The following is a 121,606-nucleotide window of genomic DNA, read 5'->3' on the forward strand; positions in this document are numbered from 1 at the left end:
TGAGGTCTATGTCCTATTTTCTCAGCGTTTGCTGCCTGCCGAAGCTTTATCCCTCAAACAAGAGCTCCATCTAGTGGACTTTCCCAAAACGTCGAAGCATCCATCCAGCCTTCCCGGAGCCAAATTCAGGCGTCCCAACGACACATGGGAATTTCGGCCGTAACTTACTCCAGGGGATTGATTTTGGTCCTCAGGGTCAAACCCAGAGTTACAGACCCCTCCAACAGGAATGGAGAGGACCGGCCGTCCAGCGTCAGCGCTTTGCCACAGAGTTGCTCTTGCTTTGGTTCACCCTGACTGTGCGTTCAGAAGACAACTAACCGAAAGTTCACCCTGCCCGGTTGTTCAGCTCTCACAGAGGAAAGTTGTAACCAGATTTGTGTCAGAGAGAGAGTCTCTGACTTTCTGTGCTCTGAAAATAACCTATGGAGTTGTCTTAAATGTAATTTCCGATGTCAAGCCCTACAGCATCCCCGTGCAACCAGTAGCACGGTCTTTACTGATGGAGAAAACGAGACAGGGAGACTAAAAGCTACTTCAGTTTCCTGAAGAGAGGCACCTGGCACTCTCCGAGACATCTCTGGAGGGCCTATTTGGCCATAGCTGCCCATACCGAAGGGCATAAGCCTCCCATTGCCCAGTGCCGTATCTGCAGGAGTTTTGGATACCCAGTGGCATTTCAGATGGCACTAGGTGACTGTCTTTAGAAAACAGAACCAGGTGGGACTTGTTTCTGGTTGCACGGCAAACCAGGACAGGAGCCCTGATCCCTCAGCACCTTCTCCAGCTACTGTACCCGGGTGCATGGATGGGAGACAGCACAGCTCAGGAAAAACAAAGTTCCCAAGTTCACACTATAGGATGTTACCATAGCTTTTAATCCTCTCTTACTAGACACCGGATCCTGTTAAAGATATTTTGCTGAGTCGAAGTAGGACATCTCTTTCAAAGATCTATAATTGCTTCCCCTCTCAAGTGAGTGGATGATAAAGACCAATGCAGAAGATTAAAAGTTAATTGTAATAAATTGCATTGGCCAGGAAAGCAAAATTTAAAAACACACGAGATCCAAATGATATAGAACACAATTATGCAAAGCTTAAAAGCCAACATCTTATATAACAGCAGAAATTTGTCTCTGACTAAAGAATACAGCATGTGGGAACGCACGTAACTTCTTTGCCTTCAGAAGCACTAGCTGTGTTGTTTCTTGTAGGAGCCTCCGCAAATTGGGCAGGGTAGCAGGATTCGTATAGCTATGTGAACGGCTCGCACATAGCCTCAGACGTGCGTGTGTAGTCAACAAGCCCGACTAGTTTGTCTGTTTTCTCCTAGTATTCATACGTTGTGAGGAGCAAAAGGCACAACAGAGACGCTTTCTATTTCCAATTTCCTTGTAGCAGAGCACATCAGAGCTATTCAAAAGAAGTTATTTGTGACTTGATAAGGGCGAGGACTGCTTGTTAGAAGATGGGCAATTAACAGAAAAATGCAAGAAAAGAAGTGAATGTCTGTGTGTGGCCCTCAGGAAAGCCCATGGGAGAGCTTGCCTCAAGACATTAAGAAATCTGTGGAAATAAGCTTACTACGGAAACCGTAAGGGCCAAGGAGGAATTGACGGGATACACTTATTTAACCTTTTCTCTCATTGTTACCCCACCAGCTGGAGGGACACAGGTAGTCACCTAAACCAGAGAGTCAGAGTGGAAAGAGCACCCCTGAACTAAGTGGCTGGAAATACTTTTGGGGTATTACCATTCCAAATGGAATTGTTTGCTTAAAGATGATTATTTTTCTTACCACCAGCTTTAAGGTTTTCGGTACAAGGCAATGAAATATTTTCCAGCCCCAGTTTCTTCTCCCACCCCTCCACACAGAACCAGCATTTATTTTCTGTAAACACCATGACCTGCTGTACCGCAAGGCTCTGAGAAACGTTACTAAGATCACTGCTTAAAAAACTCTTGCACTGAATACAAGGAACGTGCAAGCAAAAATTTCACAAGCCCCAAGTTTCTTATCGGAATCCACTTTCTCCTGGGGTCCATGGGTAGCTCTACTTTTCTTCTTCTTCTTTTGCTAATGTTTCGGGGGATAATCAGAATCCAAACTTGGAAAAGGAGGTCCCTGGGGCAAATGCACCCCCCGGGAGAGAAAAGTGCTCCATCACACTGTATACAAAGTGTTTGCGCAGTGCTAACACAGGCAGAGAGGGCAAAGCTGAGCAATGCCTTTGCATATAACCAACAGTTGATGCTACCAGTTGTCCCAAGGACAAGTCCCCAAAAATAAGGACATTCCCTACCTGGCAATATCCCCAGCGTTGCTGAGACAACAGGTCTTTCAAGAATGCAGGGTTGCTTTTTAAGATTTTTGAGCGTTGGCTCAGCAAGGGGAAAGGGAAAGGAAACAGCATTTTAAAACCAAGCAAAAGCCAAATATAGGGAACATACAGCTTAGAATCCACTCATTTTCCCCATCAGTGTCATAATCTTTGAAAGTGGGATAAGATGCAGCACATTTGTTTGCAGATGATATTTGACTCCTGTTAAAGAAATGGGATGATGGAGAACTAAAGAGGGATGCAGCATTAGCACCAGCTACAGCTTAGCCACAGCAACGCAATGCCCCTTCGGTACAGGTCTGGCACTACACAGACAAGGCAGGATCCTCAGGTGCTGCTTATTATGTTCCATTTTTCCAGAGAAGACAGTGTGGTTTCTCTGTGAAACCATCAAGATGGTGATGACCATCTCATGGGAGTAACTCCACAAAAATCCCATTGTTGAATCAAGGGAAGACCAGCATCAAAGCTCTTCAGATGCTCCAACTGCAGCCTGACATCAGTAACAACATTTCAATTTATTGCCTAGATTAGCTGCCAGCCCATCAACTCACGTATCATGTACAAATTTATAATGTATTCCTGTTTTATTGATAACATTACAGATTTCCTCTGAATTGGCCTGGATCTGGATTACAAATGTTCTACATTTTACTTGCTCATTCCCTCTAGAATCTATAAAGCTCCTTCCCAGTGTAAAGTCACATATGCAGTTGTTTGAAGAATTTTATGATCTCCAAAGCAGAGAGGAGTCTGTACAGCAGTGACTATATTTTGATACCCTTAGTCAGACAAAGATCCCACTGATGAAAACAGACAGGTTGTACTCCATCTTCTGAACATGCCCAGACTTTTATGTATACATACATGAACGTGCACATGTATTACTGACATTTTATGTTCTTATTTTACTGTTCTACTGACATACAATTTCATCAATGAATAACTACCAAAAATAGAAAATATAAAAGCCTCAGTTCCCTAAATAAACACCAGGCTTAATTTTATACGCAAGGTTACACTATTTTGGTGTGCACTCCCCTTATGACGCATCTGCAGAGTCCTGAATAAAGATGGAGCTTTCTTTCACTGAAACACTATTCAACTGGAAACACTGGAAAACCAACCTATCATGTTACATGAGTGTAACCTTATGTAACCCTGCCTTCTGTTATACAACCATAATGGAAATAAAGATTGATCCCTCTTACCCACCTATCTGCTTTTTATGGCTTTATCAGACAGCCTTCTGAAAGACAGCTGTTCCTACACAAAATGAAGAGTATGAAACAAAATACTCTTATGGAAACAATATATACATCAGAAAAATATGTGCACAGTCTGTAGTATAACCACTCAGGCAGAAGTTGATTGTGTGCCTAACTCTGCAAGATTCAAATCATGCGGACTGTAATATCAAGAAAATCATGACACTAACGCCATAATTACCTCTGTGTCCACAGTGCATAAAAGTACACATCCCACATTTTTATTCTTTATGGCCTGCCTCTCTCCCTCCCAAAAATCTCACCAGCTCTGCAACCTGTGGGACCAGGGATGCAGATCAGATATGCAGCGTGGCCCTGGCTCGCTGAAGCAACAGGTCTCACCTGGCTGAGGTCTCATACGGATTCTCTGATGTCTAATAAGCCTGGATTTCACCCCGAGATTTCCTTTAGCCAAGAGGTGCCCTTATCTTCTACCTGCCCACCTCTAGGAAGATAAGACCTTTGAGACCTGCTGGCTTTCTACCACATTTGACTGAAGCTGGCAAAGATGACCTTTCATAGGTGTTACAAAGTCACTGGGAAGGCCTGGCAGACACGTGCGTGCACTCTCAGGTATACGCACGCATCGGCCAGCACAGCTTCATAAACACTGCTCCGTAGGAAACCAGGCAAAGAGCATGGCCCTGTGCCCATCCGTGCAAGGGTAAGGCAGGGTTGTACCTGTGCTCGGGAACCCCTAAAAATAATCCACTCCCTACAATGAAGAGCTTGTGTCTTGCACAACAGAAACCAGCTCTGCGAGGTGATGGAATGGCCCGGGAAGCCTTTGGGGAAGCCAGGTTTTGTACCGTACTTTCTCACTACAAAGGAAAGGCCTTTAAATTGCCAGGAGTGTTTTTTCAGGCTTGTCTAAAATGATGCAATTTCAGACAAATCCAGCCTTCCTCTCAGCCGCAAGGACAGCTCTGCTGGAGTGGCACTGACCTTCTCCTTCCCGCCGAAACACTACATGCCGCTGGGCAAAGGAGGCCAAGGACAGAAAAGGTGTCCACTGCCTGTCCCCACTCCAGCAACGCTCACCAACGTGCACTACCAGCCTTTCCACAGCCTGCGGGCAGAGAGGAGATGGTGGTTTAGCTCTGGAGGGCCCTCATCCCAAAAGGAAAAACAGAAGTGGAACAACAGTATGCTTTTGTCAGCAGGACAGAGTGCTTTGGAGCCCAATTAAACTGTTCTAGTAAACTCCAAGTACTCCTATAAAAGAGTAAATAAAAATCAATGGAAATGCACTTTTGCCTCACCAGTGTATAAACAGAAAAGCAGCGCTAAGAAAGCAAGCGTGGTGGCAGGGAGCGGACTCTGCCAGCCCTGAATACAACGTGTTGTTACCACAGGCAAAGCTTCCCAGCCTGGGAAGACTTAAAAATTAGAGCCTAGTGAAGCCTGAACTACAGGTTAAAAAGAAATCTTCATTTTCTCTTACTACAACGCTCTGCCCTGGGGACACAGCATACCGACTCGTTATGTGCCCAGGTTAAAACTTTTAGCAATACTGCTAGATTTCTTTCCTAGAGGAAAGAGCTTGTGTATTTATATATTTAACTCTTACACTCAAACCTTGATAACTTAACACTTATTTTCTACGTATGTAACGTAAGTATGCAAGTACACGCATGAGCACAAACTGGGATGTGTTCACGTGTGCATGAACAGCACCACCTGCACATACAGTCTTTATGTGGAAGAACCTGAGTTATCTACGTGCATTTTTCCAACGGAGGAAGGAGAACCCATGCAGTTCAGGAAAGCCAGAATCAGCCTGGCTCCGCAGCAGGTTTCTGGGGACTTCAGAGGCAGAAGGTCTACAGAATTTCAGGGACAAATCTGTCAAAGTTTGAAGTAGCCTGAAGAATTTAATGGAGATTTAGAAGCCTGCAACTGAAATGTAATATTTTTGAGAATCATTGACCAAAATGAATGGCAGCCGCTTAGTAGTCATGAAACATCATGTCAGTGTTACGCCCTACTAGCATACATAAATCAAGGTACATCTGTATCATTTTCGTCTCAGATGAAGAAAGGCTTACAATCTTCATAAGATTAAGCTGTTCTAAACCAAAATGAAATACTGCTTGTAAACAGCAGTGATGTTTACGTACAGAAACTAAATAAAATTGGGCGGAATAGGCTGAATGAATCAGAACAAACAAGAATCTCGTAAGGGATGTGCCTTCCTTATTAATATCCTCCCCCTCCCTGGTACTACTCAGAGGTTTTCTTGTTTGCCTTTCCCACGTCTCTTATCTGGGCTTTCAGACACGGCGAGTCTCACAACATGCTATAGCTTGAATGTTTGCATTCATCAAAGTGAAAACTTCTATTAATAAGAATTCAATTATTTGGAAAAGTTTCCTGGCTGTAGAGCACCACCTTTCTAAGTTCATTTCCAATGGGAATTTTACTTTCCATAAACCTTGTTTGACTCACAAAAGACAAATAGATGGTTTGCTGTGACTCCAAAGTAAAGGATTTCAGAAGAACGAGCATGAAAAGTGTAGCCTGTCACAAGCATCTGTAGAACAGTCGGGAGTTGTGGTAAGCTTGTGAATAGCAGCACTGTCTAAGGCTCCTCATGGGAATACTATTAAATTAACAGCACATTCAAATTAATTGTTGTTTGTTGGTTTGGTTTTTTTTTTTTTTCCCTAGGGATTTTTTTTTCCAGTTGCCCAACAGGTATCTTGTAATGCAGAATTGTGGTTCACAGAGGTCACCCTGTAAGGCAGTGGGTTTGATATGGTGGTGAGGTTTTCTGGTTTTGCAGCTTTTTCTTAGCTGTGTTCCAAAATCCCGAGTTATTAATTTATCAGACAGAAATGGAAAAGCAGCTACAGCTCTCTGACCCAACCACACCCAAATCCTCAGGGAAGTCAGATGTCTCTTCAGAAGTCACAAACAGTGAGATAACAACATTATACACATGCTTTGAATTTTAATTGTCACTATTAAGGACTAGGAACAACCCCTGTGAGCAACCAATTTTGCTGGCATTACTGAACCAGACTCAAGCCTGCTTTTAGCTAACTGCCGTGCAATATTCATACCTCAAACCTGCTTTTAGCATGTTCCCTTCCCTTCTAGAGCAAGTACGTCGCTGGAGGCTCCAAGTCCCCTGTTTGGTATTCCCACCTTCTCTAACTCTTGACCACAGGGGAATTATAACAGGCAATAAAGTAGTCACTCCCTTTGTACTGCCAACATAACACAGCATCGTTATACCAGTTCATAAGTGACCGGCTTTTCTCCTATACAGCCATAACGTTCCTTCCGAAAAGAAAGCTGAAAATAAAGGGAGATTGACTGCCCCTCCAAAGCTGTTTTGGTGTCTGAACAGGTAATTCACGCAGAAAGAATTTTCTTTGAAGTACCCTGCTCTTTGGTGTTGACGACCATGTTTTTCTGGTATCATTGCTAGTCTTTCCATTCAGCACAACTGGGATTGTTCCTTCTGACACTTTATTTCTACAGATTCCATGCTGGGTCACTACTAGAAAGGACAGGCTGCAAATCTAGCATTGCGGAGAAAGAGGGAAAAATAACAGGAATTACAAAAAGACCAGATCCTATCTCAGTCTTCAGAAAAATGCAACTCTTTCCCAACTTTCAGAATAGGAGAATAATCTGGCTGGTGCTTTATGTCTAGCCTTAAGTAACAGTTTTAAGTGACTGCTGTATTTAGTCAAAAAGATAGCTGGTTTTGTGAATAACTTGCAAAGGACCTATGCCTGTACCAGCTCTACAGGGTAATGCCATTGCCTTAATGGGTTAATTTGGGATTTACATGACTAAGAGCTGAGATTCAGGGTGCCTGAACACAGGAAAGCACAACACGAAAACTTCCTCCAAGAAAATTAAAACATCTCCCTCTCTCTTCTTAGCTAAACCAAATAATTAAATGAAAGAAATTAACCTGATGATGAAAATGCCAACAAAGGAGGTTTACCCTTTATCAAAGCTGTAAATTCTCTCTTAATCAGGTCAAACGATACAAACATTAGTGGCACACATCCTGCTTTCGCTCCACGAGATTTCCCTTCTCCAAATCCTTTCCCCTGGCCACGGGAAGAGCCCCAGACCTCCCTTGGTCTGATACCTCCCATTAGACCAACAAAGTTGCAATCTACAGTCTGTCTCGCAAGATCTTCACTCCTACAGTGATCAACAGATTGCATCAGGAACCATGCCCTACCTGCCCGCCCTTGTTGCCCTCAGGCCCGCTCTCACCACCACCAGCTCATTTCGCGGTCGGTGGCCAGCGTGGACCCTTCTCTCTCCCATCAGCAGCCCTTGAACAGGAAGCACCTGGGTGTGCCCCGTTTATAGGGCAGGTGGAAACAAGGCTTGTTGCTGCCGTAAGTGAAAACCCAGCATCAGCCAGCATCCTGGCTCCTGGTGGGAAAGTGTTTTATTAATCAAAAAAATACTTTCCACCCTGTGGTGTCTTACGGACCTTTAAACTTGGATCTGCAAAAGTCAGAGAAATTCTTCTGTCATTCTCATAACAAAGTTAAAATACAGAAACCATTTTTAAAACTTGAGGATTTATTTTTTTAAACAAGAGAGAGAACTTCAACCTGATTAGAAATACTCTCTAAGCTCATCACAGGGTGGTATGGGCAAGGCAGAAATTCCAGCTCATTAGTATATCCTGCGTTCCCAGTCTATTATAGAGGGAAGAATAGGGGAAGCTATAGTAGCTGGGCTTGCTTGACCAAAAGGTTTTGTCATACAACACCAGCTTTTTCCCATTCTATTCTAGACTAGAGAAAGGGAGAGGGGCATGAAGACTGGAAATCTTGGACATCTTAAAATCCTAATTCCCCCAAAACATGTTGTCACAGAAAGTGAAATGCTGACAGAGCAATCACTGGTAGGAAGTTGGGAGTATGATGTGGAGCTAACGAAGTGCAAGTGTGGCTGTGGGGAACCAGAGCCAAAGGGTACAGTGCATTCTTTCATCCACAGCATTTACCATGCATTTCTAGTTCTACTACTTATATATTTCATTTAACCTCAGAGGAAAATATTTTCATTGATGATATGTTCCTACTATAATTCATGAGACTATATATAATAACATAACACTTTGCATTGCAGTGGATAACACATGAAACCCTCTTACAGAATTGTAGAATGACATTCCTTGCCAGTGAATCTAGAAAACAAAGCCCCAACCTTCTCCTAGATATTAGTAAAAAAACAAACAAGAATGGTACACCAGAATTCCAAAGGCCATTGCAAGTAAGGAAGGCTTAGAAATCAGTCATAGAAAGAAGATGGGAAGTGGGGTTACAGGAGAGATTTGAAGGAAGACGGGCAGAAGTCGAAGACTCTGCAATAGCATCATCTTATATAGGATGCAAAAGCCATGCTCTGGAACGCAAGAGGAAAGATAAGAAACTGGAAGAGACTGAGAGAGTGAAATGTTGTCTGGGAGATGAATGAGACATGAAGGTTTATTATTTGGACAATAAATCTAATACTGATGCAGTAAAAGATTAACTAGTGAATGGATTCTAAGAGGAAAGTAACATGATCCAAGATTCTGCATGTCATCTTCAGCTGTGATATCTAGCCTTCCTATTATAGGATAATGTAAGTGTGTATTTGGGGCATCCCATATTCTTTGCCTGCAGCATTATTATGAATCCACTTCCTCTGGCATCTAGAGTTTCTGAGGCAATTAAAACAGCTCCTAGCTTTTACCAGCAATTTCAAAGTAATGATTTTTCCTTCCTAAAACAAATGACAGCCTGACAGTAAGGAGGGATACTATTTAGTGATTTATAAAGACAGACAACTTACTTATCACCAATGAAATCCTCGTGTCATGCCACACATTATGTATGTATAAGAGTAGAAAGAAATATCTATAGAAATAGAACAGAATAAGGATTGGCATGACTGTCACCAATAGCACTTCAGGCCTTCAGAACACAAAGACAATTTTAAGACAACATACATTTTTGACAAGGCTCAGAGCTTAAAATACCTGGGAAGTAAAATAGTGGTGAATCAAAACAAAAAAAATCCAAGCAAGCAAAATGCTGGTGTCACATCTGCTGGCTACACAAAAAAAGGAGAAAGGAAAAAAAAAAAAAAAAAAAGGATGGGACAAAAGTTCCCCAAAGACCTCAAGCTTTTAAGTACCTCATTTGTGTTAATGACTCCATAAGCACAAACGTGCTCCTATTTTAATGTTGGATAATTACTGTTATGGTAATCAAAACATGACTTAGTGAATCCAGTATGTCATGTTGAAAATAATGTAAAATAACATTCTAAGCAGATAATTCAACTTGACGTATGAAGACTTGCTCTCATTCATAGAAATTAAAATTTCTCCACAACACGTTTAGTATATAGTACTGCAACCAAATGGAAAAAGTTCAGTTTCGAAGAAAAGTCTACAGAAACCCATGCCAAAACATACCTAAAATGTTCTCATTTTAGGTCATATGTCATCAGTCTATCATATGTCATATGTCTATCAGATGTCATAACTCACCTTTCAGAATCTGTACAAACATGCGTCAACATGCACGCTCTCACCAGAAGTAACAAGGCTTTCCAAGGGCTGATCATGACCAAGGCCTGGACACCTCCACCCCCACCCCTCCGTCATTTTAACACGCTGAGTAATCAGCTTCATTATGGGTCAGTTCCTTAGTATATACCTAAAGGTTCATCACCTTGTAAGCATCTTTATTATGGCAGTTGAGTCGGTCGCACAGGGATATGAGTCAAGCGCTCCTTCCTGGTGAGTAGACAGGCCAGCATCGGTGCAGGACACATTGGTCTTTCTGCTGGACAAGTGAAAACATCCCCTTAAGCTGCTGAAAAGTTTTGACAGAAAATCACTTCAGGCTTGTCTTGTTTCCCCAAGCCACTGTGAGAGAGGAAATCCGGGGGCAAAAAACCACAGGTTTAACTCATTACTACTGTTACAGGTTCACATATTCAAATATGTGCCTGGTCTGGTATGGAAAGAAAGTTCCTCTCTGTATATTAATTGCTGCTCTTGCAACATGCATAGTAATACAAATATTCCCAAAACCTGATCGGTTCCTACAAGAAAAGGAAGGAAAAAAAGAAAAGGCCATTCACAAACACATTAGCTCTTACCGTGAAATTGGTCCACTCACTACCGATACACAAAAATATTGGAGAAAGCTAAATTGAAAGAATGAGATGGAAAATGGTGGCAGGTGTTTGGAAAATAAAATATGTAACAAAGAACAGGAAATGCCAGAAGGTTCTTTAAAAGGCCAGGGGAAGAACTGGGAGTGCTGATACCCAGTTTCAGCAAAGCCCAAGGAAGGAAAAGTGCCTGTTATGAGTAACTACTGTTAATTTTAACTAAAATAACTCACCCCTGCAAACTTGTCTGGGTCACTGCAGAAAGCGTATCCTTTGGGGGTGTTTGACTCTGACAATGCTAATTCAAATAGATGACAGCACCTGCATGTGGGAAACATACATCATTACAAGAAAATCAAGAAGAAAAATCAACTGTACAGGCATTTTATATGCATTTTAAAAGATCCAAATTCTCTATCATGTAATACAAGGAATACCCCACACTTAGCATGACTAGGATCCGTGTGAGTCAAGATTTACAGTCTTGTGCCCAAGCCAGCCAAACATTAAAAGCCTGTGACTAAACAGAGAGAGAGAAAGAAAAAAAAAAAAAGACAGCCCTGCAAACTCTATTTTCTGACTGTGAATGGCTTGCGTTGAATCACCCGCTTGGGCCAGATAATGCTTGCACAAGCTGTCAGATAATGAGTTAAGCACCACAAATGGAAGGCGCAAACTTTCGCAGTTAGTTGGGGAAAACAGTGGAAATGAATGAAACGGGGGTTTGTTGCCTCCCACACCAACCACACAGAAGCTTGTCTGTTTTGAGGATTCACAACATCTTTGAGTGCGGGGTGCTCTGCTCCCAACACTGGTCACCTGCTGAGAGCTCGCATTGAATTAGGTTACATTATAATTGGATTTTCCGAAAGCACCACATTAGCATTTTCCATGATCTCACCCTTGTTAGCCAAATCACTAATCAGGAGTAGTGCGGTTATATTGTTTGCTAGTTGAACTATCTGCTGCCGTAGTGTCTGTCAGCCAGCTTCAAATTCATGCAGAGATAAAAACTCCTCTCTCTCTAACAGAGACTCGGGAGTTTATTCTGTAGCTAATGTTGCAGTCAAACTCTAATTTCCAATAGTTCATGAGAAAAGAGTTTCTCTCCAGAGGCTGCTTCACTCAGTGCTTTGCTCCTGTTCTTCCTGAGTCCATATTATAAGTTAGGAGTGTCGTTTCTTTGATCAGTGTAGGCAAAAGCAGCATCGTTGTAAAATGTAACAGCAGAAAAATCCTTTCCCGTGGACTCTTCCCCCTTGTGTCCAAAATCAAATGCTGAACATGTTTAATCCTGGAAGATTATTATTTTAATGCACAGTCCTTTGTATATTGACGGGAATGGAAATACCTGTTCTAACAGCAGAAATGACACACACAGGCACTCTCTGATGACTCTGTCTTTATACAGCTCAACAAGCTGCTTGTGTGGGCGCTTAAAGTCATATTAAGTACTTCTGAGCTATAAGGAAAGCACACAGGACATCTCAGGCGGCCTCATGGTGTAAAAATCTCAGTTCCTTCCTTCAGCTGGGATCCCAGGAGCTTCGGGTACCTGCCTGAAGTGAAGCGACAATCTTACAAGTAGATTAGCAGGTAAAGTTTGCTGAACATCCATTCACCACCATTTCCTGAAAAATTTCACAGTCTAAATACATTTTCATTTAAAAAGTCAGGTTTTATTCTCAGGTTAGAGGTTACACAATAATGTTCAGATACATTGCAAGAATAATTTGGAAATATAAAGCCATTTGCACTAAGAAGTTAAAACCATTAAACATTTCTACTAAAATTCTTCTGATGTAAATAAGTACACAGAGAAAAAAACCTGTGATTACATTTTTCGTATAACTTTGGAGCCAAACAAAAGGAGAACTGGCCTTGACTCAAGGAGGGGAGTAGGCACATTCTACCTGCCTGGCATTGGTGGTACCCTGCTTACAATTACACAAATGTGTTAAAACTGTGAAGCAGATTTCCTTTTTACCAAAACGACCAAGAAAAAGAGTACAGAATTCAAGATGGTCTATCAACAAATCATTCCCTTTAATCAAATAAAAAAGACCATAATTCTCAAATGAAAAAAAAAAAAAAAAATCACAACACTATTGGGCTTATAAGCTCTTGAATTCAAACCAGATGTGACTGTCTCTCAAATAGCTGCATCTTTTCTCATAAGGCTTTTTAACAGATTCTCATAGGCAGCAAGGACAGCATCTTCAGAACAAAGGGCAATAACACTTCCCAGCAGAGTTTAACTGGATCCTGAGGATCACTAGCCTCTATGATCTGCTTTTCTATTGTCCTCGCAGGGATTTCACCAGGCATAAATAACATGCACTGAAGAGATAAGGAGCTAGGGGCCAAAAAAAAAACCAAACCAAAAAAACCCAGAGCAAAACAGAATACTGAAGTTACAAAACTAGCTTGCCGCCTTTGGTCTACACTTCTCCAGGTCACAGGCTGTCAGCGACGGGCTCCCTTCTCCGAGGATGAATCCAAGGATGAATCTGCAAAAGTAAATCAATACAAGTTATTTTGACATTGAGAAATACAACTCGCTTACAGTTAATTTCCCTCTATTTTGTCACACACACACACACCCCCTGGAGCCAATACTGTACATCATTACAAGCCTGTAATCAACCCAATGCAACTAGCAGTAAGTGCGAAAGGCAAAAGAGGGCATGGATATCAGACAGTGCACTAGTAGGCTCTCTCAACTTTCATTTAGTCCTCATTGTTGATACAGAGCAAGCAGTAGAGTCTAATAATCTAAAGCCCCCATCTAAAATTATTCCAGACCTCTAAAAAGAACAGCTGACATTCAGCAGTGCTCATAGGTATACATTAGCATTAGGTGCACCCCAGAGAGTAGGTAAGTATGACAGAGGGAAGAATTAGGTAGTAGTACCTACAGCTAAGTAGGTGTCTGTGGTTCAAAGATGTGTTTGATAGTAACTCACTCGAGTTAGGAAAACAAAATAAAATCTAAGAAAGGAAATATACTATTGCCGGTGTACACATCCTTCCTGAAGTTTCAAAAGATTCTGGAAATGCTGTAACACATCACTAGTAGCACACACACACGCACGATATTTCGCTTACAAGAGAAACATTAAGAGTGAAATATTTCCAGCAGGGTTTTGAATTTGCCTAGGAGAATTGCTCTGCAGCTGCTACGCAGTAACCCCATCATTCACTTCCAAACCCACAGTGCTGATGATATCCAAATGTATATGAAAGAAAACTTGATTGAAAAGGTCCACATTTTTAGCGAGCGGCAGTACCATGAATCATCGATTTTGGCGACATCTTTTCCTTGCAGGTAGTATCAGAGCTAAAATTCATGTTATTTGTTCACAAAAGCCAGGAAGAGCAACAATTAGCAGACTGGTTCTTTGTGCAAGAAAGATAAATATAAATACGTGTGTGTTCATTTAACTTCATGTAAATAGTCCCCTATAACAGTAAAGGGGGTGGAATAAAACTTTTCTAACAAGAAATGTGCTTCCAAGCTTCACATCAAATGTCGGTATTCATATGACAATATAATGGGGAAAAAAAAACCCAAACAAGAAAGCAAAAGAGAGAGGACTTGGATATTCAAACACCTCAGGTAGCTCTACAGTGGGGATGTCCTTCAATTATTTTTGTTCCTTCCCAGTCCCAAGTCCCACTGGGACACACTGAGGTCACCCTGCTTATGGCAAGACTATTTGGCTCCTAAAGTTCTTGCCCAGCTGGTGCAAACCAGCAGATAGCACAGCACTGCAGGCACAGTCTGCCAGAGAAGAAAGGGAAACATGATATTACCCATAGTTCCCCCAAACAAGAAGTGTGTCTCACCTAGGATGACATTAACCATTCAGAACCCCCCCGGATATTCTGCAGTGTGAGCCAGCTTCAGAGCCCAGCACAGAGTACTTACACACTTAAAACATACAGAACAGGTCAAAGGAAGGTGAACTCCTTATAACGAGGGTAGGCAGCACTCGGCTGCTACTTTAACAAGCAAATGGCACGGAATGAATTTCTGCCTCGCTTCCTTAGAGGATCAATGAGGTACTAAAGATATTTCCAGGTAGCAGAGGCATGCGTCACCAAGTCACTAGGAAAGAGAATGATTTAATGAAAACAACCACTACCACGTCACCTATCACCAGAAGACCACCATCGATGTCCTCTTTCAGGCAAGTTCCCTTAAATACCTTGATTCTCCCCTACGTTTCATTCTCAAATGAAAAAAAAAAAAAAAGCCAGTGTGTGCGAAGCCATTTAAAATCCAACAGGTACTGAATGACAAATCCTGATACATTGTTTCTCAGAAATAAAATTATCAAATCACACGGCTGTTTAAATTACATATCCCGTTCCTTTTCACATGCGACTTTTCTGCCTGGCACTCTGCAAAACTACAACACGTTCTGTGGTCTTTAGCTCAAGTTGACTTTTAAAAGCAATACCTTTCTGAAAAAGGCAACTTCTTAAGTTCTGGAGTTAGAAATTAAAGGTGTGCCATTTTGTTACATTGGAGTAGCAGAAATCAAGTTGGATCAGTAAAAATCCTGAAAATAATCACATTTTTATTCCCAGTGGGGATGGTAAGCTGCTAATTAAATCTGTCTTGACTAGTTCGGAGCACTGATAATTTCTAGTGTAATGTATGCACTGAGGACAGGCTCATACCAAAAATGTTCAGGATCTGGGATTTTTTCCAGGGAAATTAAGATGTCAGTTAATTGACTTTTTTTTCCTGCCTGGTTTTCATTGAAGACCTCCACAAATCCATTTTTCAGTTTTTCTACCCCCCTTCCCACATAGATGTCATTATTTTCAGTGGAAAACCCCACACTTCTCCCTCCTCTTCTTCCAATTAGCTGTAATTAGAACAACATTAGCAGCAAAGTAGTTACCTTGAGGGCAAAAATCTGGAAAGCAGCAGAGCGTGGAAGGGAACAAGAGATGATACTGCAATGAAAGTAAGCGGACACCTCATGCTTCTTCATGCGCTCTTCTGGGCATCCCTAGGGCTTTGCAGATTGGCTTCTGCTTTCCCTAAGCGTGCCAAGACGAGATGGTGACGGGCTGCTCTCGCCTCTCCCACAAGCCTCCAGAGCTACCCCTTGAACTGAGAGGTAGGTGAAGGGCTATGTTTTGGGTTCTGCCTGTGCCTGGCATCATAACTAGATCCAACCCAAAAACCGTACAGTTTAGGTCAAAGAAATCTGGTAGTTATATCTGATGTTCTGAAGGGTTAACTGGGGTTCTTAAATACATGTACCCAGAATCCTTCTGCCAAGAAAACAAATACAGTGAGATTAATTTTGGAAGTGAAAAGGGCAATACATGCCAGCAGTTGTGGCATGAAAAGGGTTCTTGCTCTGAGCAGGCTTTGAGCAATAAACCTCTTTTCCAGAGAATTTTTCATTAAAAAATTGGGTTTGGGGAAAATCTCCAAAATCAATCTTTTTTTCAACTGTCTTTTCAATTTTGCACAGTTGGATAAGGAAGGAAGTCAACGCTGCTTGCCAAATAAAGCGACATTAAGTACACTTGCTGGAAATCTATCTGCCTTTCTCCTTAAAAAATAAATTAAAAAACCCAACCAAACCAACAACAACAACCAACCAACCAAACAAACAAACAAAAAACAGAAAAAAAAACCCAAACACAAAAACACTCCACAACCAAGAACAAAAAGGTCAGAAACCAGTTCCAGCAACGCTGAGTGACAGAGCACGGAGAGATTTAGGAGTCAATGTCCCTCCAAAGGCAGTATTACTGGTCAAACAAGGCTAAGCTGGAAGAATTTAAGCACAGTTTAGGGCCAGACTTCTTGCACAGCAAAGTACCTGGGGAGGGACCAGCCCAGAGGTGGGCAGTAAGAATTATTCTCTCGGAAATACATTGCCGGTACAGTGAGACAACATCTCATCACCTTCTGCCTTAATCCCTACCTGCCTCCCATTGTTTACCTTTCCCTCTCTCTTTATTGTGACTCTGAAAGAAACACCTTTGCTTTTTTGGAAGCCTGACAGTTTCCCCTAATCCTGCTTTGCAGACAGGCGGTTGCCCTATGAGGACTACCTGAGTAATTTTTCCCTGGCAGCCTGATCTCCATTGCAGCCCACCTACGGAGCATGGCTGGACATAAAACGTTCCTATCCATCTCTTTGCCCTGCCTGCTGCTCTCAGCCAGGGTATTTCATGTTTGGGAAGATATGGAGAAGAAATAGTTGTGTTCACAGACAAGCTGAACTCTGGAACGAGTTATCTGAGTTTTTAAGCAGTTTAACAAGATGTGCAACATGAAACTTACTGGATACAAATGGGAAGAAAACGCTAGTAAAATCAGACCAATAAACCTGAATACAGCCCACATCCTTCTATTTGCAAACCGCCTGTTGAATATTTCTGGATTCAGCTTGGAACCCAGTGGTGGCATGGAAAACTGAACTCTTGACGAGACTGCAGCCTGAAAAAGCAGGAGAAGAGGAACCGGGTTAAACCCTCACCGTCCTGAGGCCACGCAGACATACAGACAGCAGGCATCTGCGTCCTGCAGTGCAGCCTGGCATGAAAGCTGCCCCAAACCATGGGCATCCCTTAGTACCTGTTGCACTGTGAACATGCAAGGGTGTGGAATACATCAACTCACTAAACGCATGATCAAGGACAGATAATTTTTCTCGTCCTTTTTGGAAAATTATATATTACGTTGTTAGTAATTGTTCAATGTCCCATGCAACCCCTGGCAGGTCAAAGTTGTCTCCACACTTCCCAATGGAGAGGCTGTGTTTTTTAACCTATGAAGCCTACTAAAACCTTTTCTAGGGTTCCAAAGCCAGAGGGGCCTCAATGGTTCTTTGTTAACTTTTAAGTAAATTCCCTAAAGCCAGTGACGTGTTTTTAAAAACAAGTTTAGTAGTCTATATAAAGCAGCCAGGGTAATCATCAACTTCTGGTTAAAGAAGGCAATTCAACAATAACCGTGGGCAACTGAGAACAAATAATATAAAAAAAAAAAAATAAAAGAATTTAAATCTTGATTACTCAATCAAAAATAGAAAGAAAGGCCAAGTCTTATCCACAGAATCCCTTCCTGGACCCCAGAATGTCTACATAATGCCAGTAGGTTTTATTTTACTTATCTAGGCATACAGAGAAGGAAAAATGCTAAGTAAATGTAATCAAACACACACACCAGGATTGCTAGTTATGTTTGGTCACCTGCACATATTCATACACACACACACGCCTACCATCCCATTTCCCTGCCCTGCATGAAACACGGGAGGGATAAGACACTCAAGCATGCTGTTGCATCAGGCTCTGAACTCTGTGGCCAAGCGCATGCTGACAGATTTCAAGACTGAGGACTGGTCTCTCAAGCCGCAGCAGCCAGCCTGTGGCAACTCTAGGGGTAACTGTCTCTCTCTATAGCGCAACTTCAGCCTTATGTATCACGAGGGCTACAACACCCCTCTCTTCATCCAGACTTTTAAGTGGTCCATAGATACTTAGCTGTAAAACAGAGGTAGATCACTAAAACCAACTCCTTATGCTCTTTTCAGTAGGATTAAACCCTTAAATTAGCCCCTAGATACCTTAGCTGCAAAATACAGAGGCGCACAGATTACTTCACCAACAGGAAGCGTAGGGTAGCTCGGAGGGGTTTTAGTGAAAGAACTGAGGACTGCTCAGCACATCACCAAACCTCTCTTAACTAACAAATTCCTTGGGAAACAGGGAGCTGATGTAGCCCTGATTCAGTAACAAGTGGTGTTCACTACTCCAAACTCTGAACAGTTTTTGCATAAAGCCATATTTTATAGCTGTAATCTTAGCAGTTCCTTTTAGCTTCACTCTCTTCATAAAGCTAAATTGCAAGGATTTCATTTAGATAATTACCGTTGTCTTGTTACTGTGGAACATCTCTTGTTCATTCTCATTTTGGAAAGAAAGGCTTAATGGAAAAGAGAAGAGAGTTTTTTTAGGTTTGGGTTTGTTGGTTATTTTTTTTTCTTTTTCCTCATTTTGCCTCCCTGTTCCTCTCATCCTTCCTGTATTCTGATGAAGTTATTTCCAGGCTAGTTGGAAAAAGCTCAAATCAAAAAGTGCCAGATCCAAACCATCACACTACTGTGAAATTTCAGTGCTGGAGGCAACATTGCTTCTCAGACTTGTGCATAAGTGATGCTCTGCCAACAACCAAAACATAGATCTGTGGGGAAAGCAACAGACTAGAGGAGAAACTTTGGAAAATAGAATTAAATAGGATTGATCAAATTTGTGTAGCAGATTTTTTTTTTAATTTTAGAAATATTTCAGTGATTGTCCTATTTCTGCAGATACAGGCAAAGAGGTGTTTCTTACAGAAAACAGAAAGACAAACTAAGCTTCACAAAGGCAGCAGTCGTTTAAAAAAGCCTTCTTTGAACAGGGGAGCAGCTAAGAAAAGTGGTGCCAGTCAGAAGAAAAGTACAGATATGGTTACACAAGAAGCAGAAAACATGAGACTACAGCTGGTTACAGAAAAACCTGCAGGACCTCAGGCAAACGCCAAAGCACCTGGGTGCAAATAACTTCCTCCCTCACAAAGGAGGGGAGGGAGGGAGGAAAACACAATCTGGGTACATATATACAAAACTGCAGAAAAAATTAATAATTCTTCCTTGGTGACAATATGCCTTTGCAGTCCCAATGACATTATAGCAAACCAGTTAGAGTCGATGTAGAGACTCAGATTTCAGACCTTTAAAGCAGACATTTTTGATGGTGTATCATAAAAAATACCAGTTTCCCAATTCATTTAACTAGTGTTCAGCTCTAAAGTTACAACCTGTGACATGTATTTTGTAATTATTCCTTAGGAATAAATACCCAGTGTCAAAGGAAAATTTGTTCAGTTAAGGAAAACTTAAGGGTTTTCCCTAGAAACATCAATCTACCAAAATAGCATTCCTAAAGGAAACTGCCTCATGCCCAAAAGTTGCTGCACTGCTGTTTTGTTTTTCTATAATGAAGCCCTACCTCTGAAGAGATAAGATTTATTGGTCAGTTTATCACTTAATAGGAAATGAAAGATGAGAAATGAGACTCGGGAATGCTGCTACACATACTAGCTCATTTAAACCCACCATTGTAATTAGCACTCGTATAAAATAGAACAAAGAAATTGGAACATCAAGAATACTTTCATCACGCATTCTTGGAGTTTCTATCTTTGAAACCTTTCTCAAAACACTTTACTTAAATGCAGATTTAAGGTGATTTAAGATTACAGGTGACTATACATAATACATAAATCCAGGCTAGTGCCTTTTAACTGATAGTAGAAGTTGGACTTCTATGATCAATGGCTAATAAAACGATCTTTGTTTTATCAGCAAAGATAAAAAGACTAAGAGCCCCAAAGATGTTAAAGCAGACATCCTACACAGTGTTATGATGGGACTCATTGAGAATTCCTCTTTACGGGGACTGAAGAAAAAAGGGAAGGGAAAATTCTCCAAGTGTCCTCCTCGCTGTCCCATTGAGGAGGAGGTATTTGAATGTTCTGGACAAGAAACAGCAATAGAAAGACAGAACACAGATTTTAAAAACAAACAACAAAAAAACAAACAACAAAAAAATCAGGAAGCCAGAACACAAGTCGTATAATCAAGCAGAGTGAAAGAAGAACTCTCTTTTCTTCAGATCCCCTAAGTGTACTGCCCTGGACCACAGCTGCACTTGGTGGCCGGACTTGTTTCAATCACGGTTATAAACATCCTCCCTGTATTCTCTGGTGCAGTAAATCACTCTGAGTTTAAGTGGGAGGCACTACAAAATTAATCTCCTGTCCTGTCTTGCAGTCACAGCACTACTTTCCCTACAACCACATCAGAACCCTCTACACAGTTGCCATGTAATTATGAGAAGCTCATCCTCCATTTCGGCAAGCTACATTCCCACCCTACCCTCTCTTCTGTGCAAATGTGGACAACAGTAAGTAACAGAAGAGTTCCTCTGTAGGCATCTTCTTCTTCTAGATGTTACAAAACAGCTTTCGGTGATGAGTCCCTGACACCCCATATGGTACCCACTCACACCATGACATGGAAGACACATGAAGCACACACACTCTCCCGCAGTGCACACCCGCAAACTTTGCTGGCCCCCTTGCACAGCACAAGATGATGTATCATTCATCTGAGATGGCATCTCTACAAAAGGGCCACAAGACATGAGAACACAGCAAACCACAGAACTTTATGTGCCAGAAAAGGGCAACAAAGCTGGTGAGGGGTCTAGAGAACAAGTCTTACAAGGAGCGGCTGAGGGAACTGGGGTTGTTTAGCCTGGAGAAAAGGAGGCTGAGGAGAGACCTTATTGCTCTCTACCTGAAAGGAGGTTATAGCAAGGTGGGGGTCAGTCCCTTTTCCCAAGTAACAGGTGATAGGACAAGAGGAAACGGCATCAAGTTGCGCCGGGGGGGTTTAAATTGGGTATCAGGAAAAATTTCTTCACCAAAAAGGTTATCAAGCATTGGAACAGGCTGCCCAGGGAAGTGGTTGAGTCATCATCTCTGGAGGCGTTCAAAGAACATGGAGATGTGGTGCTGAGGGACATAGTTTAGAGGTAACTTGGCAATACAAGGTTAACGGTTGGACTTGCTGATCTTAAAAGTCTCTTCCAACCAAAAAGATTCTATAATTCTCAACCACCGAAGAGAAAAGGGGTGGTCTAGGCAAGCTTCTGAAGGAGAATATCCGGAAGGGTGGATTCCCACCCAGAACAATGTCCCTGCTTCCTTGTGCTCTCTGGCATACATCTTTTGAGTGGTCTGAAACAAGTACTTTGAAACACCCAGGAACTTGGCATGATTTCAAATCCAGGTACAAATATTAAATACTCCTCATGGTTTCCACAAGATAGTTTGCACCAAAACTTTAGCAACTTACTAACTTTGTCCATTTACACAGTTTCATATTGTCAGACCTTGCACCTTGAACTGTCAGAGCTGATCAAGAACAGCAATGGGCATTTTGCCTTTAAGATGAAACAACACCCTAAAGCCTGTACTTTGTTACCAAGGGCTTCCAAAACCTGCCCCATCTTGGCCCCCGGGTTCAGCACATCATTACATTTAGTCTTAGCTGGAGCAACAGAAGCTCTACAGACAACGCTGAGGATATCTTTTCTTTAGGACTATTACTAGGTGTTTAATGAGGCAAATGTGTGATCCTATAATGTGCAATAGAGACATTTTGCGAATTGCAACAAAGCTGAAAGCCGTAATGTAGATGGTATTACGTTAGAAACCTCACCTGCGTTGCACATATACCAACCCCGGCTCTCTGAGGCTAAGCTGTCACATAAGCACTCAAGCGATAAATAGGAAAGTTTACTCTATATCCCTCAAAGGCCCCCATTTAAAAAAAGTACATTTAAAATATGCTCTGTACAGCTGTTGTCTTACCATTTGCCTTGTGCTGCACATCTGGCGGAAACTGGTCAGGAACATACCACTGATAGTCTGGCTGCACAGAACAATAAAACATTATTACAGCAATATGGACTTCATAGGCACTTCAAACAAAAGAATAGCGACATGATAAAAATATAATTGTGCTGTGAAGTTTTCTATTAGTCATAGAACAGCAGTTTGCAAAAAAATCTCATATTTAGCTTTATATTTCCACTGATCGACTCTTTCAGCTTGCTTCCTTTTTTATGACATGTGGTTTAGATGCTGCACTCCTTAGAAATATTGGTGTAAACCTTTCTAGATCCCATAAATCAAAAGAAACATTAACAGAAACAAATCAGATTTTAAAAGGGCTAAGGAATAAAATGCACCAGAAGATACTAGCAGGCATCACATTCTCTGTACTAAAGAACCCCAGAGAAACCTGGTACACATCAACCTGGCAGGTGAAGCTGTTCCAGTGCAAATACACGTAACACGCATAATATGTCTCAGCGTGGTAGGAATAACCCATTTAATATGGTTCTTTCCCCTCCTCCCTTCCCCATAGGCTACCATTAGTGTTACTAAAAACATTAGCTGTTACCAAATAACTTCTTGAAAATACTGTGGGATGGGAAAAATTCCAATCTTTCTTATAAGAGGAAGTATTGGGAAGGTTAAGTCCACGCAGATATAGTTTTGTCCAGGGAAATCCTGGAATAAAGAAATACTGCCTTATAGTTTATACCACACAGCGTGGTAAATGGGTAGCAAATTACCGCTAGAGAAAACAATTTTGGGACCAGACATTTCAGTTGAAGTTGTATTAAGCTGTCTACCTGCTTTAAGTAATACATGCAAGATTGTCAAATTCCAGGTAATTACTGTATCAAATTAGTTAAACTGGGAAAATAATTCTTGTCTTGCAGAAATTACTCTGACAAAATCCTGAGTAGTCCCAAGGAGACTCTTACAGATTTCAACTTGTAGGGAAGAAATTTCATGGATTTCTAAATAAGTTTTGCCTAAATTAAGATGGCAGGATGAAGCTGTAGATACAGAATACAGACTTAACTTTTACGTATGCTGTCATTCACAGTTACATAGCAGTAATCACGCTCATACACTGGCAGGAAAAAGGAGCTATCCTATTTTCACTTAAATTCTACCATCCACAGGAATTATTAACTAATTCAGAGCTTGTAGGCAAACAAAATAGGCTTTCATAGAAAGCAAGACTCCACTTTGCTTTAAGCACAGAGTAGTTTTTCCGCCGATGGCTCAAGATAGAGTTATTTGCATTGCCTTTTTGAGTTTCTGTTGAATTTTCTGTTCTCTGACGTTGTCTTCTCTTTCATACGCACTTACACTATGCAAACTTGAATGAATTTCAGAAACAAGAAGTGTATTTCATGTCAGACTAAACAAAATATTTCTATTAACAATGTAAAAAGGAATGAAAAGGTGCTAGATACAAAAAGAATGAAAAAACACAGACTAAACACACAGGATTACGTACGTTAACTCAGGACACTCATTAAATTCTAACACCTTTCTTCATTGCTAACAAATTGCTCAGGGAGGTATCAAAAGCTCAGAGCAGCAACACTGAACTCACACAGACAAAGAATTTCAAAGAAAACTCAGAATGAAACTGGGAGTTACAAAGCAACCAGTCAAACTGACCCCGGTGCTCCGGCAGGAATGGCAAAGTTGTAAACCCAGTGATCCCTCGCAGAATTAGAAACCCAGATGATGAAAGTTCAGGGAGAAGAGCCAAAATAATCTGGGACAGTGTCCAAATTGCAGTGAAAAACATTCTGCAATACTTCCAACTCTGATAAATAGGCAGATAAGCACACTCCTGAAGCATAGAAATTACTTGTTTGACCACAGCTTTTCCGTTGGATTTCTGCAGTCTGAAAGCCTACTATGCGTTTTGCAAAAATTCGGCTATAATTTCTCAAATAACGAGCATCTTTCCATATGTGACAGCTTTATAGCCAGAAACAGATATTATGTATTTAAAATGACATTCACCATGTTTAAATGCATTCTCACTAGATCTGAACAAGCACAGTCCACTTAGGTAACCCAAAGCACTTCAAAAATATCATTCTTTGAAGCAGCATTTTCCTCAAAATAGATAACTCCCCCTGACATAACCTGTCCTAGTGCAAAGCTATTCTTCTTGATGCTGAGAAAGACAGGACCCTGTTGTGTGCCAGGAAAAAAGGAAAATTTCCCATTGGGTTAGCCACACTAACTTCCGCTTCTGCTATTTTTTTTTATTTTTTTTTTCCAGTATACAGGCTTCCTTAGCAAAATTGTATTCCTAAAGCATTCACAGCCAGAGTGTCTCACCCTCAGTAGAGCCTTACTCCTCACGTAATCCTGTTTCACAGCAGTGTACCAGAAGGAAGATACAACCGGGTACAAGTAACAGCATCTGGGATTTCTGCCTTGCAGTTTAATAGCAGCGCTGTGAATCCTGCCGATAGCCTGTCTGCCTGCCCCAGAAGGCGTACAGGGAACCTGGGATTGTGCAGTTTGGCTACAGCTGTATTGCCTGACAGCAGGACAGCTATATTACCTATGAATACAGAAGCCGTAAATGAAGAAGAAGGAAAGTCATTTTTCCAAAGACAGGGCCAGAGAAAGAAATACCTGGTGTAAGACTTGCAAATAAAACATTCTAGTCAACAGGCTTTCTTAGACCGAATACAGGGAAGAGACCAGAATAATGCTGACCAAAGCTACATTCTCATTTTTGTCGCTATCCTTCATGTTGAAGGCCCAGAACTTGGCTCCAGAGAGCAGATCCATATTTATGAATTTGGGTAACTATATAGCTAGACCGGGCTCTGAATATGTGCTGTGGAAGTAAATTAAGAAATTAGCAAGAGTCCAATCAAGCAACCTTATTTTGTTAATTAGGGAATGACCATCAGTATCACTGAAAACAAACGTATAAGAATCCCCTTTTTCTTCTTAGTGGTATTAGAGATAAATAGTATTTGCCAAAGTAAATTTAAAATATGTAAGAATATATACTTAAAGTATAACTCATCAACCATATATTTAAATTGCTGCAATTTTTCCTCTTTGTGCACAGATTTCTGTTGGTTATGCTTTGATTTGCACATAGCAGCACTCTGTGCAATTGAGTACCAAAGACACCGGAACAGAAAGGAAAAGAACATGACTATCAAGAGGAAAATCAGCATTTTGAGGCAGACAGTAAGTGAAGAGAGACTGCACAGAGATCAGGAAGGCTGTTCCAGACCTAGAGCTAATTCTAAAATCAGTACAAAAACCTTGATCTGGAACCGACAACAAACTGGGAAACAACAGATTTAGTTACTGGTAGGGATGGCACTGTGACGGCACCATGTTGTTTTCCTGTGGTCACCATGCTGTGAGAAAAACCAGTGCCCATGTGAAACAGGAGACGGTGGGAACCTTACCGAGTGCTGTTGCTGCTCATGTGCCCTGCGTGGTGCTGGAGGTACTCGAGGATCTTGATAGTGAAGAACCAACCCACAACTCCCATAATTAACACATGGTGAGAGGAAGAGAGGAGGTGGGTAACTGGGCCTCTCAGACTGTACCGGGAGGTCTTTTATCTGTCAAAAAATAAGAAAAGCAAGAAGAAATGCATTAGTAGCAGGACACAATGACCAACAGAATATTCACGTACAAATTCATCCGTAAAAAGCAATGGGGAAGAAACCCTCCTGTCTCAGCACGGGTTGCAATGCTGCTCGTTTAGACCCTTCAGATTGTTCATGATTCAAAAAACTGTTTAAGAAAGCTGACTTGTGCCACACCAGAGAGTCTTGGTGCTTTTTATGTGAGAAAATATTGGTTTCGAGATATGGAAAGCACATTTCTGGGTGTTTTCTATATTCAAGAAACATTTTCATTACACACAGTAGCTTTCAATAGCTTGAAGCAGAACTACAGGCGACTGCCTAACAAGAAAAATAAATAATTTTGGTAAAGGACCAAATTCGATGGCCTCAAGATTTGGGTCTGCCTTTTCTTAGGTCGTGACTCAGCAGAGTCAATGGAAATTTGCCTAAGGACAGAGCAAGGAGGGGTAAAAGATGAACCACAACTAAATAATTTGACTTAAGAAAACAAACTTATAAATATTCTATATGGTTTCTCTCATGTCTAAAGTCCTTCACAAGCTCTGTTTAATCAAGTCCCAAGGCAGAAAGACACAAACAAGATGATCTCTAGTGTAAACCGTCGATGGAATTGCAGGGACAGTCAAGTTGTACATACACATTACACAGCACTTGTACAGCCCTTCGGGTATGTTGTACCCTTGCAGGTCTGTTGGCATTTCTCCTGGTCCGGAGCAGCTGGGGAGGAGTGGCAAAGGCCTTTTAGCCCCATTTTTAGTACCCCTCTTCACTGTCACTGCTGTGAGAGGTTCTCACGGAGTCCATTGACTGGCTGGGGTTGTGCAAGAAATTTTGTCTTTTACGGTCTGTAGACAATGCCAAAATACATAGGAGGAGGGTGTCCGAGTACTCTGTCTCCTACAAAAAAATTTTCTTTACCTTATTTAACCACCCAGGAGTGGGCTGGTGGGTGGAGGGAATATACCTGAAGGTTATTGCATGCAATGCTAACATGTTTGTCCAAGGTATGTCTCTCTGCCCAGGATGCCCTGAGTGGCAAATCACGGCATTCCCTCTGGCACTGCTATTTTTATGCTTGCATGAAATGTTTCCAAGTACCACTGACTAATCTGGGGCTTCACTGCAGCAGCGCCCAGCATCGGCCAGGATGCCCAACCTGCTCCCCACTCCCGCTGAAGCCGATGGGAGTGAGGGGCACTTCACAGCACCTTGCCTCTGATACTATTGTAAGACCCTACTAGTATCGATGCATGGCTTGGCTGAGAATAAGTCAATACTGAAGTTTCTGTTTCACAACAATGTTGGGGAGGACAATAAATCATCACAGAACATTTTGGTAATCGGCCATTCTTTTAAAACATTGCACAATTTTGTCAAGACAGGAAACCTCAAAATTTCATCATTTTTAAAGCGGATTGAGAAAGCTCAGAGTTTTGCATGCCATGATTTTACTATGGCTTCCTGAATGTCTGTGAACAGAATACTGACACTACTCTGAGGAGATAAAAGGATTTTGCAATAAAAAGTTATTGCAGCGGCTGCTCAGCTAATTTGGATGGAGACAATTTTTCTTCCTCAGTGATATTAACATTACTCTGTAATTCTACTGCAGAGGTCAGGATTCATTACAGAAGCTTTTATTTCAAAAGTTGGTTTGATGTTACAACTCTTATATCAAGTGCCAGTGAAACAATCAGAAGTCCTCTGGATTTGTTTTTGGTCGTGTGTTCTTCCCCCCCCCCCCCCCCATTTAGAGATATGTTTGGAGAGTTCTTGCAAGAAATACTCCCTTCATCTACTTAATTTGGAAGCAATCTCTAATCATTTCTCATATTCTTACTGCATTACTTTAGAATGATTTCATCCCAGGTGGTGACCTCGTATAAAATCTAATGTCAATTAATGGAAGCCAGAAAGCCTTGAGTTGTGTGGAAAGTGAGAAAATAAAAATAAAATACACATGTGCTGGCAATGGTAACTTTCATTTGACTCATACCTGAGAGTTTAGTTTATTCAGTTGAGACTGCAATCTCTCGTTAATTTTCTGCAATGCTTCTTTCTCCTCATTAAGTCTTTCTCTGTCAGATCTCTCCTTTCTGAAGTCTTCTTCATATATTTGTACCTGCAATCATTATGACCGAGTATGTGAATTTCAGCAGAGCCACAACAGATGTTTTCCTACACTTTGCTGTTCGGTTGCTTTTTAATCACTGACCAAGCAGCGGGGTGCATTCTAAATGGAACCCTCCTCTTTACAATCCTGCAACAAAAAGTTTCCCTTGTCTTTTTTATGACCAAAGTGACAAGCAATGGCTGTTCTCCAATGGCACCCATCAATCAAAGTCCACAGCTTCAGAATTCACAGACCCTTGTAATTTAAAAGGCTGACTGGTGGACATCAGTTTTAAATATGATAAATAAGATAGCAAATACTAAAGACATCGATCTTTTTAAGGGATAAACAGTAGTATGACAAACATTTTACCAACATTTTTTCCAGTTTTCAATTATGAGCACTTTTAACTACCCCCTGTATCTCAGATGCAAACAGTTAGGATCCTGGTGGACACGGGAGGTGCTGGCACAGCATAAAAAACTGACTTCTAGCATGCAGTCTGACAGAATGTTATCACCTTATCCAACCTAACAATGAGCTACTATCATCAAATAACGTCCTGCCTTTTTATAGCCCACTTCATATCATTGACCTTGAACCTGCTTTGCTTTACGTCTTTTCGTAGTTGTCTGCAGCTTGACCTTACCCACTGCGCTAGCTGTCTACCCAAGGTGTGGCCTAAAGGACTAATGTGCAGAATAAGTGATAGTATTTAGAGCCATGGTCACACACTAGTGACCAGAAGACTTGGACTAGTCAGGGCTGTCAAGGAATTTAGACCTCCTTGGCTGGAGCACTGTGGAAAACAAAACCTGTAGGAGGCTATCATGCTCCAGATGTTAGAAACTGTATGTGGAAAAAATAATTGGCCTGTGTACCTTTTATCTGCAATATAGGACTTCTAATTCATCCTTTCAAACTGCAGCCCAAAGAACCTACCAACCCCAGAGTATAAGCAGAGGGGAATGTTATGTACACAATTGAAAATGGAAATTCAGAGATTTGACCCTGTTGCTAGAAGATAAGTTGTCTTTCAAATACCGAAGGATGCAATGGCTTAGTTCTTTTTAGGTCACTAGGAAACATAGCGCTTCATCCCATTAAAAAATATCTGACCACCCCAGGCACAGGCAGCGAGCACACGGATTCAGAAGCAAAACGGAAATCCATAAATTAATTGGTGTTAAGCTGACTGGCTTAAATCTTCAGCTAACAGGCAGGCATTCACTCGGTAAGAAGCTGGAGGTTGGTGCCACTTCTACTGACAAACAGCAAAAGCACGTTAGGGTGGGAACCACCACCAGAACTTTCAGAAGTCCTTTCATGTCCTCTTGGTTGGTCACTAAAGCTCGCTGACAGTCTGCTTCCAAAGAACTTGCTTGCTGTGGCTCATGCCCAGCCCATCGTAGAGATCCAGCTTTCTTTTTGCTGGCAGCAGCACTATGACTTCACAGGAGGACTAAAGAAATATTAATACCTCAGGGGAAGAAAAAAAGTCAACACAGGGCTCTATAAATTATTTTCATGACTTGCCTGTTGCAGCTAATTTTTGCAAGGCTTTTTTCGGACCCAGTGGTCCCCCCCACTAGATATAACCCCCTTCCTGAATAACACTGTATAAAAGGAACAAAGGCTTTCTGTGTGGCCACGTGGGGACTCAGCTCCACAGCCTGTGCCTGGAGGAGGCATGCCTACCCCTGACCCTCCAAAGCAGAGGCAAAGCTGTCACTTGCAGAAATTTAGTTCTCTTGTATCCCTATCCACCTACATGCTTCTCTCCTCACTATTTCCTCATTTCTCCTCTCCCAATTCCCTCCCTCCTGCTCCCTAGCTGTATGATCTGCTGAAGCTGCAAAGGAATCACTTTGTCACAGTTTTGTCGTATATTCTCTTGCCCTGAGAAAGAGGGGGACACCTCTCAAGGAACAAATGCCTTCATCTCTTCTGCAGTGGCCAGGGATGGGCTGATAACAGCCAAGCTCTGGTGAGACTCTGTCACGTCGCTGCTTGTCCCAAGAGTCCCTCCTCCGTACAGTTAGAGCCTTCTGCTCCATTTCGTGCAGAGGGAAGTCTGGACTCACTGTACTGATTTACACAACTAGAAAAAGACATTCATAAAATGGATACCCCATGAGAATTCTGAAAAAAAATTGGTTTACTCTATTTTATTGTGTAGAATGAAATAACTCATTACTGTACAATCAAGTGCTGGATTTTATTCTCCAGCATGTGGCAAGCATTACATTAGAGAGCAAAATCTGGCTCTGCTGTCAAACGTGACAGAAACAAGTATTTTATTCCCATTGAATAAAATTCCCATTCTGATCACATCCATTTGTGTGTCAATAACATTAACCCTAACACTGTCCAGGATGACAGACCTAAAATGTAAAATTATCTGAAAAGTATCATGTTTTGAAACAGACTCTTTCATATGGAAAGAAAAAGAGCACACAAAGCACTTGAATTGCTTAGAACAAAGATGTAAAAAAACTAATACACTTCTCTACAGTGATTGGTATGCAGGTTACAGACACAAATGTTTTGCCTCACACTTTGAAAAACTGCAATGCCAATGGTCTGGTTTTCCAAGACTATTATTGTCAGATAATTCACTACACTTACAGCTTCTAAGAGAAAAGGAGCAGAAGACACAAGCAACAGATTAATCAGTAACTCACAAAGTTTAGTATTCCCTCTGGATGAAATTCAGCCCCCAGCAGAGAGCTGGCAGGACGTCTCCAAGAGTCAGGAGAGCCATTCTGCTGCTTCGAGTCCTACATAAGTCCTTCTTCCAGTCCTTTGCAAGGACTCAGTTTCACTTCATGGACACTGCTGTGATGACAGCATCTTAGGAAATACCATTTGAATGGGCTACGGCTAAACTGGTTCTTCCATTCAGAAGTTCTACATAGCAAGAGTACTGGGCACAATTCTTGGGAGAGAGGACAAAATTATGCTTTATGAAACCCATCCAGGCCCACTTCCCGCTCCTCTCACCTGCTGTCTGAGAACTTCAAGTTGGGTTCTCACGTCCTCGTGGCTGCTCCTGTCACCCTTCTCTGAAGAAGTCCCCAAAACAGGTGAGTGCTGCTTTTTCAACACATCCAGAAGGGCCTGCAGTGTCAAACAGCAAAATTACTACACAGAGATTCACTACATCAAAAAAACCAACCCCAACAACACCCAAACCTTTTGAATTATTAGAACATTTGCTCTCTAAATAAACCTATTAGAGCGAGTCACAGACTTGTGGGGGATTTCCCTTCACTTGCAAATGATTCAATTACATACACTGGATATAAACCCTGAAAATAACATATATGCGTGACTAGGTCCAAATTTTGCAAGTGCCCACGCTACGTTCATGAATTTGAGGCCATTTTGTTTAGGGGACTGTGCTTTTACTTATAACTATAACCAACATTTACCTACGGAAATCACAGCTCTAAATCTCATTCATAAACACCATTTCCCTGTGCAAGCCAGAATTTGGGAAAACAAAGACAGGTGTCTAAACTCATCTGAGGCCAAAACCAAGCAAACAAAAAACACAAGGACATAAATGCAATATTCAAAGATAGCCTAAAAATGTGAATTCAGTAAAATCTGACTAAAACATTTTTTTACAGTATGAGTACAAATTTTTTCAACAGGAGAAGTAAACTCTCCAGTTAAGAGTAAGTTATGTAGTCTCTATATCTTGTCACTAGAGGGAGTTATGAATACACACACTACGCTGGTAACGCTCTTTATTTTTCAGGCAAAATCTGCCATAGTTCTTTGCAGATTTTGTTTATTTTTAACAGTATCACACAGCTGTCCCTTGGATTGGAATAAAGTCTAGTGAAAATACGATTGCTCTCTGTAGCTACAGGGAGAGAGCAAGTGCCCCTGAGAGCAACTGTATTTTCAGTAGAGGACAGTTCTGCTTCACGGAGAAGATAGATCTGCTTCACGCAAGGAGTGAAGCAGATCTGTTCGACACTACTACCAGAAGAACAAATGAATATCATCTGGCCAGAATAAATTCAGCCCAACTGAAACAGATGAAAGCCTCTAATGAAAGAAAGGTTACAGTTCCAGAACAGCCTTCCAACAGAAGCACAGTAGAAGGAGTTTAAGTATTTTTAAGGAAAAAGTTCAATTTTGGAGAATTTGTAAGAACTTCAAGTCACTGAACCTGCAACAGCAGGGGACTAGACTTAAAACGGCACAGAGGGTCCCCTCCAGTCTTAGATGCATTCGTGACATGAGATTTGAAGGATGGAAATACACAGAAAAAACAGTAAATTACTTGTGGGAAGTCTGTTACATGAAATTGATGTTTCATTTAAAAGAATGGCCTATTTACCCAGCTGTCTTAGTTCCAACCACATCATACAATAAGACAGCAAAATAAAACATTGAAATAAGTAGTTTTACAAACAAGACCTTGAATGAAAGTTACACCGAGGCTTTGAACAAGTCCTGTCAATGCATTTCAAAAAGATCTCGAGGATCATACTTTTTTGCCTTGACTTTTGCACATCATGGCCCTTTAGCTTGTGTATCACTTAAAGTTACACAGCAATGGTTACTGCAGTGCATTTCCTCAGGAAGTGTTTGTGGTTCACCATGAAATACAAAATTGTTAGAAAACACCCACTGCTTTATGTGATCTTTTGATTAAACAAAGTTACATTTATTACTTTCCCTTAGTTAAAAAAAAATCCCATTTAGCTATTTTATGGCAATTTCCTCAGTGAGACATATATACACGATACTTATATGTATGAATATATATGTATATGTATGTATATAAAAAATAAGCCAGGAGCATGTCTTCTGAAGAGAAGCCATTATTCTCCAACACAGAATATATGTAAAACAACAGTTTTTAAACTCTCTGAACTTTTTCTAATCACAGCATTTCACTGGATGCATATGAAAGTGTCTTTGTGCTATTTCCCTTTTGTTCTATGGAGGGAGAATGTAGAAAGAGCTTAGATATAACACATAGAGAGGTTTCACAGGAGCAGCCAAAGATTCTCTTAACTTTTCTCTTTACAATGCAATCTTACTACCTGCCAAGAACAGCTGCACAGGTATTAGCTAAAGTAAGCTCTTGCTTGTTTCCCCAGCTCCCACATGGTGATTATGAGTTTGCTACCGTTAACAGGTTGTTCACCCATTAAAGATGGGCATCTGGTAGTGTCACTGCTTGACAACACAGAACCTAAAATTAAAGGAAGAGGTCCTGGTCAGTGGCTTACTCTTGTTCATACCTTATTGAGACGACTTATTTCACACTCATAGTGTTCGTTCTTTCTGATCATTGAGGCATTCTTCTGCTTCAGGAGCTTGTTCTCTTCCTTCATTTCATGGAGAGCTTCACTAAGGACCTTTGTTTCTTTCTGGGATGCAAAAATACAGAGAGATGCTGCTGAAATGCAGATGGAACCTTTTTTCAAGAACAATTTTCGGAATATCTGCTGTCTGGCAGATGTGCTGCGTTTTTGTTGTCCCAAACACAGCTGGGAAGGGAGGCAACAGGAAGGCAGATGGTTTGTAAAACCCAGATATGATAAAGTCTGTTGAAATTGTTTTGACCACTGACCATATGATGAGACCGAGACAACATATCAGACTAAATCCCTGCTCTCTATGGTCTGCAGTTGCAAAGGCATGAGAAAGCTGGCAGGCCAAGAAGCTCAAACCTGCTTTACTCTTAGGTACTTATAGCCTAAGGCCTGAGCTAAATGCTGGTGGAGTCCCAGGCATTCCCAGTGTCATACTACATTAAAGACAAAACCAGATCTCAGTATCACATAGTTTGAAGGCTTTTTCCACTACATAAGAGACTAAGGCAGGTCTCAGTCTGCTCAAGAATTACCAAGCTGCCAACCAAGGCTTAAAAGTCTGCTTTCTCTGACCCCATCACAGTTGTTGTTGACTTGAGCTTGACCCTTCCTAGTACTTGTACCTCCACTGTTGCCATCCCAGCAAGCTACCAGGAAGACGTCCCTACACCTCCAACAGGACTTACACACTAATCTTTCAAGACAGTATTTGATTTCTCCTATCGCTTTCAGTGCGGCTATTTTCAATTTACAGTGAAGGGAACTAAGATCCAAATCAGACCCCGAAGCAAATGGCATTGTGTAAGCTTCTCTCGCAGGGTAATGCATTCCGCACTAGCCCGCTTTTGCCAGACTGTCTTAGACAAAAGCTGTTTAGATATATGAAACAGGATGGCCCGTTCTACAAAAAGGAAGTATTTCAAATATTCTTCTGCAGCTGCTTTGTGTGATTAAAAAAAAAAAAAGAGATCCAACAATCACATGAACAGAACACCATATGAATGCTTTTTTTTCCTGTGTAACCAGCATACCTCTGTGCAGCCAGCCATTAGGCATTTATGGTTTGGGCTCACGAGAAGTGCACCACCGTGTGCTAATTGAGCCACTGAAAAGGCCCCTTGAGAAACTGTTGCTTACACGTGGTAGCTTTATTTTCCTTTGTTCAAAGTTAGTTGGAATATTTCATTTTCTCCAGAAACTGGGCAAGATTAGCAGGGTATCTCTACATTAAGTATAGGAACTCACCCAGGAGCTAGCTTGAACTGGTATGTGCACGTATGCTTTAAGATATTAAAGAAAAACAAACTACTAAAATCCATATAGGCTTTTAGCTATGCTCTTCTCTTCACCTTTGCCATCCTCTTTTCCTAGTTCTTAGCACACAACCTCTTTCTCAGAGGCTGACACCTCCAGGAACAGGGCCATTTATAACTAAAGATTTCCAGTTTGTTCAGGTTTTTGAACAATCTGGATTCTTACGTCTTATTGCTTCTTATTCAACACTGACTCTTAGGTGTTATGGCATCTAGACTATCCAGGGACTAGGTTTGTCTTTGATTCCCATCTATGGGTCATGCCCAGAGAAAACAAACAAACAAACAAAAAAATTAAACCTCCAAAACAGTCAGTTTTCCTCTATGGGCCATGGAGGACACGGCGACAGACAAAGTTCACAACATTATCATTTTGTGAGAGCCATACCTCCATGTGCATTTAGAGAAAAAAAAACAAAAACAAAAACAAAAACAAAACAAACAAAACAAAAAAAACCTCTTTAAAACAGTAGCAGTATGTAATCTGGGTTGTTCAGTGCTGCTGGTTTTCCTAAATGGCTCAGCAGGGCACCCACTGAACTGCCACGCTGAGTAAACAAATTTAAAAGGTACTGTCAGGTTGCTGGACTAGATAAGCAAGCAGAAAACAAACATCTTACTACTTTGCTCTGGCAATTGCCCTGTACAGCTGATCCCAGCACTACAGAGGGGTAAGTAAAACATTTAAAAAAAGAAAGGGTTGTTACCTTTCAAGGAAAAAAAAAAAAAAATATATATATATATACACACCCACACATATATATCAAACCAAATGCAGGTATGAAGAATGTTAGATGCTACAGAAAAAAAAAAAAAAGCAACCAAAACATAAAGCCCTAAAAACCTAATCTTGGTAGATCTGTCAGCTTGGGCCTCTTCTGCATCTGCCGACCTTTAAAGCAACAAGCCTGCTCACGTGCTTTCAAGCTGAACATATCTTTAATGCATTCTTCTGAATCATCCCCTTGCAGTGCTTTTTCTTCATCCTGCCCTGTGGGCAGCATAAGATAACTTGAGTTGGCACAGCTGCTGACATGGGTGCTAGAATCCTTGTGGCTTATTCAAAAATCTCTACTTTTAGCAGCTACCTCTGCAAAGCTGTAGATCTCCTGCATCCATGCACGATATTCAAAAAGTAAAGAAATTCAGAGTAAATAGAAGCACTTACTGGCTGAGTATATAATTTGTGAAGAAACAGCTGATCTAAGGCTGAAGTTTCACGCAGGTTAACCTGTCCCCGTAAGAGATTTTTGGATTATATTGTCATTTAGTTCATTATTCATGTATGTAGTAAAAAAATTGGGAGAGTGTACTGCTCATCCTTACCTTTTCAAAAAGGTAGCTAGTACTAATATATGATAGTACCAGCTATCATATATTAAAGGGCAGGCAGTAAAAACCTCAGTAATATGAACAGGAAGATGGATTGTCTCACACTGAATCCCACTTGGAGCAAATATAGGCAGTGATTCAGCAAGTACCTAACAACATAGTTTCCTTTAAAACATGTAAACAGTTCTATTGGTTGGAAATCAAGCATGTGCTTAGCTAAGACCATACTGTAATTGATAAGCAAGTAAGATCAAAGTTCTGCTTCTGAAGATAAAAGCTAAGGGCTTTGCATTTCTTTTCCAGCAGCAGCAAACTTGCATCTTATCTGAGCCTGGAAGTGATGCAATTGCCACTTGTTTTTAGGTTTGCTTCACGTTATCAAGCAAATAGAGAAGCCTGACTTCAGCCGTCAGAGCACCATCCAGAAAATCTTACAAGAAGTTATGAAGTGTGTAATACCGTGAAGCGGAATGAGAATAGGAAGCACCACTCTGTGGTGCTTGTAAAACGGGGCACAAAGTTTGCATATACGTTGGCGATATATATGCCAATTGCGCAGGTTGGTGGTTTTGTTGTGGTGGGAATCCAGCTTAGGGAGCTAACTTTAGATGCGAATGTCTACACAAGAGTGAGTGCCCAAGGAGTCCTGAGAGAAGTGCCCAACCACTCTCAGGGTGAGGTGAACACTGCTGTAGTGCAGCTGATCAGCCCGGGCACTTTCAGCCCTAATAACTGAACTGAGTACTTCACTAATATTTACGGGGAGCTGAGATAGCTAGTGCACGTATAAAAGTCTACATTGTCACTGCCAAAATGTGGGTGTCTGGAGCTGAATTCATTCCTTCAAGTATTTATTGCCAAGCACTTCGTGTAACATCTGCAATGATGTTCCTATTCCATTTTAAATTGTTGTAGCATTTTCATTCACAATGAAATTCACCTCGAACTGAACAGTGAGGAAGGAAATCTCTGCAGTATTCATATCAATCTGCTCTTTACGTCCCCACGCACACTAATGCTGTGCTCTCTACCGATTTCAATTGAAATGACTCTCTGTACATAGTTCTCTGATCACACAGAAGATCAGCCGCTGCCTTGGGTACAATATTGAAGAGCACTGCACACCACAATCTCATCTCACGGCTGTGCAACAACCCATGCCCTGCCACTCGCGAGGTGAGAAAGAGGAAAGGCAAGACAGCGTTCAGCACCGAGCACAAACGGGGTAACAGCGTGCGCCCTCCTACCGTTTCCTGCAACCGCCTCTCTCTGCCCAGGGCTCGCAACCTCTCGTCTTCAGGATGCTGTCGATGTCTCTCTTCCTCCAGCTCACCAACTCTCCTCTCTGACACGTCCAGTTTTGCTTTCATTTCTGCCAGCTGAAAAGCAAGTGACAGACCATGGTGGGCTACTGGGGATCCTGAAGGGCACAGCACCTCGAAGGTGCCTTCAAATCCTTTCAGCTCTCAGCAGATTGGCATAAAGGAGTGGATCTGTTTGTGTGTAAAGTCTCCTGCCACTGACTTTCCCCTCTCCATCTCCAATCTCCACTGCTCTGTCTGCAGTGGAGATTCTCAATGATCCTGGGCAAATTCTCTGTTGATATTAATCCTGTTGGGTCTCACACTGTTTTGCCGCCAAAGGACAGCTACCATGGGTCTGTCCCTCCAAATGACTTTTCCATTTTAACGTTCTTTTTTTTTCCTTTTGCAATTTGGACTCCCTTGCAGTGGTGCGCATCCAAACGGTCTAGCCAGAGGCATAAAAGGGTCCCATATTAAATGAGGAAGAGGCATTTAAATTCCTTTTCTCTTTGGGGAAAGAAAAAAAAAAAAAATCAAATAAGTGATCCAGATCTCAGTAAAGCTTACTGGAAAACATTAGAGAGAAAATTTTCCTCATAAGCAACATGAGGTCATTCTGCAAACTTCCTTTTCAAAGACAGAAACAGGAGTTGAGAAGCGTCAGTCAGTGAACCAACTTGTTTTTTGGAAGACCAGGCAAAACTGTAAGCAGTCAGCTTCACTAGGCAAAGTGAAGCAAAAGTGCCACACAATCGCAAGCAGGAATGAAAGCAATGCCAATGGGATCTTGACTAAAAAAGGAAATAAGAAGTATTTATTTGCAATTTATTTTTCTAATGAAGAGCTTTTGTACAGAGCAGTTTCTCAAAAGCAAAAAAGTCTCTCTGTTTATAGAAGATGTCATTCATGGAGGATTCATCTGAGAGCTTCCCCATTACAGGGAGTCCCAGTGAGCTTCCGGGCTTCACAAGCCAGTCAAAAAAGACAGGACAAGAACCAACAGATATGTGACAACGTGGATCAGTGGCTGGGTACACCAGGTACTGCAGGCTAATTTTCAGCTAATTATGCTCTGAAATGTGAGCCATTTTTATTACTTCATGTAGGGCATATTACCTCTGCTGTTATGTCCACACTGGTTCCCGTTATTTTAGAGATGCCCTGCTTCTCTGGTTATTAGGTCCTACTGAAGATTGTACACGCATTAGCTTCGCTTTTATGTGATGAAGCTTTTTTAATTTGTGAGCTAAAGACATAGTAAACATGATGCTTTCCCCCCCCCCCAAGATACCTACTATAGCTATGGCTGGATTTTAGCACAGACTTAACTACCAGCAGGTGGTATACATATTCCAATAGAAGTAGTCAACATTGTTACCTGTTTTTCATAAAGCTGTTTCATACGTCTAAACTGATGATCCCATTGCTTGTTCACCTCCAAAAGCTGTAATTATCAGGAAGTCACAGTAAATAACCCTTATTTCAACATTGTCAATAAATAAAAAATAGACTGGCATTCTAATCCTCCAGTTATGAGTGTTCACAACCTCCTCCTTATCCGGCCAGTTCATTTCAGAAAAAGCAAGTGTAAGGTTTGGTGAGCTTTACAGCCCATCTGCCAGTCCTTTGGTATTTCAGTTATAGGACATGACCATTCAGGAAGTAACATTCGGAAAACATGCAAATACACAATAAGCTACGGGTGAATCATTTGCAAGGCTGTACAAATCCTAAATGGCCAAGGACTTTCTTGTTAGATTCCTTTACATTTTTTTCCAATTAGAAGGTCCCTGACTTCCAAAAACTGAGTTGAAGACTCCTATTGACTGCTATTACTACTGGATGCAAACCCCGCTTGCCTTTCTCAGTACCACTAAACCAAACAAGCGTATGCATGCAAGATGTGAAGATCGGCTAACATCACAGGTGAAGTGAGAAGAAGAGAATTCTTAATGCATGCATTTCTATCGGAGAAAGCCAAATAGGTCCCTCGGAAGCATTTTGCTATGTAGGATATAGGGTGATTCTTTAGGATGCTCAGCAGAAGAATGGCTTCCAGTTTGCTGCTACATGTGACCAAGACAACACCGGCTACTACTCACAGTGGTTCCTTGGCCTTTACAACAGCAATCATTAAAAAAATTTACCCTTTGTACTGTATAAATCTCTGCTCTTCTAGATTCATAGCCATGTTACAGTAAGTCATCATTTGTTTTTAGGAACAGTTCTCCAAATATAACTGCCTAGCTCGGTAGAGAGAAGTAGGACTATAGGAACTAGTTTAAAGACAATTAAGTGCTTGCACACTTTGGGAAGAAATGCAAAGCAGAAAATCTCCACACAGAAATTGTCTCACAAGGGGACAGGATGAAATTCCCACGGGAAAAACATAGGCCTTGCTGGACTGGTGGGTAAAACCAACTGCAGCATAAACACAGTGTAAGTAACAGTGATAACACAGATTCAGTGAGATTCCCTGCCCCAGGCACATTACTGGTATTGTAATGTCTGTCTTAGAGGTTATATCTGTCAAGGTCAAGGGTAAACTTAAGATTACCTCTCGTCTCTGTCTTTCCAGTGAAAGGATCTGTTGTTCCAGAGAACTGGCTGACATAGTGTTCTTTTTGGTCCGTAATGTGTGCCTTGACTGGAGAAAATAAATGTTCAAAAATGAATGCTCTCGGCATCCTCTCTTCAAGTCAAGATTATCATATAAAGTTCCCATCCACTACGGCACGTGCATGTAAAGAAACTGAAACAGCAACATTTTCTTACATTGCATTTGTATTTCAGTACCTTTACACCTGCTGACAGCAGACTTTGAAGCATACATCTGCTTTAACCCTGCTTAGCCTCTGTTTTAATTGAAGCATTATGCAAATGGACACTGAAATAAACAAAATTATGTCTATTTGTACCATCTGAGACATGGAACACAAAATAGGATTTTAATTATCTTACAGATGGTAGTACAAACAAGTAGTACAAGCCACAAAAGTTGAGCATAAGTTGAAGTGGGCGTAAGTAATTCCCTTCATTTACAAGAACTAGAATAATTAGTAGTGTTTCCCCTGGTAAGTGTTTGCAGGCCCAAGGCAATAAACTTTAGCACAATGGGTTCAAAACAAGCAATGCAGAAAATGAATACGCGATTTGGAGAAATTAGGAAATCAGTCTGCAATTGTTCCATTTTTTTTAAAGTGTGGAGTTTTGTCCATGCAGGACAAATCCTCATTCTTATAATGGCAATATCATCTATCATAATTTCCAGGAAGTTTCTATGGATTGTCATGAAAACAAACATGTGAGCTATTATATAAATATAGATAGATAGATAGATATGTATCAAGAAAACAGTACTGGAAAAGAGATACATGCTTATAAAAATAAAGCATGCTATGTTCAGATACTTGGTCCAGGATTTTTTTTTTCCTCCCTAAATTCTCAATCAAAATATGAGAAACTAGAGTAAAAGCGTGAGCACTTCTGAGGTCTTAAATCCCTTGAAATAAATTTATTTTTTTCAGCTAGAGAATAGAAAAATGCCAAATACTCATGAAGAAGATCAGAGTATAGCTTTGTTGTGTCTTTCCACAGGCAAAAATCCTGACCGTGTATTTGCCTCATGGCCGGTCCTGCTGAGCTCCAATGTGGAACGCTTGACTTCCATGCCAGTAAACAATCCCTTTTGCTGCAGTTCATCGACACGCCTAACTTAAAGTATCTGAAGCAATTACCTGGCAGTCAATGGAGTTATTCATGTATTGAATTGTTGTTAGAATCTGGGCCTTAGGCATGTATTTAAGAGCATATTTAAGAGTCCTATTAAAGTGAATAGGACAACTCATAAATCTAACTGCTATATATACACTTGGCACCAACTGGCTCAAATACTGCTCAAAGAAGCTGTAGGGTCACTAAAATGAACCACTTTCTACCCTTTGTATAACAAATTAAATTGACCAGGTACTTTTCAGGGGGAAAAAAACCCTCTAGGGAAGGTTTTCTTTCTAAGAATGCTGCATCCAAAAATATTTCTAACATTTCCTTCTACTCTTAAACAGCATAAATCATTCAGATAAATCTATTGGAACACAAAAATGAGCCCAAAATTGCCAATCTATGAAGTGACATGCATGATACCTGCACCAGCTCAAGCCGTTCCTGTTAATCAGACAGCACTTCAGAGGAGAGCCAAAACAGTCACTTACTTCTAGTGGGTCTGTTGGGGCTTCCATGTCACTCACATCTGCCCACGTGCATCCAAGATGGCCTTCAGCATTTGTTTCACTATGGGTCTATGGAAGAGAAGGAGCAAAGAAACGGATATTTTAGGTTGGTTAAAGGATCAGGACAATTACATTAAGACCCAGAAGATCCGCGAGTGCTGCCTGTGGAAGCAGCCGCGGGTCAGAAATAAGGGGTGGAATTTTGATTTTTAACCTTTTCCTTCTTCCTGGCTGGGGCTTCCCAGATGGGTTGAAGCACACTGCCTATGACTAATATGCCGGGCAAGGCAGTACTCTGCTTAGTGTGCACATAAATCACAACCGACTGGCCCTGAGAGAGGAAGTTGCATGTATAAGGGAAGGAAGGGTATGTTTTTTCAGTAAACAAGAGGACAGGGTTTTCTATCCCTGCTCCCAGTTCTAAAAAAGGACTTACGTAAATATGACAAGTATTAAGTGACACTAAGACAGTGTGAACTATCATGATCAAAAAATTAGCGAGTCATGCTTATAAAGGAGTAATAGCGAAGTCTGTTAACAGCTGTGGGGAAGAGCACACCCATACAAACCCCAAGATCTTCAGGGGAAAACCATAATTGGAAAATTGATTTACTTTCCCTGAAGAAAAGCTGCACAAAGATGAAGAATGACAGGGGTTGTTATTCTTCTCCTAAGGACATCATATTTGCAGTTCTAGTCCTTACCTCATCTAAGCATGGACCTAGCTTCAAGCTACTCGAGTCTTCACTTGAGTACCCAACATATCCAACACTTTAAACTTGTGTCTTAGTTTCCCATTTAGAAAAAGAGGTTAACCTTGCCAGGTTAAAGTAAGGAGGAAAGAGAAAAGTGCAAAGTATTGTCATCTTCAGCCTTGGAATTCTGAACAATGATGGATTTGAGAAGGAAGCATGAAAGAAAAAATCATTTTCCTTACTGTGGAAAGATCCCTGGGTCTGAGGCTTTTTCAGTGGGGGCAAAGGTTGCTTATTTCCTTTTCAAGGAAAGGAATGAAAGCTAGTCTGTGAAATTTGACATAAAATAATATAAACCTGTGGGAGTTCTTTCAATTTCCAAAAAAGGATTTAGACAAAGTAAAGTAATCCTGTGAAATGCTGGAATTTAACAGCCACATTCCAGATCTCTGGTTCATAATGTGTGACTAAGCAACTCCTCTTTTGCAAGATAGAAACCCCAATTTGGAAGAAAGCTACTCTATAATATTTGCATATGAAATATATCCTCCCTACCCTGATGTTCTTTTCATTTTTTCCTGGTTTATGGAGTGCCTGGAAAACTCGTGGGGTATAAAGAGAGAAATTAAAAAAAATATGTTATTTTAATAAAGACATTTTACATTCTACATAGGAGTCATCCAACACATCAAAAAATAAAGGAATTTCATTTGTACCTATACCAAAACTAGTCTTTGAACATATCCCTCCCAGGTACAGCATTGGTTTAAAGAAGGAAAAACTACTGGCTGATAACACAATAGCCATTTCCACAATTGCATTTCTCGACATTTCTGTAGTGATTTAATACATTGCAAGAAATACGATCCACTAACTGTCAGGCAATGAAACAAAGACAACCTCTGTACTGCCAAAGCAAGATTGAGTAAAACAGGAAGGCCATCCTCTGGGAAACAGACAAGTGAGAAGGCCACTTCTAAAATGAATAAACATACCATGCTACCTGAGAGAATGTAGTAATAAGTAAACCCTAAAAATCCCCATAGCAGAGAAGGAAGAGGAAGCACCAGACATTTTAAAAATGAGACCGAGCATTGTAATATTATTAAAAGTTTATATCAAATAAAAGCTTACACCTAATGACTTCAAAGCTCTTTGCAGAAGTAGGCAATAAAGTTATTATAAACACAGGGAAACAGGCCAACTGAATGCTAAAGATCATCCAGATGTTCACGTCACATCAGAGAACAGTGATGTCTCCTTTCACCCATGGTCTGTCCATCTGTCTGTCACAGCCATGTCTGCAGCAGCCACTAGCAGCCTGTTACTGCATAACTGTGCGTTCTGTCTGGACTGAAGCTAGGGCACACGAAGAGTCCAGAGTCAGCTGCTGAAGGAGAGGGTACTGTCACTAGACACAAATGACACAAACAGCATCTCACAATGTCCTGGCTGCTACAGTCCGAGAGATTATATCAGCCTGGAGAAGAGAAGGCTCTGGGGGACCTTATAGCAGTCGTCTTGTGTCTAAAGGGCGCCTACAGAAAAGGTGGAGAGGGACTCCTCATCAGGGAGTGTAGCAACAGGACGAGGGGTAACGGTTTTAAACTGAAAAAGGGGAGATTTAGACTACATATTAGGAAGAAATTCTTTACTCTGAGGGCAGTGAGATACCGGAACAGGTTGCCCAGAGAAGTTGTGGAGGCCCCATCCCTGGAAGTGTTCAAGGCCAGGTTGGATGGGGCTTTGAGCAACCTGGTCTAGTGGAAGGTGGCCCTGCCCGTGACAGAGGGGTTGGAACTAGATGGTCTTTAAGGTCCCTTCCAACTTTAACCATTCTACAGTTATAAACTCATGGAAACAAAGTCTGTCTCTGTCTATAAAGTACCAACACTGAGCATCTGATTCATAAAAATACAATCAGAAAACCTCCATGCTGCACATCTGCTCTTGAGGGCACAGATACCTTCCCTTACACCAGCTCCCATGTTTGGCAGTCCCATTCCCGTTCCAGCAGCAGCTAAGCTTTGGGAGAAAGCTTAGGTTGATCAGCTGCATGTTATGGTCTACCCTGCTAAGATAAACCAGCCCGTTTCCGATTTCCTCATCACAGCGCTACAAAGTGCTACGTGAGGTGCTGAGTGTTCTCTGCAGCAGGGACAGAAGAGCAAACCCAGGGCACAGCCCTACTTGTGAATCACAGCTCCCACTTAAATGATATTAGTCCTCAAATTACTTTGAGGAGAGGACGAGGCTAAGACCCTGGAGTGCACACAGGTGTTACTGTTATTTAGTTCAAAACAGTTTCCTGGAAAGCTAGGTGGACATTAGGGCACCAAGTCCTTTGTTGTTGATACCTTAATGACCATATTAACGACTACCAAAAGTGAGTAATTCTCTCTTGGACTGGAAGATTTGAAGGTGCCATTCATAGGGATTGTAACTAGTTGCAACACTGTTCCCTTCCATTCTTCCCCCCTCTCCCCCACCTTCATGATGCGGTGAAGGAGCTGGGAATACCAGGGGGAAAAGGTAAAGCTCCTGGGAGAATAGAGGCTGGAACAGCAACAGTGTCTCCACATCTCCCCCTTTCCATGCCAAACTGACCGGCACCTTTGTCCATTTTCACTCTCTGTGAACCTACCATGGTGACTGAGCAGCAACTGCCGTTGTCCTTTCCCACACTAGGGCTATGCATAAGGGTTTTGAGTCAAGTTTCACTGTTTACTGAAATAGCTGTTGTTTGCATGCAGTTTGGCACCATTGGTGAATGCAATTCATACTGGCCTCATTTACTGGGCAAATCTTTCACCTAACATCACCCCCTTGTTTGAAAGGCTTAACACTCCCTGCTAACAATCAACAAGCTCTGAGCTAGGCATGCCTGTGTGGAAGCTCTTAGCTTTGTTACTGGTCTTCCACCCTACATACACACGTTAAAAACAGTGCCAAATTTTCTTGCACCCTTTTAGCTATTGCTTTTCACTACAGGGATTTTATACAAAACATGACAGAATAGAATTGACTTTAAGTACTCTTCAGTGCCTAGCTAGGCAAGCTTAGCATTCATACGGATGACGCTGATGCCCCTTCACACAGTGCCTAAAATCAAATGCCTTTTAAGAGATTTGATAGGAAATACATCTCGGAGCAACAATGTGCTCAAGAACAACAGTGCTGTTCAGCTGTGCGAGCAGCTCGGTGGGAGATAGGTTCCTTCTTCCTTCCCTTGCAAGTGCTTTTCTGTACATATTGCCACGTAAGAACAGTACGGGGTATTGGAAAGAGAAGAGTATGTCTGAAATCTATATGAACAGAAGAAATGTCAATGAGTATGGAACAAAAGCTCAAGTTCTTCAGAGGTGGTGGTATTCTTCCAGCAAAAACTGGGAGAAGTTGAAGCAAAATTGTTGTCTCTCTCTGTGAAAACAGTTAGTAGCACTGAAAAGAAAGACAAGGAGATGACAACATTCATTTTCTTTGGTATTGCAGAGATAAAGACACTACAATTGTTTATCAGTCTACTGCTACACAATGAAGAACAAGTTAGTTGTACCTCAGCATTTCGGAAATCTGAGGTATATAAAAATCCTTGAAATAAAGACTTTTTGACAACTATCAGACTTCAGAAGTCAAAGTAAGAAAAATATTTTTAAGGCATTTATACTTGGTTTGAAGCTATTGAATCAAATATGCAGTTTTAAATTGCTTGGAGAATTTTAGTTGAAGACCAGGCTGTAAATGCAGTCGCAAACCTAAAAATTTGTTTACAGATCCAAACAAACATTCAAAAAGCTGTTAAAATTTTCCGGCCTGCAAAATATAAGCAGACCAGTTAAAGATTTTGGAGGAAAATTTGTCCTAGTGCTACACAGTCACAGGAAGCTCAGGAAGCTTCACAGGAAGCAAAAATGACAGCTGAAGAGGGTGTCTGTAAAGCATGAACCACAAACACCAGGGCAAGTAAATTTTGGAGGAAAACACAGACTTAGCAGTGTTGCCAAAGGCAAGGCAGGATATGTGTGGTAGGTATTGCACTGTTTGGTAAATGTCTGCAGAAAAGCAGAGAAGATACCCAAGGAGAAACCAAGCATGCCCAAGCAGGAACAACGTCAGCTGTGCGCTGTGCTGAGAGGATGTCCATCAGCGCTAACGAAGGCAAGGGCTCCCCAGGAGCTGCCTGAGCCACTCTTGCAGCTGTGGACTGAAATGGCACCTCAGATGTGGGCAATACCCCTGACTACACACAGGCTGGATGCTGCCATGCAAATTAGCACCATCTCTAACACTGCAGTAAAGGGATTGTGGGGAAAATCTAGTCACTCTCTTATCACAGACAACTAAAAATCAGATTTTACTGTGGTGAAATCATACCTACTTTAGCCACTAACATGCAAAATCAAGACTTGCTAAATGTGATGTAACAGCACTGACAAACTGGTCATTAAGTTTTATAAATCCCAATCTAATGCTTTCACGAACCTTAGTTTCCCTGATTATTTCATCTCTTCCTCTTTAAATGAACAAGTCAGTCTGTGTCATGGCATTTACTTGTTACAGTGGAAAAAAAAAAAAAAAAAACACGAGAAAACAAACTGCAGGGAATAGTCTCTGAGTGAAGAAATACTAACTTGGCAATGTCTTATAGTATAACTGCCTCCGACTTCTTCATAAACATGTGTAAAACCACATGATAGTCTGCAGTGGACAGAGTTGTGTCACTTGTTCTAGTCTGCCTAAAATACAGAGACGTACAGGCCTTTATCTACCTGGAGTCCATCACACATTTTAGAGCAAAAGTGTAACTAACTTAGATTCTCTTTTCATCCTTTTCTCAGCCCTTACTTCTACTTCCACTCACTCTCCAGAAAGTCAATTCCTTTGTAAGTTCCTTCTATCCATCCCAGACGAGGAAACTAAATGTCATTACTCCTGCCACTGGGCTGCGATGTGTAATTGTAGCATCAACCACCACTGAACATAAATAAACTTTTCTTTACATTTGAGCATGGTTCAAGTAAACACAGAAAAGGAGAGAAGTGGAGCAGAGTCTGCTCTCCAGAAGGGCAAGTGAAGTCCGGTAGCTCAAGAAAATGAAGTTAATGCAACAAGAATTATAATTTTCTGGCTTTGGAGAGCTGGTCAGATCTGGCTCCTCCTAGAAGAGTGGTTGATAATTTCTCCTCTATGTGTGTTATAAAAATGCTTCCTTAATGTACACATGAGCCCTTCTGTTCCTTGGCTTCCACCGCTCTGTCTCTTTTACAGTGACTGATCAAAACAAGATTAAATGTATTAAGAAAATATAGTGAGCAAACCTGCCCCTGCAAGTTTGACTAATAGTCTGAAACCTTTTGTAATGTCTGTGAATAATGATTTAAAACATTTATCCTCTTAATCAGCATGAATTCTTAGTAAGATCTTTACCCAACTTTCTTCCACTCCTCATGTTCTTTTTTTTCCTCCCAATTCATACTCACATATGTAGTCTATGAAGCATTATCCTCAGCATTTCTGATTTTTGTCTGTGGTACAGGCAATGGTGACAGAAGAGAACTGGTCACGTATTTTTCAAAAAACACGTTAGCTCCAGTCATTATGACAGATGGTACCAGTTTTATCTTTCACTTTTGTTCACAGCTATCTTGTATTACTTTAAAGACTGGGTGAAGGGGGAAACATCCTCTTTTATGGCAATCAGTTTGAGCACACTCAGGGAAAAAAGTCTTAGAGGCTTTGGAGCATGGCTACCAGGAATGACTGGCAAGGAGCTGGGAGCCAAGAGCTCCTGTAGAGAGACTGCTGTGAGGAGTAGGAATAAGCCAGTCAGCAACCAGCTATGGAAAAAGATTTCCAGGAAGCAAATTGGACCAGGTAGGATTTGCTGCCCCTCAGAAACTCACCGAGTTAACTCACAAGTGGCAGCACAAAAGCCCACCTGCAAGGACAAAGTGGACTGAACTGTTTAGAAACCTTTTCTTAATTTCTAGTCTATTTCTATGTTGATCTGTAATTTCTATTAGTAGCAGCTTTGAGGTTGGGTTGTTTTTTTTCCCTATTTAAAAAATAGATTTATTTTAGTTTGTATTCTAGGAAGACCTGACCTTTCTGAGTGTAAAAGCCTTTTGGTCATCTTTGGGAAGCTTGCAGTGGGAGAAAAATCAAATTCTGGGAAAGGCTTCTGTTACAGTATTACAAAATAGGCACACACAAATTAAGATACTGAAAGCCACTTGTCACTTCTGATAATTCTGTCTGTTCTGTAACTGCAGTGAAACCAAGAAACATTAAAATGCTTGATTCAAGCAAAAGAAAATCTTTCCTTGATGACAGAATAGTAAAGTCATCTTCCCCCCCCCCCCCCCCCCTTTTTTTTTTTTTTCTTTCTTCCTCGCCTATCAGGTATCTGCTGTGAGGCTTGCTGGAGTTTGTTTCATTTATTGTAATGTTCAGTTGCAGAATTGTAGGAGCTAGATTTACTCTGATACTACTTCAGTTAAAATTTGGTGGCTTCTGGGGAGCCTTCTGTTTGCTTACATTTTTGTTGAGCTTTGCTTTTGGCATTATTCCTGAAGCTGTTATCATGCCAGTAGTGCCTGCTACAATATCTATTGCAACCCCTTTTCCCATTCTGGTGCATACGGTCAAATGGTAAAAAATGAGGGATTTTAGTTGAAGAATAAAATCAGCTTTTAAGACAGAAGAAGAATCTACCTCTTCCTGTCTAAACCTGGCCCATGTGCTTCACCTGGAGAAGTGTGCTTGAAAGGGATTTTCCCTTAAGTATGTCAGCCTCAACCTTTTGTGCTGTTCGGTTAAGTACTCACTCTGACAGAATAATATGTGCAGATGCAAATGTGTGCCTTAATATGTGGGAACCAGATAAAATTAGAGCAAGATGTAGAAAACTAATTATTTTAGTTACTATTCTTCCCTTCCTATTCAATACTTTTATCCACCCTCATCTCCCCCAGAAAACATCCTTCGTGTGTGTAAAATCTTGATGAAGCCCTAAACATACTGAAAACTCTCTGCATGAGTCCTTTCTAGTAATATTTGTATTTGATGCATAATATTTAGTCTATCTTATTCTAGTTGAATGCAATCAGCTTTATACTTAAATTTGAAAAAGGAAGCTGCTTTTTTGTGATAAGGAATATGTTTCTTTGATTTTTTTATATTAAAATAGCAACTTGCCTGATCCTTTTGGCCTTCAGTTTCCCCCTCTGTAGAAGACAGAACAAGGAACCCTTTCCTTCTTGAGGCACGTTTTGAGGACAGGCATTTTCACAAACTATGGCCTCTGCAGGACTGTCGCTTGCAAGCCTTCTCCTTCACAAGAACTCATGCTGCACGTGGCAGCAATAAGTGATGTTACAGAAGATAGTGGGAATAGATCAGTAGTTGTGAATTGTTCTAATCAGTAAAAGATTTCAATGCATGTTTCCTTTTTTTGATCAATGGTTCTAGCAAAAGTAAACATATTTCCCTAAACTGAGAAGAGCTTAAATCAGTGTAAAATAACAATGCCACACAAATCTCTCACCTCTCATTTCAGCTTAACACTTAAAAAATGCCAGACAGTTAGCTCAACTAGGCAAACTACATATAGGGACACAGGCACTCAAGTCCCTTATATTAGACCAATAAACCGTATGTGGGCGTCAGGCACCCAAGTACATCAACAGGCTCTGACTGCTGTGACCTGCCTGTAAAGATGTTTCTCTGTCCTCTCCTGCCTCTTTTCCGTCTCCTGGAGCAGGGAACATAGCATCCTGACAAGCTGCAATTAAAGTACTACAGGTAAAGGAATCATAGGTTGAAGGATGTGCTGAGAATTAGTTCATTCTGCAGACCAACACTTTGTCTCTCTCAAATATTTGCTTTTAAAACCACAATGCTATTACATATTTTTATGGAAAAAAAAAAATCCTGGTGAAAAAGGGAATTTTTTTTACAGACATTTCCAGATAACAGTCTCGAAAGCCACTGAAGCTCAGAAGGAAATGCCATTTTGCAGTGTGCATTATATACTCTTCGCTCCAGAAAAAAAGTTACAGAATAAAAATGACTTGCTGGCTTTGCCAAACAGCTTCCTGATGAATGACCAACACTATAGGGAAGGGTACACTTCTGTTTCATTATTAACTTTTTCTTAATTCCTAAATACAGAATTTTCCCCTCATTTTAAGACTAAAACAGCATTTCATTTCACAAACTGACATCTTCTGGTTTGTTTTTTTTTTTTAATACTATTTTATAACCTTAGTAGTTGAAAGCATGGTAGGTTTGTTAAAAACACTGCTTCATTTTCCAAAACACATGATTTGATACATGTACAAGCACCTTATACTGAGGTTGTTGGAGCTTACCATCACAATTGTCAAGCTGTCACCCACTTGAAGTCCAAGTCAATAACCAGCCAAGTGAAAAGCTGTCCGACTTAAAATTATAAATAAAAAATAGCCAGTATATTTCCAGTGCAGAAATATCATAAACTTTCCTCCTTTAAGCTATGAAAACCACACACGCGGATCTTTCAAGGGCAAACAAGTGCTATAAATGCAAAAAGCCTAAAAGCACTGCAGATGTATTCTGTGCAAAGCACTGAAGCACCCCACAGAAACAGTTAAGGTGAGCACATCCTTTCTTTTTCCTCCCCGCATCCACCAAATCCTTTCCTACATCTTCTGATGGAGGGAGGCTAACACAGGGAACCAGGTGTTTCCACAGACCATTTGTGGCTTGCTGTTCTGCCCTGTAGTTTCATAGCTCAGTGCTACTTGATTCTGCACCGACTTCTGTTTTACCGTGCTTATTCCTCCCCTGGGGCCGGGAATCCCCATTCCTCCCTGTGGCTTCTCTCTCACTGTTTCTAATCCCACTAGGCTGACCCTGGGGCATCTCCTTACGCTTAGCTCAGCTTCATGCCCTAAGTTCGTGAGTCATTTTGGAGATGGCGGTTTACATGTGAAAGGAGCTATGTGTAATTTCAGATTTCATAGAAGAGAGTCATCTCTCCTTTACCGCCTCATCAATTTCCTGCGTTAGGCCTCAGGGTGCAGCCTTCAGAGGTTTCCTTCCCCCTCCCGCCCCGTAGTGGAGTCACACAGGCAGGTAAGTGTGTCATCCCTTGCAAGGTGGGTGGCATTCATGGCTTAATCAGTTCTCTCTTCTGCTCCTCTCTCTCCTCCCTTTCCCAGTTTGCAGAAAACAGGAATTTCCTTTGGTCCTCCCACTGCACAATAAAAAGCAGCTTGCTATTTCAGGGGAGAGGAGGGAAACCTAGAACAAGTTTTTGTCATGCTTGTTAGCCACTGCTTCACTGCAAGCAAAGATGACCATCTTAACAGGTGGCTTAAGATTTTTCTGCTTGTAATACCACAGAAGCGTGGGTTTGAATCATCGTTTTTCTTCTTCTTTCTTCCTATTTATCTAAAAGCCTTTCTGACACTACCAAAGATCTTAGTCCCCCACACCTCCGCTCATCCTCAATTAAAGCAGAACCACCAAATGCAACAACCTAAAGAAATGTCAGTGCTCCTGGGGTATGCAGTTTTGCGGATCTACATTATGCAACAGGCACAGCTGACTACAGAGGGTGGCACTTTGGATAATCGGTGGATGTAGCTGACCTTTTAAAGCACTACAAAACACGTCTTCTCACTCAGTCTTCCTGATAACAGAAAGTAGCTGTATCAGGCAGGGGAAAAAAAAAAAAAAAAAAAAAAAAAAAAAGTGTAGCAAGTTCATTGCATCATTTTAGAAATCAGAAAGTTTCATGCACAATCATGTTGCCCAGGGAACACCCCTGAATGTTCTTTCCTGGCAGATAAACGTTGCAAAAGCAGACTGCATTTACCTTAAGGGAACATGAAGTTCTCTGAGCATTTGGATTCTCTTGGGCAATAGGTTCAGGGTCCTCACACAACTGGTAAGTGTTATTCTTCTCTATCAGGTTCCTTATTTCAATATCAAGTTCTTTACTTTCACACCTGCTTAGAAAGAAATAGCAATGTTAAATTTTACACCAAAACTTGAGCACTGAGAAGGTAAATTTGTCTTCTGAATGTGACAAGACAGACAGCAGAGCTAGTCCTGCAACGAGCTCCTGCTCCCTTCTCCCCTGGTACACAATCAGAGAGCACTAGAGCAGTGTCACACAGGCAATCTCTAAGTCCTCTGTGACAGAAATGAATGTAAAATATTTAAACAAGCAGTCTTTATGAATTCTACTACCTTGCATCTACAAAATCCAAGTCGACCCTTTTGGGGATTATATGAACACTGTCATATGCCCTCAACCCCACCCAACCACCTGCAGCTTCAAGAATTTCAAATTCAACTTTACCAAAAATGCAATTGAAATGGTTAAACTGGTTTTGAACTCCAAAACTAGGTCCTCAGTTCACAAAGTTTTTTGATGGCACATTTTGTTTTCTGTAACACTTCTTAATAGATAACTGACATGTATTTTCAATCTTTTTTCTTGAAAGTTCCTTTTAAAAACATTCATATCTTGTAAAAATTGCTCTGTTGTGAACACGAAAATGATATTCATTCAGTGGGAAAATTCTTTTCTTCCAGGGTCTCTGCTGAGAACACACAAGACTTATGCGCGCTTAAGGGCTTGCTCCAAATTCGCAGAACTAACTAGCAATTAGGGCTGATTACTCAATACACCTTAATGGTGGAATGTGACTTTCAGAGAACGGACTGAGGCATAATTAAAACAAACCCCCAAAGCCCTAGACCCAACCCAAGTTTTCGAGAAATACTCATGTCTTTTACAAGCTCAGACTTCCATTTCCTAAGCAGCTTAAACCAACTCTACATGTAGTGCACGACCAGAAAGAAAGCTGCAAGGCTTAAAAGAATTACTAACCTGTTATAGCAAGATCACTTATTGATTTAGGCAGAAAACACTAAATTCTTCAATTTGAACTACCAGAAAAATGGAAAGCAGTAAGAATTTGTCAGTTATACTTATTGCGCTTTAGACAAGCAACCACAGAGACTGCACTGCACGTTCTGAGGAAATGCTGGAAGAGCAATTGATAAAATTATCCAATAAGCAAACCCATCTATCCTAATCCTAAGAGTAAGTAAGTGTGGCGAATTTCATGCTGATAGCATAAAATGATTCATTTTATTCTCGATATTTACAACACAGACTATAACAAAAATGTATTTTCATTAAACACGAATGCAAAATCATTTGCAGAGGTACTACAATAAAATGCCAACAGTAGCAAACAAGGACAAGTAAAACTCAAGAACTTTTTTTTGACTTGCCGCCTAGTAGTTGGACAAGCTGGAATTTCACAGCAGTTTCCGAGCTGCCACAAAGCCTGTCTGCACCAAACAATATCTTGTTTCATAGCAGAAACAAGATATTTGGAGGTCTTTCAAGAGCTAGACCTACAGCATAGGGAAATAGGACTTTTACACAAGGAACCAAGACCAGGGTTGGGTTTTTTTTTTAGCACTAGAAGGTCCTGAAGTACTAGAACATACCATGTCATTTTTCTTCTCTGCAGAATATTTCTTTGTACTAATCTTTTGCTTTTTAAAAAAAAAAAAAAAAAATCAATATAGCAACTAGTGCGAGTTCAAAGAAACAGAGTACCCAACTGAAGAGAGTACTGTCTTTTGTTAGACCATTTTAACTGGCTGTAACTCTTTTCAAAGCCATGACATTTAAGAGAAAGACCTTATCGATGCACATTTTCATGAACCTCACAGTGGTGCAGCAGGCTACAGCTGCTCTGAACGCTCATGGCAGTTTTCAAAGCCTCAGCTGCGTGTGGGTGGCAGGTGAGCCCCAGCAGCACGGGCCCCACGTGGCAGCTCGCGAAGAAAACTACAGAAGGAAACCAAGGAACCTTGCGAAAGAAATCCAGCCCTTTTGCATCTCGCTAAATATTGCAAAATCCTGAAAAGACCAGTGCGAGTGGCACTTTTTCTTTTTTAAGCAATTCTGGGCTAAGGTTACCAGACAATAAATTCTCAAGCAGCAGCATGACCAAGCGCTCTGCTTGTAGCCTTCCTTTTGAATCAGCTACACAATGCAAACTTTGCAAGACAAGCAGCAGCACCCCTTTTCTCTCAAGTGCACTTCCCTGGGAAACAGCATCTTCAGCTCATTTGGACTCCTATGCTTGACCCAGCCTGAGATTGCTTTGCATAACGGAATTGGATATCCTCTGTGCAGAGCACTCGGTGAGGATGCTCGGAAGAATTGAATAGCCACAGCACGGAAGCAATCGCTCATGGTGCAGTTTTAGGAAAAGTGCATGAAATTACATTTACCTAGTAAGAGAGAAATTATTGCTGCAGCCTCCTTAGAGCCCCTAGAAATGTGACTAAAGGAAAGGAGAGGTTAAGTAAAGCGAGGTGAAACTTTTTGTATTGAGGGATTTAGGACAGAGCTGCTAAAACCACAGGCCAATATTTTCAGACTGAGCTTTCAAAACTTCATTGTTTTATCTGTGCTTAGGCAACCAACCAAAGGTAGGCTAGTTGCTCTCCTCGCTCCATGCGCCTCCTGCGTGAGACCAGTAGAGCAACCAGCTTACCGCTCAGCTGAGAGAAAAGACTCTGACTTACAAGTGGGTTCTAGTAAAGGGTATTTTGCTCATTGCCCAGGGTTGCAGTCGCACATCCTGCTCCAGCTGCAGCAAAGCCAGCCAAAGAGTTTATCTCCTCTACAGCCCCAGCCACTTTCCTCCTCCATCACCATCCCCAGCTGCCAGCACAACCCGCTCACCCAGCTTGGTCTAAGTACTCAGGGTTTCCTTAAACTCTTTTACAAAAAATAAAGCAGCTTAAAGTACAACAACTGTTCAAAATAAAAGAGCAATGTCTAGGTGCTGTCCTGAGGACAGCAAAAGATGGGCAGCAATCTCTGGCAGGAGTGCAGCAGCAAGTATTTCGGCAGGCTGAACTCATCTCTGCTGCTTTCAGCCACAACGAGAGGAGGCGTGAGACCACAGCCTCCTGAGAGATCAGAGCGTGAATCAAGCTGGGAAATACCCCATAAAGATGGTGGGTTGGCTTTAAATATTATTTTTTGTTTCAGCCAGGAAGTGTTCATTCCTCTGCTCTGCTTGCCACAGTCTGTCTGACACTGTGGCTGTAAATGATGTTCACCTCCAGCTGCTCCCACCCTGCATCTCTGCATTCTCCTTTCTGGGCTTAGAAGCACCTGGGCAAGAGCAGGAACCAGCTGTGCCTGGGTAAAAGAAAGGGAACCGCAAAAGACTCAAATCCCTACAAATCGATTGCTGCTCTGTAATATCCATGTGTTTCAACATCATCACAAAATTCAGAAAATTACTGCATTGACTGGATTTCTCAGTGCACTTGGTTCTCCCTCAGTTTTTAGACCAAAGTCTTCTGACCAGAAACTATTTCTCTGTTTACCTGTATTTTAAGATTAGCCACTTTGATAATTGGAAGGATATATTTATTGTGATGTAAAACCTTAATCATATCTGGTGTATAGACCCATTTTACAGTCCAGACTTTCAGAGAACACAGATGATCTGAGTGCTTGAATATGTCTTCAAGATACTGGTCCTACCCCAGGGAAAACCAGTTCTTGACGACTACCTGCGCTTCCCCCGGTGAGCTCTAGAGGGCACACAGCATTTAGCGTCTGCACAAAGCAATTTTTTCAAAACTACTTTTGATTTTGTGAAGTTCACATGTACGTTTCTACACAATTAATACCCTTACTGTTCTATGCTGTTGTCAGAATTTTCTAAAATGAAGTATTTCGGGTTTTAATAACTAAATTATGCAAATAGGCAATTTGTTAGAAAGAAAACCAGAAAAATTAAATCCATTCAAATTTGGGATACATAGTATTTTATGTTTTGTAAAATCAATCATCGGAGAATATTAAAAGCAGTTTCATGTGGTCATACGGGACAAAGTACATCCCTTCTATGTGCAAAAGCTTTCTAAAGTATATGAAGATATAAAAAATACACAGCTCATCCTACTTACATAGCATATTATGCTTAATGCAGAAGCCAATAAAAGATTAAAATATTAAGTCCTTTTTGTAAATGTTAAGTTAGTTGCTAAATTGTCTTTTTTGGGAAAATTGAGATACTTCACATGGAAGCCGAACCTACAGATGTGACAAAGGAAGCTGGTCTCCCAGAGTAAGTTTTAGCAGCTTGCAGGAAACAACTTTACTCATAATTTCCATGTCACATCTGAAAAGTAGCAGCCAATACCCTCCTAGCCATGTCCTCCAAGAGTAAGCAATTAGGTCTGTTCTCTTTGGTTTGCAAGTTGCCATAACCATGCAGGATTTCACTGTTAGAGACTAACTGTGCACCACATAAAAGATGTTTTCATTTCTCCCATGTATTCACCTAGCTGCCTTTTAAATAGTGTTCACTTTTGGCTCTATGGTACATCTTTGTGCCATTTAAATATCTAGGCTCTATCAGTCTTTTGTAACTCATTATTTATAAATGGTTGCATACTTTTTACAGCAATTCGTTTTTTCAGCTGGGAGCCAGAACAAAAATTGTGCCCAGCACATTCTTCGTATGTGAATGGGACTGAAATTCCTACGCAGATCAATGGCACCCTGCTAAACAAACCATGCTGGTCTGTCTGTCCTCACAGGGTTAGGCAATGAAGTGCTGGTTGTACACGCACAGGGAATTTGATTAAATTATGCATGTAATTGAGCCAGATCAAAACCTATATTTGGTCCAAAACTATCACTTATCAGTATCAAGCCAGAATATGATGGCACCAGAAGGGCAGCAGTGTGAGGTGTGGACACCAGTGGGTTCTAACAGCATCAAGGGCACTCCTTGCAGCCCACCTTATCCTGGTCAGGTGAAGAAGCAGAAGACAGAACAACTCCCACTAATACACATTTTCATAATGGAGCAGCAACCAGTTCAGCTCCTGATGGCCTGCTCCACACTCTTTTGATAAGCCACGAGTTTGGGGCTTGTAGAAGCATAGACTGATGGCCAAGAAATACATGTTTATCAAATAGCCAGGTACAAGCCCCATGCAGAGTCCCAGCTCTGCAGATGGTACCATTTGTGAGCTCTTGGCTCTCCCTGGCTTTCACTGGGAACTGGCATTATTACTTACTAATAGCAGTTATATGGCAACAATAGACATACCTACAACATGTTCCAAGGCATTTATTGCAAAATGTTAATATCAAAGGTATATAACTCTATTTTAAATAATAATTTGAAGGCGGGTGTGTTGGGGTCATTCTCCTGTGATTGGTGAAAGCACAAATACACACCATAAACAATTGTGCAAAAAGGTTTTAAGCCAGGATTTACAGCCAGACACCAACACCATGGAGTCATATTTTGACGGGAAATGAATTCCAGAGTCTAGGGGTTAAACACATGCTTCATCCCCCTGGGTGGGCATTTGGGACGTAGGATGCTTGCTTGGCTAAGCCTAAGGACCAGATCCACAGAAAGAAAGAAATTTCTGCATTTGAATTATGGAGGATGAACTGATTCAGATAAATTAAAAAATGTGGCAAATTTCAAGGCAAACCGGCCCGGCTAACATTTCCCCTATTTATGATGACGCATTTCACTTCAGCACACACTTCAGCATAGCACTGGCACAGGCTGCCCAGGGAGGTTGTGGAGTCCCCTTCTCTGGAGATTTTCAAGACCCGCCTGGATGCAGTCCTGAGTAATGTGCTCTGGGCAGTCCTGCTTTAGCAGGGGAGTTGGACTAGATGATCTCTAGAGGTCCCTTCCAACTCTGAAAATTCCATGATTCTGTGATTCAGAAAAAAAGCCTTTAGAATATGGGAGAGAATGAGACCTGGATTATAGAATATTTAATCTAACTTGTACTAGAAACCAACTTAAAATAGGAATAAAACTAGGCATATAATTCTTAAAAATGATGGTTTATCTGTAGAACTAGCCTATTTTTTGGGGGGTTCCATATGATTTTACAGGATTTTTGCTCTGATAGTTCAGTTTTGTAGAATTTTTAGATTTTTTGCATGTAAATACATTGGGATTTTTATATTAAAGTCTAACCCAGTTAAGAGTAAATGACAAAAAATTTCCAGTCCAGCAAGCAATGGGAAGATCAAAATTTTGCCAAAGAAAACAAAAAGACTTTTGTTAGAAAAAAACTTTTGCAGCCTCACGAGCTCTTACAAGTTTCGTAGATTCTGAGCTGACAGAGAATAATTACAATGTGGTGCGGCTCCCTAAGGATCATTGGTGCTATTCTAGTACTCAACACCCAGCGAGCAGATCTCCACTCAGAGTTTAGGCTTGGGAATTTAATCCAGATCTCTTGAAATTGAGCTCCACTAGTTCTACCTCACATGTACCACTATAAAAAACAGTTTATTGGGCATAAAGAGTACTGTGCTGGTACAAACACAAAAAGAACACCTACCTTTGACAATTATGAGGATATACTTAAAAAGAATTATTTTTCTAAAAAAGCAAAATATTATTTCAAATTATTTCCAACTTTTTTTTTTTTCTTAACTCAAGTGTCACCCAAAAAAAAATTAACCCAGTATTTCAAAAGAGTAGCTGGAAGGCCAGTCACCAGCAGCAACTGAGATCCACCTAGCTGAACAACTACACTGTCTTCAGAGTGAGATATCCCAGATGTTGGGAAAAAAGTGCTGGCACTGTTGCTTGGGAGGTAAGTGTGAGATTAGAAATAATCTCACTCCAGTCCCAAGGAGAGAGCTTCATAAGGCAAGGTGTATGATAGGGGTTAAAACATGCACATACTGTGACTATAGCAGAGAAACCACTTAAACTTTCGCTCAAATCTGATGTAGCCAAAACATCTGCCTATCACCCCATAAACGTCCCTACACTTCGGTTCCCTTTACGACAAAGGAATGGAGCTTTTAAGGCACATTTAATAGCCAGCAGCTGTGTGGCTGTCGAATGCCACATCTGGAGAAGCTGTTTGCTGTTAATGTGAACAGAAACAATTATTCTTTAATAGTTTTGCTTAATTTTAAGAATTACACAAATCACAACAACAAAAGAGCAGCATGTTCTTAATCGAAACACATCTGGTTTCTCTGAAAATAAGTGGAAAAAAAAAAATAAAAGGGCTGAGTGATTAATTGAAGCTGCACCTATAATCTGTCCCATCTCAGTGAAGAGAGAATTAAAGCTACTGATATACAGGCACTTAGTGTCTCCCAGACTTTGGCTATTCCCTTTAACAAATATGAACACGCAAGATGACGACAACTAGCTGGTTCGCGTTAAATGGCATATTACTTATCACGGTGCTGCTCCCCTCCGTGCCTTGAGCTTCCTGTCTTTTGGGACTGGGTTTCAATGCTGCCGCCTCACTTTTGTACCCTACACAGCTTTTATGTCAGGAAAATAACATCATTCCCCTTTCACTTGGATCTTCTGCTTAATTATACTACCAAGACCATAACTGAATTTCTTCCTGATGGACAGCATTTGGGCTGAGCTCAAACCTCAGGAAAGCCAATTAAATTACTTTCACTAACTTTCTCAGGGTCTAAATAAACCACGAGCAAGTTACAGATAACTGTCTCTATGGAGAAACAATAAATGGAGCACTGTCACCCAGACTTATCACCCAGGGCTCACGTAGCTGCGTGTGGATCACTCATGGAAAGGGAATTGAAGTTCTGCCATGAAAATGAATCAAATGGAAAGCTCAGCCAAGCCGAGCCACCAAGCAGGGTGTGCTTTCTGAGCAGAAGAATTCCCGCACCAAAATGCATGCGTGCAGAAAGCTGGTGGGAGATGGCAGGAAAGTGTTCAAGGAACTGAAATCTAAGAGTTAACGAACGAGGAGGGAGACACATCTAGACGTTTTCAAGTACTTGCTCTTTTTCTATGAAGACCAATAGCTAGAAAAGCTTGCACCCCTTTTAGGATACTCTCCTAGCCTCAGTAGGCGCCTTTTTGAAACGGTCCCCACCCAACAGCCCTTTCTGGGCTGGCTGCTTGCCCCATAGATACAGCTTGAGAACCATGAGTCTATTTGGAACTTACACGTACTCATTTCTGTGGAAAGCTATGATTCTGATGCAGTTACATAGTTGACATTTTTAACTGGTACTTTACACCACCATTCTTTCTTTTGCCGAATCAGGCATCGCCACAAACAGAACAAGACCTATGCACAGCCCGTTGTGCCTTGGCCAGGATGTGGATGCCTCACCAATGCCTTACTGACCTGGGCTCACAGCTGGGCTGCACCCTTGGAGAAGTCCATGATTCATTTGGGTCAGCATCTTCCATACAGACCTGAGATATTTTCAGTGATCTACTAACAGCGCAAGCAGAATAAACAGAGGAATGCCATTTGGAAATGCAGCCAGGAAATTTAACATACAGTAGCTAATGGAGGACAACCAGCTCTGTTAAGTCAAGCCAACTTCTTGCCTGTGGTAGCTGTTAGGCAGCCAAGCTGAAAGGCAGAGGAAGCTCGCTCCATGGCTGTCTGCGGCACAGGTCCAGGGCTTAAACTGCCAGCAACTGGCATACAGTTTCACCGGGGATGCCATTGCCAGACAGGAACCTGGCACCTCCCTTCACAGAGCCAGGCTAGAGTCAAACTACACTGGTAGCAGCTCACAACATCTTGAATAAATGGGAAATCCCAGTCTGCAAAGGATTGCAAATCCAGTTATTTCACAATAAACCAACCTGGGAAAAATTGCTTCTTACAGGAAGAAAGAAGGGTAAGGTGTTATTTCTTAAGCTTCCCAAAACAATCTACGTTCACCTTTTCTTTTTCTCTCTTTCCCAAATCCACACGCTATACTTAATACAAGCTACCTTGTAATCATTCTTAGCTATCATGAATGTTGGGGGGTTTTCTGGCCAGAGGTTATCTTGTTGAATACAGCAGTATTCACTGAACTCAGCATTATTAATTTTCTTAAAGCTCCTTATTACTCACTGACAGTCTTAGGCATTGCCATCATCACAGCCTCATTAGAGGCTGTAGTCATAATGTTACAGCTTTATCTCTATATCCTACAGTACAACCTATTTTACTGCTATTATCAGTAGAACTAATAGCAGTTTGTGAAGAAGCAGGTGCCCAAAGAGGTTATGAAATCTCCATACTTGGAGATATTTGAAACCCACCTAGACAAGCCCTGAGGAACCTGACCTAACTGGCCCTGCTTTGAGCACGAGAGTAGTCCAGATGACCTCCAGAGGTCCCTTCCAACCTACACTATTCTCTGTGATTTTGCTCTTCTCAGCACAGAAAATTTCCATGTTTCACCTATTTAAACAGAACTGATACAGATCTCCACAGGACAGATTAAAGCAGAAAAAAAAAGTATTAACCTGGGTCTCTGGAAGATAAATTGATTGACATATGCAGGAAACACTCAATTATATATTTCCAACAATGTAATATAAACTACTTTTAAAAAAATAAAAATAAAAGAAGTTTTTCCACATAAAATTAAGATAATTAATACCTTTCCATCTCAACACACTGGTAGGGGGACAATTCTAGATGATCCTCCGCATCTTTATTCTTCCTTTTGAGCTGCTCACAGTGAATCTAATAGAAACAGGGAGGAAGAAAAGCAGATTTTAAGGAGTAAAAAGTTTAACAATCTAGGAAGAAAAATTTAAGTACACGATTACAATGAGAAGAGATAACAATGTCTTGCCTACATTTCTGTTTTCCTCTTTATATGCCATAAATGGCTGGCAAGCAAGCTGGGAATCTACTTTCTCCCTCCCAGCACCATCCTTTCTTAAGTCCACCACTCCATCCGTGACAATTTTGCAAGGGTAGGAGCTGGGCTCCTACAAGTCTCTGGCTGTGGTGGCAAGAATCTACCCAAGGAGCAAAGCTGTCAGCAGTCACAGGAACATTGGAAGTGTTGCAAAAAGGGCTTTTATTATTCATCCTAAAAGAATCAACTATCTTAAAAACTTTAGAGTTCAGGCACGTCCTCACATGGACCAGAAAATTCATATGCTTCACGGAAGCATCCAGTAAAACTACTGCTCCAAATTTAAGAGAATTTGAGTGATGAGTCTCATCTAGATCACTTGGAGAGAAAAGAAAAGGAGTCATGTGTGAGTTACTGTGCACGAGTGCGTTGTTCAAGAACTACACAGGCTCCTAACAAGCTTCCCTCTGGTCAGGGCCAGCTACTGTCCAGCACTGCATTTCCAAGGAGAAAAGAGAGAAGAAAAAACCTCCCCTCCCAGACAAAAGGACATGCACCGGGGTAACAGTAAGCAGTCCACATTTAAATATTCCCTTTTGGATGAAAACTCCGAACAGGGAAAAAAGCAAGCTTTGTTAATTTTATGAGGTACCACCACCTGTCCATCAGAAGTAAGAGAACAGATGGTACAAAGAGTGAGCCAACACCACCTCATCCAGAGGAGTCATTCTGCTCCTGTGATGCAGGCTGGTAAGAGTACTGGGCATGTTTCTTCAGGCTATGTGGGACATCTCTAGTTCATCAGAAAAGAAGCCCAGAAGACTTATCCTTCTCTTTAGATCAAAATGACAAGTAATAACATTATGATAGTTGCTGGAATTAGAAAACTGGCAGGTTTCATAACACCTATCTTAAGGACAGCAACGTGACCACTGAAATAAAGTGGGGAGCCATCAAGACTGAAACCTGCTATTTATAAGCAAATAAGTTTTCAATTACAAGTCACTCTCTTTATTGGTAACATCAACTTAATGTGAAACCACAGCTGAACATTTTATAGAAACCATGCTGCTTCATCTATGTGCAGAGCAGAAATTTAAAATGGAAAGCTGCCAGGAGAAGATCTGAGGTGTTTGGCATCCCTCCCCACCTCTTAATTCCCGTTCCTGCAGGCATTTCACACATTTTAAATGCATCTGGTAATCACTAATTACAAGGATCCTATTAAGAAAAAAAATGTCAATTCAGTTTCATGTGAAACTTGATTCCAGCTTGTCCGAGTTTTATGAGTGTCTGTTTAATTATAACAAAAACATGTTGAAGTATGGAAAGCTATATTCTTTTGATTTCAATCGGAGCTGCAGACACTGGGTACTAATGAGAATTAAGCCTTATTTTGGAGCGTCTAAACTTGGCTTCTACGTATCTAACTTAAAAATATAAGATTTGAGAAATGTTGACCTAGAATAAACACTCCCTATCACCACTGAAACAACAAAAAATAAAACGAAAGGACTAAATGAAATCTGACCATACTTGCCTGAATTTAAAAAAAAAACCACAGAATTCAGACTGCTACTCCATCTCTAATTCATCCCACCGTGCTTAGACATTTCAGCAGTCTTGGATGCATTTGCCAAGTTATCCATGTATTGCAGCCCACGTGCTGAAAAATGGGCCACGTTAAAGGGATACAGATTAGATGTTACTGAAAAGAAGATCCCAATGTTGGTAAAATTCATGCAAGAAGCAAAGAAAGTTCTGAAAAACTGAAAAGGAGAAAAAAAAAATCAAAAACAAAAACCAAACAGTGAAGAACATAGAAAGAGGTATATATTTATTGAACATGTCACTTCCTGGTTCTGCAGTGACAGGATGGCGAGCCAGATTCGGGGGCCCACGGGAATGGTGTGCTGCACACTCCCTGCTGAGGAGCACTCTGGGATCACATAGTGGGCGCTCCGGATTCTCTGTGGCCCTGCTCTGCCAAGCCAGGGAAACGCAGGGAAAGAAGCTGCTAAAGCTGACAATTCCCAAATCACCGCATGGCCCAGCTGCACACCCAGCCACCACAAACAAGCAGTTCTCCAGAAGTCCTACTGCTAACATCTGCTGGGGTGGGGAGGTCCCCTCCCCTGTGGCTTGACAAGGTCCGTTATACATATCTCCTGACTCTTAGTCATATGCAGATTTTGTAGCGTGACCCTCAGTGCTTGGCACCTAATTTAATGCATGCCTGTACAAGCCAGCCCAGCTATCAGAAGCCATTTCTTTATCATAGCATGGGAGTACATCTACCCAGCCTTATCCATCCAGTCCAAGATATGGGAAAAAGTAGTGAAAAGTTCTCTGCCGGGATAGCAGGCATGATCCACCAAGCCGAGCATGGTCAGGCAAGTGCCAGCTAAGCAGCACTGCCACCTGCTTAGACTTGCCTCCACTATTTCCCAAACTACTGATGCAGAGCCATGGCTTTGCCTTTCTTTCTTATGAGTTTTTCAGCAAAGCGTATCACTTCTATTTATTTTTTTTTCAGCACTCCTTATTCTTCACAACAAAAAGTTTACTGCAATGAGTCTGGCAGCACAAGTTGTGCGAAATCTAAACCTATGGTTATGAATCTGAATGGAAGAGATGCAGCTAGGTTATTATACCACATGCAAGTGTTTGTTATTAAAACAACCGTAAGTTTTTACAACTATAATATGCAATTTAATGCTGTAGGTTTTTATTAGATCAGAGAAATTGAAGCCAAGATGGATAAAATTCAGCTACTTCAAAGAATTAAGGCTCAGTAGAAAATACAGGGTTATAATGGTCATGTAAAGAATTGCTCAGAATTACATAAATTTTCTGCTCTGTCAAGGCTTTGTAGAACAGGAACACCCTGAAGTAAAAAAGGATCAGATTTGCTCCCCGATTTACGGGATTTTGCAATAATTGAAAGTGTTTGGGAAAAGCATGCAAAATTTCCTTGGTGCTAACCTACCAAATTTATCAGTGCTGCAAGCCCCAAGTACTTCCTTGATATACCTAAACAGACCAAAAAAGCACTTTTTTATTGGAGTATTAATTTGCATTAAGAACCACTAAGTTTTTCACATACAAGAAATGCATTTGGAGAGAAAAAAATAGATCCTTCAAGAACAACAACAAGACTCACTAATTCTAAAGAAATCTTAATTATAAAAATGATCACAGCTAGATAAGGCACTCATCACACTGGAGTTTCAGAATGTTATCCAAAATGCAGTTCAAACACATCTGTATTGTAAATGTTAAATCCTGCACTGCTCTTGCCCCATTCTCTTTTTCTTTCTCCAAGTCTAGTTCTAGCTTAAGAGCATCCTACTTTCCCAAACCTTTGCTCTTTTTCCCCAACCCCACTCAGTAATTCACTTGGTTTTCAGTTGTGCCAAAGCAATATTTTGTGGGAATGCAGTGTAAGATGGATATCAGAAATGAGCCAGCCTAAAAGAGGCAGAGAAGGGAAAGGAGATTTTTGTTTTGTGGTGTTGTGTGTTGTTTTTCCTGCCTAGATCAGCTCAATGATTCGATTTTACAGACCACCACCATAAACAGACATATTGTCACAGTGGAGGGAGCAGAAAACAGATAGTACGCCAAATAAAAGGAAGTATATACTAGCAAATTATACATAAGACTAAAACCATTACCCTTCCAGTAGTACCCATTTTCGTATTGTGAAAAATCCAGGGCCTGTCACAGCCAGGCTGAGTAAACTTTTAAGTAAGCTCATTTAAGCATCACCCATATTGCAAAATAGCTCTAAAACAAAGTGGAACATATATAATCATAAATGCTGTTGATAAACAAGCCAGCAGGTTATATGTTATCTGTGTGTGGCTGTTGTGTAGGAGGAGTGGGAGGGAGAAATGGATTATTACTGTAAATGTGATCAAAATGGAAGAACAACCGAAGAAATAAAAAAAGCATTTGATGAAAGAGGTCCTAAGCAACACTCATCTGAAACATGACTAAAGCCTTCAAAATTTTTTTTTGCTCTGAAGAAGTCAGATATCTAACACTTCTGTGATCTCCTACCACCTCGATATTCCCAGGTTTGGTACTCATAGTAGCACTGGTGCGCAGTGCAGCCAGCCTTGGACTAGCCATTGCATTACATGTCTTTCTGCTTTTGCATCCGATGCTCTCTGCTGAAAATGCAGCTTCAGTCATGTAAATGCAGCACAAGAAAAAGCCACAGACAAACACAGCAAGATCTGCCAGTTCTCTCCTCCCCCCATTATTTCCTGAAAGTGCTGAAACTTCAATATGAGACAGTTTCTAACCAAAATTTAAAATCTGAAGCTTGATTTTTGCCAAAAATAAGGAACAGTTAGGTTCCTCAGTTCTGTCTTGCCCAATTTGGTTCAGATAAAATGAAACTGGGACCTGCTGTGTGTGACGCAGGAAGATTTAATGCCGAATACTTAAAACTGATCTCACCATTAAGTACAAATCTCCTTGTTTAGAGTAACAGTACATTCAGAACAGCAATCGCTCTGAAGAACTTAATTCACAGATGCCCTCCCACAAAGCTGTGATATCAACAACTTGATAAGCAGTCTATTTACGTGTTTTGAGATAATCTCAAACTATGCAGCAACTGAAGTAAATTAAAACCCAAAACAATAGCAACCTCTTGAAGTGGACCAGAGGAACGAGCCAATTAAAGGCTGAACACACTACTCCTACCCAGAACTGAATGCCTGGCTTTCGGCAAAGAGCAGATGGCACTGTAGAGAGGCTCTGCACTGCGGGTTCTTTGGCTCTGATCCAGGAACGGAAAATGTGCAGCGTAATCACAGCATTTGCTTTGTCGTCCTGGATGTAGCAGGGTGACTTCGCACAGATAAACAGTGCCTTCAGTCACTGAAGATAAACGGCTCTTCAGTCCTGTGAGTGCCGGTTCTCAGCACAGGGTGCGTGAAAATGCTTGCACTGACACACTCAAACTAGTTTAAGTGGTAGGTAGAAAACACTGTTTTAAACTACATGGCTTTGTTAAAAATCTAGATATCACTTTTTTCTTAAATTTAAACAAAGAGAAAACCAATTTTCGGGCCTATTTCTCTCTTTGGAAATCAGTCCATTTAACAATTTCTAAACATCTTTTGATTGATGATCTAGAACTCCATCTAAAAGTGAGAAAATCACTCCCCAGTGAGAATAAATCCACTCTTCAAGTAGAAATCAGTGGCACAAATGTTACCAAAAAGCAACCACAGTCATGCCCAGGGCTCTGGTGACACAGACTTCTGTATTTGAGCTTACCATGTCAGTCACTCAACACGGGCACCTGCACAGATGAGTTTAAAGCATACAAGCTAATTTGAAAGGCTACGAAATGTAAGTTCTGTGCCAAAATTATCATGACTACACTTCCAACTTGCAAAAGAGTCGCATAAGAAGTGTCCAGAAGAAGTCATAAATATCATCAAGCCATCAAAGCCACACACAGCATACCTCAAAACACCCTCAGTACTTCTCTGGATTCCTGTAGTCACCCTCTCTTTCCCATCAGAGGAGGTGACCAAAAAAAAAAAAAAATCAACCCAAAATACTAACCTGTAATTATTATAACATTAGGAGTTCAAGGGTTAGGAGGATTTAAGTTTTTCTGTTTTGGGGAGCTTTACAACGTGTTAAAAAGTTGCTAGAAGACGTATGATGACAACCAAAGATGTCACCTAAAAAAATCCCAACATTTTTCTGTGTTTTGAAACAATTTTTTAACTTTTAAGTTATTTGACCCTCTTTGATATTTAATGCAGGCTGACAGTGATTTTCAGATACTGCACATGGACTCGTCATTTTTAATACATTTAGAAGAGATCTTTTCTTCACTGCAAAATGCTAGGTTCAAACAAAGCCAGTTAGTGTAAAAAGGTCTGGGGGCAAATTCAATGATCCTTTGAACATACGTACTGTACACAATTTCTGTGAAAGCGACTTGTTAATAGAATACAAATTAGTTCCAAAAAGGTATAAGATATATTGATAAAATAAATCCCTCCACAGTAAATATCTTTGATTTGTTTAAAATTCATTTATCAGCAATCACAGATCTGTCAAATATACAGAAATCTGCCAAGTATATAGAGATTCAGAAAAACACTTGCAAACGAGGCATATTTCATGGAATAGCACTTTCCAATGAGCCTTTCCAACATATTTTCTCATGATCTGTATTCAACTTTAATCAGCACGACAAATTATTTGGAGGTGGGCAAGATGAGAAGGAAGTACTTAGGTATTTGTTAAATGTCAGCTTTAAATTATACAGTAAAAAATAAAATGGTTCTTTATTATTATTCACTGCCAAAGTACGGACAGGAAACTTTCCAAGAGATAAAATACAGAAGTGAAAAGGAAAAATGCTGCAGGACAAAAGCAAGATCAATAACTATGACATTCACTGATAGTGCCCAAGATGTTTTTTCTGAACAATTTTTAATGGAGATCTCACTACAGTGAAACTGTGATGTTGTGATAGGAAAGAGAAATGATGTGCAATCCAAGCCAATACAGAAAAGATATAGGATCTATCAACTCAAATGACTTTGGAATCGAGTCTCTGCAGTATAAAGAGGTAACATGGTAACAGAAAGGAGATTGCTCCAAGTACAGGGCCCACGTGGCTGGGAAGGAAGTGAGTCTGTGAGAAAAGAATTCAAGATACAGGCAGACTTACTTACAAAAAAGTTGTGCGACTACAAGAACAGAAGTTTAACAGTGAGAAGGTAAGAAGGATCCAATTTAGATGAGCAATGCAGCTCTGTTTTAAATTTTACACTTTCCAGCTGAGCTTCAAAATCCCAGGATGATAAAAAAAAAAAAAAAAAAAAAAAAAAAAAAAAATTAGGTTGGAAAAGACCTTGAAGATCATCGAGTTCCAACCCCCCTGCCACAGGCAGGGACACCTCCCACTAGACCAGGTTGCCCAAGGCCACGTCCAGCCTGGCCTTGAACACCTTCAGGGATGGGGCCTCAACAACCTCTCTGGGCAACCTGTTCCAGTGCCCTACCACCCTCAAAGTGAAAAAACTTCTTCCTAATGTTTAATCTGAACTTGCCCTCTTCTAGTTTAAAGCCATTCCCGCTCATCCTATCGCTACATGCCCGAGTAAAAATTCCTTCCCCAGCTCTCCTGTAGGCCCCCTTTAGGTACTGGAAGGCCGCAATAAGATCTCCCCGGAGGCTTCTCTTCTCCAGGCTGAACAACCCCAACTCTTTCAGCCTCTCCTCATAGGAGAGATGCTCTAGCCCTCAGATCATCCTTGTGGCTCTCCTCTGGACACGCTCCAGCAGGTCCATGTCCTTCTTATGCTGGGGACTCCAGAGCTGGATGCAGGTGGGGTCTCACGAGAGTGGAGTAGAGGGGCAGAATCACCTCCTTTGGCCTGCTGCCACACTTCTTTTGATGCAGCCCAGGATATGGTTGGCCTTACGGGCTGCGATCACACACTGCTGGCTCATGTTGAGTTTCTCACAGCTCACCCATTTATACTTCTTAATCTAAAACATACCACTTGAAATCTATAATACTGTGGCTCCAAGCATTCCATACTCAGGGTTGGAATGCATCAAAACTTTTTCTGAGACACAGCATTTATGCCAATTTCCAGCAACAAGGCAAGAAAAAAAAGAAACAAACACCACACCTAGCCCACCCTCAAATGCTTTGTGGAAGTATAGAAAACAATTTGCAGCAGATATGGATAAAGGGCCAATCTCCTAATGACAGACCCAGCTACAGGAATCCTGTCCCTGCTCCAGTCAGAGTCAGAGCACAGGGAACATCCCAAACTCTACAGAACAGGTAAAACTTCCAAAGGTCTCAGCAGAGGCATTATCCAAGGAAGGAATGTGGATCAAGTCCAGTACAGGTGCACTGAACCTTTGTATCACTACATTTACCCCAAAATGACTGACATAGCCTTAATGCTGTATACGGCAATAAACCTTCACTACTCTTGTACCTTTCAATGTCCAGCTTTGTGCAAGAAAAGAAAGTAAAAAAGAACTCTGCTATAGCTATTCTATATAAAAAATATGAAGAATTTAAAAGTTGTTTAGAAAATAAACAACTTTCAAAATACCAGGTTTTGGATTTGAGGTCTCTTCGGTAGACGACAAGGGAAAAGAGGCACATGACTTCATTCTGAGGCTAGGCAGAGACCCACTGATACAAGCTTCAAATTAATGCAAAAGTTACTCACCATATTTAGGTAAGGCGTTCGTCTCCGTGCTGCTAGGTTAAGACATACCAGTCTCAATAAAGGCTCTCTGAATCAAATGAGAACTAAGTGGTTTGGAGGCAAATATATATATATCTCTCTCTCTCAAGGTTTAACCTACACCCCAGGCTTAGGGAAACCTCTTTCTTAAAGTCATTCTATCATTGATAGCATATTCATATCTCTGAAAAAAACACAGCCCACACAGATCTACTTGAAAGCACTGCTTGTAAGAGACCACAGAGGATTCCCTCTCGATCTTCACATTACCATGGAACAGTGACACAATGGTACGCCCACGCACCAGCAAAAGCTGCTCTGTGGGAAAAGCGGCGGTCTAGCACGGTGGAAAAGTTGCCTCAGCTCAAAAAGTATAGAACATCAATATTAATCTAGAAGTAGAATAATTTACTGTAAGGGGCATATCGGTCAGGGACCCATTTCTAGGAATGCATTTTAATTAGAATATATTCTAAAGGTTTCCCTACAGAATCAGCACTCGGTTCAACCAGCTACAGTCTCCTCATCAGAAGTGACATTCAGCTCTGGCCACAACCAGAAACACTACATTATCGTATCTGATTTTCTCTCTGAGGAAGAGGGCGTATAGAGGTGGAGACTGCAGAAACGTCTTCCCTTCACCCGGACAAGAAGTGATGCAGCATTTTCAAGACTATGATATTCATTTCAAGCTATAGTCCACAGCGCACAGCAGTTGATTAATCAAGTTTCATAGATGATAAAAATTAACATTGTCACACTGTTACCTAGAAGTAAAAGATTCACGATAGGTACATTCAGAAGAAGGTTCATCTTTAAGCCTGATTCTTGTATTGGTTTCGGTTTTGATGACAACAAAACCTGTGCAGTTTTGCACCAAGGAGTAGAAGCCATTCTGACATTTTTAGGAGACTCCTGTTGTCTTCTGGGTTGGAAATACTAGTGATCTAACTGCCCTGAGAGCATTTTCATCCTCCTAGCAGAAATATCACAGCTGCTCAGTAGAGTGGGGCGGATCTTTTTCTGTCAAACCATTTACATACTGCTTCTCACACGCACACAGACAGGAATCATTTGCAAATTCATGTTCAATCCACTGCAGTTTTGTTGAAACAAAACTATTCTGGAGGCATTTGCAATTACAGCAGAGGAAACAACAGGCCAAGGTCAGGATGTGGGAGACCAAGGTTCAACTCTTTCTCCTGCCTTTTCTTGAAGGGAGTTTAACTGTGTTTGTACCTTCTGGATACATGTTTTAACTGCTGGAGTTGCAGGGTGATTTCTCCAGTCTTTTGCAATAATAGTGTTCCGCTACATATGAAGTACTTACTGTTACTTTGTTGGAGAAAATGCTAAGTACTTTAGTTTGATGGTGCAGACAGTTACCGTCAGAGTTCAGATTTACTGTCTGCCCGGTTAAAATAAAAATAAATAAGTAAGACCAGCACCATCACCTTCCACTTCTCAGAACAGCGTCCTATTCACTCAGCTCCACATCAGTTACTTTTGCTTACTCTGATTTCTAGTTTAGTTTTATGTAAGCATTTATAAAAAGCAGAACAGCCTCCACAGGTGAGGTTTGAAAGCAACCCACCAGCAAAAGCTCAGTAGCAAACTGCTAGAGCACTGTTTTGGGAGGCGAGTGGCATGTACTCAAATCCTTCCAAGCAGCAAAAGAATTTGAAGCCAAGAGATACACCTCTGAGGGGAAGCGCTTTTTCCACTGGATGACTGAGTAACAAGGGAATAGTATTACTTCTTCCTCAGCAATTCACTCACACAGAGTACGATGGATTTAGCCTTCTGTGGTTTTGGCTTTCACTGCCCTCAAACACAGCTTTCAACTTTGGACTGACCAACAAGCTTAATCTCTGTGGGACTGGAAGTAGTTTGGGGGGTTGTTGTCATTTTGTCATCATCTGTCAGCTCAGAAACAATGATGGGGCTAAATTAAAATTTTCCATGTGTGCTATTCCCGAGTTTAATATCCGTCACCTGTTCAACCACACCACTGTGGTTTCTGCAGGGGAGCCAGAAATAATCAGATTTCTCCTCATCCAGGACCAGACAAAGCCAGGACTGTTAAGCCTTTAAGGTCAGGTACCTTCTTATCTGAAAGGCTGCACGCCATCCCATGAGTTAAGAGAAGTGAGTGACCAAAGATGCCAATTTATTCTGGGAAGCATTCCCTAAATAAAATGCAAAACGCTTACAAACATTTTAACTGGAGTCATTCTGAGACACACACAATTACTGTCGTGCTGGGCTACTTCTAGCACCTCTCAACAGCCATGCCCAAAGCACAGACGGGGAGGGATGTGCTGTGCTGTCTGCTGCAGCAACACCTGCCTTCTGCAGATACTAATAGGGAACAGCAGCTTTGCTGCTTCCAGAGAAGAGGAGATGAAAACGTGGGCTCTCCCTTTCCTGTTAACACCAGTTTAACAGCCACCTTGACTCAAACAGTTACATTGTTTCATTTTTAACTCCTGTAAATGTTAATGATATGAAAGTAATGACATTTTCATCACAGCAAAGCAGGCACAACAAAATGTTTTGTGGAGGCAGAGAAAAGTAGTCAATGGAAAAATTGAAGGGGGAACCCTTTCTCTTATCCTCCAGTGGAAAATTGTGGGGGTTCAGCAGAAATCACATATGCACCTTTTTACCTGATTTCCCCACTCTCCCCATTCAGAAAAGGAAAACCCCTTTGGCTACACCATACGTAACTGAATAATAAAAATTTCATTGCTTCTTATGCATACCCAAGCCACGTATCTAGAGAAAGCCCAGATTGGATGGCTGCCATTCAAATCATTTTATTGTCCACTGAAGACCTGTTTGTTTAGGGGCTTTCCATAGGGGAAAAATAAGGAAATGAGTTAGAGAAAATTTAATATAACGCAAAGACAGCAGCTTAAAATATCGGATCCTAGGTGACTTGTAAAGGGCTTAATTGCCATGTAAGTATTATTCAGGAGAGAAAAGACCACTACAAGGAAGAAAGGCGACGGGAGAAAAAGCAATTTCAAAAGTGCTCAAAACAGTTTGGGACTCCAGTATTCTGGAGAGGAAGCTGGAGAGAGATTTGCTGTCCAGGAAGTTCCTAAGATTTAGTTTTAAGTTTATACCTTGATGCCACACTTAGGGCATTAGGAATTCATTCTGCTGAAACAAGGCAGCCTGCTGTTCTCGACACGAGCGTTACTCTCTGGCTGTCTACAGCTGTCCTCCTCTCTTTTTAGTGCATGAATGAGAACTGCTCCCACACACTTATATTTTTGTCAACTTAAAATACTCTCTTTTGCTTCACTCAGAAATAGGTTGGTCACTATCCTCCTCTTTATTTATGTATTTCTTAAACAGGTTCGCATGCCCCAGATCAAGAAGCAGCAATATGAGACAGTCCCAACTGTCATGTTTTTGAGGTAAACTAAACAGTTAAAGGTGAGGGCACCCCTTTATCCACGCTTCATACAGAATTGAAATACATTTTCGTGCTCACACAAGTTACTTTCCCAGGGCGGAAGATACTGCTACCCAGTTCTACCCTAAAATTCAGTGAACAGCTTTGATTTTAGTTTGGACTCAAACAGTTTTTGCCTGAGATGTACTAAACATCAAGACACTTCCCCACCCGTTTTGTTCCTGCTCCCTGCGTGGCTCACTGCTTAGCCACGAATGAAAGACCACCCACAACAAATTCTCCCTTCCTTATGGAAAAATTGGAAATGCCACAGCTCCTTTATGAGGTCTTTGATGGTGATTCAATCAATTCTTTATTATTGGTCAAACATATTCTTAAGCTATTTCACTAGATTTTCTTGAAGATGTTCATGAGGTTGATATGATAGCAAGTATGAAAACAGGCTTTACAGCAGGCCAGCAACAGGTTCCAGCAGAACGTCACATCTATCACATTTCTCAGTTCCACAGAATTTAAGCACACAGCTTAGTGTCAAGGAAGTTTGACTACAAACCTTTTTTTGGCCAATAAAGCCACCTTTATTGGCCAAACTACTATGGCAAACTATTGGCAAACTATTGGCAAAAACTACTAATGGGTTGCTCACCCATTAGTTTCTACCACTACCAGTGTTTAAGTTCTGTTCCAAACTGGAATTAAATCTAATTTTAGGCTGTATCCTCCATGAAAGGGATCCCTCTTTCTGCATAAACTTCAAAACAATTTCTTTCCTATCCATACATAGTTTAACCTGCTTGCCAATTAACAAGAGCAAAAAGTCAACCCTGAAGCCATACTAAGTTTGGTACTCTACATGTCAGTGAAATTTTAAAGCAACGTCTAGTGGTTTGACAGAAACGTTACCTTTACCTCACGGAGACAGGGGTTTTTTGGATGAGGCAAAGCATATTCACCCAGATTCAGGGACTGCCGAAAACCAAGTTGCAGACACTTTTCTGCCTTTGCTATTTTTCGGCTGAGCTACAACTGTAAGATCAGGTAAAGAGCCTGGAGGACCTATACTACTACAAAATAGTGCACGGAATTTTCTCAACCACGAAACTAAGTTCCTGGTCTCCAATTTTCTTCTCAGCAGCAAGGGAGTGCAGTGAGTTGCTATGTTCACCTGGAACAGTGGATACCTCCACAGAAAGGGCCAAGGATAGACTGCAAGATGTTCGAACTAAGTTCAAGATCATGGAAAGTATGAAGGATTATTACAAACCCCATCAATGGCCACCTGAAGTGCAAGGTGCACACTTTTGCCACTAACCTGTCTTTCTAAGATAGATGGTACAAAAAAGTGTGTTTCAAAATATGTCAAAAAAACTACAAAAACTAGCCACTCTCTTCACTACATTTGCTTGTCCCTCTGTATAGAGCTCCGTGGAACTCAAGTACAGCAGAGATTTTGGTCACATTAACTAAAGCACCACTGGAAGTCAATGTGGTAAGGAAACACTAGAATGATACTGAATAAGGGAATCATGGAATCATTTTCAGAGTTGGAAGGGACCTCTAGAGATCATCTAGTCCAACTCCCCTGCTAAAGCAGGGCTGCCCAGAGCACATTACTCAGGACTGCATCCAGGCGGGTCTTGAAAATCTCCAGAGAAGGGGACTCCCCTCGTCCTGTCACTTGGAACCATTGAAAAGAGCCTGGCTCCATCCTCCTTCAACCCACCCTTGAGATACTTGTACGCCATAATAAGGTCTCCCCTCAGCCTTCTCTTCTCCAGGCTAAAGAGTCCCAGCTCTCTCAGCCTTTCCTCATAAGGCAGATGCTCCAAGCCCTTAATCATCTTTAATCATCAATACACAATAATATAAAACAATATTGTACAGAAAAGCCGCTCCTTTGAACAGTAAGCTTACCCTGCCTTTGTCAGCTACCGCCACTATTGTAAGTTATAAATTGTCAACTGAGCACAGGAGCTACAAGAGTCTGAGTTAAAAATCAAAGGAAAAAAGGAAGTAAGGCCTGATGAACTCATTGAATGGTAGTGTTTGCCATCAGCACAGGTGGCTGAACAGGCCTTCGCCTAGGTTTGCAGCTGAACAGGGGCAAACAGGGGAAGTGAAAAGTGAAGGCATCTCATAGGAGGTGTCCTGGTTGTTGGTGGACAGGAAGAAAGGCACTTTGGAGGAGAGGAGGGTAGTGAGGGGTGACACATCTACAACATTTCAGGTGAGAATTGTACTTTCTCAGCTTCTCTGGAGGATGTGATGACCTTTTCACAACACTAATATTCATCATAACACTGAAGCAGAAGTTGTTTCCCCCCCCAACCATAAAGCACATTAATCTAATTTTCCCTTTTTGTGAAATCAAGAATAATATCTGCCTACAACTTTGCTATATGGTTGTGCAAGACATACAAGAGTGTGGTAAAGCTAATAACCACATCAGAGAGCGAGCTCTCTAGTTGTTAGAAGCCAGGTCGAATATTTCTAATGCAGATCTCCATCACATAAGCACACAGCACGCACACAAAAATCTATAAAGACAAACATTCCTATATATTTTCCTACAAGAAAACTGCTTTAGAGCTGTTTCCTGTTACCAAAAGAAAGGACTATAAAAATGAAGGAACTCCTGATCTTAGGCTGCTATTTCCACCTCATATGACCTTAATTTTATGGAAACTGTACCCTTGTGTTACTCAGATTTTATGAGTAAAACATAGACAGAGGCAGTGTATAGGCATTGGGGAACAATCAAGAAAAATGTAAAAATTCTTTGAACAGTAAAGAAAAATGTTGTTAAAATGATTAATTTTTATAAATGATGTAAGGAAAAGCCATTCACTGTAGTGGAGATAAGGTCCTTTTTTCTTTTCTTTTTTCTCTTTTAAAAAAAACCCAAAACCAAGTTATTGGAGCACTAGGATACCATAGCAAATATACAGTTTTATTTCCCTTATGTACTTTCCCAATTTCAACCTAGAAAAAAGATTAAGTACTAAAGATTATTTTACAAAGTAGGGATATATATCTACCTATTAATTATAACCTTACTCTAAACTTTTGCAGTACGTCTCTTGTGCATCCTACTTTTAAGGAAGCCTTAAACCACAGCAGAGAGCTAGTGAGTCTGATAAATATCCCATTACTACCGTAAGTCCTTAAAATGTTTGCAAGCATTCAAGTTTAGTTCAACCTGATTTCCTGAAACAGCATATTCAGCATTTGCAAACTGAAGGAGGACGTTGAAAAGCAGTTGAGTACATGAGAGGGTTATTCAGACAGACAAGACGTTCTACCGCAGAACAACAGTAATAGTCATAGAAATTAAAAGAAAACATTTCACTATTACTAGTTCACAGCCTAATCAAAGTACCAAGGTGATCTTAATTGTCTACCTAGAGATCTCACTACATAAATAGGGTGCTATTTTCAAAATTCCTACAGGATGCATAGAATTTTTTCCCTTTTCAGAAGTGACAAAAGCACTCAGGTCCAAGTTTTCCAAACCAGCCAGACTCCACGCTATGCACCTAAACATCATGTGGAACTGTCAAGAGTGCACTCAACCAGTCATCACACAGTAGCCATGCTTCATCCAGGCTCGAGTCCGAGCCAGACCACAGATGCAGATTCCCAACCCAACTCCTGTGAACAGCCAGCATGGTCCACCACACTGCCAGTTCCTACAAATGTCTCAGTTCTGCAGCCAGGCCTCTGGACCCTGGAGAAACAGACAAACCACTCCACCTCCACCTGGCTTTGACCCCCCAGACCCATGTGGGTGTTGCACTGTGATGGGGCTTAACAGTTTCCGCTCAGCATAACATGAGACAAGTCTGCACTGCTGGACCCTGGGACACCCTCACCTGCATGGGGTAATGGGGAAGCCCAGCTTTACTTACCAGTGACCTTCACTGGACCAGCCTGACCTGGACCAGCCAAGCCAGTCAGCTTCCAGACCCAGCCTGTCTCCACAGGGACTCACCTGAGTGCCTACATACCACATCACCCTGGTTCGCAATACCTGCAGAGCAGCCCAGGTCCTTTGGTCCTGCTACCCCAAGAGGATGGCATCTAAGCAAATTAGGCAATTTAGGGCAGTGGTATAGGACTCTGAGTCTTTGGCACTTAAATACTTTTGAAGAGAGGTAAACCCAAAAGCATTTTGAGGGTTGAGGGATGGAGCTGTCTGTGTCCTCCCCTTCATCAGCACAGGCACTTCTCACACTGTTAAGAAATGACGGCCTCCTGAGGTCACTGGTTCAGAGCAAAGCCCCTTAAAAGCATTCTTCTTAAGGAAATCCCCTCACCTTCAGTTAAGAGTATTTTTTTAAGCATTCTTTCTCTTAAAGCATTAGTCAAAAGGCTATGGGAAATTGTACATCTTTGTGGCTTTTATTAACTTATTTCCTTTACAGCAATATGCTGTAAAACCAGTAGTGAGGCTCTTTTTAAACTCGAGTGTTACTATGGGGCCTTCAGCAACCTCATGGTCCTTTTCAATGCTCAATAACCACCACATCTCAATATATAACCACCACTTTCCATACGTTAATATTGAAGACATTGATACAATTTTCTTTTAAATGGTCTTTTTTGTGGTTTGGTTGGGGTTTTTTTGGCATTCCTAGACAGCCTAGAGTAAAACTGGAGTTGCTGAGTTCTGTTTAAATGACAGATAAAACCAGAAAGGACAAGAATAAAAAAAAAAATGCCACAAGGACTTTCAGAGTCCAAAAGCAGCAGAGAAATTGTATCACCTAGTGCTGAGTGTGGAGGTAGCTGTCACCAGCAGAATGGGGGAGCCTGTAAGAAGCTCTCAAGTAAACTCTGAAAATAAGGAAGGAAATGCAGAGCTGAAAGAGGGAGCAAAGTGAGTGTCCAAAGAATACTCCTAGATTGTCTGAAAATCTCTGTGGACATGAGAAGGCAGGACCAAAGGCCACTGCAAATTGAAATTTCCATCTGTTGTGTGCACACACAGAGATTTGAAATGTGATCAAAACTCCAGCATGACAGAGAGTAGCAGCAGTTACTCCAGATACAAAAAAAGTGATAGACGATGGTTTCAGCAGACTGCAGCTTAAAGCAACAGGGGCTAAACCAACAGTAATATAGATATGAGGACAGTCAGATTTATAACGGAAGAAGGAAATTCAAAGCAACCTTCCACGCCCAAAAGAAACATTTTTAAAGCAATTCAATTTTGAATCCATAATGAACACACACACAAAACAAAAGGCCAAACCAGACTGTACTTCTTGCTGAACAAATCTTCATATTCATTACAAATGAAGTATTACGGTTTGGGGTTGGTTTGGTTTTGGGTTTTTTTCATACAGAACTTCAGAAATACATAACTGCTGAATAATATTTTCAGTTTGAGATTGGTTTTGATCTATTAAACTCCTAAGCTGCTTACTTCTTACTGGAATTGCCATTAATCCCCAATTTAATAAACAAAACTAGCAACAACATTGCTTGCTTGCTTACCCTACAACTCCCCCAAACCTTTCTCTGTTTTAAACTACAACCTACGCAATGGAACAGGATTATATTTTAGCAATAATACAATTTTATAGTTGGAATCCCCTTCAGTTTGAAGCAAACAGCAGCAGTGACTCATTACAAGGCATATATAAAAGGGGATTTCCTACTGAAGTAAAACACCAATGAACATTCCAGAAAACAAAAATCAGCTGAGACGACAACAAAGAGGGAGCCCAAGAATCCAGTAGGGAGGTAATACGATTACAGAATAAAAGTAACGGCTCTTATTTCATCTAGAGGCGCGTCATCCAAACTGGATTTGTTATTTTAAAACCGAAACTAGAAGACATGCTGAAATGTCAGCCTTCGCTCTGAAACCCAGATGAGCCAACGCAAGGCTGCTTTCATCAGTCAGCAGCGGTTTTGCAGTTTTCTCTTCATCCTAGATTCTGGCAGAGACAGAACTGTCGTATGCATCGCCTACAATATTGTATCTGACACAGAACTAGGCTTCGATTTAACTATTGCACAAGACAATAGAGAAAAATGTTATCAAGCAGCAAGCCATTACCCAATACCTGGCCTCATTCCATGCGTCAGAGTGGAGCGGTCTACTGCTTTCAGTAAGTATGAAGGTCATTTTTGCAATTACTGTTTCTATTAAAGATAAACTCCCACACACAGTGAAAGCAGAAGGATGGTTACAAACTACGTGGGATGTTTCATGTGTAGGCTGTACAAACAGAGGATGCCTTCTGCCTCGAATACAAATGCCAGCAATTAGGATTTTTAGTAACCGGGTAAATGCCCAGTGTGTGAGGTTCTCACAGAGCACTGGTGTACCAGTACATTCACAGCGGTGTCATGTTATTAGGGGGGGTGGGGGGGTGGGGAAGATCAGCAGGCAGAGGATAAAACCAAGGTTGTTCTGCCACTGAACCACAGTGCTACCTCACCAAGTCACACACAAGAAAATTGCACAGCTTAATGTTCCTACTGCACTCAGTCCTCCAACAAAAGATGTTACCGCTGACTGAGTATAGTTGCATTTAGGTATCATCTCCGTACTGAGTTTAGCTACATAAGTTCTACTTCTTCACTACAGAGAAATGGGAACAGGAGGCAATACCAGAAAGTCAACCTGTCTTCTGCCTCTGCCATCTACTTGTGCTGTTAGCACAAAACCAAAGTGCGGTGTAATTGAGCAACAATTCAAATATCTTACTTTCAAATGCAAGGCATGGAAAGCAAGAGCTAAGAAAGGCAGTGTGAATACACGTTAATTAAAAGGAAAGCAATATGAGGGGTATCAAACACCTTCATTTCTCCACAGCAGCTGCTGTAGGAGAACTGGCCAACACTTTCACCGACTTGTTTGTGAAATCTTAATGACTTTGTAAATTAGAAGACATCAAACTCAACCCATTGTAAAACTGTTATTCTTTCATACCAGAGTTTTGTGGATGGTTTTTTAATAGCATGAGTCCTCTGGATTGACTTCTAGATTCAGGTAGAGTCCCCTTTTTGCTTTTCTCAGGCTCAGATGGCCCAATGCTTGCATCTACAGAAAACACATGGAAACAAAGAAAACGGTCAATGGAATCAAGGGCATCAATTAAATGACTAATCACACATCCCCATAGAAGCGTAAGAGGCCTGGGGTGGCTAAAGAAGGGAGGGGGAGAATGCCAGAGGGAAAGGCTGCATGTTCAAAGCAATTAAAAAAATAATCAGTCCTGCTGTGCTATGCTGAAAGAGAATCCACAGCATTTTCTTGAACTCTCAGATTCTTTCTTCTCAGTCAGTAAAAGAGGCAAGCTGCTGGAGATCAGGCTTTTGTTAGTAAGAGCTTGTTTCAGCCTCTTTTAGCCTGCTCAGTTCTTGCCTGCTCTGTTCCCCCAGGGTTAGCTGGGATTCATATTCTTCTGACTGGGGCAAGGCAGCAGGCTGACACGCCAGTTGGGCAAAGCTGCAATCAGTGCATAACTTTGAGGGCACTAAAGAGATCTGTTTCATAAGTGGTGCTGTACAGAGGACTTCAGTTATCCCCAGACTTCGCAGTTTTCACAAAATGAGAGTGAGCAACAGAGAACAGGCCTTCCACGCATCTAACCAAAACAGTTACTCCAGTACCACTAAATAAAGTAAAAGGTCCCTAAAATCAGTAGGCAGAAATCAACAGAAAGTTCTAAAATGTGAACTCTTGGATAGTGAGATGTTAAAGTTTTCTAAATACTCGGTTTTGAACAAAATAATTTTTTAATTGTTTGGGTTTAGAGTTTTTTATTTTTCCCTACCAGTCTTCCCTCAGAACAGCAAAACTTTACCAGACAGGACAACGAGATATGTACTGGGTCCATCTAAATCATATTAGTACAACTTATTCTTATAATTTCTATTTCTGAATGTTTCACTCTAAAGTGAATCTAAATGTATTTATTTTTAAAAGTTACGATTTATTTCTAAATAATACTATATATACACATACACAGAGTGTAAAGTGTGTAATACTTCAACGGACTAAGGAAGAGCAAATTAAACATTAGAAAGTATATAAATATAGCTTATTTTTAACACGTTTCCGGGAAGCAATGAATTCCTACTCATAGCATCCATCAGGTTGTGTCTCAGAAAAAACTGGTAATCAAACCAGCAAACTGAATTGACTGAATACCAGGTATACATTGACTAGAAGGAGCATGAGCAGGTGTTTTGTTTAACATCTAAATATAAAATATACCATTCATTACAGAAATCAATATAATTTTACCCCTTGCGTTTTTAGTTCTGTTACACTAATTACACCAGTGATGTCATATGCTGATTGAAGTCTTAAAAAGAAGTTCTGCTGTTCTTCAACCCCCCTATTGCGTCACTTTGCTCGTGCCCTCATTTAGCACCAGCAGCAGGCATTTAAAAGACATTTTTATGGTACTTAGCATGCAAAACATAACTGGAGGGATCAACCCTTTAACAGGTTGACGTTCATGTTTTCAGGGTTTGCAGCAGTTTTCAGAGCTATACTGAATAAAACATCTAGGTTATCCTCAAAGCACCGCTAGGAAAGAAAATTAATTATGAAATATATTTCCTTCAAAGAAGAAGTTAGCATTTATTAAGGAGATAATATGTAAAAATAATGACAGTGAGACCGTTTCCTGTAGGCCTAGAATGAATTACATCGCTATGTTTTTTTCTGGTATTAACTATGAGCCAGATACCGAGTTTTACGTCAGCCAACTCAAATGTGTTTTACATAAGAAGCCAAGTCTTGTTATGCCAAAGGAGAGGCCAACACAGTGTGAAGAAAAGAAAAAATACCACAAAACTTAGTACCAAATTACCCAGAAATAACAGCAGAGAGCAGAAAAATGCTCTTCATATGAAAGAAAAGCAAATGAAGCAGAAATTTGGAAGGCATGTTCAGTGAAACTACTACTACTACTATTTCTCTTATTATTTTTCTACCACAAATAATCTTATTCTTTACTAACAGTCATTTTTTATTTTAAAGAAGGGCTTATAATAGATATTTTCTTGTTGTATGCAGGTATGCCACATGCATATAGGACTCTGCCATTTCTGGGGTGCAACAGACTTGGCTCAGCAAAACATTCATTTTCTCAAATATTAGCCCACAAAAGAAATAACTGATTTTACCTGTCATCTTGTTCTCTCTGGTGCCCAGGTTTGCCTCATTAGCTGTGCGCACTTGGATTCTCAGTACCTTTGGGGATGGTCTTTTCTTCTGCCCTGCATCTACAGCACAGTCCTGAACGCGCTGAACTGAGAGGTAGAGTTCACTATTACCCTTGCTGGAGCAGAAACACGCAGCTAACTGTTGGGGTTTTTTCATATCACTCACGTGCCCTGAAGAAGAAAAGGGCAACTTTCAACCTACGGCCTTCTTACGGATTTAAGATTAGTATTAGTCCTCAAAATCTAGGAAGAACTTCAGTGGCACATAGCTGGTAAAGATGAAACTGTGATAGTTATTGTTTTTAAGGCTGCTGAGCTACTAGATTTCATAGATGAAGAAATGAAAAGGAAGTTACTCTTCCTTGGTTCAGTAGAAAACAAGGAAACAAAGTTGAAGAAGCATGCCAAAGCGCTTTGAACAGTCAAGTATGTCTTCATTCACTCTTTTTTTTTTTGTGCTTGTCTGTATTGCGTTTAATGTTTCAAGGAAAAAAATAAACTTCAGTGTCAGTTATAGTGCACAGGACCCGCTTATTTCAGATGCATTATCTCTATTGCTCTTTGCTGAGAATCAGTCATTAGACCACCAGTCTAATTTGAAGTCTTGTTGAATTACTAGCTGGGTCTGCATTGCAAAGTTGTATCAAATGGTGTTATCCTTGCACTTTACAGAGGAAAAAGAAAAAGTCTGTGTCAAAACTCAAAAAACAGGAGGTTGTTTACAGAGCTTCCACTTTAACTGCTGTTTGTGAAAGATCAGTTAAATGTTTTGGTACTTTTTTTGTTCCAGGGAGCAGGACTGAGGGTCTGATTGTATAACCAAAGAATTCAGTAAGAACAGTAATTATTTTCAGCTGTTATACAAAGAGTATCGTATATACTATTAGTCTAAAATCCAGCAAAATGGTTAACCTAATTAAAATCTTAACAGTCCAACTAAAATACAAGTTATTATTATTAGTCCATTTATAATTAATACTACAGTTAAGATTTACACATACAAACTTCCTAGTACCTCCTCTTTTTTTTTTTTTCCTCTGGTGTTATTCTCACTCTTCCAGTGTCCCTCCATGTCCTGAAGGAACATCACCAGTCTCCACACTGAAACAGCAGGGGTTAGAGCAGCTTATCAGCAGCATCCCAAGTTCTTCACTGGGAGGAGTTCATCACTGGTGTTGTGTGTCCCTCTGGGTTATATTTATGTTCTCTTAACACAGACAGCTCTCTTGTACTCAGCTACCAATTTAAGTTGGAAAATTGCTTCACAGTCCACTCCAGCCCCAAATAACATAAAGGTTTACTGTTTGTTAAATGATTACATCTAGGTTCTCAGATGTTTATATAAATAGGAATATAGGAATAAATAACTGCATAATTATTAAGCAACATCGATAGCAAAAGCTCACTCAAGGCCAGAGGAGCCCTGAGAAACTCCGTTGTCAGGCCAGTACAATACCTATAGTCTTTTACTACCAACAGCAAGTGTCCTATTTACCAGGCTACAGAGTCTCCATCTGAACTGCCTCTGTAGCAACAGCAAAATATTGTTACAAGACAATTTACCCAGCACACTCATGGAGCATGCCAACCTGCTAAGCCTGTTGGAAAGCCCAAGTACAAGATCAGACGATTTAAGAGAGGAGCAAGTCACTAAATGCCTGTACAGACATTGTCAGTGCATAATGAATTGCACACTCCTGACTAGTTCCTGGGGAAACTCAAATCCATTTCTGGACTGTAGGAGTAAATATTAAATTTCTGATCAATCTAAGTAATATCGTATGTTAAGGAAAATGGAGAAATCACTTTGATGATGTTTAGGGATGTCTTGAAGAGGTAGCATCAGACTTTAAACTGAACTGATTAAAAAAATAGAAAAGCAACATGCAAATATTTCAGCTTTGTTTACATCCAAAGGCAAGTTTGTATGGCTGTCTCCTTCCAGCACTCTAATTTACAAGGTATAAAGTGAGACTTTATGCTGGAGTTAGAGCATAAATTCTTTCAAGAGACAGCAGTAGAGAATATCAACATCAATGAAATCTGTAAGATTAGGGCAAATAGTCTAATATTTTTTGCTTGTAATGCATAAAGAAATGCAATTTCTATAGCAATGAAAATCCTAAGAATTGCTAGATTTCTGCTTAGCTCATTTGATTATCTCCTTATTAAAATAATTTCCCTTATCAGTTCTGAAATATCAATTTTAAACCTGATGATTTGGATCATAAAGTAGTAATTCCAGAAACTGCATTGAAGGAAAATCCAACTGTCGCCATGAAATCTGACAACAAAAGCATCATCTTTCTGTTCTCTATTTTCCTGAGTGGCCAAATAGCATCTTTGATGTTGTATATTTCACCCTATCTACTAACTACAAGCCACAAAGACAATCTTGAAAAACTATAGACATGTGCAGAAGTTTAACCATATCCCATATGGAGTATTTGGGCAACTTTTTGACCAACAAGCCTTTGAGTCTATCCCTTTCTCAAAAATGACTTACAGACAATTCTGTGAAACATCCCACAAGGTGTCACTAGAGACGCATCAGCCAAAATCCTCATCTTTGCTTCCCCTTCCTAAGAAGCATGTTACAGACAGCTTTGAAAACATGAAAAACGAGTTAACATCTGGGCAGAAGCATGCTCACTTGTGCAATGCTATCCTTTAAGTTGTTGCCTAGTAAGCAGCTGGGCAATAATTTGAACAGTGAATGAACCAAGTACATACACATCAATGGGAAATGCAAGTCAATTCTAGGCATCAACTTTTAATGAACTGGCTCAAAAAATTTGCAGCTGGTTTTACGTATTACACTGTGGGAATCAGCAGAAGATGCGCTGCACTCCTTTCCAGACTCCTAGCATAGAAAAAGGAACAAAGTAAACCACCAGCTCTGCCTCAGTTCCATGCTAATACCAGGAAAGGTGTTTAGTCTCATTTTACTTTTTCATTATTCACAGTTTTATACCCATCTTCTATCAACCACACCTATCCCTGAAAGCTACATAGATGTTTTGCAAATATCTGTTATCATCACATATGATGGCATGATAGCATCCTCATTTGCAGTTATCGCTTAAGGCCCTTTCTATTGAACACTATATGAACAAAGTATGAATTCAAAACCAGTGTTGCATTAAAAAAAAAAAAAAATAATTTGCCCTTCCACCTTCCCCAATATTTCCCTTTCTTGAAACAAACAAATATATAAATAAATAATCACATCTCACTTGAGATAAGGGTTAAGCAAGTATTTCGTGCAAGGAAGAGCCTGGAAAAAAAAAGCAAAAGGTAAGATCTTCATGGCACATCTAACTAGATGTTTCTGGGTAGAAAACTTATCAAAGCTTCCCAAAAACATCACACTTAGCAATAAAGACTGGGGGGCCAGTGCTGGGGGAGAAGCAATTGAGCGGCTGTGCGGGTGCGTAGCTGTTGGCCGTATAACCATATGGTAGAACGGGAGTGTTACATGCTGTCTTTGTGCTTAGGACAATGACTGAACAAAAGGCTGGGAAGAACGCTAGAAAGAGGACACTCCCAGAGCTTCCCATGACTATTTTTGAGACCGAAGAGACTTTCCAGATAGGAGCAGATAGTTCAGACCAGCTGAGAAAAGACTTCAGAGGATTCCTGCAGGGACCCTGCTCGCTCTCTACGGGCAGTTCCACTCCAAGAAACTGCCATGCTGGCTAACACCAAGTCCCATCAGACAAAACAAAAAAAAAAGTAAAAAAAAAAAAAAAAAAAAAAATCTACATTTATGCATAGCATTTAACATCAAATAACTTTGAATGCCATTAGAAATTTTACACACAAAAGACTTCTGCTGCTAACTAAAATAGAAAATAAATCAAATTTTAAATGTTTCCACTTAAATTAGTAATATAGCTGTAACTAGCTTATATATGGGAAATAGGAGGGCTTTGTGTGCCATCCTTTTTACAGGCCAAATGCTGCATTTATGCAACAAAAAGTTTGGGATATATGTACACACACATCAGTATAGTATAGAGACTAATTAATAGAAAGTATAGCACATATATCATATTGGGTATGTTTACAAAGTATACAGTTAATACAAAATGTAACTATGGTCTTGGGTGGAGTTAGTGTTTTACGTGATTGATTTGTACGTTATATGTATGATTGTAGGAGTAACAGCCTATAACATGTCCAAATACAATCCCTAAGAGGCAGTCATTTTACATTTCCTAGAATAAGCAACTTACACGTTCTGCACGGATGAGTAAAAATAAGACTACTTAGCATAAGGCTTCATGTATTTTATGAAGAGGTAGTTTCTCAACAGCTCAGGGTCATCTGTCAGACATAAATGAACAACATCAACAGCAGCAGCACAGCTTCTAGGAACAAAAGCTCCAGGAGCATTTGTAATCTCTTAGATATATTAAAAACCAGAAAGTAATAGGATGGCTGCTGCAAAAGCAGTAGAAGCAAAACAGCATTGCCCATAACTCTTGACTGGAACAAGCACCTGTACTACTAGCTGTGCTTTGGAACCTCTTTATAGCTGATAAATGAATAAATGGCTTATTGATATTTTTCTCTTTAATCTCAAAACTGTATAAGGTTACTTTGGAGAGGAAAATACCACATGCTAAGAAAAGTACCATTTCCTTAATATGTTCTTTAAAAAAATCCACAACAGTGTTTACCTTGTTTTTCATGTGATTATCAACTATTTCCATTCAAAATAGCTGATTACTGTAAATTCAGCAAGTTCCTTTGGCTCTTCAGGTTACTTTGGAAACAAAACAAACCACTTTTGTGGCTATGTCCTTCTGTGCTCCTCTCCCCTCACCAGTAAAGTGGTTTTATTCCATTTCAAACTTTATAAACTTTATCATTTCATGACCGTGGTGCAAATTATGACAGACTTCCCACTTTTTCTCATGGTTTGTTTTACATTGGCTAGCCAGGATTCTCATCTTCCATTTACACTCTTAACAGGTTGAAATAATAATTTGCTCATTTGCCCCCTAGTATTTGTAGAGCTTTAACTTAGAACACTACAGCAAGACTTGTATCTTACAGCCAATCTTGACAAGCTGCTACATTTTTTTACCCTCTACAAGGGTATTTTTTCCTTGTTTAACAGTGATAACAATGTTCCCCTACTCCCTTTGAGATTTTAGAGGCTTATTTGTGCATAATGTTTTAATGAATATCTGTGGAGACTGTAATAAAAACAGATCACTTTTTGAGACCCTTTACATTTGTAAGTTCACCATTTCAGAACTAAGAATTTCTCCTGATTGTTAATAAATAACTCTTCACACACACACACACACATTTCCCTTTTGGCTTCCCCCCACACACCCCCACATTTCCCTTTTGGCTTCCCCCCACACACTATATCACCAGATTTGGGAAGTAGGATGTCTACAGCTATGGACCTTTTAGAACACTCCAGGGAGCCTGGAAATGAGTTTTTTTGAAGGATTTTAGGGAGCCTTGATCTCTACTTTTTTGTATAGCTACTCACTAATTTATGTTTCAAGTGCTCAATTTCAAAATCAAGATAGACAGACCTAAGTGTACTATTCGTTTGATTTGGAAAACTTTTCCAAAGCAAAGGGGATGACTTTCAGATGTTCCTCTCAGGTCATACTCGAAAAAAACAATAGAGCAAACTTCTATTGGTCACTCATCAGCTCTAACTACTTAGCTCAGGTTTTTGTTGCCCTACTGTTTCAGGCCATGGCTAAGCCCAAAGGACCTCATACTGCACCCTGCCTCATATTGGAGCTGACTTATTCCTTTTCCTGTCAGTGACATCCTCTTTCTGCAGGGAAAAACACAATTTTCAAGTTCCAAGAGTGGATCTAGATGTTTAAGCTGACAAAAATCAGAAAAGTGTAGGCTTTTAACTTCAGTATCCTCTGATATACATCATGGCTGTAGTAGCCTTGTTAGTGTATATATAGTTTTATATATATAGTATCGTATTAAATATCAGAGTGTCCTGGCTTCAGCTGAGTTAATTTTCTTTCTAGTGGTTGCTGTGTTTTCATATTTGGTATGAAAGGAATATCAATAACAGATATTGTTTTAGTTGTTACTAAGTGATGTTTATACTAGTCAAGGTCTTCTTTCATCTTCCCATAGAAGCTGAGAAGGAACACAGCCAGAACAATAGAACGGCCAAGGGAGTATTCCATACCATAGATGTCATACTCAGTATATAAATGGGGGTTGGCTGGGGGGAATATGCGATCTCTGCTCCGGTAGGACTGGGTAACCAATTAACCAGGCAGTGAATGAGAGGCTGCACAGTCCTAGTTGCTGCCTGTGCTTAAACCACAACACGCAGAAACTCCAAAGATGAAAATAAGGAAATCCTTTAAGGAATTCCTTGTCTCATGCAGCTCTCACCGGGAACTGAGATAAGAGACCCAGTCTTTATTAGCGCAGTCAGAGAAAGAGCTGCGTAATCAATTACTTTCTAAGCACCATCGCACAAAGGAAAAAAAAAAAAAATCCAACTCTTCTCCATGTTTCTTCCCGATACTAATTCTAGGGAGAGGGGAGCTCTATCAAGCCCTTACCAAATCCTGTCATCAAACACATGCTTTCAAAAGCCTGTAGGATAACAATTCTACAGGTGACAGAGAGAGCAAGCCCAAGACGGTTTTTCTTGTGCAGCAACAGTGCCATCTACAGTCTGAGCGAGGCCACAACGCAAGAGTGTGGAGCTGCAGTAGGCAGAGGTTTTTCCGACATTTTTGCCACAAATCCACTCTTCAAAATTCAAGTCTGACTGAGAACACAGCTTCAACATGATATTTAGTAGGATATAGTTTTATACTTTACCCTTGGAGATGCTATATATTGTCTAGCTATTTGTTCTCAGATTGCATGGTCTTTAAGACCCTTCAGCTATGGACCAAACCTAATACTTAAGCCAGGTGCTTTATAGATGTGCCTATGGAAACCATATATTAGAGGCAAGAGGTGAGAAGCAGAAGAACATTCTATTTCTGTTGTCACACACACAAGACACTACACAGAGTGTATGTTACAGACTCCCAGAAGAAAGTTACTGAACCTTTTTATAAGCTACAGTTCAGCTGTCATCTGTATCATCAAGATGCACATCCACACTTGTTTTTTGAAGCAAGAAAAAAAATCAACTCTCCCAGTGCAGCTGGCACATCATGGTGAAGCCTTAGTTCCTAGGAATCTGAAATGTGTAAAGTCAAAGAAATAACTATGTAAATAGAAATATGTCAATAAGTAGCATTAGAAATAGAACGTCAATAGAAATATATAAAGTCAAATTTAGAAATAACAATATATCCTACATGCAAGCTACCAGGAAGAGAGCATTAATAAGCATCTGGAAGCTTGAGCTGATGCAAGTTACATTTTCTTCATGTAGTCAGTGGACCAGATGGAAAGGCAGAAAACATCTCTTATTTATGCCAACAACATGAAATGAAGCTGATATATTTTACCACTGGGGCCTTAACAACTCTACCAGCGCTGCCTGTCTTGGCCGACATCACACATCGCCACACATCTCTCCACACTGTCCCATCTCACCACCTTCACTGTTGTTACAGCTGCACCCAGGCCTGATGCCGAGCATCTGCCTGACAGCTGCATACACTCCTCTTAGTGGATCTCCAGCTCCCCTAATACATGGAAACCTTTTGTTAGGCAAGTGCAGGTGTCCCAATAATTGCAAGTTTTCTTACCATAGGCAAGCCAAACGTAACCAGGACAACAGGCAAGGTCTTCCCAAGGGCGCAGACAGCCTGAAATAAGGACTGGAAATGTAGTTCATATATCTGATAGTGAGCCTTGATGGAATACAAATTCTAGAACACAAGATTGTTTCACTTAATCATCAAAATTCATTGCCTGGTTATTCTAATCCATTTAAAAGAGATAAGGAGGTCACAGGAAACTCGAGGAATTGCTTCAGGGAAAGCAATAAAGCTGGTGAAAAAAGGGCAGAGACTAAGTGAAAAAGTAAAACAAACTGATGAGGCAAGAAAAAGAAAAGGAGAAAGGCAAAAGACAGAAGTCAGTCTTGACTTCCCACTAAACAAAGTTGATTGTTAGGGAAGTGGGATCTTAAGCAATAGACAACTGCAGAGTTCAGTGACTCTATGAAAGCACAAGGTTCCAGGGGATGTCACTGGAATATCAAAAAGCAGAGTACAGGAAGTAGCCCTCATACAATTGAAAATTATAATTCAGCCTCTTCACTGACTGAATTCAACACAGTCTAGTTAGCAGCTTTCTTGCCCTTCACAGCAGAATCTGGACACTACGGAAGACTTCTAAAATGAAGAGTAGGCAATTCATAAGCTTGTTAAAGATGATTTGTAGAGCAGATTTTTCACAGTACAGCAGAGTTTATTCTGTACTTGTTTTGCTTTGGTTTTTAATTTATTACCCAATTTTGTGTTATCTACTCAGATATTTAATTACAGGTACACATTTCCATGCAAAGAGACTGCCTCCATCTAGATTTCAACTCAGTATATATTAACTAGGACATTTACCTTACCACAGTTATACCCCCTCGTCCACCCATCTTGACATCAAATCTGCTCCACAGCAGAAAGCATATAAGCTCCAACCTGACCAGTAACCTTCCCAGTATTCATTCAGCTAGCCTTTCATTGTACCTCTGTTGAATGCTTTACTTCAGACTGTGCTGCAAATAGTAGTCAGTCAGGTTTGTTTTATACTGGAGTTTCTGTTATTCATAAACTCTACTTCTTCCTCTGAAATCAGCAGGAATTTTGGTCCTGACTTCGTTCACCAGCAGGAGCATAGTTGTCTGGGTATTGGTAAGCAGAGGCATACATTTGCAAATTGTCCTTTTGTAAAAATTTAAGAAACCTTCAGGCCCCTTTCTCACTCTCTCAAGTTTTACCTCTGAAGAAAGCGCTTCTTATTTATGATACTCACTGCATCAAGGATTTAAATCAGTAAGTTCTTTGAGGTATGAGCAAAGTAAGAAAAATCACAGAATCACAGACTGGTCAGGGTTGGAAGGGACCTCTGGAGATCATCTAGTCCAACCCCCTGCCAGAACAGGGTCACCTACAGCAGGTAAAAACTCCGATACAAACTTCAGGCAGCAACAGGGAAAGTGCAAATCCTCACACCACCCACAGTCACAGCTTCACCCTGCACCTCAATGTGCAACCATTACTGCTGGGAGGTATTACGAAGCTCGCCCAGTTTGTACACTTACAGGCAAGAGTTATACTCATGGGTCACCAGTAAAGGACCTCTCCTCCTGCACCTGCAGTATTACCAAAGCTGTCACTTTCAGGAGATCAGCAGAAAAGAAAAGCCCTTTATGGAGAACAACAGCAGGACCAACGTGCTCACCAGCCACAGCAGATACTTCAATATTCATAATATGAAGAGCTTCATTGCAGTACGACCAAGACCAACTTTGCTACATGGGCTCACAGCTTCAGGGAGTCCATCAGTAAGAGACGCAAATAAGCTAATTTAGAAGCAAAGTTATGTTAAAAAACAAATAAATAAATTAGTGACCTTTTTCTTTTACAAGTAGATTTCTTTTTCCTAAAATAGCCGTATTGAACTATTCACTATTTGTGAATAGTTAATACTATTCACAACTTATTACTATTGTAACTTCATTAGAAAATATCTGCCTACAAAAAGACTGGCTTGCACAACATTAAAAAAAAAAAAAAAGCCATTCAAACTCTTTTCCCCCTCCACTAGGATGGATACATAAGTCAATACACTTCTGTCTTATTTATTCAGACAAGAATTCATTCTTTCAGCACTGGAAAATACAATTCAATCTTGTAGAATTTTTGCTTGAACAAAGCAGAAAGTTAAATTAAAATGCTGCACCTGTGATGCTACTGGAAAAACATGTCTGATCCTGTAACATTTATATGTACATAATTAGAATATTTATCAAAGTGGCATAAATACAAGTAGCAAGGACATCTACTTCAGATGAGAAAATGAAATGGATTTACAAATCAGCTACAAGTGCACTGAAAAAGCCTGAAATCTTTCTCACATATTGCCAAGACTGAGTAAGAGAATTGTGGACACCTTGCCTTAAATTTTAAGTGATTTAATTATGGCTTTGCTCCAGGGCAGGGGGACAAGATGGTCTAAATGAGAAATTGAATGTGATTAAAACTTTAAGTTTAAAATGTAAGAAAAACCATTTCAACTCTGAAAACCAGAGTTTCCAGTTTATAAAGAGGCATGAAAGTACACATTTATACTCATGTATTGTGAATTCTGGACAAGGAGAAAGTTAAGCATCCAAAGGCACCTGTATTCTGGCAAACAGAGCAAACAAAGATATAGCTATCAGCAAAGACTAATATTTATTCCATGATGCACAGCCTCAGCTGAAACACTGCATACAATTTAATCACACATGTTTGGAAAAGATCAGAGATAGAGGAGAGGACCACAAGAAAGGGAACAGTAAACTGACCTGATGAGAGAGACTCCCAAGAAACCTTGGTGTGATTAATTTAGAAAAAATAAGTGCAGCCATTGAAAAGAGCAAACAAAAGCTAGAAAGCTGTAAAGAGATTTCAACCAGACAACCAGAAACTTAAAAAAAAAAGAAATTTTCCTATAAGAAAGCAGTGCTCATCTAAAAAAGCCCTTGAATGTAAGCAAAATATTATGTCATTTTAAGATACAGTCCCTTTCATAAACTGACCATACTCCACAAACAGCAACTGAACCCAGTGAGCTACACTGCTTACAAATATTCCCAAGCAAACCTCTTAGAGGCACTATATAAGACTGTATCAGAAAATGGTAATAAAGTATTTTAAATGTGATTGGTTTATGCAAACTTTGTATTTAACTTTAATTTTCACTGTTGTCATCATACAAAGAAATATAGATAAATTCACAACAAAAAAAAAAATCCAAGATATGCCATTTTCAGAGTCACGTACTAATTTCCTTGAAACAACTGGGGATAAAACATCCCACCCACAAGAACTGCTTGACCAGTGATAGTACAAACAGCTAGATTTAGAGATGTAAAAGAAAGAAAAACCATGAACAGAACTAGGTATCAAAGTAAACTTATAGGATGCTAACTTGGATTATATCAAACAAAAGAAACCAAAGAAAACATGGTAAGACTACTGCGCAATGGGACCGGAAAGGTTATAGGCCAGTGTGATATGTAGCTGCAGGGGCTTATTTTGGATGAGAAGGGAAAAGTTGTGGTCAGTGTGTATAAGAAACAGGTTAAGGCTTTCTGAATGTGAACGGGATTTTTGAAATCAAGACAGACTTAAGTCTTCAGCATTTGATCTTAATTACATGTTTCTATCCAGGTGCTTAATAAAAGGACATCTGAAAAAAAATCTGGCTATGCTTTATGAGACGAGATATCTTCTGTTAACAATAGAAGAAATGAATGGACTGACACCGCGCTGGCATGGAATTGAAGCCTGAAAGTGATAACTCTATAGATCAGCAATCACACAGGATGAGTACATGAGGATTGAAACAACATAGAGGCAGACGAATGATTTCTTCTTTTTGAAAGAGGGAAAGCACTTATAGTGGCACCAGGAGTTTTTACATTCTTATTTGAATCTGAGCACCTTTGCAAATGAGAGCAGACTAGAGAAAAACAAAGAATTAAAGTGTTGCTGGGTATCTCTCCAAGTCTCCCCTTCACTCCCAACACACACACACACACACACACACACACACACACACACACAGTGCTTCTGCTGTCCAGCTACGAAGGGCTGCTTCAAAAAAACCCACACAAATACTTGTATACATTACTAAAGTTCCAAAGTGGTTTCTGTTGATACGGTTCAAAATACCTTAATACCTTTTTTTTTTTTAAGTGGGAACATTTCAAGCTGGGGTTTTCCCATTTTCCACCAGCAAGTGACATAAATGGATGACGTCTGGAGCAAATGTTTTAAGATTATTTTTCCAAAGAATGCAAAATAAGCAGAAGTTTCTGCTTTGAGAAGAAAAATTGAAAACATAAGGAAATAAGAGCTTTTCATAGAAAGCTTTGCATTCCGCAGGAGACTGATCTGTCAACAAAATTCAAGTAACATTTTCAGGCAGCATCTTTCAAGTCTTGGTTTGAGCTTTAAGCACCCTATGAGGCACAGATGAAATTTCTAAAAGTTTGTTTGTATCTCTATTAAATTTCTAGAAGCCTTTTATGAATATAGATGTTGCTATTACAGGGTTACAGATCAGTTGCTGAATCCGTGGTAAGCACCTATTTACCATTAGTTCTGCTCAATCTGAGGAAACGCACCAAGCTTCACCTAGAGTTGCATCAGGTCAAGGAGTGCCTTAAACACTAATTTACTCCAGTGTGATTTTTTTAAGCACCATTTTTTAAAACAGACATATCCATGCCTCTATAAAATGAAATCTGGACGAGGCAGCTCTAACTACTGCAGCTGCTTACAGACAATAAGACAAAAATTGCCACTTTTGGCAAGACCCAGAAATCCCAGAACATAAAACAATACCCACACAAGCAGCAGTAATCAGAAGCTGGTAAAGATAACGTCACATCCTAATAGCAGCATTTGAGATAGTGATTGAAACCAGAACCTGTTAGAGGATCAGAGAAAATCTGCATATTTGAACAGGACTTCACATCTTGACAGTTTTGAGGAACTAAAGCCACTTGCAATAAATCATTAACTATATATTAATAGCATGGATTCTTTCTCATCTCAAATCACGAGAGATTTTTAAAATAGCTTCACATAATCCACCAACTTCACTGGAGCTTCAACAGAAGAAGCTAACAATGGCTTGATTTTCCAATAAGGCTCCCGGAAGCCAGTTTTGAGGTGTCAAAGCGGCACTTTCAGCAGAGACAGAAATAAAAGAAATTGTTGCATGAATGTCTCTGAAGTAACATATGCAATCTAACTGCCTGTTGTACTTCTACATTAAATCTCTGTTTCTAAGATAGAAGCTTTAGAACGCTGCTGTTAATCAGTATTCATCTACAACATAAAGGAGAACCTGCTTTGAAAACCTGTGGCTTTGAAAACCTTAAAACAAACATGAGATATAATCTGCTAGTCAGGATGCAGAGAGAAATGATTCTAATTCTCCTCTTTCTGCTTTTTCAGGAAAACCTCTTCCTGTTCTCACCACGTAAGTTTGACACAGTTGAACAGTGTTCCCCACGCTCTGTCTCCTCCTTGCCCCGGAGGAGCTCCTGCTCCACTCCACCACTGCCACTCAGAGCAGCACCAAAAGGGCAGCTTTCACTCTTCCTAGCCTTTTGCCCTGTGCATTTAGATGCTTCCCCTTCCAAAACTGCTCTCTAAGTAGTTTCTAAGTTTCCCCAACTTTTTTAATACGTAGATCTTCCCTAATCTATATAAAAATATAGCTTGCCATGATTGCCTTCCTATCCCACCCTCTCTAAGCCACCAGCTCTACTAAATCTTTTCATCTACTTACTGTTTTTTTTTTTCTGGGCAATAATAATTTAGTCCTCATCTTCAATACTGTGTATTTCTCTCATCTTTCAGGTGTTCCTTCCCCTCTACTGGATCACTTGTTTTAATAACTTCTACCACACTCAAAGAATCTGCAAACAGCATAATACAACCATTACATATTAGATATTCACATAGTCAGCATATAGACAGGACTAACACATTGCCACGCTGAGAATTTATATACTTACTCACTTGATGTAGGCACATCACACATCTCTGCTGGCTTTGCAATTATGAGACATGATTGTGTGGGAGGCAAGCATGACTCCCATTATTCCTTGGAACAGGCTGATATTCAATATTTTTTAATTGCTATCTCTAACTCTCCAAAAAATCTTTCCCCTCATGCTTCAATTTGAACTTTTCTCATCTCCATGAATTGCCATTACTATCTTAGGAAAAAAAAAAAAAGTTTTGTTACATGGTTTTACTACACGTACTCTCAGCTCAACAATTTTTTCAGCAAAGCTAAGCTAAGGACTTGCATCTGTGCTTCATAACAGAGCCTTGGACAGCTGAACCCTGGACAAGGGTTTACACCTACTCACATGTCCTTTTCAACAGCCCATCTCTGCTTTGCTCATGTCATCAGCCTTCAAGCAGCTGCCCACCTTTCCCTCCAACATCTCCCGTACATTTAGGGCATGTTCCCTTCTAAATCCTTACCACCGCTACCATTCCCTCTAAACAGATCATTTCTCATGGGTATTCTACCAGACCAAACTATCTTTAGCAAGAGACAGGTTTTTTTCTTCTTGACTGAGAGCCATCAACTTGCAGATTTACAGCTGATCTACAAACATTTTTACATAAATCTGTTTTACAAAGACTAGGCAGTACTCCTCAAAATGCAAACCATAACTTAAGGTCTTCAACAGCTAACTGATCTTCTTTAGAGCTTGGATTTATTGAGAATTTGGCTGAGGACGTTCTGGGCACAGTATTGTGTTAGACCATAACAGCATCAAGTTGCCTCAATAAAAGCATAGTTCCCTGTCTATTCATCAGAAAGTATTACAGCCTGGTACCTATTTCTAAAGCTTAAAACATACCCACAAATTAATCAATCTGATGTCCTCTGAAACTAATCCCCCCCACAAAATAATAAAAGAATTCTGTCAGGAAGAAATCTCACTTAATATTTATCCTTCGCCCCCCCCCCGCCTCCCCCAATAATGGGAATTCTGTAGCAGATGCACTGTTACAGACAGCTTCCAAGAGGATTCACTCCCTTCTACTCACTGTTTTCCTTGTTTATACTCTCTGATTTCAGTTGAACAAGACCACAGATCTGACACTTTCCTGGTCCATTAAAATTTCCAGAGTCTCTGTTCAGTTGAATATGTCCTTTCAGGCTCCTGGCTTCATCCACATGCCAGTTCCTGGCATCATCTCATCATAACTTTAAGGCTTAGCCCCTTACAGCTGAGAACAGAATAAATTTCTCTTTAATTTGATCAAAGCCAAAGAAATTATAAGTGATTTGTAACTAAGAAAGAAAATTTTTTGAGGAAGCATTTTTCTTCAAAGAACACAGCAGTTTTGAGAAATCCTCTCAGTTTAGGGAAATGAGTGTGGTTATCTTTTCTGTTCTCATATATGTAAAATCACTAGCCAGAAGTTTTTCTGATCAGATTCACCATGCAATTCTGTTAATATAAGATGGGAATAAGCTGGCAAACTGGGAGTACAGCAGGGCTGTTCTTTCCACAGCAGTGCTTGCTTTCACCGATTTGAAGTACTCAGTTGCAGCCATACACTCAGAAACACATGATTGGAGCCATTGCAAGAAACAGACTGCTAGCCTGGACTGACAATGGACTCAATTCAATACAACAATTTGTTTTGTTAGTTAAATCAAAGCTGAATCTCTGACAGATTACAAAAAACAAGGGTAAAATCTCGGTTCTGCTTAAGTCAATAAAAGGTTTTCTATTGCCTGCAGCTAGGACTTCTCATAAGATTAGCTGTCCCTGAGAAAACTATTGTGTCAAAAATGCACAAATAATATAGTTACTATTAAGGACAGTACGAGAACTGTCTTTAGTAGTTTGGTTTATATTTAATCTAACTGTAGCCACATATATCTGTGCTGAAACATTTACCACTTCTCTCCTACCAAGAGACTGGAAGTTTTTTCCCCTCCTCTCACCTTATTCTGTAAAATCCTTTAAATCACATCTCTCAGGATTACAGGAACAGTTGGTACTTGTAACAGAACTGGAATTTAATCACTAAAAACATATAAGCTTATTTGAATCTTTAAACAAACACAGACTCAAAGAATGAAGTATATAGCGGATGGTCCCAGTGCAAAACAGCACCAGCAATGCCAAAACCAAATTTTAACAAAAAATTTAACACAATATTACAGCAGTTACTTGTTGACAGAACATTTTATGAGACAATAGTAGAAACCAATAAGATGAAACAAAACCATCAAATACTTGGAAGTTTTTGTTAAATATTTGTTAAAATCTGTCATCGAAATTAGCAGTGCAAATAAATTAAAAGCTTAAAATAAATTGTTTTTCGGTTACAGAATCTGTCAAAACACATAGTTCTCATCATCAGCCAGATAAACTTTACACCAACTGAGGAAAACTATGATAACAAACAACTGTTAGCCCCTATTCTCCAGGGCAGAAAACTTTTAGTAAAAGACCCCTGTCTACAAAGATGAAAGACAAGCTAAGACAGAAATGGTCTTCAAAGGAAGTTGCAGTTGTAATTGCAGGCAAAAATTGTTGCTGTTGCTTACAGCATTATTCAAAGGTAATGCACAGGGCCATGTCTGCATGACTGTCTAAAGCAGCTGACCTCACTCATGTTGTTTTTTTACACAGCCACAGCTATCCAAAATTGTTATTTTATCTAACACATAGGCTTGTGTAAAAAGGAGTGTTCTTAATTCCTGGCTGTAGGGACAAGTCAGGAATCTTCCCCTGTCATTGCATGGGAGTATATCACATACAGTATAAATAATATATATGTAAATATAGAGTATGTCACAAACCAGCATCAGAATGCCTTATCCAAAGGAAATCCGTAAACATTACAGAAGGATCAGATTACTTCCAATTCATACAAAGACAATTTAGACTAAGTTCTCATTTACAAAAAAGTGTAAAGCAGCAATGTAAAAGAATCTTAAAATATACTGCCAACGGAGCACCAGGGTCCCTTAGGTGAAGCAAAGGATGACAGAAGAGAGCACCAACATTTCACAGGCTATTAAAGGATGCAACCTAACCTCAGCTGGTGTTGCAAATTACGTATTTCAAAGCTTCATTTATGGGATCAGATCACAGTGTACCATTCGAGATCTCACTTTTCACCCAGTCCCACGCTTGTAAGCATCCTTTTAAACCTTTTCAGTTTGACCCACTGAGTGAAAAAATGTTTAGAATTTATATGGATTTCAACCCCATAATTTACTGTGAAGCCTAAAAAAACCCAAACAGTACACTGGCCCTGTCCTTAGACATTAATTAATCCACTTTGAAGATGATGAAGAGACAGAAAAGTTTCTGCATGTCTTCAGAGAAGCGTCTGGTCAAACAACTGTGATACTCAATTGAAAGTCTTCTGCAGAGTCCCAACAGGCTCCAGATCTGGCCCTTATATCCCTCCAGAAAATGACAACACCACACTTAACTCATAAGCCACATATCCAAGCATGACTTAAGTTAAACTCAGTGCTTACTCTATAGACCACACCTCCAGTACCTGCATGGTCTTGTGCAGCACTTTTTCAACTTCTACATTTTCAGCAGAACAATGCAGTTCACAAAGCAGTACACTGGCATTTAAATTTGTAACCAAGAATTAATCTGTAAAAGCATCACATTAATTATGCATGCAATGTTAATTTCTAATATGCTTCCTGTTAACAAAATCTGAACATGCATGCAATGTTTAAATCTTAAGTGTCTTCAGAGTCAAATTTGGCTGGGTCTTTCATATACTTTTTTTTCCAAACTAGAATTGCATCTCAGTCTGCATTTTTCCTGAACTCAGATCTGAAGCCCCTGTGTCCTCAGAGCTGCAGAGAGCAGATCTTACACTGTTAAGACTCATGTCAGATTTCCAAGTTGTCTAAAAAGTGTGCACTATCTCCATAGTTCCAGTCTTCTGGCATTCAGCTGTGTATGGTCCAACAGTATGCCAGCATCCAGACACAGAATAAACAGAACAAGCGCTAGTCGTTTGGTTTACCTAAGGCAGAGGGCAAACAAACTCTAAATTAGCTTAGGAAGGAAAAACAGTGTTGTTTTTTCTCCTGGAAATCATACAGTAATATTGTTTTCTAAAGTCCTACTTATCATCCTTATAAAATATATTACATTTTCTCAACCATTATCCCAACATAATAATACACACAATATTTTCCCCTCATTTTGGCATGCAAAGTAGAAAACTATTTTAATGGCTTATTCAAGGTTATCATATAAAGACAATGTTGTTTCCATTCTCAAAACATTTGTGATGCTACTGTCCATTTCCTAACGCAGAATGTACAGTAAGCTCAGAGCTGAATAAGGCAAGGTGCCTTTTCAAATTCCTTTTTGAAGATGGCTGATCGCAGAACTTGACTTCAATGTTGCCATCACTGAACGCCTCCCTCCTGGCTTCATCTGAGTCAATGGGATCTCTTTGAGAAACACTTGCCTTTTGCCGCCTCATAGTAATCCCCGAGTTCCCAAGTTGCCTGGTTGGTGATGCATTTTCTTTGACAATGCAGAAGCAGATGGTAGACAAAAAATTTTTCTTGAAGTTTTCATTCATGAAAGCATACACAATAGGGTTGCAAATAGAATTGAAGAATCCTATAATCTGGACAATTGCAAAGGTCATTTTGACTGTCACATCATCATACGCCTTTTCAAAATTACCTGGAAAGGAAAAAAGAAATATGCTGTAAGCACAGAATGGTATAAACGCCTACTACTTAGCCTATTTATACACAGTCTGGCATTAAAAGCTTTTGTTTAAAATCAGCAAAAGACCACACTCGAGGTTCTTAATATTAGCAATAAGGTTTCCATCAACAAGAAAAGACCAAGATCAAGATCTACCACCTAGCCCTGCTTTGTGTATATGTAAGTAAGGACAGAATCATTCAAAAGAGCCAATTTATGAGCCAAAAAACTTGCCCAACAGTCAAACAACAGAAAGCTTCCAGTCTGCAAGGTATAGGCCTTGTTTGTTCAAGTTCTTCTGGCTCTGAGTTTCATGCCTATATCAAATGTGTAAGTATTTTAACACCAATCCCTGCCTCGTCATGGCTTCTTCCTCTGTGCTGACAGAGGACAGCTAGCTCATGGGAGTAAAAATGCATCTTCTTTGTCACTTCTCACACTCTTCAATCATTGAGATCACAAAGGACTGAATTCCTTGAATTCCTAACTTTTGCTAAGCACTACAAAGGTTTACATGGCAAGTAAAATAAAGGCCTTGTAGCACCTGAAATAATTCCTGAAAGTAGCAAGGAAAAGAGAGCAAACAGTCCATGGAGTGTTATGGGAAACCTTAACATGGGACAGGACAACCCAGACAGTTTTAATAGTTACATCTTCCGCACTTTCTCCCCAGGCATAAACATCATTTCGTTCAGATTACTGGCTGCAGGACTACTGATTTATCTGCTACAACCTTATTTGTGATACAAGACAAAGAAACTGCTTTTGGCAAGTAGGGTACTTGCCAAAGTACTAGGGTACACTACTACTGAAAACTTCTTGTTTCTACGCATAGCCTCCTGCATAGTCCCATGCGCTATCCCAGTACCTATGCCAGACGTGGGAGATGAACAGTGCAAGACCCCAGGTAACAGGGCAAATAGCAAAAAGCAAAGATATCAACTATTGAGGGCATTTCCAAACTAGTGTCCAGTCCAGAAAACTGAAAAAGTTCAACTGGATTAATTGGGTATTATCACTATGATGTCCAGTATTTATATTTCCAATATGTCTACCTTGTTAAAACCATGGCAAGTGGAGGGATAAATATTTCACAGCAGTTTAACTCAAAGCAGTATGTCAACTTAAGTGGATGCAAATAGAAGTCATTACACATTAAATTAGAATTAAATTTGAATTCAAAAGTTACTTGTTCAAGAAGTTTCATACTTGGAAATAACTTTTACCTTCCAGCCAGGTAGTTTTGACCCTACAACAAATGAGGGTAGCAGAACAAACATAGAAAGAAAAAAAAAAAAAAAAAAATAATCTACAGATATATGTTCACTATCCTAATGGTAAAGTCTTGATTTTTCTTGAGTCTTGTAAGGCCTAGCAAAACTCCTTTTCAGGACTGGGTTATGTGCTGTACAAACTGAGAAGCAGTGATAATCTCCTTTCTAAAGAGCTTACATTCTAAAAGAGCTGGTAGAGAATTCGGATTCCCTCCCATCACCCTGCAACAAAGTTCAGTAGGGTCTACAGCACAACACAATGATTTTTTCTTATTATTATTATTCACACAGTAGTGAAGAAGAGATCGGGCTGCCACACAAGTATATCACAGGTATAAGGTAGCTCCCAAACACCCCATCTGATAAGAGGTTTTTGAAACATACTCATTTGCCAGTGAGCACTGCAGATCTATCATTTGTAGACTTCAGAGTAATTCATTTGTTGGCTATGTATCTCTACTGCAAGACAGTGATCCAGGATTTATAAGCACATTAACCTTCACTAGCAGAAGGTATTCTATAGCTGAATGCTGCCGCAGCACTACCTTTTCACAACCTGTAGTTCTATTATCAAAAAAAAACCCTAAGAGATGCTTTATTGTATAACACATAGCAGATACTCACTGTATTCTATCATCATGTGAATCACGTGGAAAGGGGCCCAACAGACTGCAAAGAGAAACACCACTGTCACCATCATAACAATTGCTCGCTTCTTCTTCCTGAAATTGCATCAAGACATTCCATACTGAATCACTAAGAATTGACCGGTAGTTAGATGTGTCTCTTCAAGTTAGATCTGTAAATGTATTCTGATGGTTGCAGATGCAAATAAAGCCTGGGAGAATACTCAGAAGTACGCAATTCCCTTTGAAACAAAAAATGCAGCATCATATAAATATAGTACATCAATTAACACCTTTTATTTCTCTCTTTTGGGAAAGCGATGCACTTTGCAGCTAGCAATGACATTAGCATATCTTGCAAAGCATTTTCACTCTATTCAAGCAGATGCAATTTCAATAGTAAGAGATGGGAGGGAAAAAACCCACATAAAATTCCATTAATAGCTCCCTTCCTAGATCTGGGAGCACGGACCACACCTGCAGCACCTGATTACACAGAGAATTTGACAGTAAATGAAACTACACCCGCAACCTCAACCTTTGCTAGTAGGTGAAGTGCTAGAATGAGACTAAGAAACACAATCCCTACCTCCACTGTAGTATCTCACAAACTCAAGGTATACATTGAATTTATTGTCATCCCCAAACCGATATATAATTCATATAACTACATTTATAGATCCCAAGATGGATTTCTCGCTTGAGCTAAAGAAGTAGCTCTTCACTGGTAGCAGTTAACAGTATTTTCTACCCACTGTGTGAAAATAAACTGAGGAGTAGGCCTGAAGATTACAGGTCACCTTAACTCCTGTCAGATTTCACCCTCTTTCAGTTTTGACTTACAAGGGTCTACTTCCTTAGGCACTTCGTTAGACAAATATCTAAGGAATCATTTATCTTTAAGCCGCTCATCTGTATTCTCCTTACAGTTGATACTTAAGGTGATACTCTCCTCAATGACCAGAACTGTTAGAGGTTTCTAGCACATCAGGCAACAGACCAATTCGCCAAATGAAACAAAACACAGCAATAGTAAGGTCAGCCCATATTTAGTGCTAAATAGCAAAGTTGATAATTGATTGTCATAACTATTCAGATAAAGCATTACCAGCTGGATAGTCTCACACGAACACATCTGAGAACACTCAAAACTCTTTGGAAGCTGTATCAAGTTAAACTGTACCAAAGTAGTTTTAAAGTGAATTCTGATTTTTTTCCCATATGCCAATTTAACTTATAATAGTTAAGCAGTGTTCACAGTCTTATAATTATATAAAGATCTTTCCATAGAACATACAGAAATGACATAGTAGCATTTTCTCCAGCTCATCTTCTAACTCATGGCCTACATGTTTAAAAAAAAAAAGCATTTGACAATGTATAATATGAGATTTATTGAAAGAGATTGACTTCTAAGGTGTGGCTACACTATACTTTGAAGAATACAACCTATTTAAGTTGCCTTAAATTGGGTATCTAAGTGTCAAATAACTAGCTAGCTTTAAAAATCCGGTCTGTGTTTGCAGACTTCCCAACAGATAAGGAAAGACAGATTTATTTTTGCACTGGTTTTTCAAGTACTGTCGGAGGGGGAAAAAAAAAAAAAAAAAAACAAAAAACAAACCACAACTTTCTAGAAGTCAAAGTTCCAACTGTATTTTACTTTACAAACCTTGATATTTTAGACATTTCACTCCCATGAATGGTTTGAAGAACGGAAGCATCTCCCACTCGCTTCTTAATCCAGAGTTCATAGCCAATTTTAGTGTACAAAAAAAGCATCAACATCAGTGGAAGAAGGAAGAGTATAACAAGAATAAAGGTCGTATATATCTTCTGATAAATCGGACTGGCCCATTCTTCCAAGCAACAAACATACATTTTTTCATATAGAAAGTCATATTTAACCTGAAACAAGTGTAAAGGAGATGAGTCACTACAGTGTTTACCCCAAGTGTAAAAACCACGCACATTCAAATATTCCTTGCTCTTAATACAACCACCAAAATTCAACAGAGAGGCTTTTCAAAGTGACAAAATTCTTCCAAGCGCTCTTACACATCAAGTGTTGGGTTGTTCCAAGTTGACAAAGAGAGGTCAGGAGATGCCCCGATTTGCACTCCTCCTCAATTTATTTTTAATTAGGGTTTTCAAAGGAGACCTTGGCTATGTATTTTGCAAGTAAAGATGTGTGTATAGAAACCTCACATATTAGTCACTTTAAAAAAAAAAATAATAAAATTTGTTAACGTTCAGACTCACAAACAGCAGATTCTGATAAGCCTTTTTTTCCTCCAAAAGTGTACGGTAACTCCTTAAACTATAATGGGCAGCTAATTACATTTTAAACTAGGCACAGTTCTTCCAAATCTCAGGCGACGCTATGTCATCCTGCAACAGTAATCTAAGACCTACACTGCTGTGTGCCACCGCACCTATAAATCAAAAAGAAGCCACAGTGGTAGTTGTAATTACTGCTGTTTGACACAATTGGGGAGGGTAGACATGACTAGTCCCTGCTGGTAGTCCTTCTTCCAGTGCACGCAAGTCCTAATCCTTAGCCTTTCTCATGCTGGCACACAGAACAAAAGCTCCACTTCTTTTATCCCACTCTCATTTCTTAGTTTATTCAATTTCATTGCTAAGAGTACAAAAAGATCCAGCAAAGACTGAATAGATAAATACTAAAACGCAAATTCCCATTTCACCTAACATACCTCAAGCCGTTGCACATGCCACATAGGTGACCCAACAATAACTGCCAGCAACCAGACTATACCTGTAAACAAATACATTTTTTTAACACTTAGCACAACAAGCAGCATAAGATTTGGTATGAACAGTTTAACGGCTTCATCTTTAAAAGTCAGGCAAAGTAGACAATTTAAATAAAGAACAAAGTTTTCTATTTGAGGTATACATCAGTCAACATTTACATCAATAACAGCATGCTCTTTTGTTACCAGTTCTCTTTCTCTCAAACTACCTTAATTTGTTGGTATTTAAGTGTAAAGACAATTAATTTGCATGAACAGAATTACATGTCTCTTTGCATTACAATGGAAGGACCATTTACAGCTGTGTCAGTTTTTTTATTTTTTTTAAGCTGCTAAAGCAAAGAAAGAAAAGACTGGCAAAGGTTTATCAGAGTTTTGGTTAAGTAAATCTTTGACTTCCGATTCTAAGATTATTGTCAGGGTTTTGGCTAGTAATTACTATCTATATAGGCACTATCCTTGAACTATTTTGTAAACATTACCAGACTCATCATTAACTCTACCTCCGAGTCACTAGTACCTCTTGTTCTGTCATGCCATCTACACTGAAGATTATTTCTCTATACACACAATTAGTGGAGATGCCTAAAATCTTACCAAGCATCGTGAAAGCTCTTTTATTGGTGTACTGCCATTTCATTTTTAGTGGATGCACAATTCCCTGGTGTCTTTCCACAGCAATGCAGGTCATTGTAAGAATCTCAGTTACAATAGCAGTGGATTGAACAAACGGTACCATCTTGCAAGCGAAGGCACCTGCAATAGTCAGAAAGTAAGGTATGCAACTGTTGCAGTTTATGAAAAAGCTATTAATAGTAGATTTTGTTACTAAAATACTATTGTGCAAAAATAACAGTGTAATATTTTAACAGCTAAACTGTTAAATCTAAGAATGTCACCTATTTAAGCTCTTCATCAAATGCAGCTTTCAACAGTCATTCTTCTTTCATACACACTACATCTGCAAAACCAAGACCTCTAAGGACATATTTGCTTGCTCTGTATCAATCTGAGACTTATTCCCGTTTCACTTTTGACCAAGTCTTCCATCATCTGTTTTCAAATGTGCCAAGTCACACGGGTATTTATTATCATCTTATCTTGGCAGATCACTCTCCAGCTTTATGAAGGTCTTAGTGTTACCTGTTTAAAAGTTTACCTTTTCTGCTGTTGCAAAGACATTCCTTTTGCTCATTTAAATACCACTCTATTTGTATACTTTGGCACTTAATGTATCATTCTGCCAAGTGATGAGTCCTCCAAGAGGCGTAAGAGGAGAAATTCAGCCTCTTCATCATCTTTCCATTCTCCAAGTCTCCCTCTTTCCTGATTAACACATTATGTTAATGACACTGACCAAATTAAATGCAATTTCCTGACTGAATTTTCACAATTGCATAGGTTCCCACTGTGAGCATTTATGCACAGCTAGCACTGATCTTTGGATTTCATTGCTGCTATAGCTTCCCAAAAGCACATATTCAATTCTTAACGTATTAGTCATTCTCCATTACTCACCCTCAAGTCCCAACCATCTTAGAAACTGTGCTGTAAATCACTCTCTCAAAAATCTTATGCCTTTCCCAACCTACTTCTCATTTACTCATTTTCTGACCATATTTCTGACCCCACGATAATTTTTTATACCCACATTCTCAGTTCCCTCCCATTCTTACAGTTCAGTATCAGCTATTCATTTCAGCAAGATGGGGTTATTTCCCTTACTTGATCATTAATTATACTTTAGCCAAATATATTCCAGAAACTCAAAATAGCCAAAGGAATATCTGATTGTAAGTATCCGATTGTAAGTCAAGCTTTAAAATGCTACAGACACCTTAAGGAATAAAAGCATAGAAAACAGAAAGAAAACAAAGAGGAAATTATCAAAACTTAATCCTGCCCTCCATGAAGAGGACAAGGAACAGGAAAAATTCTGTCTGCTAGGCCAGGCTAAAAGCCACTGTAGCTTACAAGAAGGAACAGGTTCACTACTGGTCTTGTCAATTCTAGCTACCTCAAAAATCACTTTTTCTGTCGTTCTAAAAAGGGAAGGGGAAGACAAGGGGCAAAGGATAGAAGTCAAGTACCTTCCAAGTACCAACACCAGCAGCACCATGAACATGCACACAGATCTGGCTTAAAACAGACCAAAAATATACCACGCAGCCCAATTTCAAGCTACCTGAATGAAATCTTAGCATGGTCCATAGGAACTGCATGAAAGAGGATGCACTGGGCTGCATGTCTATTTCTCATCTAGTATGTATTTTCCAGGGCGTCAGAAAGACCAAGCCAAGACATCTTGACAAATGGCATCAACTACAATTTATACAATAAAATTCCCCCCTTCTTCCTTGGCTGCAGTACACACAAAGTAAACCCTTCATAAAACATGGCCAATATCTTATTAACTCAGCATCTCATCAGTTTCTCACTACACTCAGTATAGTATGTGCTACATATATAAGCACCAGACCCACTCAATCAAATTTACAGTTCTTCAGCCAGTGTGTTGAAACTTTTGTAGCGAGGTGACAAAAAGCAAGCTCAAATCTTCTTCACAGATGTTGAACACAACCAAAGAAGAGGCTATGGCACACAATGTCTGGCTTACTGCCCTGAGTAAAGCAGAGAAAATTATCTTCAGCTAAATCCTACTCCTTTGAATCAAAAGGAAAGCTTCCACTATGGGTTTCAAGTTTTTTCTTTGCTGACTAAGGTAGAAGTGACTTCTGATATAAATAACATAAAAAGAAAAGCAAAATTTGTACATGAAAGAAATATTTAAGTTCCTGTTTCACTAAAGAAATGAGCTTAAGTTTGAGTGCTGGAGCTGCGGCCAAAAAAAAAACAAACCACCTTTCACCACATGCTGTTTCTTATAGTTTGAAAAAAGTCCCTTGAACTATACTCCACTACAGGGGCCTTCCTGTAATAACCTATTCCTTCACTGAAGTCCCAGCATTCCCTGGTATTCTTTGGAAGCAAAGAAGTATCACTCTATTACTCTACTTAAGTAACAAAATGAGACAGTGACTTTCACTCAAATTAATGAGTCTGGTAGAATTTACATCTTGTGCACAACTATTCAAACAGCAAACAGAATACCTGAGTTCATCAGGTAGTAACTCCGAAACTCACAGATTTTCATTGCTATTTACTGGTATCATCTTCTCATTTTCTTCCTAATAACTACACTGTCAGAGCACAGACTACCACAATGCCTTTAGCTGAACCCCCAGGAGAAAAGGCTGCAGAAACTCCTTATTTCATCTCTTTGAAGACAAATGCAGAATAAGCAATCACCTAAGCTATACATAAGTAACTGTTAATAAGGTCGTAAAAGGAAGAATCTACATAATGTCTGCAGATTAATCCCACTGAGCTGAATGAGGAGTGCCAATAGCACTTCCAGAAGTGTGAAGCAGCAGGATGTTTTTCATTTGACACAGTTGGGTGAAACAGAAACTCCTGCTCTGAGCCACATGGCACACATTTTGGTTCCTTGGTGGAACGAACCTTTGTGGCCAAGGCAAAACAGCCACATGCGTTCTTATAACCAAGAAATAATGTGAAATTTTCAAAAGGACAGTAGCTAAAGGCTACTCAAAAAGCCTCTATATATCAATAGTAATAATAGAACAGTATTTCAACCTCCCTGAAGCTTCTAATGCCACCAAGCCCAGGGTCTCTGACTATCAACTTCTACTAATATTACCGTATTGTTTCAGGGCTCTTTTGCTTGTCCTGAAATTGTCACTCACTATACAAACGCTTCCTGCCTGCTTAAATCATGAGGCACTCTGGTGTTTCAAATGCAAAACTTAAGGTTAAGCTACTGTCTAGCAAGGAGATCAACTCTTGTTTGCATGAGTGTTTGAAACAGTTATGTTTGGGGGAAAAAAGAAAGAAATACAGTATTTCAAATGTCATGGCCAAATGAAAAGTCATCAATTTCAATGGGAATCTGACACCAACAGATTTGAGATCCAGCTCCACCATCCTTAATGTGTTTGAATGGGATTCAATCCTGAGATATCAGGGGTCATTGTACTTGACAGAATAGGGAAAGTCTTCCACGTGAAGCCTGTTCTTAGTTTTCAAAGCTTCACGATTTACTCATAAATATATACCTGCCATTCCAAAATGCTTAGATAATCACTAAAAACTTCCTCCAAGTCTTTTAACACTATAAATTATATAACCTATGTTTTCAAACTACAGACACTATCAGCTTTGGTACACACGGAAAACGAGAATCATTTATTGTTAAATAACGTAACTGTTTCAGAACGGTGGCGGTTGGGTTGGGGCGGTGTAGAGAAAGAGGAAAAAGACCTCCTGCAACTATTATTTCAGAATACTAAAAAGCTCAGAGTGACCACGCTGGTTATCCCAGGGATATTCTGAAACAGAACATCTATATGGAGGTTAACTCTGCAGTAGATCTTTTCAAAACACTGTCTCCAAGTCCACAAGCCCTAAATCGCATTCTTTCCTAACAGAAAGCTTTTTATTGTTGAGTTGGAATTAGATTACTGAAAGGATTTCAGGAGTCCTTTATGAAAGTCCAACGATCATTTCATTCTTTGGGATTTAGCTGCCTAATTTCCAAAGTGTTAATTCCATTGTCCTGTTCCTTCAAATACTTCCAGGCTACAGGTTCCCAGTATGGCCTCGCAGAGTTGTCTCAAACAGTCTTGACAAGCACAGAAGAGAACTGGAGAACCACGTTGGTTGGAAACAAACTCAGGAGGTCTCTAATCTGACCTCGTGGCTCACAGCAGGACCAGCAATCAAGCCACATCCAGCCTCATGCAGCCCAGAGGATTCAGATCTTGAAAATCTCCAAGGCTGAAGACAGCACAACCTTCCCTGGGTCAGCCTCCTCCTCTGCTTGATTGACCTCACATGGAAAAATATTTTCCTCATTATATCCTGTCTGACCTTCTTGTTTCAGTTGAAGCCTTTTGCCTCTCATCCTCCAGCCATGCACTGCTGTGAAGAGCCTGGGTCCACCTTCTCAAGAACCTCCTTGTATGCACTGCAAAATGCTGCTATAGGTTGCCCCAAAACCGTCCCTTCTTGAGGCTGAACAAGCTCCATTCCCTCAGCTTTTCCACCCATTTATGGCAGCTGCTCCCACCCCTAATGTCTGGGTGTCCCTCTGCTGAACTCATACCAATTTATCAATATATTTTTTATGCTGTGGGTCCAAAACTGAACACAGTATTCTGGCCCATAAACACAACCTTGCTTGTGAGACTCAACCAAACAGGAGAGGTAGGTTTTATTAGATCTAAGCCTTCCCAAAACACAGTCGATGCATCTCTTCTACCTTCCCTTAAACTGTTTGAACACTGTAATCACTGAACAAGGGAAGTGTGGAAAAGGGGGCCTGGAATCCTGGCTCTCCAACCATTACCATTAGGATCCCACCTTCAGAACCTCGCTCTGAAATGGACCATCTCACAAGAATACTTACAGATTTTCCCAGCAAGAAAAAAAAACACACCACCACACACACACAAACAACACAATACTTGCAGACTTCCGTACTCATTATTAGGAAAACAGGCAGGGAGGTCTAGTCCCTGATCCAATAATGTATGTGCATTTCACTTAATATTTAACCCATTTATGTAAAGCAAGTTCACCTGCAACAAAAAGAAACTGATGCAACCCCATTCTACAGCATCTGTTAGTTGAAAGTCCCTTCTGGAAAAAATGAGGGAAAAAAGATTATTTTTACTATAAGCAAGACATGTTAAGTTTTGCCGGGAGAAAAAAAAAAAAACAACCAAAAAACAAATTATGCTACTACATCACAGTTTAGACAGTGAAATTAACATAAACCTGGGACAGGCAAAAAACAGCTTTGTGAAACGCTGTGATACATTAAAAACAAGTCAAGCTATTTTTCACCTTTGTGTTCAGACTTATCAAAGAGTAACAGAAAACTTTAAAGCAATATAATAGTTTACACCTTTTGCCTAATCAGGCTGATAAAGATGTAGCTGTTTAGAACACGGTTTGGAGAGAATATGCTTTAACAGCTAGTACTATTCAAGTCTTCTTTCCACTCACTAACATGGCTGCTAGATATCTTAGTTATTTGTATCAGGTACTACGTCCTTGTCATGATACACTCACCTATAATAAATCAACATGGGATTAAGAATAGAATGAAGTTCCCTATCTCCCAACCAATCTGAAAATAAGAATGGATTTGCTTTTTATCTTTATGATAAAGGCATTGAACGGCTTTATTTTGTTATTTATAACAAAAGAGGACAACTAGTGAAAGAGCAACATACAAAGTAAGAACAAAAGCCCACTGAAGATACTTGAGTTTTAGTCAACATTATTTAAATCTCACTCCTTATAGTGTTTTTGGAGTCGTTAAGCTAATCAGCATTTGGATAAAGGAAGCATTTGCCTCAGGAAAAAGTCACCTTATTTTAATGGCAGAAGGAAGCAGATGTGAAGTGTTTCCTGGCTCTATACACACAAAAATAATGCTGAAAAAGTAAAGAGGGTTTAAGACAGATTTTTAGAAACAATGTTTAAAAGTTGTCCCAAGACAGACCAGTCATCAACATAAACCTACAGCAGCTTTCAAGAAAACAGCACCCTAAATTGTAATAAACAGATTAGAAGAGCCAAGTAGCCTGTGGTGGGGAAGCAAGCAATTATAGATACTTGTCTTTTATAGGTGAGAAACAGAATTAAGAAGCAGGTAAGTATACACTCTTCTTCAAACCTATGAAGAAAAATGAGGTAAGAAAGGACAAGATCTACTTGCTTCAAATAAAATCTGCCTGATACATCAATCAGGACAGTACATTCACTGCCTACAGGTAACTCCTGAAAACAATACCGTCCTCCTGCACTTCAGTTACGCTGCGACTTCCATCCAACAACTTCACAGTAGTGAGTAAATGACAACCATGTAATAAAGTACATTAGAAAGTAGTGATTAATTAAGTCCCCTAAGGGAAAAACTTAATACGTGCATACATTTAAAATATCCTCTTACTTATCAAAAAGTAGTCTCCTACCTTATGAAAGAACTATCTCTAATTCCATAGACTTCACATTTTCATGATTAACTGAGAAGTACAACCTGTTTCTAGAAAAATAAAGTGCGGATTCCAAACAACATTAAGATTTATATAAACCAGTGTTTCTTAGCTGCTGATTTAAATTATTAATTACTAAAGCCACCTTCAGTGTCAAGTGAAAGAATTTAAGAGAAGGTCAATCATTCACTTTTTTCCAAGCAGACTATCTTGTTCTGTTCTTATTAATTCTTTATCTTAAACCCCTACGGCCCTTAAATAATTGAAAACAAAGAGAAGTGCAATAAAAGCAGGGAAAAAAAAAAGGCAGGCAAAAAAAGCAGGCTGACTATACAGTTCCAGCAGGATTTTGCAGCTAAAACCCACCCAACGCAGCAACCTCACATCCTTATGCTCCTGGTTCTAGTCGCGCAGTCTCAGAAGACAAAGCAGTCTACATGGACTGTTTCATGTGTATTACTGTTAATTGACCCAAATTCCCCTCAGGCTTCACAATGATAGATCACCTGGTAAATACAATGTACAGGATGAAAAAGTGAGAGAGACTTCAAAACAGAAATTCCTTTGCTATTGCCTGCTTATGTGCATCCCATCCTTAAGTTAACAAGCCACTTCCAGAACAAAACGCAATCCCTTCCCCCCCCCAAAAAAGAACCGGGACATAATGATAAAAATCCAGGATTAATGCAATCACTGACTTACTCTCGAAAACAATGTTTAGTTTGATTCATATCAAAAGTCTGGCTGGATCCTCACTTAAACTGATGCTTAAATTCTTGAGCCTGACTCCAAAATTTATGTGGACACCAGCTACATGACGTCGTTGATGAACATTAAATGAGCCAAACTCGAGACAGATGGAGCTTGGGGAAAAAGGGTGCTACTTTCTGCTTCCCAATGCAAAACACACAGCTAGACTTATTCCAGGTCTTTGAGACACCTGGGACATTTTTATACTATCCTGCACAAAACAGGTAACACCTATGTAATTCTTCCAAATGCAGAGATAAACACAGCTCCAGTACATTAAGCATTCTGATATGATCCCAGCACTGAAGCCTTCCTGTGCTAAAACTAAGCACTGAGAAAACTTTATTTCTCAGATTCTATTTCACTTGGGCTTGTTTTTCTTTTTGCTGTGGCTATGCTGAATCTTTCAGAACAGAATTTTGCTTCAGTTTTTTTTCAATCTATTAAGTAGCTTTAGGCATCTAATATGTCTAAATCAGAATCTGATTTGTGTTTTTCAAAGACTTCCTAAAGGCTCTTTAAAAATATTTTTTTTTCCTTGAAAGACTTGCTGAAAACGTATCTCCTTTTTTGCCTGCTCATTTTCCACTTACATCCCCCAGTACAGTGATTTTTTTGAATATTTTTAATAATAATAATAATCTAATATCTTAAATATGTATCACAATATTTAACTTTCTACAAGGGAAGGCTTTCAGCAAACACTTCCAACAGATTGTTAGTGAAGACAGCGCTGCAGCATTTAATGCTGACCATTACCAATCAGGAAAGAAAATAATTTGCAGAGGAATACTGGGAATTAAAATAACAAATTGCTTCTCTTTTTCAAGAAGCTAAGAGGTTCCCAAAAGTATTCCTTATGCAGTGTTGACAACTGCATAGATTATTGAAGCAATGATTAGTTTTCCCCAACAATAACACATTCAGAAGGCTGCAAATATAAATGGTATTCTCTTAAACAATTCTTCATGCCTGCATTATCAGATGTCGTGCCTGTAACTATGATTTAGCCATTTCATCACCCATGTAAAAGACCAGTTTTTCTTTTATTAGGGCAACAAAGGCAAAATCCTAAAACCATTCTCTGATAAAAGTTAAACTGCTCTTTCCTGTGTTAAAACATTATTGACCAAGCCCTTGCACTAAAATCTGTATCACAGCTTGTAAACCATTTCTCTCCAGCTTACTCAATGCAAGCAAGGTAAGTTTTCTTATATTTTGTAACCTCAGGGCAGAAAATAAGCCAGTCATCATCATACAGATGATATCCTAAAGGGTCTTTCATATTTGGGTAATGCATTGTTTTATATCGATTCTTGGGTATACAGGCATTTTGCATCCTTAGTAGTTTACCATCTGTGATGCACAAGTCTCTCACGTGTTACCTATATAGCGGATAAAGAACATTATATATACGTCTGCCCAGAAAAAATAGCATGAGTGTGGACCTTGACAGTAGACTTGTGGTAGTTGAAGTCTGTTTACTGTCAACTACAGCAGCTAAGATAAAATGGTATGGCATTAGCCCATGGAATTAGACCACGTACCTCGAGTAGCGTACAGTTTATTTAACGATGCAAGATGGAGTCCACACCATTCCCTCTATCCTGCAATTTGGAAATATGGACTGCACACCTTGGGCTAGCTCACCAAGGTATTCCACACTGTCTACCCTCCTTCCCCCTTTACCTCCAAGGCTCACATGCAGCTTTTCTGCCTGTGGGTTTACAAAGCCACTGAAATAGGCACCACAGTCTTCAGGCAAATTTGGATCAGCAGCTTATTTCAGAACGCAGCAATCGGTGAGTGAAAACAAATATGTAAACATGAAGGATAGCTGTGCAGCACTGCTACTAGAACACAAAACCACTGCAATGAACTACTGTCTGCAATCGTGGTACAAACAACAAGTAGATCAGGTGGATATTGTTGCAAGGAGAGAGGTTAAATATCCAGATGTCTTCTGAAGAGAGAAAGGGGACTCACTAGCAGGGAACAAAACAGGACGTGACAAACACAGTTCTGTTCACTCAATGCAAGGCAGAGATTGCCAGGTAATTTTACCAAGGAAAAGGACATCACCACCACCTCACATGAAACACTAACCAATCTATCTGCATCCTAAAACTTGCTTTATTTCTTTGTCCAATTAATACAACAACAAATATTTCACATCAGTCATTATGTTTAAGATTTACACTAATTAACGACACGCACAACCTGCAGTAAGAAATTCCTTATACTGAACATGTGAGTAGAATAAGTTTCTTGTCAGCACTGTTTTGATGCTTTTAAGCAAAACACCCTGCCAATATATTATATATTAAAAAAAAACCCTAAGCCTGTTATTTCCTTCACTGAGGCATTCACTGTCTAACCTCTTTCTCAAACCATCTTCATTAAGAATTTTATTCCTGCCCCAACTTATAAGCAAATACCCCCAAATCCACAATAGCAGGACATAGACAATGAAGGATAAGACAAGATTTCACCATTACAGATAGAACTACAAAAATCATCCTGCTTGATCAACCCTGAGACATAACCTCTCACACCGCAGGAGGCAAATGAAGAGTGCTTTTGTGTCCCTGATCTGGTTTACAGCAAGTCTAGACAGCTTAAAGCTTTTTTTAAACTTTCCAATTTAAAATGGGAGATTCAAATAACTGATCTCTCATGTCCAGCTTTACTGTCTAGTATTAACCCCAAGAGCATGTCAGCAGAGTTTGAGAGTATTTGGAAACACTTCAGTATCAAAGAACATTCCAGAAGCAAGTCAGAGTGAGTTTTCTAATGTCTCACTGAAGAACAGAATTAGCTTTTAGAGATATCCAAGAATATCCAGTGATTTTCATCGCCAAGACTTAATTTTAATCTGTCAGTAAGGAATGTTTATGCATTCTCCCACAGGAAAGTTGTAAGTAAGGTAACACAACGCTTGATACAAGATGTTTGGTAAAGAACAGAAAGCACCCTAAATACTCAACTGGGTGTAAGATGCTACTTGGTTTTCAATCAAGCCTTTAGAGAAGAGGAAACTGCCCCATCAAGGAGCACCAGATATGACAGCAACATACAGAAGAGTCACCCCCCTCCTGAGTGGCAGCTGGAGGCCAGACAAGATACGCGAGGGCATCTCAAATGCTGCTGTGTGTTCAAGTAGTGCCTCAGATGACTCACTGCTCTCTAAATAACAGAAAAAGCCACCCTCTGACATCTGTCTTGAGAATACATATTCTAACTAGTAAGATGCAAAATTCACAAGACAGATGTAGCATAGTGCTACGTCTGCTGTCACCTGATGTTTTGCCCGTGTCTTTTACCAGGGCTATTATATTACACAACATTAAAAGTAATTCTCCAGTTGCTCCAGGCAGTTCTGTAAAGATATTGCTGTTACTCAGCTAACTAAGCAGTGTCAGAAAATAAAGCGACTCCTGTAAATATTGGCCCAGAGACAAAAGCCCAAATTTATTTTTAACAGAGCTGCCATCAGTATGACGAGACCGCTACCGCTGCCTCCTACCTATGATCTTAGGAGAGCAAATCCTCAACTGCTTCAGTTTGCACCAAGACTACCTTTGCTATATGCATCAATTTACCCCTTACTCAAGTTCCCAGTTTATCCTCCTCTTACCAATAAATATGGTCCCAGTGATCATTTATGCCAAAGCCACAATTTTCTTTTTCTTCCACAGTACCTTCCACATTAGAGAGAGATTAGCTTGCAGGTTTTTTATTAAAAGTTCCCTTAGAAGTTACAGCCATTTTAGTTGCAAAGTATGAATTGAGAAATCACATCATATACTGTCACTATTACAGCCTCGCACAGCTATACAGATTCTTAAGAGATCAGAGAATCAAAAGTGAGACCGAGTCACCCGTTTTTGGTCAATATGGTGCTGCTGCCAGTTGCTGCCTATGCAGAGCTAGCAGGTCTGTATTAATGCTGCACAATCACCAGGCAAAGCGAGGCACACATTCAGTTCCTTGAAACTGCAGTTGCTAAAACGTAGGTGAAGCTAAGATGTATTAATGAATATACTGTGGAAAAGGTGAGGCCAGTGCTTCAGTTTTTCCTATGTCTGTCCTGAATTAACTGCTGATAAGCATAGTGCAGTGAACACGAGAAATCTTCCGTTTCTAAAGAATTCTGACAAACACTATTAGAGGAGCCACTGTACTATGCACTATTTGAATTACTTTACATCACCAGTCCTACTGTAAACTATGCACACCTGGAACCCTTTGGGATGAAATTGTTTCACCCTTCACTTTAGAAGGACCAAAATGGTAGCCAGTCCTTTCTGATAGCATCCCATAACATCTTAAAAGATAACAGCTACTCTGAAACTGTGGCTGTTCTTATGTTTGCATGTTCTGCCTCTACAATCTAGAGTGGTTAGCAGTTTTCCCCTCACCTCTCACATTCTACTGTGGGTTTCTGAAGGGGAAGAGTAAGAAACACAAACACACATACAAGTATAGATATAAAGAACCAGTTCCAAATCAAAGACAAGTACAAAATATACCCGTCTCAGTTCCCATCACCTAGTACAGATGCTTGCTTTAATGATGCAAGTGCAGCTAAATCAAGATATAAAGTGACTAAATGCTCAGAAACCCAAAGGTATTTCTAGCATCAAGTGTCTCAGGATGCACCGCTTTTTCCAGCCGGGGTATATTACATAGTCAAATCACCTTTTTCTTAACAGAATTGGAGCTTGCACTACTCAGAGATGTTGCATTAAGGTGGACGAGAATAAGCTTTCAGACTACACAATGAAAGGCAAAAGGAAAATTAAACCAATAAAGCTAGCAAGGAAAAGACTCCTCCCAGACTGGCAGGCTCAGATTTGCAGTATAAGTGTCATCACCATTCATGCTTCACAGTGTAAGCCTTGGGAATCAGATACTCTTGGGATACCATCAGTTTACATCTCATTTGTTTTCCTGAATTTTACTTCACACACCCCCAGCAACGAAGGGTAATACTCATCAATCATGTTACTTATTATGTCCTGCCAATACTGCATTAGTTAAAGCTAATTATCTTACCAGGATCATAAAGGCTACTATTGAAGTCAATGAGATTTATGGATCCACTTGCACTGAAGATGCGTTAGCACAGCAAAGAGAGTAGACAAAAAGAACAGTAAAACCCACAGAACAGCGTACTTTAAAGTATCCAACTACTGAATATCTGAAGGTATTTGTTGCAACATTTACACTCACTACTTACAGATTTTTGTCAAGCATCCTCAGTAACTGAAGGTAAATGGAAAAACACATACTTCCCCCATACTGTTCCACATGCCTGTGCCAGATCTGCTGGAATGCACCTCAGGTGGAGGCTTCATCCCATCCAATTTTTAGTTGACTCTGGTCAGATGTGTGGTCAAGCTGACAGACCAGGGTCAAGGATCACATCTCCTATCTTTAGGGAAAGCTACTCAAAATTCAGTCCTCTCCCCTTTACTTGAGATCTCGATACCACCAGTAACTTTCTGCTGTATTCTTTGAGGAAGGAGAACTGGAACTACAATAGTCAAAAGGAAGGCACAGCAGTATAGCTACCAATTTATTTCATAATTTTTATTTACACATCCTTATTAGCTTTTGGGTTTAACGCCTGTAGTGTCTTAAAACAGCGGTTACCTCCCCCAAAGACAGCTCGTAAGAAGATAAAACGGCTGTCCTTACTATCAGTAGCCCCTGGAGCTTTGCATTCATCACCTCCCACAAAGTTCCTCTTTTTCAGACAAAAATAAAGCCTATTTCTCACAGGGTTAAGTATCTGTATGCTTTTCAAGTCTCTTCTGACCTGTCAGTTCTCATCCTGCATTTTAATCCATGGGATGTACTGGTATTAAATATCCATGTTCTGAAGGTAACCTTCACTGTCTCCCAACATTAAAAGCACAGGAAGCCTTGGAAATTGAAACATAACTGTGTCACTTTATTTCAATATGAACAGAAAAGATGTTCATATTCTGAAAAATATTTCTATTTGTGGCTGTACAAGATGCTGTCTGCTACTTGTTGCAAAACCATCACTCTTATTTTTCCACTTATAATTGTCAAACGCTGTTTTAAGACCAAGAAAAGGAAGATAAATACCATTTGCGGTGTTACTTCACCTTTGGGTTTTGGTTACTTTACAACTTTGGAACAAGGACGCATGAAAAAGAAAAAAATAATTCTTTCTAGGCATCAGGGAGCCTTGCCCAAAGGTCCTTCACATCAACGGTAATAAAACATAATTCCCAAGATATGAGTATATCTTGAAAATAATGTATCATTTCAACATAAATTCTGCATGTTGTCTCACTCCCTACTTCTCCAAGGATGCATCCTTTTTCCTCACAAAAGGTTAAGGAGGTCTGACTCGGAGTCGTCTGCTGTCAGAGGAACTTAGGCTGAATAAAGATTGAGTGATATTTCACTTGCCAGACAGATTTCATTACTTAAAGAGAAAAAAAAAAAAAAAAAAAAAAAGTACTGCAAGACTACCTCATCAGCACCACAGGGTATATAGTTTCTCACACGCATACTGCGACTTTTAACGAAAGTGCACTAGGTTTAACACAACCTGAGGGCGTGGTGTAGCCACCATTTAACTCTGAGGAAAAGCAGCTGAGGGCAGGCTGAGGTTACCGAACTACACACCTGAAGACAGGACCCAGTTCTGTCGCCTGAATGCGACCAGGGAGAGCAGAGATTTCAAGTTTTCACCGAAGAGTTTAAGCATGAAGAGCTCCGCAAGAGAGTCCTCAGGGAGGGCAGCGGCCCCCTCCTCCTCAGTGGAGGACCGGCCCCAGCGGCTGAGGCTGCCCGGGGCTCACCGCGGGGACACCCCCCACCTCTCGGGGTCCCTCACAGCGGGGCGGGAGGGAGGAAGGGAGGGTGGGAGCCGGAAGTCCCTCACAGGCCGGGGGAGGGCGGGAACAGGGGGGTCCCTCACAGGCCGGGGGAGGGCGGGAATATCGGAGGGAGCCGGCGGCCCCTCACAGGCGGGCGGGAACGGGGATCCCTCACAGACTGCCCCACCCCTGCGCTTCATCGTCCGTCTCCTCCCCACCTCCCTCCAGCCGCCACTGAGCCCGTAAGAGCCCGGGACTGCCCGCCCCGGCCCCGGCACCCACCGCCGAGCCAGTTGGAGGAGATGTTCTGCAGCATGGTGAAGGGGACACAGAAGAAGGCGATGAGGAGGTCGCTGAGCGCCAGGGAGCAGATGAAGATGTTGGTGACAGTCCTCATGGCTTTGCTGCGGGTCACCACGTAGAGCACCAAGCAGTTGCCGAAGAGGGCCAGGGCGAAGATGAGCACGCAGATGAGGACGAAGGCCACCTTGGTGCGTCCCGGTAGCTCCGGGATGTACACCAGCGGCTGCAGCCCGTAGAGGGCGATGAACTGCTCCCGCGTCACGTTGTTGTCCCGCAGGAGCTGCGCGAACTGCTCCGGGGTGATGTTCAGGGACCGCATGGCGCCCCGTCCTCCCCACTCCCCCTCTCAAGTCCCCTCAGCGCCGCCGCCCGCGCGCCGCCATCCCCGCACCACTGCTCTACCGAGGCGCGGAGCAAAACAGCCGACAGCGGACCGGACCCGGCGCGGGGAAGAGCGCGGAGAAGCGGAGGTAGGAGGGCACAGAGCCGGGAACGGCCCGAGGAGGGGGACGGGACTGTGGCAACGCGACCGACTCCGCTCGGCGGCAAACTTCGAGGCGGCAACGGCACCCGCAGCCTCCGCCGACTGCGAGGAGGGGGAAGGCGGGGGGAGGGCTAGCGGCAGCCAATCAGCGCGCAGCGCGGGCCCGCCCCGGCCC

At 40.4% G+C, this 121,606-nt stretch overlaps 2 protein-coding genes across 2 annotated transcripts; both read right to left on the reverse strand.

Annotated features, from left to right (window-relative positions):
- Window positions 1–13,116: 13,116 nt before the first annotated feature.
- Window positions 13,117–91,387, reverse strand: TNIP3 (TNFAIP3 interacting protein 3; the record flags this gene model as incomplete). The annotated part of the gene is made up of 14 exons (XM_082482444.1): window positions 13,117–13,283; window positions 22,241–22,301; window positions 25,699–25,857; window positions 27,884–28,009; window positions 31,004–31,120; window positions 33,271–33,399; window positions 37,238–37,369; window positions 38,673–38,738; window positions 39,852–39,941; window positions 41,506–41,592; window positions 52,081–52,216; window positions 61,717–61,802; window positions 90,540–90,662; window positions 91,361–91,387. 14 exons carry the CDS (start codon window positions 91,385–91,387, stop codon window positions 13,240–13,242), a joined length of 1,383 nt encoding a protein of 460 aa, XP_082338570.1. The 3' UTR covers window positions 13,117–13,239.
- Window positions 91,388–100,838: 9,451 nt separating this feature from the next.
- Window positions 100,839–121,266, reverse strand: QRFPR (pyroglutamylated RFamide peptide receptor; the record flags this gene model as incomplete). The annotated part of the gene is made up of 6 exons (XM_082482615.1): window positions 100,839–101,242; window positions 103,168–103,265; window positions 104,842–105,077; window positions 105,887–105,948; window positions 106,544–106,702; window positions 120,927–121,266. 6 exons carry the CDS (start codon window positions 121,264–121,266, stop codon window positions 100,839–100,841), a joined length of 1,299 nt encoding a protein of 432 aa, XP_082338741.1.
- Between the last annotated feature and the right edge of the window lie 340 nt (window positions 121,267–121,606).

The sequence above is a fragment of the Vanellus vanellus genome (genome assembly GCF_965231255.1).
Source record: "Vanellus vanellus genome assembly, chromosome: 4".
Classification (NCBI taxonomy): domain Eukaryota; kingdom Metazoa; phylum Chordata; class Aves; order Charadriiformes; family Charadriidae; genus Vanellus; species Vanellus vanellus.